The sequence below is a fragment of the Anas acuta genome, chromosome 6, assembly GCF_963932015.1.
Source record: "Anas acuta chromosome 6, bAnaAcu1.1, whole genome shotgun sequence".
NCBI lineage: Eukaryota > Metazoa > Chordata > Aves > Anseriformes > Anatidae > Anas > Anas acuta.
Genome location: NC_088984.1, coordinates 24650961 through 24795139, shown reverse-complemented (window position 1 = coordinate 24795139; position 144179 = coordinate 24650961). Strand labels below are relative to the sequence as shown.

Below are 144179 nucleotides of genomic sequence, written 5' to 3'. Positions count from 1 at the left end.
GCCTCCTGCTTCTGAAAGAGTGGTTTTCTAAGGGCCAATGCATGGCCAGACAGGATGAGGGTTTGTAGGATGACACTCTGGAGCAGTACAGAGGTGAGAGTACCTCCATTTGACATGGTAGTTGAAACACACACTGTTATTTATAAATGGCAAAAATCCTATTGCCATTCACATAATGATCTTCTCTTCTTCCTCAGTCTCCAATTTTATTCTAAATTCAAACATTCAAAACATACCTGACAATATTTGCAGTGGGCCCTGACTATCGTCTGATAATGCTTCTTTCCCTCCAAATCCAGTTGTGTATTTCAAAACCACACATTTCTCACAGCGGTTACCTCACCAACGACCCTTTCTACCAGGAATTCAAGGTCCAGTCACTGTGGATTTATGTCAAGTCATGACTTCTCAAAACTCTCCCTGGGCCAGACCCTGCTGGAGCATTGCTCAAGGCATGTCCCAGACCAAAGGGCCTTTTTAAGCAGAAAACCACAACAGAACAATTCACTCATGGCTGAGAAGATGGAGATTGGGAAGACGTACAGTGTGGGGTGAATAGGGTTCCTTTCCATCTGTCCTTTTCTTGGTAGAATCTCAGGCAAGGAAGATTCCTCAGACAGGAAGAGATACAATTCCTGGTGTCTGCCTGAGCTACAGACACAGCCACATCACCCTTCTCCCTGCTTGGCTGCCTAGAGAACAGTCTGGCAGATTTGGGTGTACAGCAGAGTTGATAAAGAGGTTTTGTCTTCACAGATTGCTTCAACTTCACTGCTCTGCAGTCTCAGAAGTTCAAATACATGTTTGTTTACAAGCAGGCAGCAAATACAGTACTGACATATAACTAGTATTTCCCATTACCAAGGGAGAATTCGGAACCGACACACCCCCAGGACCTAAAATCTGAAGAAGTGGTGATATTTGCTAAATGACCTACTAGGGGACATTACAAAGACACACCTAAACAACAAGCCTTCGTATTGAATCAAAATCGAGCCAATTTTATTTTCTTCTTATGTTTTCTGTGGTACTGAAATAAGTACCCAAATGAATTTAGTGATCCAGAAATTGTAGAAAGACTTAATTGGCTGAAAGTAATACAAATATTTGACTCTACATGGCATGGATTATTTGTATCCACTACATATGCTTACCAGATAAATTCTGCTCATTTCCATTTAAGGTACAGATTCCTGGAATTAGCTAAGTTCCTCCAGCAGCAAGGTTTTAATCTGTTCCAGGACATCCGAGATTCTGAAATACCTGGAAAATTGTTCTTCTGACTGGCAATTTAGAAAGCAAAGAATGACATTAGTTCATTTTTTCTCCTAAAGGAGCTTCAGACATCTGATGATTACTAGACAGAAAGAGCAAGATTTTTCTTTTTTATTTTGTTTTTCCTCGTGACTTCACACTACTCAAGCTAAAGAAAATAAATATAGAGATAGCACTGTAGTAATGGCTAATGCAAAAGCTAGTTCCCATTGCTGTGAAATCCCCACCTGCTCTGCTAAACTAGATTTCTGGGTTGCTTCCACCTCAACTGGGAGTATCAGTAGCCCCAGATGGTATCCAAGATCTGGTTCTGAGGGGATAAAAATTAAGTTTTAGGTTTCTTGACTAGTTTATTCATGACACAGTCACTACAAGCCCTTTGGATAACCAGTTTGCACAGTGGGTATGAGCTTCAGCTGTAAGGACAGTGTTAGACTGCGTTAATCCAATGACTTTAATACCTTTACTCCTACTATCTTACAGCAATGTAGCTGAGAGTGAATCAGGCTGAAGATTTTGAATATAGGTGATTCCATTATTTTTATGAGGCCCTGCAGGCTCTAATTCTTTGCACCATGTGGGAGCCTTCCATGAATACAGAGTGCCATCTGTGCTTGGGTCTCTTTCCTTAAAGAAACATTTAGCTTTCTATTCATCCTTTCTGCATTCCTGGGGCTGAACAGTGTGTGAGTGCGTTACCCCTTCCTCCCTTGTGTCACCAGAGCTTATTGATCAGCCTCAGGACTGAAAACACAGCAGAGAGCCCTGCTGCTTCCAGTAGCTGTTGCCTATCTTTTGAAGCAGAGATGAATGTTTGAGCCATAATGTATTCTTTCAACATGAGAGCATTAACCTATTGTGAAAAATAAATGCAAGAGATTCTCAAACTGGGAGGAGAAAAGGCATCGGAGCATCAGAAAGCTTGTGCACTGAGCCTTTTGCTCCAGCTCTTGCAGCCTGAGCCTCTTGCATCTCTGACTAATTCTCTCCCTGTTCACCACAGGAATACTAATTGCCAGATGAAGCTCTTTGTTCAGCTAATGCTCTAATTGTTGTTTAGAAGAGGAATTGTCTCTTGCAATCATTTACTCCTAAGGAAACTCAAAACCTTATTATGGTGGTTGAGTCCAGGGAGTGTACAGTTATAATGCTACTGAAATTACTAGTCCGTAGTCACTGGGCCAAAAAAAAAAAAAAAAAAAAAAAAAATCCCTGATTATTTGTGAACTGGGCTGTTCAAATCCAGATATGTAATATTTTGCTCACATCCCAGGTGAGCTGTGACAACATGAAGTGCCTTGCACCATCTTACTGTGGCACAAAACCACAAGACATAAGACAACTGGAGTTTCAGTATGAATAAGTATCCAGAAGTTCAGAAGTGTACCACAGTCAGATATGACTTACCAGCACCGAACCGCAGGAGTCTATAAAAGCCACCTTAAAATGAGAAACATTAAAACAGAAAGCATGATCTTAATATAAGTGAGCTTTTGAACAGAGTAGACCTTTATGTTGCCTGTGTTTTGATATAAAAAGAAATAAATACAGGACATCCAGGCTGTACTTAATTGAATCTAAGAATTTACAAGAGCTCTTTCACAGACATGGATGCATAGCTATTCTGCAGCACACTAAGGATGAGAGCACCTATTTTGGCTTAAGATCATCATCTTTAGTTTTTCCAGTTAGTAGGATTTGTGATACTCCACCTGAACCCAAATAACACATTTTAGCACAGGCCTACACACAACTTTATGCCTGGAGTAAAACAAAAATATTTAAAGTACCCTAATGCTTATTTCCAATGAGAAGAAACACAAAATATATGAAGGACTAGAATAAAAGTAGAAGAGCTGTACCACTACAACCAGGTCAATGGGATGGTGCCTTGTTATATGTAAGGATAAAACCAGTAGACAAGAAAGTCATAGCAGTAATTAAGAACTCAGACTTTCCCATTTATTGCCTGAAGGCACTTCCTGGGCATCTTCCATACCTTGCAGATGACTCCATCGTGCATGCTCTGCTGACTGCAGTCCTGGGCATGAGAGGTACCAGATGGCATCCTTTTATTAAGTGGTCTAAAAAAAAGCAATATTTCTTAAGATCACCAATAGTATAAAATCAAATTAGATAAAAATATGTATAAATACCTTGCTAATATATTGGGCAGTCCATTTTAGTTCTAGTTCCAGTATACAAGTCTAACTTTTTTTTTTTTTAACCAAACCTTTGAGCATTAAATTAGTCTGATTTCCTTTTTCTTGGCTTCTCAAAGCTTGGTGATGCCCTTAAAATTGCTTTTATGTGGTCAGTTTTCTTATGATACCATGTAACTCCTGCCGTCTCATCCCAGATTTGCTTGGGGTGTGACTGACTGTTCTCAGTTCATGGTTCTCTGTATCACCTTTGCCTCTTAATACCTCAACATGAATGTTGGCTCCTGCAGCCACTCATTTCCAAGCCTAAAACTGCATACACTCTTGCTGTACAGTGGGAATGAAGGAGGAGGTTGTGGAAGACACCCCGTAAGGACAGCAATCATTATTCTTGTGTTTGCTGTCCCTGACTGAGAATGTTAACTTAGAGAATTCATTACTTTTAACACTAATTCTGCTCTGTATGAAGTATGAATTACTGATTAATGAGTACCAATCTGTTCCAGCTCCATCCTACACCCCATATGGCACATTAAAAAAAAAAAAAAAAAAAAAAAAACTTTTAAAAACAAAGTTATAAAGAGATCTATCAACTCATAGTTCAACCTCTGATTAAAGTAGTGTTTTCATTTATAATTCTATAACTTATTGCATTATTCAAACTAGTTTTAAAAGTACTGGGATCAAGGATTATCAAGGATTAATCAATCCTTGATTATTATCAAGGATTCAGATGCTTCATTGGGACACTGCCTTGTTTTCCAAAAACAGCAGTGTCAAGATTTCCCAAATGTTCAGGGATATTATTTCTTCCTTCAGAGTATATGTTCATATTGAATATAACAAGAGGAATAATATAGAAAATAACATACACAAAAATGTTCTACATAAGCCAGAAATCCCCTGTGCTGAAAATGTATTTTAATGATTAAAAGTATAGGAGGAATGTGTTTTCTTAATACACATCAATGACAAAGGGAGCACATAGATGTTTATTCTTTCGGTAACACAGCTATGGCTGCTAGCTTACTGAACCTATTTTTTTTTCCCATTTAACATCTTTTTAGCAAGTATCACCCACATCAGGCAGAATATAGCAAGTGTGACCACTTAACTGAAAACATAAATGCCTGGGCTGTGCAAACAGCAGTATACATTTCAAACTTCCACAGCTTGTCCAGCTACAATAATGTTTGTCTGTTACTTCTTTCAAAGTGGAGAAAATCTGGGAACTTTTGTCATCCTAGCGCATCAGGATTTTTGATTTTGTTTAATCTTAGGAAGCTTTTTTCTTGCATGAAGATTTTATATTTAACCAAGATCTCCTAGGGCAATTGAATAATTGCTAATTACAAAATTGAACAATAGCTACCATAAACAACAACAACAAAAAGGTATTCAGAGATCGTCATTATATTAGCCAAGATACATGTGTATATTTTCAGATATGTCTATTGCATAAACTCTACTGAGAAAAGAGATGATTGTGTGTAGCAGTGACCTTCTGAAACAATCTCTCCTGCCCATGAATGGATATTGCAGGTGGGGCTTACTGCTCTCTCTGCTATCAAGTTGTATTTTAAGAACCGTAAGAGTCTATTCTTGTATTTTTATTAGTAGGAAACAAAGGATTTTCATAATTTTCATAACTGCATTATCTATTATGGTATTATAGCAATGGCTAGAGTATTGGCAGTCTATAGCATATGGCAAAATAGCCTGTAGTAAGAACATTCCTACCTCAGCTATGCAAAAGAAAACAATGCACCTGGGAGTCTTCTGAGGAGCCAGAGCTGGCTAGTAGGTGCATTGGGAAGGAAACATAGCTCTCCTGAGCGGTGTTCAGAAGCACCCCAAGGCACACCAATTGTCCTGGCTCCAGGGTATCCAGATGTGTGCCACCCCTCCCCTGCTGACCAGATCCCTACCAAAGGAGACAGGCGTGGTGGGAGGTGGCAGTTCTTGCATGCTCTGCCTCACCTCATAGCAGAGGCTGAATGAAGCATGAATCCGAGTGCAGGAACGTGAAGCACTCCAAGCTTTACCAGTTCAGATGTAGCCTCGATATTTTGCTTATATAATTACACCTGCATTCTGAAGTTTATAAGTGTATTAAAATACAACAAGCATAAGAAAAAGCCAGAGGTTCATGCAAAGTCAGGGCCAATGCTACAGAGCACTTAGGAGGCTGCTGTTCAGCTCGATGCAAACTGCCTACATGTGTGCGTGACCTTTCAGAGGGACAGGTGAAAGCATTAAAGTGTTATCAACTGCTGAACCGGGGAAAAGACAATGTTAAGGAACTTGTTTTCAGTGAATAGGAGCAAATGTGGCTGTTAGCAGAGACTAAGCCAGTTTTGTACATGATACATCTAAATCAGATTAAATCAGCATGCAAGCATGAGCAAAGACCATAAACCTTGTATATGTCCAATCTTGTCCATGCTGAATTCCAAATATAAAAAATGGAAACCTAGTGGAAATTCATATCCAAAAGACTAGTGGATATTATAAATTGAATAAAGAGTAAAGGTTTAGTTGGTAGTATTCACTTATGTACTAGGATTTACAATATGATTTTTTTTTCATTTTTTTTTTTTTTTCCTTTTCAGAGAATACAGGTTCTCTCCACTTAAGTACTTCCCTGCCACATATAAATAGCTGTTGAAGTTATATACTGTTTTCTCACTCTTCAGGACTAATTTAATTTCAAAAAGTATATACTGGGTTATATGCACAAATTCCATAAATTTTACTTTTTCCATAATATTTGAAAGACCTTCAGGTGATACATAGATCATGTATGACTTACCCTGGGCAGGGGACATAAGGTACTTATCAAAATTCAGCCCTGTTATTGCCTCTCCCTTTATTTTTGTCCACTATAGCGAAAAGCTTTGTATGCCCTTACAGCAAAGGAGGCAAGGCTGGCTAGCAGTCAGTGTGACAGAAGGAAAGCAGTGCAGCAGAAAATTGGATAACAGGATAAAAAACACAAGGACCACAGGAAGCCCATCAAAACTGCCTCTTCTTGTCAAAAACCAGACAAGTGACAAGTACAAATATAAAGTATTATCCACAATTCAGTATTTCTAATGATATCACAATTACAGTCCTGCTTCCTATAGACAACCACTTAACTTTTTAGCCTTGACCTTACAATAGCAGACCAAATGTGGCGTGACAAAATAAATCTGCGGAAGAATTGTTTACAGTCAGACATCTGACTATACAGTCCCAAACTAACTTTTTTTTTTCCAATTTTTACTAGAAAAAGTGATTAAATAGGATTGCTCAGTCAATGATCTAAAAAACATGTTGACTTAAGACCATGTACATATTTAGCAATTCCAGATCGTGCATCAGAAAGAGGCAGGCAATTTAAATTGTCTGCCAACAGTTCAAGACTGTGGCTAATTCATTACTCACACATCTCTAGTTGGAGTACTAATTTAAACTCATGTGTGTCATATTAATTGTAATCTTGTTTCAAAGTGACAAGATAAATATCTCAAGGTACATAATATATTATGGACATAGGTCAAAACAAATGAGTGTCTAAAACAGATTAACACTAAATACATGCAATATGTCATGTTTGTAAATTAAGAAAGGATAAATTGCATTAACATTTAACAGATTGTTCATTATACTTCATCTATGCTTAGGTTTAAATACACTATTTAAATACACTATTTTCCTGTATATAAGGTCTCCTAAAACAACTCATGCAGAATATTTGGGATTGCATACTTGGGTCCAGAAGCAGCAGTTCCCAGGATCTCTAGAGAACAGTGCACAGCACTCTAGGATTTACAAAACTGGCACATTGTAGTTTCCTTGATTTATTCTTAGTAGGATAGTAAAAGAAAATTTAAAATATATGCCCTACTTTCCTTCTTCCTTCCTGTTATAAGATTAGTTAAACACATTGAAGATCAGTAGTTTAATTTAAAAGCAGCCTTTTCCTTACTCTTCCTTAGTCAGATCCCCTGAGCAAAGCACTGTCCTTACCACACTTCCAGAGCACTGTGTCCCGCTTCAGCACTGCTGGTGACAGGGGGGCAGCCACCCCCAGGACATGCACTGCTGCAAATCCCCTGTGAATGCAAACCCTCTGCTGGGCTAGCAAACTCACAGCAATGTCTTTCAGAGTGCTCCAAGGTAAAAAGCAATGAAAGGGTATAAGAAATCAGTACAACTGCTCCTGTAACCGTAGAACTTGAGCTAGGAAAGAGTTTATTAATATTTCTGTTGTCACAAAGTTGTGTAAAAAAGGAAAGAATTATCTCTACTTTCACTAATATTCAGAAATAGGAGTTTCTTTAAAAATCTATACATACATGAATATGATGTATGGATAAATCCTTTTTGCTATCTGCATAAGGAATACATTTTGCACTCACAACTTCATCTGTTACCCAGCCTTCTGGTTTGATAATAACACTTAAATAATCTGTAAAAGACATTTCATTTTTCCATGGGCTGTTCTCCCAAATTCATTATTCACTTACAAAGTGAATTTCAAAGCAACCAACCAAGGAGCCCAGATTCCACAGAATTTATTGTACAAAAAGAGAAAGAAGAAGAATATACTACGTTAAATAAGTTTTTCACATTATTTTAAACTAAATCTGCACTAAAATTTGTAGCTAACTATGCTGCTTGTACTTCTCACCAAAATCTATGTAGAGACTACCTTTTGTACACTTTCAAAAACAAGTATAATCCTTTTGATTCAATGAATTTATCCTTATAGTTAAAAAGCAGAAATCCTTAACACAGCTCATGTTTTAATTAAGTTACTGAAAACAATAATCATTGTAGGCTGAAACTGCTAGTAAAACTGACTTTATCAGATAAACCGATATTTTCCTTCCTCATGCAAAAATTCCACTGATAGAAAAAATGAATAACAACAAAACGATAGACTTAATTCCAGATGACATTTTAATTCGTTCCATTTTAGTCACTGATGATAGAGCTATAACACTGTTTTCAGATAAAGAAAATCTGATGAGAATTATGTACTGAATAGAGGCTTTTCCATCACTAATTCATGCTATCAGATATCCATCTATTTCTACAGAAGACTGCTGTAGCCTTGTAATCTTTAATTACTGCCATTTACAGACAATAATTTAAATTCCATTGCTTTTGCCATATAAATGCCATTCTTTCTATAAATAAGGTCAGCTATTTAGATGTATTTGTTTCAGTATGAAATTACCATGACTAGGTATTATTTGAAACCTCTACATGATATTTCATCTCTCTTGCTGCTTCTAACCATGCTTTACTATCCACCCCGACATTTGTCAGCAATGTTAACACAACTAATTTATCTGTCACCAGTTGTTTTTATCTCTTACTGTTTCCAAACCCCTTGTTTTCTAATATATTGACTTTCATGGAAGTGTACAAATGCTAATTTCAGCAAGAATCAGCAAGAACTTTAACTGTGGGAAAAAGGGGAAAGGAAGGAACAGAAATAGGTGGGATAAATCAGACTTCATTGCTTAATAATGCAGATGTCAGTACATGTGCATGAACAACTTTCCCTACTTGCAGACCTTTCATTCTCCTCAGTGGTAAAAACATAAACAAAACCAAATCTTTCGCTGTGATGTGCTAAGTATGGACCACTGCTATTCAACAAAATGGACAGACAGCTCAGCATTAATAAAGGCAATGGAGTAGATCTCTCTCCTTAATTATGAACCCCCAGGTAACATGGGTGTGAGGGTTATTCTGATTGGAAATCTATTTGCTTCATTTTTTGAGGAAAACAAAATAATCTCTTTCTTTCATAATTATCCTTTCATATTATTGCCTGGTTCAACTGGAATCTTGTCTGACTCCCACAGAGAATCTGTGAAACTGAAATCCCTCAATTCTCTTGGTAGCTTACTGTTTGATTCCCTCATTCTAGTAATATCTGTCAGATACTGGCTGATCCTTTCAGGAAAGCTGGACCTGGACCGCCCTTCCTCATTCAAGCAGGTACTATCAGACTGACAACGTGGAACAATAGAAACACAAGCTGGAATATCATTTTTGGAATACATAATGTATGAGGCAGAAGATGGGTCAGCACACGTAGGAAGGAGACTAGGGAACATAAGAAGCAATAATAAATTTTGCTGCATCTGTCTTTTGCCACACTAGGATAGGCATGCTCCTTTCCTTAAAGGAACATTGTAAGACACAGTTTGGAGTTGAGCATAAAGTATACATACACAAGTATTGAAATTTTCCTAGAAAATCACACTGAATATAAGACATCCCAAACTAGGATGTTTTTTCTTCTAAACCTTTCTACTTCTTTCTTTTCTACTTCTTTTGCCTGAAATAATACGTTTTGGCAACATTTTTTTTTTTGGTCATATCCATACTTATTCAGTGAACTACAACTTAGAGGTGTTTTAGAATGTTTTAGACTTTTAGAATGTTCTGACAACATTCTAAAATGGGCATGAAAACATAAATGATTTTATAAATTTAGTACTCAGCTAAAGTTCACATGCCAGGTAGACATGCATCTGATACGACGTCAGGTTATGACCACTGAGATAAAATTATGAACATAGCATGTTTTATGAACATAGCATGTGAGTTGATTAACTGATGAATAAGCACCAAACATCCCTTCCAACTAAAATTATTTTTTGAATATTGAGATCAAATTACTTCTGTGCAGTGTCCTAGATCACTGGAACTGCAGAACGAGCACACTTGAGGGAAAAAAATGTAACCCTGAAAGTGCCCTCCCAGGAGTATTAGTAAAAGTGACAGTAAAATTTAATGTTTTCAGTGTTCAGCAGGAGCGAAGGTATCTGCTCTGCATGTCTGGGGAACTAGAACTCACTAGAGCAGGGTATGGCCAGCATGCACTCAGAGAGAGAGAGAGAAAGATGGCCAGCATGAGCCTTTTGCAAATAACTCCTTCCCATCATCTTCTGTTGAAGATATGTGGAAAAAAAATATGTGTATATTGATTTATGACTTCAAGTTTTTCTATCAGATGTTCTGTAAGTGGTATTTCATTTCAAGGGCATAGTCAGCTCCTTCGTTATTGCTGTAATTGATCCAAGGAAAGCACAATGAAAGATCAGCACCTTTAACATGAGTCTAGAGTAGGGCAAATTTTTGCACTTATTTTTTGTGTTTAGAAGCATCAAAACTGAGTGAAGAACATCTCTCAGACTTGCTGAAATAAGGGGAGATTGCACGCTGTATTTAAAGAGACAGGGCCAGCAACACTTTATTGCGGTAATAATAACATGTGCAACTTTTTTCCCCCCAGGAAATCCTTAGATCTTGACATTTTGAAGGCAGTGAAGCCATTTCACTTATTTGTTGTTTTTAGTATGATTTTGAACTACACTAAGCAGATGCTAAAACAGATGGACACTGTCTTTTGGAAAAGTGGGGAAAAAATCTGATTAGAAAATGTCATGCTATTGTTTCTTCTTTTCCCCCCAGCTGAATAAGCTATGAAAGGACACTTCCTTATGTCATAATTTCAGGAAAATATAGATGCTGACACTACCTTAGTCAAAGCTTTACATAAGCAGCCAGGTCCTGGCTGTGTTCCATTCTTCATTTTCTAAAAAGCTCTCTTATGTTGCGTAGCTACAGTCTCTGTTTTCTCCTGGGGAAGAGCATTTCAGGGTGGCAAGGACCGGAGTCAGAGCAACTCAAATGGACAGGAGGTCTCAAGGAGATGGTGAACCCTGCTCTGACTGAGGAAAATGGCAACAATTTGGCAGGGTGAAGTGTTAGTAACTGATCTGAATTCTGACCTTACCTCTTCTACAGACAGCTCATCTCTGCATGTTGCATCCGTACATTAAGTAATGGACTACTTATTAAACCTGGCAGTTTTCTCAGGCTCTCCAGTAACATTTGCTGATGTATCATCTGACAAGAGAATTCCCTGTCCTCTTCCTCCATTGCGCCAACCTGCCTTTTCCTTTTTAAAACCCCTCTTCCCATCTTGTTCTATTCCTCTAAGGCTTCTATCACCTAATTGCAAACAATATAAGAAACAATTGCAAATGGCTAGAATCAGAGCCCTATGGATAGCTGAATGTGTTTGAGTGACTTGGGAAATAAATAATTTAAGACAAACTGGAATTAAGAAATAAAAGGAAAACTTTTTTTTTTTTAAACAGTGGAATACTCACTGATGTTTACACAGAATGCTTTTTTTTTGAATATATATTTTTAGGTCTCTAAAAGGTCACAACATAGATCTATTTTTACATAAGAAATTAAATTCCTCCAAGCTTTGCTTTTAGTTTTGCAACAAGATGTTTCAACATTGGATGGTCTCGGAGTTCTGTTTTTCTTCACTGGAAATGATCAAAAATGATCTCAGGAAATGCTTTGTTCAACTCAAATTGCTAATTTGGGGCAAAAAAATAACATCCCAGGCAGAAGTATTCATTCTTCTCCTGCTAGAAACAAGTTTCTTTGTGTTGATTAAAGTAAATGTGGAAAAAATTGCCAAACGACAAACTGGGGCCAAAAGCAATGTGGAACCATGCTGTGGATAGCTTCTTCTGATTTATTTTTTTTTTGAGGCAAACCTGAACCACATCTGGAGTATGCCTCCTGCCAGCCATTATATGAAGTGAAGTACAAGAACTACTATAGATGTGAAATTTTGGTCTAATTGAAATTGCATTATCTACAATACAGGAAGGATTTTAAACCACTCAGTTGATATATAAGCTGGCTAACAACTTTATCAAAAAAAAGGGGGCAAGGGGGCAGCTTTTTAGCTTTTATTTTTTACATAAATGCTGTACAGTCAGTTTGTTAAATTCATTTAGAACAATATTAAAGTAACAATAAATAGACAACATATGATAATATTGATGCAGTAAGTCATCTTCATGCAACAACATGGTCATGTTACGTAGTAACAGGGTCAGCCAAAGACTGAGAAATTCTAGCCTGTTCATAGCACTGCCTTTTCAGGCCAGTTTAGAAACAGATCAAAAGAATTCATTATCAAGTTAAACAACATGCTATGGAGTATGAGTCTAAATTACAATTTGGGCCTTTTTTTTCCTATAGCTCTGTATACAATACATAGTTTTATGTGTGTTCATGGATTTAATTTTGTACAGAAATATGAATTAAGCAACACTTTTCCACTGTGATGTGTAATCATGAATCTTTAATATTGTCCTTCTAGGATAAACCATATCATTTGTGTTCTTATTCACACATAAATATATGGAAAAATTACTGTGTATCACTTCTTATATTTTTATGACTCAATAACTAAGTCCAGCTTTTTAACACTTACATGAAGCTGAAAACATTCATATCTTTAACCATATTCTTCACTCTTTTACTTCAGCATGCTCCTTGTCACTTCTTCTTAAATTACATGCACCAGCTAAATCCCTAATTCACTTTAAGGATCATTACTAGCAGGCTTCATTCTACTCTTTTTACACTCTACGTAAATTAACAAGATAGCATTACAGCATCAAACAGTTGTTCTATCTCAGAAGTTAGATAAAGACTAACTTCCAAGAGGGAGAGACCAATATCAGAGAAGGAAACAAATAACTATTGGATTTCACAAAACTTATCTTCTTTGCAGTATGTTGGCATCATTTTGCAACAATGCATCTACCTACCTCACTGTCTTCTTTCCAAGGGAAGAGTTCATTTCATGAGATTAATGGGAAAAACATGCAGTCAAGAACCAAGAAGAAACCAGGAACAGGTCTCTGCAGCTGAGCTGATGCACCAGGCTGTTTACCCTAAAGAAACTGTAGAAACCACCTGAAAAGCTATTTAAACTCTTTCAGGGCAGCTTCCAACAGCTCCCACCACCATCACTCTTCAAACAGCTGTGGATTATTAGAAAAGATCTTGAGCTGAACCAAAGAGTCCTCCTTAGGGTCATTTGTTATCATCAAACTCTTAATGAAGACCTGATGTTGCTGGAGAGATACTTATCAGAGAGAAATCATATTATACTGTTGATGGGTGGGTGACATAAGAGTTCTGTCTCTTACTTGTGTCCCTTTGAAAAATTAATTTTATACCTTTTCTTGTGATCTCCTGAGACTAACAAACACTAACAGTGGTTAATGGAACCTTTAAAAATACTATTAAAGTAAGTCAGATGAAGAGACTAATATATATTTTCTTTAATTTAAAAAAAAAAAAAAAGCTTGGCACTTGAATTCTGGAACCATACTGTTAAATCACCAAATACTGCTGAATGCAGTGAGTGAGCTGTAAATGCCTAAATTAATTTTAAGTATCCTTGAAAAACTAATTTTTCCAGAGAGTTAAAGTTTTGTGTTCAGAAGCAGTGTAGGGACAAGGTTAAAAGTTAGTGAATTTAAATATTTAGTACAAGATCAATGAGAGTGCTACAGAATTGAAAAAAAAATGAAAATATGGGTATTAGTTTGTGTGCTCTTGTGAATGTTTAGTAGCAAAGTATATATGTATATTTTTTTTTTTGATCATTGAAGTAAGATGCATTAAGAAAGACATCTGGAATTAGACATTGTTAATGACATCTGCTCCAAGACAGCAAGGAAGGAAATAAAAGTAGGGTGAAAAGAAAACTCTTTGCCCCAGAAAACATGCTGTGCCAATTATCTAAAAAACCAACCAAGTCTCCCGAGCCACTCCCAAACCTCATCAATCTACTTTTTTTTTATCAAGTATAAAAAAAAAAGTACCAGTGTACAAATAGTTTCTGATTCTACCATGTAAAGAAAAAAAGTAGTATCACATTTTGATTGCTTGAGGTACAGAATCATGAGAAAGCACCTAAATATTTGTATATGTTAGTTATTAGTGGGCAATAGATACATTCCATCAGATATATGCCAGCTGGGTCACAAACAGCATCAGGTATCAATGTTCAAAATCTCATGTTTTGCATTAAAACTGAATGAAAGCAAAAATATATCAGGTCTACACTGGAACAAAATACACTGTTTTCTGAAGTCCCGGCATCCATTTAATCAATCATGAGAGCGTATCTGGAGCTCCACTTCTACAAATACTAAAATGTGTGTGAATGGTGCATAATGGGACCACATTTTCTACAAAGTTTTAATGAAAAGCAAGAGGTTGGACTAGAAAACAAAAGGCTGTCAGGGAAGGAAAAAAAAAATCATCCTTATTAGGAAAAAGAGAGGCTTTAATCTTCATTCACTATAGTACCTAAAAAAAACAGCTGCTATTACTGAATCTTTATTTATGAAAGAAACTAAAAGTCTCCATGTGTTTTAAAAGCTGTGATTCTCACCTTGAGGAATACCAGAGTGTGACAGACTGCACCCTTCACATAGATCTCAGGGCTATGTTATATGGTGCAGAAATAAATAAAAAATAATAGTAATAATTTAAAAGGTCAACTTTTTCAGAAAACCAGTGTGCTATACTTTCACATACATTGTCGGAGGCTTGAAAGCTATTACATAACCTAGACAGAAACACAAAAGTTCATGAACACAAGATTATTGATGTAAACTGGCACTTAAAAAAGATAGATGAACTTGAATGTGCGGAGAGTGTAGAGAAGCATCTTGGCACCATTTGCATTCTGCAAAACCTGCATTTAAAATCATGGGGGTTACTGTAAAGCCTGGCTGCAACAAATAAGTTTCGGAGACTACATTACAATGGCACAGTTGAAAATTTCCCTAGAGCACATCTAAATTTGTTATAGGCGAAAACGCATATTTTGCAATCCTGTAAATACTTCTTTGTTACTATCATTAATATTTGCATTGGTTTCTCACTGGAGGTGTTTGCAATTTCATGATTTTCTTAGCTTCAGGAAAATGGAGAGCTGTGGGTTTTGAATGGTGTTACAAATAGCCTTTACAAAATCCTCTATTTCATTACACAGGACCTATTTTGCTAGAACAAACAGAGCATGTCAAATATTGTAAGTGGAGGAAGGTTTCATGCTTTGTCTGGGACAAATTTTGCAAGGCAGGAATAGCTGGCTGTAGCATTTCATTTGTGCCCAATGCAGTTAGTGTCTGATCCAATTTGGATGGAAAGTATCTCTTCCAAATGTTCAGCAGATGGAAGGGCGGTGAGTACTCACAAGAAACAGGTTATTTCTATTACCATAAATTGCTTGGAAACCCAGGTACTCCTCCACTGCCACTGACAGACACCACCGCAGCAGCGGGTATCCATAAATCAGGTGGGTTACTGTAAATCCAAATGTAGGCTCCTGTGCTGTGGGACGTGCCTTTTTGTAAAAACTGCCTGCTTTCCAAAGGCTTCTCTCCTTGTTCACAGTCAGGGCTGCGGTTCTGCAGTAAGGACTTTGCTGGCACTGTTTTGCCACCCCTTCAGGGCAGGGCAGGGCTCGCTCATTTGGGCTGCAGCTTTTGCCACTGTAAGGACTGCATGTTCAGGTCCCTCTCCCTGTCACTGTTCCTTTTCACTTCCCTTGTATGAAGGGAGCCCCTCATAGTATCATTGCTTCTGCTTTTACCATTATAAATAAAAGGTACCAATGAGAAAGGCATGGAATCAGAATCTCTTTCTTTTCCATGAAACCACTTGTAATTCTCTTGGCATGAGAGCTGCCAGACACTTTGACTCATGCAGTCAAATCTAATATACCAGCATAAAAATAAGAGATACTGAGACAGCAGGAAGTGTTCCAGAAAAGCAGTCTGATCTTCACACAGCTTCTTCTCTCCTTTCTTCTACTTGGCATGCTGTATTTTGCAGCTCATTAGTTATCATATGTTCACTTTGCTCTTGGATTCTCATGATAAATACCTCTGGTAAGGAATAGCACAGCTCAGAGAGTCTCACTCCCCATTTTGAGTAGACAGAAGAAATTGCTTTTAATCTCATCATCCTCAAGTCCCAATTTCAGGCATATCGTTGAGATCCTCATCTCATATTCAATTTGCTGTTGCTTATTTAATAATAATAATAATAATAATAATAATAATGTATAGCAAGAATATAATCAATTTAAACTGGTACGTGTGACACTTTCTTGTGCTCAGTTTCATAGCTCTTCCTTTAGCCAACTGAATACAGAAGAAATTCTCAGATTCAAAGTTCATTCAGAAATATCAGATACAAGTTTCTGATTTCTTCTTAACTGAACAAGGAGAAGTCTTATATTTTATGCATTTTCATTTTTAGAATAATTTAATTTTTAATAATAAAAGTGAATAATTTTATTATATAGAATAATTTCAATTTTAGAATAATTAAATATTTTTTAACATGGTATTTCAAAGGAGTCTTATATTATTCTTGCATGATTCTAGCATGGTGGTTTTTGTGACAGGAGCAAGGTTTGTGCTTTCACACATATGAGGCTTTTAAAGCTTTCTGATCCTGAAAGCCTCTGTGATTCCATCCAACTAAAGCCAAGGATGAATGTAAGAACAGCTTGGAGGGCAGCACTGAAGGTCCAGAGTGATTATTACAAATATTTCTTGCTGCTTCTGTTTCCAGAAAATCATCACTGAATGACAGGAATACACTACACAATTAGACTGTAACAAGAACAAATCTGAAGTACAAAATGCACGGTGTGGCCATTCCTCTATCCTTTGGCTGTTGTACAGACAGTTGCTCTTCTCATTAGTTTCGCTAACTCTTCAGGTCTAGGTAGAGAGTTTCTCAGTGTTTATATAAATCCACAGTACTGTCCAATGCTAAAATTCCATGGGTTTGCTATGTGGAGAGCAGATGCTGAATGTTTGGACTTCCCAAGATTCCCACTTCTGATCTCAAGAAGGGCACAGAAAACCAGTTTTTGAGTCTCCTGTGAGGCACCTTCTTTTCTATGTGTGAGTTGATCATAATATGTAGTCGCAAATATAGCTGTATTTAAGCTAGTCCTTTAAATACCATGGGAATTGGATTGAGACCAATTCTCACAGACTCAATGGAAATGGAAAATTAGGAACTGGGAAGAAATCCAATATACTTGAATTATGCTTCTTCACTTCCACTGACTTCCTTTTACAATGAGCCAGAGATGATAGTACCATTCTGCAAATTTGCAATCCAGTGAAATCTTATCTTGTCTCTTTATAATGATTAATGCTAGTTCTTACAAATTTTTGTAGTAGTAATGCAATGCAAATACTCAAAAACAATAGTATGAATTTCAATATTACAATAGCATTTGCTTTAGGAAAATGTACAGGGAAATTTGTAGTCCTCATAAAGGTATCTAGAAACATTTTTCCCATTGCTATTGTTCAACAGTTCTTTTGAACCCTAATATTCAAACATGGGGATTTATATTTCTTCCAAAATTCTTGAATATCATTTCTTTACATTGAAATTTTAGAAATCCATAGAAATAGCTTATCCCAAACCTTGTCCAGATTTTAATTTTCATGATATAATTGAAAACAAGATCCACTGACCAATGCTGTTTTGCATGAGAACATTTCTCAAAGATAGAAGGGTTTACAGTCTGCCAGAGAACTGCTGCTGTGGTGAACACACAGCTTCTGGGTGGCTTACAAGGTGGAGATGAGTAGGACACAGCCCTTGAGCAGGATCAGCAGCGCAGAGCACATTGTGCATCTGCATTTGGCCTCTCTTACATACAGAAGCTTCAGAGAAGGTTGGAAAAACAAAATAAAACAAACAACAACAACAAGAAAACCATTATCTTCTGAAAGCCATAAGACCAAGAAAACTGGTTAAATGTACCCTCCTGAAAATCCTCCTTTTGTGACAGTAAAATATGAACTTTATTTAAAAGTGGAACTGTACAGTTACCTGATTGGAATCCGAAATATAACACGTGTAAATGTTTAACAGCTGCTTTTATCCAAGACTTACTAATTGGACTGGCTATCCATTTTCAAAGAGCCAAGAGCAACCAGAAATATATTATTCACTTTATTTCATTCTTTTTAGAAATGGTTTTCTAACATCACAATGACCTTTAAAATAGATGGTGTATTTAGGACTGCATGAAAGAAAAAATGCATATCTTCTGTCTGCCCCAAACATCTAAACATCTATGTTTATCATCTTACAATAGACTTTGTGATTCTCCAGATGTTTCAGCTTAAAAGTCTAACAGCAGCTGTGACACTTTTATGATATTCTAAGGCTCACACATGGGTGTGAAATTCAGTGTGTTAATTGAAACACCAAAGGAAGACTTCTGCATGATCTTTTACTGCTGCATTTGATGCTATGTGAGTTCCCTGTGATACAGCATAAGTAGGGTCACATTACAACATAACTGTTCAACTTCTGACTTACCTGGAAACACTGTGAAATGATTCACAGACAAGGGAACAAAATATTAATTTGTTATTCACAAGTAGACATGGCAGTTTGCACAAGCAAAAGTCTTTCAATGCTTTGTACAGCATAAGCAGAGCCCAGGTATTTACACTCATGCTTACAAAAGCCTAGTATAAGGTTCCTAGTTGAGATGATAGGGAGCTGTCAGCATAGACCAAAAAAAATGCCACTAAATGGGTTTGGGGCAGTAACCAAGTGTTCAACAAGGATCTGTGGAACAGTGCAGAGCTATTCTCCTGCTCTGTGTGTGTTTGTGTCTGGGGCCATCAGCTAGGTGAGAGGTGCTACCAGCAACCTGAGAAAACTGGGGAAAGGTGGCATGTAAGAAAAATGAGGGGAATTCCTATCCTCTTCTGCCACTGAAATTACTGGAGCTCAGAGAAAATGAATTGCATTTCTAACAATCTATTCCATGTAACAAAAAGGCCTTTTTCCTTTGAGATCCAGTTTTTAAGATCTCAAGAAAAAAAAATGTACTATAGGAAGAAAAAGAAGGGGCTATCTGGAGAGTTGTAAGAAGAAGGAAATATGATCAGGAAACAACGAAAAATCAATTTAAATTGAGAAGACAAAACTGCAGGCAGGCAACGCCAACACAAAATTACTCTACATAGAGTCTATAAAAGCTTTTATGGAAGCCTTTGAAAAGTGTCCATAACAGCAGGCTCCAAGATGGGCTTTTAAATCTTTTGAAGTTTTTTAATCACTGGTCATAGGAGTTTCCCAATATTTACTTTGTGAAATGTTTCTCTGTAATTTTACAAGAGGATTGGTCAGGATATGTTAAACCAAGATGTGAAATGCTTCTGAATTTAACCATGCCAGTAGCAGAGTAGGAGCTCTTATACTGTGAAAGAAACCTGGCCACTCAGGCAAAAAGACAGGAGAATTTGAACTCCAAAAACCGGTCAAATGAGGAGCATAAACATGTTTTAGGGAAGTCTCTTTGTATAACTTAAAACTTCTACTCACATCTCTGCCAATGTATCCTTTTCCAGGAATATGAAATTGAAATCTTCCAAATTTGGCTTTGCATGTTTTTAGCAGCTTTTTACAACTGGATCTGACATCCAAACTGATACCACAGCTCTGTTTTTCTTCACTGGGTTACTGCAGATTGATGACAGATTGAAAAACAGCTTTATATGGAAAGAGTTTCAAAAAGCCTCCCAAACTGTTAGCAATTTATTTATTTTTTTCTCCTCACTGTGGAAATGTTCTGGCGCTGCATTGCAAGGTAGCATCTTTCTCTGGCATCACTCAGACAATTTCAGGCCCTTTGATTCTATAGGGAAGCTCTAGCAGCTCTTTGGGCAAATTCCAGAAAGGAACACCTGAACATGCAAACATTCACACCTTCACATAGTCCCTGTTATTTTCTCTGTAAAATCAAGATTTAGACACTTCCAGTCACCTTTAAAAACAGGAGTCATCCTGAAAAGAAATGTATAGTAGGTCAGTCTCTATACAATCTTTACCTGCATAATCAAATATTACATATTACATATAATACAAACTTTAATGTGCATAATCAAAAAGGGTCTTGCAAAACCCAGCCATTTGCATGTGCACTTGGTGAGCCAGAGCCCACTCCTGCTCTGCCTGCAGCATAGGCTGTTCTTGTCTTTCCCCTGAGGCTTGCTCCCATGACACAGGAGAGAGCTTTTATCCTCAGTTGCACCAAAGGGAGATCTTGAAGAAAAAGATAACAGAGACATGGATGTAACAGCAGTGAATTTTTAACCATGGACAATTAAAGTTGTCATCAGGGAATGAGACCCCCATGATTCAGTAACCCCAGAGTAACAAAGGTAGGTTGTGTCACAGATCTAATCTCTTCAAAGACTGGTGCAAACAGGTTGGTGTTTTCTGACACTGACCTCATGCTCATGCTGAGCTTACTGCCCACAGGTGTAGCCACTCTCAGTCTCTGCATCTTAACTTCTGCAGCATGGCTAAGATTCACTTCCAATGGGCATTTGGAAGTATGCTTCCGCTTCCTTAGTGTTGTATGTATCTGTGCACATCTGATAGGCTAGTAGTACATTATTTTCATTTATTTCTGTATTCTGCCATTAATGTGCTCAGTATAGTTCTTCTAAAACCAAGTCTTTGGAGGAAAAAAAAAAAAAAAAGGATTCTCTAGAGCTTGATTCTTTGGCAGCCTTCTCTTTCTCTGGGGGTCAGTGTGCAATTCTTCCAAACAGAGCAGTTAGTTGATAAGGTTTTGATATTTGCTTAAATGTCGTCCTTTTGCATTTACATGAAACCAACCAGTTGCAATATTAGATAGGCTAAGGCAGGAGTCTCTTCCCAAAGCTGTGGCAGCTCCAGTATGGCAGTCCTGTTTCATGCCACCAGCACCAGCTCAAAGTTCTCTGAGAGTTGGCCAGGCTCATCATGCCAGCTAAGTGGCCTGGTAGTGACAATAACAAAGACAGTGCATATGAACTGGACTTCCTCTGCATAAAATTTGCTTCTGATGCTCTTTCATAGGAAAGAAGCTAGCTTTTCCTGGTGTCAAGAAAGGCAATTCAATTTAAAACATCAATAAAGTATGTAACTGGTGATGGGCGAGCATCTTAAAAGGTCACAAGTCAGAGCTGTGTGGAAAGACAATGCAAAAATGTAGCTTCCTGAACCCTTTTGAAGCTGGAAATGATGATGAATACTACCTCCATGCATACTCTTCCTTTTATATGTCTTTTCATTTATCCAGAGATTCTCCTTGCTATGCGGTGGTTAGCTAAGGCACTCGAGAAATGCCTTGCCAGGTCTTCTTGGTTTGCTTGTCTGGTGTGTCTCACTTCCCCTGCAAACTCCCATCCTCCTCCTGGGTGGCCCACACCCTCTTCAGATCTCAGGTGCATCACTGCGTACTGGATTTCCTGTATTTAACACCCAAAACTTAGCTACCAACATTCATAAAAATGTTTGCAACCCATGTGCAATATCTATAAAATAAAAGTTTCTGAAGACAAGGAAGTAATTGGTAGAGAAGGAGCTTGATCCTGCAGGGCAGGACTGTACATTTTGACAAAGCAAATGTAATGCACAAGATAAGAAGGCAGGGACTAACTTATTCTTGCATGATTGCCCCTTCATAGATCCCTAATGATGCATGACCATGATTATCAGAGGCAGATGGAAGAATGTATAGCTAAGCATTCATCTACACAACAAGGATCATGGATCAACTCGTGTTTCCCTAAACGTGCTCATTCACTGCCCACGCCTTGAACTTTTTTTAACCTGCAGGCTGGCAAATAGGCAGGTGGAACTGAGATTAAGTTCTGCTTAGGGCACAGGGCTCTGCTTCATCCCCTTGTGACCCCAAGCATGAATCACCACATCCCCGGCACCGATCACGCAAGGAGCTGCTGGCTCAGAGAAAGAGGGGTGTGATCAGCCTTGTTTCAGCCTCAGAAAACACTGATAATGACACATCAGATTGGCAAGTAAACAAGCCCAGAGTAACTCTCATTCTTCAGACTAATTGCAGCTAGGTGCATGCATGTACTGAAGTAGTCTGCTGAATAAGACTCTGTCTTGTGCTTATTCATAAAAAACATTTTCAATTACTTCAAGTACAAAATTATTCCAGATAAACAAATTTGTATTTTTAGATCTTTTTCCATCCAGTACACAATTTAATTTTCTTCTTCTTCCTTTTTTATTTTATTATTATTATTTTTACTGCATAGCACTTATTAAAATAATGCATTATTTTGAAAAAAGTATTTCGATGTACTAGTTCACACAAAAGGTCTTAAAACCTTTTAAATAAAACTGCCCATTTTCGGCAAGTCCTCAGCTGTTTAATTCCTTCCTCAATAGCACAGATCACTTCTCTTGGAAGGTGGAAAGGAGAAAGAAAAAGAAAAAAAAAATATTTCATGCTGAAATACTGCTTTCATTGATGTTAAAACTTGGAAATTAAGCAGAGTGCCAGAAGGTAGGGATAGATTCTAAAGCTAAATGCTTTCCAGTACTTTCAAACATAAATATCTGTTAGATGAAAGCACGAGACAAGAAAGGGAAAGACCATATGGTTTCAATGCTGTCCATGTGAAAACAATGCCACTCTTAAAAATAGTAAACTGATGATCTGTCTGAATTGGATCAGACATCTTCCTGCCACCAAGGGGAAGAAGACACGATAGTGCATGACAGACAGTACTGTACATGTTACAAAAAAATAAAGATACTTGGATGTAGCATATTCTGTAAGGAAATAAGTTATTTTACTGGTTCTACCAGCTGATTTATAGGCATCTCTGTGTTTTATTGGTGGTAGGGGAAGAGGCATAAATGACATAAAAGAACTATAGAAACAGATATTTATTGTCCCAAAAACTGATTTCCTACAAGCTACATAAACTTTTGGTGCTTAAAATAAATGGTTTTTAGAAGTTTTAAATATTAGTTTTTCAATAGAGCATTTACAATATTTTCTTCTATTTTTGGCTCGTGTCATCTAACAAAGAGCTCACAAACCTCTGCTGCCTGTCTCTGAGTTTGCCATGCTAAAAGACTGTGATTGATCTCACATTCCCTGTCTAGTGCAAATATTTCTGAATGGAAACATTAACAGAATTAAAGGCAGAAAAGCATTGGTAAGCTTTCTGAGGCAGCCAGATGAGATTGCACTAGATCAGGGGCTTTCAAACTTTTTAGAAAGCACAGCCTCTTTTGTGTCAACATTGGGAACACAAAAAATTCCTTGTGCATTTCTGCTTCGTACCTGAGGGCAGAGCAAGGATGCAGGCACACACCGCTGCATGACTGGGCAGTATGGCACAGACCCTGCTGCTGCAGTCAGCCTGCTCAAGCCAGTTGGTCTCTACTACAATTCACTCCACATTTTTTCCTGGAATGCTGAAGGGTAAGTAAAACTGCACCCACCAAACACAAGCACTGAGGTTTTGCTTTGCGTAGTTCTCCACTGAACTTTCTGGCAGTCTTAAGTCATTGTAAGGAAAATACAGAATGCCCCATATTTGAAGTTCAACAAGACTCCACAGTACTTTCTGGTGGGCAGAGGAGGAAGCAAAAATCTCAATGAAAAACAAACAAACAATTAACAACAACAAAGAAATACACACAAAAAAGCCACAAAGCAACCCTGTAATGTCTGGGCCACATTTCTAGATCCAATTCCTCATTGAGAAATTAGGCTTATACATCATCTGTGTTCATGCTGTCTACAGGATCAACTGGTAACACACGTCCGGTGCTGCAGCTGTGTATGCCTCTGCATGCACTGCTGAGAGGATAGCAGTAAAGGAGTTGCAAATGCAACATAATTCTTATACATTTATTGTGTTAAAATTACATTGTAAGGTTGGGAAGTAAGAGGAATGTAAAAACTTATATTGTTATTTCCATATGTAGCTCACTTTCTACCTTATCCAGATAAGTCTACTGTTATTTTTCATTTCTTATGGATTAGTCAATAGTCTCCCAAAGGACAGCAAACCACAGCAAAATCAATTTAGCCCTACAAAAACTGCACTCTTAATGAGCTGAACATTTGCTTTGGTGTTTCCTCATACAAGTCATTCTTTTGTAACAGGAAGTCCCATGTTAAAAAAGGAAAATGTTAACTGGAAAAACACAAGCTACTCTCTGTTTTGAGAAAGACCCTGAAGTCCTTGCAGAGTAGCAAAAGGATGTGGCTTCAGTTTCTTCCCATAGATGAATGTGGGAACTATGAGTAGTGAGTAAACTGAAGCACTGAAAAAAATCAAAAAAAAAAAAAAAAAAGAGAGAGAGAAAAAAGAAAGAAAAAGTATACAAGAATAACATATGATCAAGAAGGGAAAAGGGGCTTTACAAACCCTTGACACATTCTGTGCTGTGGAGGGGAGCTATCTTGATCAGTGAGAAAACATCAGAGCCGAGACATAGAAAGGAAAAAGCTAAACTACTGTCATGATTCCTTCAACACATTTATTTTTCTCTGAGTTATTTTTACTTATTCCCTGAACATAAACTCATTACTTTAAAATTGCTTTATGAAAAACTAATAGAAACTTTTCATCAAGAGACTGAGGTTTTGAACTCACAGAGTCCCTATGGGTCTTTTATGCTGGACTGAGCAGGAAATGTCCCCTGATCAAAACACAGCTACAGCAAGAATGACAGAACCCCAAACAACTCATGGGAGGTGAAAAAGTAAACCACATTCCCAGCCTCGATTACTTTCTTTAACACAGCAGCTAGGTAAGCTTAATCTCTTCTCAGATCAACTGAAGCAGTGATGTGAAAATTGAAATGTTGAATATTTTAGGAAATGACCACTAACATGGACTATGGAAAGAATTTTCCATGTCCTCTGTATATGCAATATAAAAATAATGCCTCTTGCATTTCTGGGGCCTGTATTTTGCTCTGCAGTTAGTTCCTTTTTTACCCTCATTTTGAAATGCTGTCCATTTCTTAATGTTGGATTCCCCCAGTTCTGCTTTCTTTTGTTCCTCTCCTGTCCCTTTAGATATAAAACCAAAATATTATACTTCAGGCATCTAAACCCAAAGCCTTTGATAAAATTCATGAAGATTTAGATAAGGCTAAGGGTTTGCTTGTGTTTTAATTTTCTCTGTTCCTCTAATGTGCATGCCTCTTCCAGCATGCTGATTGTCTTTGAATTTCTAAAGTGTCCATCACAAAGGAACATCTGAGTCAGAGGAGAGCAGCCTCCTCCCTTTTACAGGATGTGATTTGAATGAAGAAGAGACTTTGAAAGATGATCTTTAGAGAAGTTTACCCTGACAACTTTTCAGGAAAGGGATTTACATCCATGGCCTAGTACTGAAAAGACGGTGCAAATGCTGCCATTACAAATGTTAATCCTTCCTAACAGCTGAATTTATATAGGGAAACAGCCCCTGTGCTAGCAGGATCTCTTACAGACCTTACTGTTGGGTGAGGAATGCTGACAGGGAATTTTATGCTGCACTGTAATGACTTTGCACAGGAAGACCAGGGTGCAACATAAAAGGCATTGCGTGCAACATACATGTAAAACACATTGCACTCTTCACAATAAACTGGATTTCTTCCTCTTTCTGGAGAGCTGGGATATTGAGATGAAGACAGACATTCATTCAAGTGAGCTCATGCTCCTAGTTAGCATTTCTTGGTGACTCAAGGAGAATAAGGGAGAAGCAAGGAAAGTATCGGTACTTGAAACAAGTGCTCAAGTTTAAATGCATGTGACTTAGAAGGTAAACATGGCTGGTTTTTCAACAGTTTTAACAGCTCAGTCATGTCACGTAAAGTCAGTTGGTTTTGAGTACATGCATTTATCTCACTACTTTGGAAACCTCATTGTACATTAATGGAATGATCAGCAATGTAAAAATACACCAAATAAATGAAACATCATAGAGATTAATCCAAAAATTGAAACACAGAGAGTAAGAATGAGACTCTTTCGGAGAAAAGTTGTTCTGTGCTGTCTAATAACTCGCAGCCTGTGTGGTTCACACCCATTCAACCAGAATTTCTTACTGATATGTGTTTGATCTCTTTTCTGATGTTTATACACAATGAACAGAATACCTGAATAGGGACTAACTGAAATTAGGATGTAGGATAAATGCTATAAGATATTGGTCAATTATCAACTTTATTTTCACTTTAATGGAGCAGAGGAAAATCTACACTAGCATAATAACCGCTATTTGCTCAGCGGGTTTACTTAATGGAATGATAAAAATTAAGAGAGAAAGTCCTGCTGCCTTCGCACAGCAAGAAATAATTCCCATGGCTTGAAAAAGAATCTGAGAGGATGAGACTACTAAATATGACAATTTACTGTAGTAAAAGTTTCTAGAAAATCCATATATTATCGTCTGAAAGCACTGAAGGCACAATTACCAATTAAGAGCACACACTGTCAGGCACTTATAAGCTGACTTCAAGGAGACTACTGACACAAAAATGAAACTATGATGTTCTTTTTCACCTCATCAAGTCATGGCTACTTATCAGTAGTTCTCTACTACTTAGATGAAGCAAACAGTTAAAAACAATCATATATATAATTTCTAGTTAGTAGTTGTGAAAGTAATTATACAAGTATAAACTTACAGATATTGTAGTTGCAATTATATTTAAATTCAGTTTAAAGGAATCTGTTGCTGTCTGTATTTCTGATATCTTTTTTGTTGTTGAAGCAGATTAGATTTGGCATCATTCTTTACTCGTGTGCTGAATCTGCATGGCAAACAACAGGAGTAACTCAATGAGAATTTTGGTTGTTCAGGTTCCCCGGTCTCCTGTCCACAGTGGACAAGGTGACACTTTGTCCACACTTTTTGAGTGAAGTTTGTGATTGTCTATTGTAAGGTAATTGTTATGCACATATCTGTCAGACTGTAGGCTCATTTTGGTGTTAGTGCAGAGGTGTGCATTGCCTGCTTTTAACTCCCTGCTGAAATGAAACTTCAAGGGCTATAAGGTCACAGCAAATGAAAGTGTGCCCCTGATTTCTGTCTCTTTCACTGAAAACTAGTCATGCTATCTGTTAGGATACCTTTTGTTTATCACAAGAAGAAATGTGCCTCAAAAGAAATAAGAAAAGTCAAAATATTTGCGTTGTTGATGCAACTCATGGGAGCACACTAGTGTGCCCAGGCCAAATGAGGCTAATTGTGAGGCTTATGCGTTTGAACTAGGGACACCTAAAGCCGGGGAAGGTCCCTGGGGTGAAGTCCACAGCTTCAGCATGCACCCACAAGCACAGATCATCTAGATGGCAAACCAACACCATGTGGAAGCTGACTCCTTTTGCAGCCCTTCAGCAGTTCTTGGGCCAGAGCGTGGTGGTGGTTACTATTAGAGGCAGGCAGGAGGGTCAGGACAGCATTACCTGGTTGAAGAGCACTCCACAGGAACTGCAGAGAAGCTGAAATTTTACATTACAAATGGTGTCAATGTCCAACTACCCATACAAACACCAAAATATAATTTCATTTTTTGTCAGCAAAACCTAAGCCATCCTCATGCTTTTCCTTCGATCATGACTGTGAGCATAAGTGCGACGTGTTAGTGAGGGCTGAAAGCACTCTGCAGTATACCAAAAAACAACCCTACAGAAACAGATTAACAGCTGTTCTAGAAAACCAAACAAGTCTCTAAAGTAAAGGCAGCTTTACTTTGATGCTGGTGTATAAAGCCCTCTTGGTGCCCTTGAGATGCCTTTTTCTGAACAAAGGTTCCCATTGAGACATTCCTATACAGGGCAGGAACAAGAGTTTTACTTTCTGTTTGATAAGGTTGCATACTTTAGGTTTGACGACATCCAGGATACCTTGCTGTCTATCAGCACATTGAACAAAGCTCCCTTTTCACTAGAACACAGTGCTAACACATTATTAATTTAGGAATATAATTGCAGGTAATCAAATGGTGTTTTGGAAGATTTTCTCAAACACTGAGTTTTAGGATCCAAATTTGATATTTCATAAAAGTTAATAATATAGTTAACTGTTAAACATCATTTAGAGCACTACTCTACAGATAGACAGCCTGAATAATATCTAAATGAAAATGTTATTATGTCTGCTGGATCTATCTCATTATTGTTCTTGCTGTCCCCTCTAATTTCTTAAAAGACAGACCAAGAATGCAGAAATTTTATGTATCTAACATGAGCTAACAGCAAAAGGTTTTCTATGTGGGACAGTGAAAGAGTAACTGACAGAATATATAAATGGATATAGTCATATATATATATATGACTATATATATATAATATATATGACTATAATATATAAATGGAATAGTCATATTTTTTTTTTTTTTAAATGGCACCAAAGCTGTTATCCTAAGGTGATAAAAGATGAAAGACATCACATTTAAAACACTAACTTCAGTGAGATTTTGTAAAAAGAATGGAGGAAAAAATTGAAAAGAGCCTGTGTTTATGTATCTGTTTTTTTCAGTCCTCTCTTTGTGACCCACATGAACACAATTTTGCAGATCCTGAGTTGTTTAGGTTTAGATTAGTTCAGTCACACCCTGGACATGCCCATCTGATAGTTGCACAGAGAGCCCAGGGCCCCTCAGATCCTCATTTACAAGCTTCCTGCAAAATCCTAGTGCTGGGTGGGACTGATCCATGGCGCCACTCATGGTTGAGGTCAGTCTTCCAGGTGAAGCAGAACCGTATGAAAAGTCATTTTAATTTAAATGTGCTGCTGCTCCTTGACAATGGGCAGCTCCCACCTCTTGACTTCACCTGCTCATCCATACTTGGGAAACAGCAGGGTGCTGAGGCCCTGATGCACACCACTTGTGACAAAAAATGTTTCTTTCCCTTCGTTTGAATGTTTAACGTCCCACTGGAATGTACTCCCAAATTAGCACATTTCAGCACATTTAAGTCACTGAACAGAAGCAACACCAGTTAGTCAACCTTGTGGGAAGTCAGACTCATCCTCTGACTTGGTGTTATTTGGTGGACTGAGCAATAACCGCGCAATTCGCTGCAGATGCAGTCATTACATACTATCATACATGGCAGTTTTTGTTTGCACATTTTTATGGAAAGCACTGAAAACATTGAAACCAGGTCATTTGAAATTCAAGCATGTTGTCTTCTCTAAAAACACGTACTTACCTTGTTTAAGTAATGGCCTACTGGTGGTGGTTAAATGAAGCCTTCATTATGTTATCTATCACCTCTACAGGCTGTTTCAAATAAACACAAGACCCCATTCTTCTCCTGAAATTTGCTGTCTATATTTTTGTTGTTGGCAAAATTAGACACTTTTTCTATTTTCTATTAAGCAAAGTTCCAGATGTGTTTGCTGACACTTAAAAACTCATAAGTAGAAAATGTTTTGCTCATAATAATGTTTACATGATTAGATACATTTTTAATTAAAAGTAGCATAAGACATTAGATCATAGAAATGAAATAACCGCCTCATTGACTGATTTATTGGAAAGATTTAGCAAGAACGTTTTACTCCAATAATGGTGATAGCACCAGTTTCCTGTTTAATGTATGTTTTCAGAGATATTTAGCCCACAAATATTTCAGAGCTATTTCAAGCATAATTCCAAGTTGTTATGTATGAGCTATATAGAAGTAACCAGAAATACCAGATTTGAATTACAATTACATCTTTTTCTCCTTGAATCTAGGTTAGGAAGTTAAAAAGTGTTCATTTAGTTAAATGTTAAACATAAATAAAATTGGAAAATGCAATGAACAAATGAAATAACTTTGAAACAATGGCATTAAAAATAACGAACACAATAACAAGCTTACATTAGAAGTTAGAGACAATTTAAAGTTAGCTGCAAATCCCACGTCACCACAATTTTAAGGATCATCTTATAAAAATATATTTGAAGTGATGCACTGTCAAATTCCAGGAAGAAAGTTATTCGGTAAATATAAAGAATCAACTACCACTTCCCCACTGATTTTCATATTAGTTCTCTGCATGTATTTTATTCAGGCAAATTATTTCAGCTGCAGAACACATTATGCAGAATCAACTTTCTGTCATGATCAAAAGACTCAATAATGTATAAACTAATGCATTACTTGAGTTGATGAGTTTTATTTGTACAGCCTTTGTCTTTGTCTTTGTGAAATAGCTCCTGCCAAACCACGAGATAGCTACTTGAACCTTATGAACAGCAAAGCCTTCAGCAAATTAGAGGAGGTTGTCCCCAGGTGCTGTGTAACTTTATTTAGATTAGCTCAGTTTGCTTTTCTAACCTGCCCACATGTTATCATCTGACTCTGATTCTTGGTATTAAAATAATAATAATTTTTTAAAAAGGAAATTAGTGACATTTTCACTTTTTCACTGATTTTGAATTGCAAACATATGAAGCTGGTACAAATTCTAAGGTGTTTTATCACTTTTCTCAGTAGACCCTATGAAGCATAGGCAATCTCGATGCCAAATGATGCCATAACTGGCAGGAGCGTTGTACAGTCCATGAATGAAATCACTTGGGCATTACACACGCTTGTATTACCAAGGCTGTTATCTTTTTGCAAGCATTCATTACTGCAGTGATTCAAAAATAAAACCACCTTCACAGCCTTCTTTTAATTTAAAAGAGATTAAATAACTGTCTGTATGAGGAATATATCCTGCTCCATAGCTATTTGTGCATACAAAACCAATTTAAAAGCAATAGAGCAAGCTGGCAGTGGTAGTCTGTAATAGCTCCTCATCTTATAATACAACCCAGAAGTCTAGCTCAAGCGGACTAAATGGTCTTCAGTGACTGGCAAGTATTGAGTTTTCCTGAACTATGAGAAATTTTGATTCAACATCTGAAGTAGAGAATTCAGGAAAGATGGAATAGTTTGCAGTGCATGACAGCTCTATCTTGAGCCTTTTTATTTCTTAACATTTCTACAGTTCTAGTGTGGACCTGTTAAATGTACAATTATTCCATCTGAATGTAAAATGTTTTCATAATATGGGGTGCCTGTGAGGCAGAAATTCATTTACTAGACTACAAGAAAGAAGGTTTAGCATCAGTCACATACATGGCATTTTTAATCTTTTCCCATCCTGGACAGATATTCTTGCAGGGCCTCCTGCAAATCAGTAATATGACCGTACTTGCATACTTACTTTTTTTTGTATAAGTAGAAAATCAGATTTTCCCTCATGATTAGGAATCCCCTAGTGACAATCTACACAGCTGTTCTAGTAAGAAGAGACATTCAATTCCTGGTTCACGATCTGCAGTCACATCTCTGTGGCTACAGGTTTGCTGTTCAGCTGAGCAATCTCTAGCACCCCCCAAAACCCTCCTGTGCAACTCCAGGCTGCTGATACAGTTGCTGATGCAACTCCAGGAGCCCTTCCCCTGGCAAGAAAGAAGGGGACAAGGAAAACCCCTTGTCAGCAACCCTGTCCAGCAGTAGGGCCAGATGTGAAGCTCTCATTTACCGTGAGGGTGATTCTGGCCCTGAGGGTATCAGTGACCCCAAACACATATATGCCCCTGAAACATGCTATAAAACAACTATGCTGCTATTCATGTTAGCATTAACATGTATCTAGGGAACAGAAAGTCTGTTCTTATCGAGAAAGTATAAGCATGGTACAGACAGTAGGTCATCAAGGCAGTAAGCTACACCTTAAGGTATATTTGAGTCAAGCACCAATACAAATTAATACGAGCCAGTTCAAATTCTATTACAGTTGTTTTAAAGCACTGTCCTGAAAGTGTTTGTATGGATATAGGAAATTAGAATGGCCCTACATTTTTATTTTAAATAGATATATCATGATCAGCCTTATAGACAAATCTGAGGCAATCTCTCCTTTTGCTTTTAGAGTTATTTTTGGAGTTATTTTTTCTCTTTCATTTTTTTTTTTTATGAAACAGAAGAAAGTAATAGTGAAGCAGATGGTCATGGCAGAACACTGACTTCAAATAGGCGAGTGTGAGTCAGCCTGTATTAAATGCAGACAGGATAGATTAGGGAAGAACAGTGACCTCGTGATCAGGAATTCAAAACCCACATGAAGGGGGAGTCTGTGGATGCTTGTGGGTATTTTGGACAAAGTGGGAAGCAGTGAGGTTGTCACTGGGAGCCCAAGTGAGCAGCACTGCCCAGAGGGGAGGATTTTGTGGATGCTGGAGAGGGGCTGCAGCATTGCCCCAGTTCCACAAGGGAAATAATGGTGAGAATCGTGAATGGAAGTGGCTTGCTCTGGGAACTAGAGACTTGGACAGTAGGAAAGGAAATCTTAAACCAACACTCACAACCAGCTGATCTGCATAGACTGGACAGTCTCCCTGCAGCTCAGTGTGATGTGAAATTGGTGCTGTACCACCTGGAATCTGTGATCTTTGCAGCTGGGTTACCTGGTAGTGTCCTTTCCGGCAGGTCAAACATACATGACTGTATGGAAGACCAGAGTACTCTCTCCTGGAAACATACTGACCTAATACAAGTTTCTGTAGTATCGGTATAGCAGTTGATTTTACAAATAATCTTTGCAATGGTGAAAGTACATACTGAAACCTATGAAAACAAAACTAAAGGTCGTTTTAGATAACCAGTAGCTGGCAGTAGCTATAGACTGAGATGAATTTATCTTTGTTAATACCTAGAGGAGCACAGGGAAAGAAAAGAAGTGGTGCAAGCTGCAAGGCAGATGTATTTGAAAGATTTCCAGTCCTACAAAAGGAGGACTGGGAATGAGGGAAGATCCATAAAATTTCCTCAAGTACAAGCTTTTTGTGAAAGCCAGGTGAAATAGGAGGCAATTCAGAAATTGGTTAGAGAAAACCATATTGTCCTTTCAGTCAGGCAATTCCTGGACATTATGATGAATTCATCTCACAGGTAGCCTTTCCTCTGCTATTCTTCATGAGGAAGTGCACCTATAAATCATGTTGCTTTGTGAGAGCAAGTATTACAGCGCTTGAAATGTTGAATGCAATATTTTATTAAAATTCACACATCCATATTTTTTGCCTTTCAGAAGTAATATATAAATGCAGATAAGGGCCTCAGCTTGAGGAACAGTCTAGAATGAATTAGCAAGAGTTCCCTACCTTAGGTGTTTCTCTGTGCTGTATATTTCTGTGTGGGAAGCCAGAACAATGCAGTATTAATGACTACAAAGTCACACTTCTTCTCTCATGCCTTCTGTAAAGATCTTGTAGTGAAGTCTGGATCTTGAAAAATACAAAAGCACGAGGGCTTTTTTTTTTTTTTTTTTTTTTCTCTGCATTTACACATTTGTTATATGTTCAGGTTTCTGTATACTAAGGTAGCACATTCAAAGATATTTTGCCAGGTTAGTTTGGACATGGCAGAAAATATTTAAAAAGGAAACAATTAAATATTATTAGAAAGTAGACTTAAAAAAAAGCAAGTTTCTGTGTTCCAATTTGTCAGTGTATCCATGGAGCCTGAAGCAGAAAGGACCATCAGACACTGCTGTCTCACAACCTGTTAAAAACCCGTTTACCCAAGGTTTTGAGATGTACTAATATGTAACTTGCATTTAACTAAAACCTATCCTCCTGCAGATCATCCCTTCTTTATCTAAGGGAATCGTGACTATAAGTAAATGACCTCCAAAGGCAATTCAGTCTGGTGATTCATCAGATAACATCTAATGTTCATCTAAGGTTCATCTAGCATGCTTCATTTACATTCACCTGGCTTCAGCTTCCAGGCATTGCTTCTTATGATGGCTTTTTCCACTAGGTTAAAGAACGTGTGGTATGAATTTTGTGTTTTTATGTGGCAGCTACACATGCATAGGAGTCAAATCACCCTTTTCCACGAACAGACTGAATTCCCTGCTTCTCTCATTGGAAAGCAACTTTTCTTGCATTCAATCTTGTAGCTGTTTTTGTGCTTTCAATATCCGTTGAAAATGTGGATATTGAAATTGAATTAATCATTTCAGTTATCAACCTTGTAAACACCAGATTCACAGTTAAAATTGTTTCCCTTTCACTTTCCCCCACATGTGTATTCGATGACAGCTTAAGGGTTGTCCACTCTCTAGTTGTCCACTTTCACCCTAATTCTCTTTGAAAGTCACTGCTTGTTCTGTAGGAATAGCCCTTTATCCTGTGTATGTGGTTTGCATTCATTGGCCCTAGACACATTGCATTTAGATGTATTTGAATATTTGCTTCAGCCGGACAAACCTGTCTTTTTTAAGATTTATCACTCTATTCATCTTTCTGTCATCTGTAAATTTTGTTCACTGTGATTTTATATGTACTTTGCAGTGTGTTGATTTGAGTATTCAGTACTGATAGGAATGGTACAAATCCTTGTAAAAAAAAAAAAAAAAAAAAAAAGCCCTCGTGCTTAAGTCCCAGCTGAAAAGTTAATGCTCTACTGTATCAATAAATCACATACTAGATGGTTTTATCAGACAAATCTAAACAAATAGGTGTCGATAGGAACAGCATGCCAAAAGTCTGATTGAAGCAAGCACCTTTATGTAGTTACCATCCGCATCTTTAAGTTGGTCAGAGACTAAAATCAGGTTTCTTGAAGTAATGGGACAATATGAACATTTTCCAGAAGGCTGAAGATGAATCTTTTTTTTTTTTTTTTTTTCTTTAAGCCTTGGTCTATGAGTATAACGCTTCTGCTCATGGCTATGCAATTTCAATATTTCACTCTTAAAGCTGTTATGAAACTAGTGGGTCACTGTAACTGAAAAAAATCCTGTGTAAATTATGAGAAAAAGCCATCTGCAAAGGTTAGCTATCAGATCAGAGGAGGAGGGAGAGAAAGGGAAGAACTGAGCATCCTTCAGTGGAGACAGCAAGACTGACTAGCATGTTTGCTAACACTTACTGAGTTGAATCAGTGTTGGTAAATGTCTGTTTGAGTGAATTTAAGAAATAAGCCTCGGTTAAATGTAACAAGCAATAAGAAAAGTAATAAGAAGCCCACTTGAGATCTACAAGCTGTTTCACTGAAGCCCACTTCAGTCCTGAGCCCTCCAGAGCCAAAACGAGCAAAACAGCTCCCGACTGCCAGCCACCTCAAAGTTACAGGCCACTTAGCATCCCTTGCTTGCAAAAGCGTTCACCAGGGGTTATTTCGATGAGCTGCTTTCAACATGTTTGTGTCTAAGATTTCCGTTAGCTATCAAAGGGCTATACCTACCTTTAATGCAATATTTGTCAAGCTCTGCCTTTTTTGGATCATTGTTGCCAGGTTTGAGTAATGTTGTGAGAGGGCTCTTAAGATTATTCTTGGTCCTCCTGCTTTTAACATTTTCCTGCTTGCTAGCTTTCTAGCTTCTTGTACCATGTTTTCATACTCCATAAGTCTTTTTTTTTTTTTTAACTGGTTCATTTTTATTTTTTACTTTTCTTCTCCAGTGAAACAAATGCTCTCTTTTCTTTTTCTTGGAATAAATATTTCTCATTTTTCTCCTTTTCCTCAGATATAAGACATTATATACACATGGGCATATATAATATAGTTCAAATAAATATGTTTTTATGTGTGTATGCATACAGTCATGTTGCTGACACTATCATGTTTTCTTATATAAATCATCACCAATCTATTAGAACGGACAAACACTAACCCCAAATCAAATGGCTCATTTTCTGTTATCCATCACAGTGATTTTCTAAATAGAATAAATTTATGCTGAACGAAATATCATTTGAGTAGTTGACATTTATGACTAGTTGTTCAAGGCTTGCAGCAGGAGCAATGGTGCAACCTGAAGCATTTTGCAGCAATGCATTAGAGCAGCATGTTTCAGCCCTAGCTCATCCTTCCCTTCTCTCTTCTGGTTACGAGAGTCTAATGAGAACCCTTATCTACGTAAGTCAGCATCACACATTTACAACCAGTCCAAAGACAAAGATAGGACACTACATCTGCCTTGATTTTGTGGGATTTCCTTCATCCCTACATTTCTCTAGGATTAGTGAAGTCAAACTCCTACAGATCCTTTCACATTTTCCTTTTGAGCTGAACCAAAGGAAGTCGTTCTGCTTTTCACCCAGAAGCTGATTCAGCTTCCTGCAAAGTAAATGCCACAAAAACTAAAATGCTTTTCAGATCAACAGAGTTTTGAGAGGAGACAGCATGCTTATCCTAGATCTTTACTGGTAACAAATTAACATTGAAAGTTATAGGTGTCTGATTACAGGGGCTTCTGATCAAATCTAAGGCAATTTTGTATCTTCTGTGATGTGTAAGATTGTTCTAAAATTTCACAAAAGGCAATTTTATTTTATATAAAAATTTATTTATTTATTTTGCAAGATCTCAGTGTACCTTGGCTTGGGACATGCAGGAAACACATGATCATCTGTTCACACATTCTTCTGAAAATTTAATTTCTAGCCACAAATAGTAATAGAGTGACAGTGAAATATCTTTAAAAATAAATGCTTAAAGCTCATGAACATTCACATTTGAATGAAGATATAAATTCCTAAATAGAAGAAATAATAAAACTTTTTAAAGAGAGTTTTTATTTAACAGAAACCAAGTAATATAGCCTGTTACATACTCCACAATAGCTAAATCAACCAGTGTTGTGCTTTTGCTCTGTATTAGAAACCACATTTGTGGTATACAAGTAACATAAACCCAAATAGCTGTATACCAAGTTAATCAGTATTACTGTTTTTAACCAGAATTTTTCCAAAGTTATTCTCTATAGTAGAAGTTTTGGATGTTCAATTTAGCAAGAAGATGAAGGGGCATTCATTGTGAGATTAGACAGAAAATGATTTTTTAAGTACACATAAAATCCATGCTTCATAACTTGGAGGGTTTCGCTGTGTGATTTAGTAGGCTTTTGTTGGAGCTTTGTCTTGGTGTAGGCTTTTGTTGCTTTAAATTTCAATATTTCTTATTCTGACAATTGCTGTTGCGTGGGTAGAGAACAGGACCCTAATTCACACAGAAAAAAATCAGAAAAAAAAACACAGGGATTAGAAGGCATTCATGCAGGGAAACCAATGTCCTCTCTCCTAGGGTTCTTTTAAACTGACACCCACTTAAATCTCTTTAGGCTGCTGAGAGCAAATAAACGCTAAAACCTCTTTTTTTTTTTCTTTTTTTTTCCCCTTTTCTTCTCTGTAAATAAGGGAGCATCCATACTTGCTTGGGTTGAAACACTGACTATTCATTCCATAATAGCACTTTCATAGCCCACTGTGGACAATAATGATGCAATTACAATCCTTTCAAGACTATATTGTCTACTTGATAAACTAGCAATTACCTCATTAGACAAATTTTGGAGACCAATATTGGGTATACAATAGACCACAAGTCTGGTCAGTCATACAATTATGGAACCAGCACTCACACTGTTCCTAACCAAAATTATCTAAAAGCAGTGCTTTGTGCAAAAAAAGCATAACCTGTCAGTCTCAGTTTCCTTTAATAATATTAAGCAGTAACAGATGTTAGCTTGTGTCGAAAACTATTTTCTTATTTTGCCCATTTACTTTCAAATTCATTCTAGTTTTACACTAGTGTAAATCTGTTTTACCAGTTGATGCCACTTTTAACCCAACTCACTTGGAGGGATGGGATGGAAGTGTATCCAGACTTTGGAGATAGCTTGTTACTGTGTGAGGTCAGGGTAATCTATCCAGAAGGAGCTTCTTGGAAGTCAATAAGCAAGAATGTTTTAACATGCTGATCCTTTTCCCATGTTATACAATCTAAGGCTATAAAAATATCCGTTTCACTAGCAAGTACATTCCCTGTTGGAGACAGATCATTAAAGTGTTGGTAACGCTGAAACTGGTGAGGGTGGCAGATGTGATGAATAATAATTAAAGAGACACAAATGAGCAGGAAGTTTCATATGCCTGACTGAAAAACAACGATAGGTTGAGCATCCTTTGAACAATTCTGCCCTGCCTTTCCCATGAAAAGGAGTGATAGATGGTGAGGGGAGGCTGGAGAACTACACACACCCTGGGTCAGTGCTTAAAGCACATGGACTTCCTTAACCTTTTGGGTTGAAGTAACCTGAGGCAACTTCTGCAAAGTGAAAAGATTCCAAGCCACTTCAAACAAACCTGAAAAAAGTTTTACAGTCAAATAAAATAAAATAAAAATCCCACTCAACTCTCCTGAAAAACTAAACTTAGAGGAGAAGTAAAGAAAGAGATTGAACCACATTTTAGGTCCAATAGTGAGTTTAGGTCCTATCTTTGTCTTTGTTCTTCAGTCTCTCTTCAGTCAAGGATTTCAAGGATTTCAAGGATTTGGTAGATGTGCAGTCACTGGCATTATGCCATTTTATCTCACAGCAAAGCTGTCAGGACAGCAAAGTTGGAAAATTGGAAGCTGGAAATAAGATTAGATACTCTAAGTGTGGGGAAACATTTAGGTAAAGCATTAGACGTGTCATGTAGGAGGAAAATAATTGGGCTGTAATAACAGGGGAACTGAAGGAAAAAGTGACCCCAAATTGGAACCAAGGGAAATGTGTTAAAGGAAACAGAAAAGCAGTATGTCTGATATCTGTAGCAGGAAACCTAAAGTAGCATGAGGCATCCCAGGAGAATATGGCAGGGAAATAACTGCATCATGTGGAGACTGGCATATCCTGAGGAGGATAGGATGCTGGGACTCAGGGAACATCCCCACATTGGCAAAAGACTGTCTGCCTGTGGTGGCAGACCTGGGGCTGTGTGGTTAGCTGATGGCTCTGGAAGCCATAGGAGAAAAGTGGATGGGCATGGGCACCTGGGGCAGGAGCACCACAGCACCTGCCTGAGCAAGTCTCCAAAACGGCCCTGGTTAGAATCACATGAGTTCTGCTGTTGAAAAAGTTTCTGTTGCAAACACACTAGAACAGAAATAATCTGTCATTTTTTCTGATTTTCAAATAGCAGTGAGCAAGGTCAGCGGGAAGAGTAACTACCCGATGCGTATGAGTCGTGTATCTGACTCTGGGCTGATGTTACTTAGTGTGCCACTGTTACCTGCTCGCTTTTGTGGTCTCAGATCACTGAGTTTTACATGCAAGTGACTGTAGTAGGCAGCATATATGAAGATGTGATGTGGAAAGGAGTTCATTTTAATTCCAACGTCCTTTTCTGCACCTGAACCATAATAATAACTCTAATAATTGTGCAATCCAACTGAGTTTTTAAAAAAACCTCTCACAGACTTTTTAGTGAGCTGTGTAAGAGAAACTGTCATTTATAAACATATTTTTATAAAGCAAAATCATACCAGCTTCAACGTGAATAGAAATGTATGATCCTGTATCTTGAGATTTGCCAGCGTGCTGGGAAGTGCCCCTAGAACATTTCTGCAGTAAAACAATTTCTGGCCTGGGTCTCCAGCTGTATATGGTGGTATTTCCTATTTGTGACAGAAACAGGCAACTCTCCTACCATCCACATTTGTGAGTTCATGAACTATCAGAGGAAGTTTTTATATTATGAACATCTGTTTTATCCCCATTCAGCTGTACAGCCACAGCTGGGAAAGACATGAACTGAGCTGTTAGTCATTTCTGAAATAAAAATAGATATAGTCTATGACTATAGGCTTTGGCTATGAGCCTGAGACCGTCATCATCTCATTATTCCATTGCATTGCATTATATTAACTAACCTAAATACAGGCTCTTGATTTAAGAAAGCATTTGAAAATAGTAGAAGAAAAAGCACAATATTTTATGACAAACTAAAACACCTTTTTAATGTGCCATCTTCCAAGGATGTATATTTTTATAGCACTACTGTTCAATCAGTGACTAGCCAAGACATCATGGAAAACTTATCCAAACAGCTGAAAAATTGGCATGCCAGTTAATCTTGTTCTTGGAAACACAGATTTCTGGACGTCATTCCACATAATGATGTAGGAGCTCAGGTGTGTGCTCTCCCCTGTAGATTTAGCACTGGGCAGTACAATAGCATGTAAGAAAAAAAAAAGTCTGAGAATCAATTATATAATAAGTAGTGCTGTTTGAGTTCTAATTTCAACGGGGTGAGTAGAAGACATTCACACATTCTTATGAGGAAATAATGGTACCGGGCAAGTTTATCCAATGAAGACACACAAGGAAAGATTGCTTTCCAGCCCACCCAGCTCTGTTGCATTACTCCTTCCTTTTCTGGGAGATCTGGGCATCTCCCTGGTGAAAATGGTATGAGCCAGGAGTGTGATCAAGGAGAACAAAATTATTTTTCCCATGAAACTAGCAGAAAATTTTCAGCACAGTTTAATCAGCCTAGGATTTTTTAAATTCCCTATAAAGCTTCCAAATAGAGGTGATTGCTGGAGTCTTGCTCTGGGTTAATCCAACCGTGGCAGCCTGACTCTCGGTAAACTGTCTTCACTGAATGTCACAAATCTCACCATTTGCCAGGTGAAACCTCCCCCAAATTCTGCTGAGAAAATCTTCCCATCCACTGATAGTTCACAGCCAATGTTTTTTGAAGGCTATGTTATTTTATTTCTACCTTCCACTTCACTTTGAATAATCCTTTACCTAAATCCAGTCCATAAGTAAACCGGTTTTAGGTGATTGCAGGTGACTTAGGTGTTGCTTTTTTCATCATACTGCTCTCCCACTACTAACTCTAGTGGCAGGAGTATTTTTACAGTTTTACAATGACCAGTGTCTTCAGCAGCCCAAATCAATATCTTCAAGCAGCCCAAAAGATAGTGCCATGACAGCAAGTACCAGCAATATTCTTGTAAACACAATTTAACAAAAAGATATCTTATATACCAACAGTCTCCGTTGGTCTCAGTGTTGGACAAGATCAGATGATGGGCCACAGAAATAGCTGTCTGAAAATGGACCTCAGAAAAAGAAGTGTCACTGATCTGTGAAGGAGATACTTCAAGAATTTGCAGACGTGGTGCAGTCTTTGCAGATATGGTGCAGTCCTATTTTTTTACTGGTATAAGCATATTCGTTAGTGATTACATCTATCATCGTACAAGCCACTCAAGTAAAACTTTCTGCTGTCTCTGGCTGGTATAGGAATGTTTCCCGCCTAGACAAATGGTGGCCTCACCTTGCATAAATGCCTTCTTCTCTAGCTGCCTGGAAAACAACAACATGTCTGGTCACAAAACTGTGAGTCTTTAGGAAACATTAACAAAGAGCAGAGGAGGGTGGTCCCCTAACCACTCATCTCCCAGGGACCCTGTTCCCCTCTCTCCACCTTCCTTTCCTCTCTGAAAAACCCAGGAAGAGGCTTGAGGCTGACAGCAGAAATCCCTACCATAGGGCAAAAGTTCACTTACGCAGAAGTCAGAGCTGCTCTGAGTAATCCCAGATTAGAGGACAAATCCCCACCAAACAGAACAGCCACTGCAGACCTCACTGCCCTCTTCCTGGGAGAAAAGTGCAGCTCTGTGACCTGTCTCCTCTAATACAGACACAGTAAGGCGGACGTGTTTTGTTTCGACAGAGAAAAATTGAAAACTCCCAAGCACTCATTTTTTCCATTAGGGAGAGAAAAACAACAAAAAGAACAGCATGTGGTAGATATTAGTCATGTTACTTAGTACACTACTTTGACTTTTTTATATACTGTGGTGGCAGGCATGGTGTTAAAACTTGTATAATCTGCTTTGAAAATTCACCTTAAAAAGGAAAGTGGGGATCAGCCATTTCTTCTTTAACATTTTCCTGTAAGCGAGTTAAATACTGTTTCTATTTACAAAATGTGTGAATAAAACACAGAGCGTGTGAGAAGTCATCACAGGAGTGAAATGGGAATTTGGACCATGATGATAGCATGGCAATCATTTCTACCCACTGGCAAGGATCAGCTGTCCTCCCTCCTCCTTAATCTTCCTCCTTCTGCTCTTCCTACCCCACTTTCTACTCTCCCACTGTTCTCTTATTGTGAATTCTTCCATATGCTTCTTGTTTTTACAATTCCTCCCTCTCCTGGAGATTGAAGAGGATGATCTAAGTTAACTCCAAAACTCTTCTCTTGAAATGCAGTTCTTCTGAGGTGCTTACAAGTGACAAGTTGTATCAGGGGGCAGAATATGTCAGACAATAAATAATTTTCTTGAGTTATCAGTTACTGTGGATTAGAGAAAAAGAATTAATTGTGTCTAGCTCCAATGGGGAATTTTATTTTGCTGATTATTTAATTGTCTCCTGTCTGCTCACTGAAAGATAACAGACATCGTAAGGTAAAGAAATTAATAGAGTCATTCATGCACACACTTCTAAACCAATGCATGTCATCATTTGGAGGTTCTATGCATTGATACCTTAGCCAAGACCTGTGAAACAAATGTAATCTATGTAATTCAAAGTAGGGTTGTGTATTTTTGTTTCCCTTTTTTTTTTTTCTCCTATTTCAGCAAGAAGCTGTTTCTGTCTTGCTTGCTACTTGCTTGTAAATCACAACACATACCCTCAGCCTATTTCTCTAGCTGAAATGCAAACATGGTGCAGAAGATATTGGAATTGCTTGTGTCCTGTTCACAAGAAGAAAGATTCATTGACAAAAAAAAAACAACACTTTTTGGAATAATGTGGATATATGTCAGCACAGTTGTGTTTCTGTGCAGTGTAGCCAGCTCATGGAAGGGAGAAGCTGGCTAGTGTTGATGCACTACGGGAAGCTGTAGTGAAAGAAAAGGGTGATGGAGAGAAAATTAGGTGCTACTGCAGCTGTGATTAGTGAGAGCAAAATATGCAAAGCCATGTATTGGTATTTCCTCTGATACATCTGCCTGTATGGCTCCCAAGACTGGAGCATCTGCACAAACTCTCCTGCTTTTACTACCAAGATTACAACAGCTGCTGTGAGAATTGCTTTGTTTTCCTGCAGTATAAAATATAATCTTTATTCAGCCCAGTTATTTCTACCGAGTATTACACAAGGTTTGAATGCCTACACAGATTAAACAGATAGCATTTCTCTGCATATTTATCAGCAGAGCGCACAATGGCATAATGAGTGTGCGGAGCTGCTTTTTGAACAGACGCCATAGTGTTGCAACTTGAAGCATGACAAAAAACTCAAAACAAACATTTCCTTAGGTTCTGAAAAAGTCAAGCTGTCTTTTATGAAGTTGAACTGCTCCTTTTCTTCAGATTCTACCCCAGTCTTGATGAAGACTGTAAGACTCTGGAATTGGAGAGGTAGCATTAGCTTCTTGCTGTGTGTGACCTACGGGTACCCTAACTCTTTTGCAAAACACATTTTGGACAGGGCATATTGCATACCTGACCCAAAGGGAAACATGCACAACTTGCAAAGGAACACAGCTTCAATTTCCCTGCTGCAATTATCTCTTCCATGAGCTCCCTGTGGCTGTACCTTCTTTGGATTCAATGGGTCAGCTCTTGAAATCCTGGTAGCTGCAGCCTTTAGATTTTTTTTTTTTTTTAAATACGTCTCTTGATAGCAAAATGAACTGTATCTTCTTTTCCAAAGTGTTTAAATTCCTCAGCATACAGGATACACCGACAGAAATTGCAACCAGGAGATTAAAGAAGCCCAGTCAACCATCTATGGCTTCATCACACAACAGGCCTGAGGGCACCTCCAGAGCCACCAACAGAACTGCCTTGGGAATCCGTAGAGAAACCAGATGCGTCTACATGCAGGAGAAGCCCCTAGGCTTCTCTGTGATCCAAGAGAAAGCCACACTAGGAGAGTACATCTGCAGCATCCCTTCTTTATAAAATATACATCATTAAAAGACATCTCATGTTCAGAAGCAGAAAACAAACAAATGGATCAATAACTGAAAAATGAAATTACTGTTTTTTGAGATATTGTTCTTCTGACTACTTAAATAAAAAGACAATGGAGATTACAGGCTCCTTTCAAACTACAAGGAAACATATGAAGCAGAAGAAGGTTCCAGGAAACATTTGGAAATGCTCTGGTTCCTTTTAAAAGCACAGATTAGAAAAAAGGTCATTCCTTGGTTAGTGAGGAATTTTATCACCATATAGTTTCAATGTATGAATTATATCCACTTAATTATTTGTTTTTGTGACGATTTATTTACAGCTGTGACTACCTTATTGCATGAAGATGATTCTTACATTCTTGAAAAGATCTCTGTTGAAAGTAAGAGCTTGCTCTGAACTTCAGTGTTGAAAAGCACCTGTGCTGTCTTATGCTGATTTTCATCTCTGAGTTTGCTTTGATTTTGGATGTTCAAAATCCAAATCCATCTTTTTGTGCTGTGTTCTGGCAACTAGATTTCTACAGCTGTCTATCATCACAGCCATCACTCATCTCCATTTGTTCAAATGCCAACTTTTCCCCAGTATCATCTCCTAAATCATTCTCTCATATGACTATCAAGAGGTCTCAGATTATGATCAAGGCACATGTCCTAGGATTGACTAATCTCTGCTCACCTTTCTGGTTCCCATTGGACAAACTTCCAATGCAGGGTCTTGAATTTTTATTTTTATTTCTTTCTCTCAACAGCTGTGAAGTTGTCCAGCAAATATCAAATACTTTTCCAAAACATAGTCCCAAGAATAGCTCAGATTTGTTAACAAATTAACAAATCTTTTAAAAAGGTGTTCAGGGCTGATATCAGAAGAGAATGGCATTTTCATCTTATGATCTGCAACTGAACATTTTTTGTATGGTCCCCTGACCATTTTTCCAAGGTTGCTCAAAATAATTTACCAATTCATATTACAACTGTGGATCAAGCACAGTGTATTAGTTGTTTCATTTAAGATTTGACAGGCATTCATTTCTTTTAAAACCTTGTGAAGTACACGATCCTTATAACTGAAATTGTTGTGTTGGTATTTGTGTTTCATCATTCAAAATATAGTTGTCTACAAAAACGTTCTAAGTTTATTTATGCAGATAAATTTCCTGCCAAAACCCCAAGGGTGAAATACTTTTAGAAGCACAAGTTCATAAATGAATTTCTGTGAAACTTTGGAATTTTTCCTTGAGTAATGTAGAAAAGACTTTAATCCAGAAAGAAGCTGGTACACTAAATTAAATTGAAATGTATTGGGAACAAATGAGAAAATTTGAATTATTAGATAAAGATTTACTTGAAGCATTTCACAAAACAGAAATGTATAAACATTACTTCTAACCTTTGTCTGTGCTGCTGATGTCCTGGATCAGAGACTAAAAAATTATCTCAGGCCATATAGAAATTAAAATGTCTTCAGATACATATGGGAAACATCTCTGAGAACAGAGCAGGGATTTGCAGGCTGACATTACTTCCTGCGTAGAAAGAAAATCCTTTCTACAGGACTTGTCCTTGTCCTGGGTGTATTGGTTATAATCTGCTAAAATTTCAGGGAAGAGAATGCTCCTAGAGACACGTGAATAAAATCCAGGAAAATGGAAATGAATGTTTCTGGTGCTGTTCACAAACAGCAGCAAAGGAATGTTCACAACAGAAAGCTTGCTGAATTCACCAGCTAAAGATGGCTCTTTCCTTATCAACTAACTGCTGATCATCAACTTCCAAAGGAAATGTTTTAAATCTGAGGCTGATAACATGTGCTTCAAGACCTTTTGGAGCTCCCTCTCAATTCCTGCCAAATTTTACAAATTAAAATTCCAATAAATCATTCTTAAATCTCTCCTAATATACTGCATTCATTGTATGCATAGCATGTTGCACTAACTTCCTTTGGCTGTCTGTTGTATTAACAAATAACACATAGGTCAAATTGTGTTAACTCACAACCCAAATGCAGAGCAAAGGACGGTATTTATATTACCTGTTCAGATCTGTTCTAAAGTGGGCTCAAATCTGCTCCTTATACATGTCAAAGAGCAGCTGCTTTTGTTCCATTTCAGCTAAGGTTAGAGGTTTTATTTTCAACTAACCTGAAGGCTTTGCTTTTGTGGTCTATCATGGAGCTCTTGTCTGAATACGGCAGAGCCATCTAAGTTATCCTGGTATTTTTAAAATATAGGTTTCTTCTTTTAACTTGTTTCCACAGTTCTCTATTATTTGGGTAATTTTTCCTGTGCCTACTTGTCATTCATTAGACTTTCATACTGACTGTAGCATTTCTATTGACTAGTTTTCTTTCTCCAGAGAAAGAAATCTTTTGAATTTTGTTACAAAGATGATATCCAGAGATTATATCATTTTTCTTCCTTCCTCTGCTGTATCACTGAAATGTTTAGTCACATGGAATAAAACTGTTTACCTAGCTCAAATCAATAGCAGACTAGAGGCAAGAGAATATGGAAGTGACTGAAGAAGATTCCCAGTATCTATTATTACCACTCATCTTTTCACACTAGGCCAAACCATCAAGATCCACATGCTTCTATGACAACTTGGTCCAGGGTACAATCTGGCATTATTGTTAGGCTTGGAAGCCCCAGGCGAATTTTGGGCTCAGGCTTCTCGTCTGCTGGTCACGCTCCCTGTGGCTCTTTTTATTATACGAAGAACAAACACAAGGTAGCAAGCTGTCTTCTGCTCTGACTTTGTGGTTTAACATCTGTACAGTAATGACTTAAGAAGTTGATTAAAAATCTGGGTTAAGATCAAATTTCCCTGAAAAATCAGCCACCCAGGCATGTCCCAGGAAAGCAGAGCTTTAAAGAATCATTCAAGCAAATAACAAGGTTCAAGGTTCTCTATGTGGACTAAAGGAAAGGAAAAAATGCTCTTCAAAATGACTTTTAAAATCCCTGTTTGACATGAAGTAACTTCTCAGCTCTCAACCTGGAATCTTAACAACCCAATCTCAGTCCAGTGAAAATGTTACCTCTTCTCTCCAGTTTGTGACTGAATTATTCCTGAAAGATAAACAATAAAATCTAACAACAAATGTGTCAGAGATATGATGCTGAATCAGATAGCAGCAAAAAAAAAAAAAAAAAGTATATATATCCCTTTGCACCTGCACAGTCAAACAAACGTCATTCATTTTATAGCAGTTAATACGTTTGCTTTTTTTCTGCCTTTAAAACACAAAGCAAACAACAAAAACCCCACCTCAAAAACAATTTCCAGAAGATCAAGGCCTGGTATCAACCTCCTGAGTGAAACCATCGTGGTCTGTGCATGCTTGCAACAGCAGCAGGAAGCTGTAGGCTGGCAGTGCTCAGGCTGTATTAGCTGGCAAACCCTCAGTTTGAAAAATATAACAGCCTTTGTTATCACTCCTGTACATACTGAAGTTCTGTGATAAGGCATTACAATTGTGGGTTTGCAGGGAAGGGGACTGCCGAGATGACTGGAGAGGACAGAGGAGGCACAGTGCTGTGGCAACGACCGCTTTCCCACTCCATTCTGCCTCAGTGCAGCTGTCTGGCTATGAACAAAAATTGCCGGTTTCACTTGCTGATAAGTTCAACTTTGTACTTCAGGGCCCACATGGGGAAAAGAAAGTGGAGTAAATTGTTGGCTACCAGTCATGCTGTGAGTTCTGCTAGCAGTCTTCCAAGCAGAATGAAAAGCTCATCCTTCCTCTCAAAACATTGGTGTGCTCAGTAAGAAACAAATACAGAGAATTTATCCTTTGCAGAATGATTTTGTTCATATCGCCAGTACTTGTACACTCAGTAACAAGTTTAAAATGCTGACAAAGATTTATTTTACCTCACTTTTTCTATTAAAAATAATAAAATTTCAGTGTGCCCACTTGGCACTTTTCACCTCTGCCTCTCAGCTTCAAATTTGGTACCTGAAGGATAAATTTACGTAGAGGTTTTTCTGTCTTAACACACTCCTACTGGTTCTGCCACACAGCAGGAAGCAAAGTGCTGTGACCACATCTATATTGTTTGGGGTAGCACAGACAACTAGAGCAACTGAATTGTGCCTGATCCTGCCCCCTCCCATCCCCACAGCTTCAGGACTGGGCCACTGACATGCCCAAAGGTGTTGATGTACCCAGCATGGGTAGTGACAGCTTGTCTGCCCAGTACTGGTGCCCCAGATAACTCCTCTGACACCACCTTGGCCTAACATGGTGCCAGACGGAGGTGTGCATCAAGTTAAATATGTGCAATGGGGCTGGAGAGTTGGGGCTCTGGGCTGTACAGCAGTCACTCCTGTATAACCCCAGCAGGACACAGGGTGCCATCCTTCTTGCCTTGTTGGCAATGGGGCGCGCAGGGAGTAGGACTCAGCCACCTGTGGATATCTACTGGTTACTGAGGAGCTGAAAAATTAAATGTCACAAGACATGAAGCAAAGCAGAGACATGTGCATGGTGCTACATCTGGATGTGTCAACATGCATCACGTCACGTGGTGCTCCATAACCTGGTGTCAGGCTGCAGAAGCAGCTTCCTCAAAGCAGACTTAAAATGAACAAAAGAAAGGAATTAAAAATAGCTACCAAGTCAAGGAACCCAGCAGAATTTGCCGCATTATCTCTGAGAGCATCAGCTGGGACTGCTCTGCTCACAGAAATGCTGCTTTAGCAAACAACCTTTTTGTCTAGCTCATTTCTGATCCCTATGAAGTGAGGAGCTGGAGTTTGTTAAGCAGGGGAGGGAAAAGAAATATGATCAAACAGAAGTAGTGTGGTTTTTTTTTTGTTTTTTTTTTTTTTTAATTCAAAATGTTTGGGGTATTGGAGGCTTTTTACTGCAAATTGCTCATTTGGCTGCATTTCACATGTATGAATGCACATTTTACTATAGTAATGTTCAACAGACACATTCAAACACTCATTGTTAAAATCTTGAATTTTAATTTCATTTACTTGATGTTATTTGGATTGCAGAACTTGTCTATTAAACATAGCCTGGTGCTTGTTTTTCCACTCAGCATTTTGAAGAAAAAACCCTGCTGGTCTCAAAAACATCTGAAAGGCCCCCGCTGACCACTGAAGCCCATATATCACTGAAATACCTGCTCCGGGAGTACCCAGAACTGTCACAAAGGGCTGAATTAAATGCCGGAAGTAAACAGTAATGCGGTGTGGTCGGGCTATATTTGTGACTGAAAATCATAAAACCAAACCTTTCTTTTAAAAGAAAGACTAATATATCTTCGAGCCCCACATATGCAGTAGAAACGGGAAGGAACTCTGCATTTTTCTCCATTCATGGCATTATTTCGCTGGGTTTCACATGGCAGCGTTTCCTTGTGAGGGCTCTCCCATGCTGTTCTCAGGCTCCTGCCTGCAATTAGCTCAGCCACAGCCCCAGGGCTTCCTGTGTCCTGAGCAGGGGCACAGGACACCACCATGCAGAGGGACTTTACAGCACTGTCATAAAGCTTGGGGAGCTGCAGAGCTGTTACAGTCAGCCACCAGAGTCAGATAATACAGGAGAAGCAGGGTTTGCAGGCAGAGCCAGCACCTTTTGTTAGGCCAGCCGCAACCAGCAAGTGAAAACGGACACATGTTCAAGCCCACAAGTGTAAGGTTAAATTGAATCCAAGGAAGGATTCACACACCTGCATTTTTGTCCACTTTAACAGAGTGTTTTACATTTCTTTGAGATGTTCTAATCATATGTTAAACTTCCCAGTAAAAAGCAAGGCAAAAGCAGCATACTCCAGTCACATACAGACATCAGAAAACCTTTCGGTTACCTTTCCTTCCCAGCCTGCCTCCCTTCAGCTTTGGCAGCAGGCACCTCACAGGAGGACCTCATTGTTCAAGGTGCTGCCAGACAGCTCTTTCTGTCACTCTGGAACAAAAGAAACCCCTGCTGTTTTTGTTGTGGAAAAGAATGAAAGCAAACATGTTCCTTTCAACCCAAAGCAAACATCCCCTGTTACTTGCACCTAAGCATCAAGAGTTTGACCCTGAAAGGGATTTTTTCTTCAGTCTTCATGCAAGTGGAAATAGCATGCATAGTATGTAACTGGATGTGTTGTGTTGGGCTGCTTGTTCCTTCATGAGTGTAGATCAGAACATATGGATTCTAACTGAATCCTTATGTTCTAACTGGTATTGCTTTGGTTTTGAGAATCAAAACCAGATAGTGTAAAGATACAGAAACGAAGCCTCACAAACTCATCACTTTCTTTCAGCTTATTTCTAGAATAGTCTCTAAAGAAAATAGAGAAGAAAATGTGGTACCACTTCTCTTTTTCTGCCTTTTTTGTACCAAGAAGTTGCCATACAGTAATGATAGTTTTATGTGTGCTTGTGATAAACAGCTAGTGGTAAGTTGTGGCCAAGGAAGTGGTTTTCTGTTCCATATAACAGCAGGTACAAGCGATGCAGCTTGAATCAGGCACAGAACTTCTATAATACTAAGAACGAGAAGTCAAAGTAAGTTCAGAAGCAAGAATGTAGAGTTTCACCTTTCACACTGTGAGGAATTTGCTTGGTCCTAGCCCAGTGAAATAAGGATGCAGCCATCATTTGCTTGTAGCAATTGCCACCCAAAGCCGTTTGGTTTCCCAAATGTAACCACACTTCGGTTACTCCTCCCTTCCCCATCCCTGGCATTGCCACATTCCCAGGCTGTGCAAATGCAGCACTTCACACCACCCAGAAAATTCACACATACATTTGCCACCATTTAGCCCCAGCTCATCAAAATATACATGCATGTCTTTCAACAGGATTCAGCTCTGATATTTTACTACTTCAAGACTGTCCCTGTTTGGCTATGTTGTGCTTATTTGCACCTCTAACAGGCCACAGTAAAACCGTAATTTGCACCTTTTGAGGGAGGAAATTCAGAGGCAAAAAGAGAAAGGTGTTACTGTTCAAAAGCTGTCAAAACAGAAACTTAATCAGGGAAATCCATATAAAAGGGAATGTGGGACAGTATGTGATGACAGCCTCTTGTTACAGTGCCTGTGCACAGCATGGGGCTTCTGGATCACACTTCTGACGCAGCTGAGACACACGTTCTGCTTTCCAGGTGTCTGAGCTAGGTAGAGCCTTCTCTTCATCATCCCGCTTCCCCCGTAATGTGATCAAATCCATCATTCCTTTTGTTATCTCCTTTTGTGTTTGCTTTGCCCTGCAGTAATTTGCTAACTGCAAAGGAGGCAAGTGCTCTGAAAACACACCAGCCTGCTGCAAGTAAGTCATACTTATCAGATGTGCTGGTAGTGAATCATGCTGACAGATTGGCTCTGTTTACCTCAAACAAACTGTCAGAAATGTTCAGTACCCGAACCAAAGCATGGAAGAGGCTTTCAAATACACACGCAGATCAGATCATAGCCCAGCGCATCATAGTTTGCATATTTCATAAGGCATCACATGTACGTTTGCATGTAATGGTCTGAACATGCTGTTTACAGAGATATTCAATATCTCTACAAGAAAAAAACGATTAAGGCACATGTATCTGATGGGGCAGGAGCAGATTTTCTCTGGCTCCTGCTGCCCAAGCAGTGAGCAGGGCTGTGCTGCCCGCAGCATCCCATCCCCCTGCACCCCATCCCCATGCCCTGCATGGGGCTCTGCTGCTCCCTGCCACGCACCGCAGGGTCAGAGCAGCCCTGGCTGCAGGAGCACAGCACCCACTTGCCACAAGCCAGGAGTGGCACTGATACATGTCTGCTTTACACAGCCTGGGAATTTCCCCCTACACAGCAGTGGGTGTATACAATGATCTTGCTTTTCTTTCTCTGCTTCAGCCTTGCTATTTTGGTGGTAGGTTAGTTTTCCTGGCAATTTTAGAAAGTTTCAAACTGAGTTTAGGAAGACACTTTCCCTCAACATGATCAGGTTTCCAAAGTCATAAACATGCACAGGTAAAGGTATGGTTTCTGACAGCAATGCTTATCAACCTGCCAGAGACCCCTCTGTGCACGGCTGTAGTTTGGGAACCCAAGGTGAAGTTTAAAAAACACTTAAGTTGGTCTGATTCCATTCCTGGTGCCCCTTTTTTGGTTTAAAGAACTCTTAACATGGTCTAATTCCCTCTGCAAGACTCAGAATCAAAACTAAAATGATAAAAAAGTGCTTGAAATTTGTAAGTGCACAGTTTAAAACTGTAAAATCTAGGGAACTGAACAATTCATATTGAACAACTCACCACAGCCTTGCCCAATGTTTAAATGGAAACCAAGTGGGACAGTCTGCGGTTAGGTAGAGAGAGCTGCAAAGGCTTGTTTTGCCTTTCACCTCTCCTCTTTTTTTCTTTCCTAACCTGCAGTGCTGTCAGAAAGAGTCCCCCTGTAGCTGTAAGCCATCATTTCTAACTTCCCTGAGCAGGGGCAAGGCCTAGATACTCCAGACCTGGCCACCATTTACCATGCATGTAATGTTTCCCATCAGAAGTAGCTACAAGCCAGGAGTTCAGCAGCAGGAGCTCACTGGTGAGCAAGGCAGCGCAGATTACAGCCTCTCCATGTACACAGGAATTCAGCCAGGGCTGCCCTGCACTGGGGTGACTTAACAAAAAGGCTCTGCAGGGTTCCACTGTGCTGTGAAACTGGCCTTGGGCTGATGAGCCTGTCCTGCATACATTCCCCGGGAAGAATTGCCTGCTTACATCAATTGCTATTTAACACAGCAAATAAACCACTTGGAGGAGTGCCGTCATTAGACTCACCTCAGGTGAATGTGGTTCTGGACATAAATACTCAAGTCTGTGAGGGACACTTCATCTGCTTGCTCCCCCATGGCTTGCCATTAACAGACTCCTTCCTTGCTCTTGTGTGTGCATTCGTTTGGCCTTGCAGTACTCCTGCATTGGATGTGCATCTTCTAGCAACACCTCACCTCCCCCCAAAAGAGGAGAGGGCTGAATTGAGATGGATTTATGCTGATTTGTCAATCAGTAGAAGCTTAATTAAGTTCTCATGGTGTGTTTGAACCACTGACAACCTCGTTCATGACTAACCAAGGCTGCTTTGTGTTTGTGATCCAGGCCAGGACTATAAATTGGCATCTGGTCTTGGTCACACCTGACAATAATTAAGTAAAAATTCATTCCCCCAATCTATTTTAGTGCTAATGAAAAAATCAGTTTGTTTACATAGAAACAAAAGGGGGAAGCAAGAAAATTCTTGACTTTCTAGAGAATCTGTTAAATTTTGTTTTCTGCTAGGTGGACAAAGTTACTGCCAATATTTCTAAACATCTTACACACTATGTGGTTTTACAGCCGTGTCACCGTGTTTGCAAAAGGGAGGGATACTCTGAGATGATAACTTTGCTATTAATTTTTGCACTTGACTTTCATTGTGCTAGTTTTGCTTCAGCATTACTTCTATTATCTGCAGCCATCACCACTTCAATACTTGCAAAGAGCGAGAAGGGAAATGACAAGTGGTACCTGCAGTACCCTGCCTGCCAGCAACTTCACTCCCCTGCTCTGATGAGTAGTGGGTACCCAGGGGGAGACTGCACTGCTAGAGGACAAGAACCAGAGGGTCTAGGGAGATCCTTGTGGGTCTTCCAGATCCTTTCGCAATTGCTGTTGCTTTAAAAGGATCTATGACCTGCTGAAAATCATTACAAAGATAGAAATACAGGCAGGAACAAAAGCTGCGTGAAAGATTTTTTTTATAGAGATATTTCTTTCTCTTTGTTTCCAAGGCATTTAGCAGCAGCATTTTATTCTTGTAAATATGGCAGATTTTTTTTCTTTCTATTTTTGTACAGCTTTTCACCTTCATAAATTTGGAACTGATGTGCCACTTGCCAACTCCAAATGAACACACAACCTTCTGTTCCCTCTTGAATAGTATTATCTGTGCCTATAGTAGGACTACAGGAGCGGGGGAAAGCAGCTTATTAAGACATTCCTGTTGCTCTCTGATACTCAAGCAAACTGCAGCTACATTAAAAATATTCCCTTCACAGTATTGGCATGTTATATAAAGGCCCTGGAATGAATTGTCCTCAGATGGATGATATTTTTAAATAACAAGCTACAGCAACCAAACTTTCTGATGGTATTGCCAGTGTTCTGTGAGGCAGGGCCTGCTCACACCTCAGCTCTGGGCTTGGCAGTACAGTGACCAAACCTGTCAACTACCAAAGGGCCGGGGGCTCTTTTTGTCACCTTGGCTTTGTTGACAACAGCTCACCAGGTCTGCAGCACACAGATGCACCACCTACACAACCAGATGTACACAAAGCATGCAAAGTAAGAGTCTTTGAACTGCATTTTGGAAATAAAATAAACACAGTTCCTTCTGAAAGGATGACATTAAAACTGTCGAGGAATATTTGTATTGTAACAAGTATATTTACTAAATCGTTCCTTCCTGTTTTTCTTAGTGAAACCATTTTTATTTCATTCCCTGATGAAACTAGTAAAAACTCAGCTCTGGGACATCAGAATGGGCCATCTTTTACATCAGCAGAGAAAGAATGTGATCAGAAGAAAAGGCTTCAGAACAAACGGTCTGCCGTGCGACGGAGACGTTAGCATCTGATCCTCCATCTCTCTATCTTCATAATCTATAATATCTAGCAGTTTCAGTGGAACCTTTCAAATCTTGTCAATGCTGTGGGATGTCACAAGCTGCTTATACAAAAGAAAGATGCTGTGAGTCATCAGTCTCCTTTCCAGGCATGGAGCTGGGTAAGCTCAGAGGGTCTGGCTGACCCCTGGCTTATCAGGTTTCTGTCATATAAGACACAGGAGATGAAAACATTCCGATTTGTTTAGATGCATTACCTAGTCCACTGGAATTGCTTGTGTTTCAGACACAAACTTCCTTGCACTAGCTGGAGATGTCGCGTGTCACATCTCTGTTCACGCACTCATCATAGAACTGTCATTTTTTGCATGTTCTGCATCCCCCTAATTCTTCCTCCCTCCCTCGTTTCCCCACCACCACCTTTATAAAGTAGCATTCTGCTTTCCTGTGTTGCTATGACAACATTTACACTTGCCTTTTGAAGGCAAAATATGTGGCTTCCTTCCATATTTTTGTCAGCGTGCTCTTGTGTTAGAGGGACACACAGGGGAATGAAGACAAACGCAGATAAAGCTTTATGCTGCAGGCTGCAACTTTATTTCTTACATAAAGGGCATTTATGCAGTTCTAGCATGGATTTACCTACGATATAATTCCTCAGTGTACCCCTAAGACAGCTTCATTTGGTTTAGTGTTCTGAATCTTCTTCCTCAGTGCAAGAGAAAATGAAAGGAGGCACAGTGAGAACAGCCCACCAGCAAAATCCACAGTGGCCTCTGCTGCTAGGACTTGGCAACTAATTCTGGAGGGAGAGCAGTTAAAGGGAACTAAGGATTAAAAACACGAGCAAGCTACATTTTAAATTAATCAGGAGGCAGAAGAAATGAGAAAAAAAAACACACAAAGTTTCCTTTGCCCTCATGGTCTCAGAGGAAGGTCTTTGCGAATGTAATTTGTTCCACTACAAAATATGGGAGCTAATGCTTGCACCCGATAAGTGCGACGGTTGTCCCATGGGCAGAGCTCCCAACAGCACCCTCAGCGACTCTGCGGGGTCGGTGACTGCCGAGGGACCTTCCCTGCTGCAAACAGCCCAATCGACCCACGCCTCTTCACAGGTCTGGTAGCTGGGTAGCAGCTAACCTAAAGCAGAGCCAAAAAAAGAAAAAAGACAACATGTCTGCAAGAGGGCTTGAAATGATAGGGTCTTTATAAGAAATGCCCAGAGCTAACAAACACCTCCTTTCACCAAGTGCCTGGCTCTCCTGTTCAAGCCACAGGACCTGACTCAGATAAGTGTTACGGGCTGCAGCGCCCTGTTTGGGACATAAAAACAGACAGAGGAATCACATTTCCTCAAAGCAACAGAGACAGGCTGCCTTTGCTGGTGCTTGTTTCAGATCTCTTTACAAATCCTGCAGGAGAAGATATGTGGCAGATAAAATCTCTGAAGTTCTGGCTCTGGTAAGTGCCTCCCCTTACTCAGGCTGGGGGAGCACTGTCCTTTTTTTAACACAGGGTACCTCTGCAACACGTTAGCTGAAGTCAAAGCCTGTGCTCTCTGACTGTGGGAAAGCAGTGAGCTCCAAACACTGCTGACAAGATGCTAAACAGTGTCAACAGACCATGCAACAAATACATTTGCAAAAAATCCTTTTGCATTTAAATAGTTTGCTAATACATTCCTCAGTGTATAATGGTGTCAGCTGAGTGGGCTTAGACAACTCCCTGCAGTAGGTACTAATACGTGTGACACTCTGATATTAATCTAGCTTCCATGTGCATGCCGTGACCTCGTGCCAGGACCACGAGTACCTCTTTCTCCCACACTGACCCCTCTAATGTCAAGTGATTCCCTATCACTCCCACTTTCAGAGCTATCCCTCAATAAAATGCAATCCACACAGAGTTTAGAATTGAAAATTACCAATGTGGAGCAAGCATGATTTAGCATACTCAGAGGAGGCCAAATCAAGTTTGCAAAATGCTGGCAACGATCACACTTCTGATAGAGAGGCTGGGTACTTGTGATGCCTACTCAGTACCCATCTCCAACTGTGGAGACACTGATTTCTTTGCAAAATAAGAAACAGACGGTGGCTACAGCTGCCTCCGAGGAAACCTGATGGTCTCCGTCCCCAGACCCTGGAGCCTTCATCACAGCTCCTCTTGGCAGCTCCATTTTGGTTGCCCTGTGTTGGTCTATCAGTAACTGTTGCTACTCTGGACCCACTTTGTGGTATCCCAGCTGTAACCACTGCCAGCTTCTTAATGGTTTACACTTTTTTTATCTGAAGAGGTACATGCAACTGAATCAATACTGAGCCCCACCATGGAGGATTGCAAAGCTGCACTAACTCAGCTTCACAACAGATTTACATGGCTTAAATCTATTTCCCTGTGCATCATCAATTTAACTGAAAACCTGGGAATTACAAAGACCTTACTGAAATGGGAATTTTGGCACACATCATTGGCATATAAGGCATAAACTGTGGGCAGAGTGGTTCCTGTGTAACAGGAGAACTCGAGGGAAAAGGCAAGCAGAGGAGGATTCTTCCAGTGTCCAGGCCTCTGGGCTTGCAGAAAGCTTTTCCCTCAGCAGTCCTCTCTGCACCCCTTGGAGGGTGGCCGCGGCTCTGGGCAGGATGTGCTTCAGGCAGCAGAAGCTCCCTGGTGTCCAGCAGCAGTGGAGGAGATGTGCAGCGTAATCCCCTGCCCCTCTGTCCCACTGCCTCTTCTCCAACATGCTTTTATGTCCCTGCACAGATTGACTGTGACACATTTATATCCAGCAGCGTTCCTCTACAGCAGGGGATTCTTTGTTGTGAATTTATGGCTGGATTACGTCCCTCTTTAAGCTACCTCGTAGGACAAAGCGGCTGTAACACATGGTCCTCGCAGCACTCCCACGCTGGAAGGGGGAGTGAGTGATGGTTTGGAGCCTAACCCAGGCTCTGCTACATTCTGCCACAAGAATCCCCTCTAGATGTGGTATGAAAATTTAGCTGACACCCTTTTCTCCGAGGTAAGCAGCTTTAAAGCTCATACGTCAGCTGAGTTGATCTCTGAAAGAAAATAGGAAATGAAATATGCATACCTTCTGAAAGCGTATTTTCAAAATTCGAGCTGAATGCACAGTTATAGTGTGCGTGATCATTCCTGTTTAAAACTCAGCTTTAAAAAATCCACTGAATAAGTATTCAATGACTTTTTTTTTCCTGACTCCTCAGTGATATTAATGTGTGCAGAGAAATAAGGAGATATTTATTTGTCCACAGTGCTCTCTCCCAGCTCATTTTTCTGTCCTAAGAGAGCAGCCTTAGGATTTTAAGTATCCTAAATCAAATAAATCAAAAAAAGAGTTCAGGCTATGTGCAGCGAGGATTACTGGCTTGTGCTAAGCTCCCAGACCTTAAGTGCTTGCTGCTGTGCTACCCGTGACCACACAGGTATATTCCAGACAGACTAAATAGTCTGTCCCTTCAGGTTTTGCCAAGCATGTGCACTAAGATCTTGCTTTTGTCCTGATCGGTGCAAAATGCCACTCTGCAGTCACACATCTGGGTACAGGGGCTACAGGCAGGGAATGCCGAACACATTTAGGGTGTGTTGTTTGCTCCTTTGTTTTTATTAAAAATTTGGCTGCACAGTTCTGGTTTTAAGACCCAAACAATGAAACTTCACTCATCAGCGAGGGAAAACAGTTCAGAGCCTGACGTCCTCTGCGACAAGGGCTCTCTTGATTTTCAGTCTGTTTTCTATAATTTCAGCTTCTTAATTAGACTAGTGTACAACATGCTAACTAATTTCTCTCCATCATTAGGCAGTAGTCCTGCACATATTTATGCACATGATTAACTTTGTTATCATAGGGAATTTGAAGTGAAGGTGGTAAAGCATGAATGTGTACATGTGCATAGTGTGTTGGGGAGCTGGACCTCAGCGTTCACACTCCTCAGGTATCTGTTGACTCAACTCAGACAGTTATAATCTCCGTAAGTGCTGCATTGTCGACCTACATATTTTGCCTAAGTTAGTTTCTTTTCTGAAAGCAATCCAAACTGCAAAATCAGGTAGTAACGTTTCCTTGTTAGATATCCAGTCTCCTCATTAATTAGGTATCTCAATATGAATGTGACATTCCAAGTCTGATTCCTTCAGATCTGTCCACTATCACAAAGGCTCATTCCCATGGTGTGTCACAATCATTGATGTACATCCATGTTTAGAAAGATACAGGTCCAAATTAGAAATGCTCCTGGGGTTAAACAGCATATGTTCTGTTTCATGACACTGGCATGGATGTGCATTGCTCAGAAAAAAAAAAAAAAAAGTACTTTTTTTTTTTTTTTAAATAACGCAAGAGGTACATTAAATAAGACAGAAAGGGAAAGGTGAGTTGGCAGAGCAGGGCATTATGTATCAGGAGGAAGCAGGCAACTGTAAAGAAGCAGTGTTATTTGCAGTGCTGTAAACTGGAACTCCTATTCTAATGTAATTCAAAGCCTTTAGTGCTTTAAATAAAAGCACTAGAAGTTTCAGAGTTTCATGGCATTTTCCCAATGGGGAAAAAAAAAAAAAAAAAAAAAGCTAAGGAATAAATAAATAGCAATTATATGAATATTAAATAACAGCACCTCAAGCACAGGATGAATTAAATACTCAAATACTTATTTAACCCTTATTCTCACATACTTCCGCCTTTCTGAAACACAGATTACCCGACACTAAAATCCGACACAATCCAGGCTCTGTCCTCTGTTGAGGTGCATCATTCACAGCCATTGCTAGGACTCAGCTGAAATTTTCATCAGGTGCACAAAACCACAAGTTCCTTGAGCTCCCAGCAATGCCATAGCCCCTGCAAACTGTAGTAGGTGGAAAGTCTGAGAGCAAATATACAATGCTGCCTTTTTAAGTCATGATTCTTCTGCATGTTATCTGTTTAAGAGCTGTACTAGCTCTTTAAGATGGCCTCATCATGATAAGCAATGTAGCCCGTCTAGTGCAGCGCCACTTTCCTGCTGTGAGAAAGCACAATTCTGCCTACTGCCACAGCCCCCTGCTGACTTGTTTTACAACATTTAAGCAGGAAACTGTTAAACCTTACTTCTCTTTTTTTTCCTTCTGTGCAGACAGAAATCTTCTTTCCTGCTGCTTTCTCACTTGTACTAAGAACCGTTAAGAATTGCCCTGGCTTTTACCCTGCATTGCCCTAATTTTAACCTTGGGCAACCGTTATCTTCTTTTTACTCAGATTTTTAGAGGTGACTCATTCAATTAGACATACTATGAAAGCGTCTGGTAAAAGAATAGATTTCCAAAAAGCACGGTAAAAAGGTCACTGCCACTACGTTTTCCTCTGAAGCAGTAGGCAGGCAGCTTCAGTTCATTCAGCTACAGACCCAACCGGGCAAGTTGTGGCTGGCCTTGTTGCCACAAAGAAGGCAAGAAGCAAAGAGGTTGGACTTGGAAATCCTTGCCTGCAACACCAGGCACATGCTCATGCCATGAACCCCCTTCTCACCCATATTACACTTAAAGGAGGAAAGGAAAAAATGAAGTTACGGAAAGGGCTTGGTCATGCTGAACAAGCACCTTTAATAATGTTAAAGCTTACACCTAGGAACCTGATACAAGTGCAGGTTTTATGGGTTGCAATGCTTATTTTGACATAATGAGCGAAGTTAAAGCCAGAGGCTTTTCTGCCATTATCAGAGGCTGTGTCAGTGAGCACTGTAACCTAATTAGTTTTGATGCAGCAAATCAGCAAAGCCACTACTGGTTATGACCTCTGCCAAGAGCACCAGAGACCCAGACAAATGAAGCTTAAGATGTTATTAGTTGTTCTGTCGCAAAGTTCCAGATAAAATATGGCAGGATGTTGTTGCTTGACTTCGGCGTCAGTTCTCCAGATGGCGCTCAGCACTGGCTCGCAGCAAGGCTCACAGGGAGGCTGGCACATTTTCTCTGTCAAAATGAAAGTTTTCCAATTACAAAGAGATAATGTGAAGAGATGCAAACTTAATTTCCTGAACGAAAGGTTGCAAGCTGTGTAATAGCAGTTGAGGGGAGAGATTTCACATAGTTCACTTGCTTTAAATACTGCTGCTCAGGAAAGCTTTGTCATCCTGCCCAGCGAAACAAAGAGACTGGCCACGCTTGACCCCGGGCATTAGGGCATCCGTGAGCGGCTGCGGCCACGGCACTGCTGCTCTCCTGGCATCTGGGTCTGCTCCTCCTGCTCGTATGCCCAGGTGAGCTGGGAATAGACACCCCAGAGTTAACATGACTTAAGACAGATAAAAAAGGAAAATTAAGTACTTTTGAGGTAACTGAGAGACAGCCACTTATTTTTATTTAGTGGTAGGTTAGGTAACTTCCGCCTGTTTGGCTGAGGGAAATAATGTGTTTTCTTTCTCAGTGCTTTATGAAATCTGTATGGGAAAAAAGGAACAGAATGTCAGGCAAGTGGTGAGCTTACAGGATTTGACACTGATGTTATGAAACATTATCTTTGTATTTATAGTGCTGTGCCAGGTGCGCTGAAGTTATTCAGTAGCCACGGTGACAGCAAAACATAGTAGTGACCTGACAACAGAAACATCATCTCATTTCAGCATCATTTTGAGCTGCTGGGAAGCACAGGGAATTGCTTAATGGCTAGAAAAAAAACAGTAGATCCTATCAAGCGAACTATCCTCCGTTTGACCCGTCTGCAGTCGAACTCCCAGCTGAGCGTGCGGTGCCCAGCCATACCCAGCAGTACACCAGGGGGTAGGCCAGGTGGTGCTCCTCGGGGCGCTGCCGCTGCTGACATTCAAGAGCAACGCGTTTCGGGAATGGTATTTGAAACAGTGCAGTGGACAGAGCTCCATTTAAGCCCAAGAGAAACCTTCCATGTCTGACACTGGCACGGGCTGGCCTGGGGGGCGGTGGGGGCTCCGCCAGCCTGATGAAGCCTCCAGAGCTTGAGAGCCGCCGACCTCTGGCAAGTCAGCCTAGAAAAAGAGGCAGGGCGAACGTAAAGACAGTGTCATTCTTTATCTGTTTGTAGGAATGCATTTTTGACACACGTGAAAATATGTAAATACAGGTGAGTAATACCAAAACATGAAACAGCAGGATTATTTTCAATTCTCAGATTTTTAACCAGCATAAAACCACCAAACCCACCCCACCAGTGCATATGGCATGCTGCTTACTGCCACTAGGTGGGTGAGCCCTACGGTGGGCCTGTCACGGCACAGCACAGCACCACACAGCACTGCCACACCTCCTCTCTGCCCCAAGACGGCTCTGCCAGGGTCTTAAATCCCTGCAGAGATTGGGACCCCACCACTTCCCCAGGCAGTTCCTTACAAAATTTGACCACCTTAACCATGAAGAAATTCTTTCCAAGGCCCAATCTACACCTCCCCGTGCACAACTTCAGGCTGTTTCCTCATGGCCTATCCCTTGTCACTGGAGAAAAGAGACCAAAACCCTCCTCCCTGCAGCCACCTTCCAGGTAGCTGTAGAGAGCGATGAGGTCTCTCCTCAGCCTCCCCTTCTCCAGACTAAACAACTCCAGTTCCCTCAGTCACTCTCAAGTTTTGTTTTCTAGTCCCTTCACCAGCTTCATTGTTCTCTAAACGTGTTCCAGAACCTCGATGCCCTTCTTGTAGTGACGGGCCCAAAACTGAATGCAGTACTCAAGGTGTGGCCTCACCAGTGTCACAAGAGGACAATCATTTCCCTAGTGCTGCTGGCCATCCCATTTCTGATGTAGGAGAGGATGCCATTGGGCTTCTTGGCCACCTGGGCACACTGCTGGCTCATGTTCAGACTCTACACAGGTCCAAGAATGGCCTCATTTTCAAGGATGTTGATGTCAATAGTTTTCCTTTGCATGCTGTGTAGTCCTTTTAACTCTAGAACAGAATAGGACTTCTGCACAGGTACAAGCAGCTGTGACAGGCACAATCACAGAAAACGAGTAGTTACAGAAGTAGGTTACTGAATGACACAAGGCCTTAACCGCAAAGAGCTATACCCTGTTATTTCCTGTTAAATTCAGCAGGAATAGGCTGCTTTGAGAATCGCCATTAATGGCATAGCCAGAGATACTGAAAGCTTGAATCAGATGGGAGATATAACAGCATTTTTCCTGGTTCAGGGTCATATTTGTTCAGACTGCAAAGGTGGAGGGGAAGATCGTCTTATAATTAGAGGATTTGTCTCCTCCAGGGCCTGGAACGCAGCTGACCCAGATTTTATTCATAAACCCAGTGTAGGAGAAATGAGCCTTTCCCAGAAAGCTGTCCCCAAAAGCTCAAAGAGTCTATACTGAAAATATGAGCTGAGCCAAAAAAGAGGACCCGAAAAAAGCACAAAGCAGATAAGCGACAGCCCATAACTGTGTGCAGCTGGTACCTCGCAGGCAGTAGCAGGTTAGGCAGTGCTTGGCTGAAGGACAAGGGGTGTCTGTGGTCTCAGCGGGGAGCTCCATGGGCATGGTGGGGAGTAGCCAAGGTGATGGAGCTGTTGCTGCAGCAATGCTCCAGCCCCAGCCAGAGCCGCATAGCAGAGACTGTGCCCCACAGGTCACTGCAGCTCAAACCTGAAGACATTGGATTGGCTGGACATGAAAAGCCCATAAAAAGAAGTAAAGTTCTGTTTGTTTGATTTGGTAGAAATTGAGAGGGTCTTTTTTCCCTCAGCATAGCTTAACGCTCCCTCAAATGAGCAGCAGACCAGGGCTGGCCACTGCTTTCTGTTTGAAAGGATCATGACCTTTCTTTAAGCTAAAAAGAACTGTGAAACACGTCTTACCCCAAGGCGTAGCTCCAAGTTCAACAATACAGTGCAATAGAATAAAAGAAGGGCATTATTTTTGACTGCAATAGCAGGATGTGAAAATCTCCAGCCTCATTGAAAAAGCATAGAAAGGAAGACTCCGTAAGTGCAATTAAAGAAGTAGATAAACGCAAAACGTAAAGAAAGGAAAACAGAAATTCAAGCACAGAAGTGTGAAAATACCTAAAGCAGAACAGCTTGGGGGAAGTGATTCTAGTTTCACATAGGTGTGGATGAGAACAAAACAGCGGTGGGGGGAAACGCCCTACAAAGTGATATACACATTTACTGAAAAAATTAGAAGGGTTATCATCAGTCTAACTCTGCTTTTTTTTTTTTTTTTCTTGCAAGATCTGCAAAACCTTTTGCCTCTAACCATCCCCACACAATGAGCTTATTTCTGTCTTATCTTTCTGAAAAAAAAAAAATAAACAAAAATCAGTTATTGTTTCCTCATTGAGGAACACAGGCTTCATGTAATCAAAAGTTCTACAAGAACACATGGTTTCAAAGTTATTTTTCATGGAATTTATTGAGAAATTTCCTCTGCATTTTTAGTCAGCTGAAGCCACTGCATTCTGGCTGCCCTTTCTGGGGGTGCTAGCTGTGTTTGGGAATACACCTGTGCAAGTGGTAACATTCAAATGGAGCGCTCTGATCTTACCCTAGCAAAATGCCTGAATAAATTCCCTTTGATATTCCCCAAATGCATTTTTTTTTTCCATTTCACAGCTTTCAAAATTTCAGCACTTTATTCTGTCATGGGATGAAAAAAAAAAATCTGAAATGTTAGGATCATCGCTTATTCACAAGCGTGCAGCAGAAGCAGACAACAAGTGAGGTTTAAAATTCTGTTCTGCTTGAAATGATGTCTGGACAAACTTTTAACATGAAAAATTCTGTGGCACGGTTGAAGCCATTGGTTATTTGCAGCTGTTGATGTGTTAATCCAGCAGGGGGAAGAGAAAACTGAAAGGATGTTTCAGCCATAGGGTTTATATTTATATATAAAATTAGTATACAGTTAAAGCTGACAGCATGCTTACATCTGGATCCTGTATGATAGCAGTCAATACATTTAATATGGCAAGTGGCATAAAGCAGGATTAGATAAGGTTTTCTCCTTAGCCATGTTTCTCTTTTGAAAAGAATATTTATAACAATGTTCCCCACAAATCACATAGCAATGCTAAGTACAGTTGGGAAATGCTCCCTGCACCAGCTGCACCTCCCCAAAGGTTCTCTCCCTGTGCTCCAGGCAAGCCTGCTGCGAGCTGCCTCTGGGGCAGGATTTTCAGCAGTTTGACCTCAAAAACCAAAACCTGTTAGAGCATTCCCCAAATGAGGTGGTGTAACCAGGCTTGAAAAAATAGGTTGGAATAGGACCTCACCCAAGATCGATGTTTAGAGCTAGATTATGAGGAACTTGAGAAAAAAAAAAAATGTGAATGTGAGCTTTGGGGAAGCCTGTACTCCACACCTGGGGCATAGGCCTGGAGGTTTGTGGTTTGACGTTACCCACCCACGTGATGTGGTCCCCAAGTGCTCGCTGACCCTGAAACCACACTGAGCCCACTCCCACTGCCAGCTCGTGCTCTTTGCAGGCTGAGCACACAGGACCTTAGCACGAATTTTTCATGAAACGCCTAAACGAAATAATGAAACCATCTCCTTGTACCCCAGTGCTGAGCACCTCTGTGTGTGTCACCTCCATGCTTGGCAGTGCAGCTGGGGGCTGGCTGCCTGACGCTATCCTCAGCCTAGCAGAAAAGAATAGGTGAATATGTGAAGTACAGGTAGCTGTAGCGTGTTGTACTGACCTCTGCCCACTGCAACGTGCCACCCAATAGCTGGAAGTGATGAGGGGAACTGGCACTGGAAATGCTTTCACCTGAGAGTCAACAAGGGTGAGAGCTCATGCCTGTACATACACTGCATGCACTTTTAAATAATAGAGACATGACTGAAGTTAAAGTACATGAGAGATAATGCCGCTAGTCTTTCTCTAGGCTATAGGTATAACATGGGCAAACATTTGTTGCTGTCAAAGAATATGCAATTCACAGCCTAAAGAAAAAAAGTGTAGCTGTGTTTTCATCTAAGCCCACTAAAGACCTAAAAGAAAAATGGACACGATTTGTGCAGTCAGGAGTAAGCTCTACTGGAGTCATTCTGTGTCTGAATAAGGGTAAACAAAACATTATGAATATAGAAATAATGAAATACAACAGGATTTATATTAGGAGAGGGATTTTGCTTATATCAATACATAACTTGAGTGCATTTATGTGTCACGTAGTCTAAACGATGAGAGAGTGCAAGCACCACAGACAGGTAATAAATAAAGCCTTTAGAAGTGCAGAGTCTGGCACGTCCATCATGAAATGGAAGCATTCAATAGTGAGGAAAATTGGCCAGCCACTGACAGAAGGCAGGAGACTTATCTATTAAGGGAGGGGAGATAATATACGTGTAGTATTTCATAGATGTTCCTGGTAACTAGTCATGAGGATCCACCTGTGCCAGATTCCCAAGGTTACTTGTTAGTGCCTGCATTGAATAGCACCAGAAAGCAACACAAATGGAAAGAAGTCTCCCGTAATCTCCTGTTAAGCACAGAGCAGCTCCAAGTCAGGAGATAACCTCTCCATCCCGCAGAGCTTGCAGCCCCCAGGTTAGGATGGGTTTAGCTCTCAGCGAGCTGCCAAGTGTGTTGCAGGGAGAGAGGGCAGCTCGCTGTGACCGCTGAGCGGAGCAGGCTTCTCCTCGCCTCCCTGCCTCTGCTCCAGCTCCAGGCTCTGAAGCCTCATCCACACCTCCTTGACCCTGAACTGAGCAGAGGTGCCTGAATACAGCTGCCCAAAGCTAGGTCTTTTTTCTCCTCTGTCCCCTGACTGCAGGTTTAATGAGCCGGGTTGGCTGGTAGCTCAATTACAGCTCCCAGTAAGTCCAGTTCTGGGTGCCCAGCATGTGTTGTAGCCGCCCAGAGACAGGGGCTGGGGGAAACTTCCTAGCCCTGGTTGCAGCACTTGGGTTCAGCCAAACTTAGCATGAGGGGTGTCAGATGCTACATCAGGCAAATGCCAGCAGCACCAAATTCACTCATATATGCTATTAATACCTCATCTTCAGGTGATTTCTTGCGTTTTGTTTTGTTTTTTTTTTTTTTCTTTCAGGTAGGGTGATTCCCCACATCTGCACCAGTGCAACACCTGCTGGTTTTAGTGCAGCTAGTACAGGGCCAACAAAAAATGAGACTGGTGATGTCTGAACCTTTCAAAGTCTTTTGTGTGAGACAGCTGGACTATTCACTTTCCATACATGAAGAATCAAAAAAACTCTCTTTTTCTTTTCTTGTCACTTTATATTTTTTCTATAATTTCAGCAAAGATGGAGTTCCTCCAAAAAAAATACATTCATTTCTTAATGCTGGAGGCATTTAGGAAGGATGTGGAGAGCAAGCAAATTGCCAGCAATTGGTGTGTCTACATGTAGGGATGCAGCCTAAACCATAGCACTGATAACTCACAGTAAAGAAGTGCCTTATTTGGGGAACATTACTTGAGCAGAACTCCTGCTGTTGACAGGAGCTTTGCCCACATACATGATTTCAAATTTGGTTAAAATCGTGGCATTCACTTTTCTGTCAAGCAGCAAACAGTCTCTCAGGGATTTGCGTCTTTGGGAACCCAGCCTGCCTGTGGCCACCGCTGCCTCTGAGTCACCCTCTGATCAGCCTGAAGCTGCTGGCAGCTTCCCCCACCCAAAGCTCTTTGTTTCCCATTTCCCCTTTCAGGGGCAGGGCAGAGCAGGCCTGCCTGGTGAGGGGTGTCAGGGATCAGGGCTCCGTGCCTGCAATGCTGACTGGGAGGGTGGGAAGATGCTTTTTGCAAGGCTGTTGTCTTTACTCTCCATGCCTTAGGGCAGATGTTTCTGCTTTACACCCTTGCACGCGTGGCTTCAGAAACACAAGAAACACAAGGCTGTCCCATGTCTAGTGATGTCAGTAGTGATCAGCTGTCAGTCGACAATTTTTAGATTCACTATTAAACTGCATTGTGTGTTCCTGAAATGGAGTTTTTCTTTGCCTGGCTAAGACTCTGCAGATTTGGCTGTCTTGTTGTTTGCTCATTTTTAATTGCTCGTGCAACGCCATGGTTCAAGCTAATAGCAGGAGTCTTGAGGCGTGTTCTGAAAATCCTCAGGTTTTGAGAGACTTTTGTCTTTTTCCTGCTTTTTGTGCCAGCCACTGTCAGCTGATTTGACATAAGTTGTTCCTGGAAGAACCAGCAGCTCACATTAGCATGAAGACCTAACTGGCAACTTGTGCGGGATGGGGTGGTTCAGTTTTATGTGGTTTTGACACATTTCATGGGGTAACTTCAGTCACAGTGAGGGATGCTCTCCATGATGGAGAGAAGGAGCAGAAGGAGTAACTGATTTCAGGCAAAAATGCAGGAGCTGGGTTTCCCTGTAAGGCAGAGGAGAAGTAACCCACTGCTGTCACGAGAGACAGCAATGTAGAGAGCCACGTTGTGTTTCCATGTTGTGGAGAGCCCCAAGCGCTCTCTGCATGGATGGTGAGTATCTCTGGTACTGAGAACTATATATCAATTTCTTTCCTCTGCCAGCATCGTTCCCACCTCTGCAACAGCAGTGCTCCTATCCTAAAACACCTGCACCACTGCTTATATCAGCCCAGCATTAAATCTATTTCTTGTCCTTCGCTGTGTCTTTTTCCTGAAACTGCTGAGCAATACTAAAGATAAATAGCTCAGTAGCTTGGAGCACTGCTCTCAGTAGAGCCTGAGGTATCCCAGGCCCTGGGTAGGTTTAATACAATTATGACTTTGTAAAAGATGGAAATATGGGACTGATTAACATACATGTTGAAGTTAGCATAACATAGCAATACTGACCCACCTACAGGAATCCCAGGAGAATCTGCAGGAGAATATTTAAACCAAAATGTCCAAATTTGTATTCCAAAAGTTTATGATGTTAACCTGTTATCAGCATGTGACTCGATTTCAAAGGCTTTTGTGTTGATGCTAATGTACAGACCTGCCTTTACCTTCAACAGATAGGAAAACATCGGAAGTATTAAAAGCCCTTCTCTCTCTGCTGCGTCATTTGAGGAATTCAGAGTGCTAAAGAATGAGCTCAGATCCCACTGTGTACATAATGCGAGACTCTTTTCCTCCTGCTTATCACTTTACGTTTACTTATATTGAATTTATTGACTGTTTTAAAATCTGGTCACTTTAAATTATTTTGATAGTTCTTCATGGTCAGCGTTTCTCCTACGTGCTTTGAATAACTACAAATCCGCAGCAAACTTTGTCCCCTTAGCGTTCAGCCCATTATTTCTTGTTTGCTTTTATTAGCTTCCCTTATCCTGTAGCTGGCTTCTTTCTTCATATTTTAAAAAATATTTCCTGATAAGAGCTTTGCTCTGAGACCCAATATGCCTTCTCTGCAGAAATGGGCTTCTTTAAATACTTTCCAGTCTGCTTACAATGATTTTATTCCTTTGAATGTACTGCTAGGGTACTGTGAACAGGCTTCTTCATTTTCATGTAGTTCTTTTTTTTTTTTTTTTGATTTTCTTTTTCCGAATATGTCTTGGTTTCTGGCGATCCAGTATGGATGCTGAACAGAAGTTTATTTAAGGCCCTGTGACAGAGTAGTTCTGCAGAGGCAAAATTTGCCAGCAACAGGCAGGGCTGTGGTATTTCTGTTTTCAGTGCTAGGCTTTGTCCCTCTCCCTGCCCAGCCCTGACCCAACGTGGTAAGAGTGATGAAGGGCGCCTCAGAAGGCAGCTGGGGCAGGGAGATCGGCACCTTCCTGTCCATGTCTTTTGTCCAGCAATCAAATTGCCATCGGTCTCCCTGGGAGGAGGCTGAAGAGTGCTGTCCATCTGCTCATTTGCCACCAGTCAGGCCTACCTCCAGAACAATGGCTTTGTTTTCTCCTCTCCTACTGCCTTGCTCCTCTTGCTTACCAGATATGTCCTGCAGGCCAGTCCAAGCTTTCGGTTTCTTGTTTTGCAGTCAGGCTTTGTTTCTGCCCTGTGCATTGTGCTGGATTTCTGAGCTGGTCCTCGGCTGCTGGCTCTCCATAGAGCAGCCCCACGCTGAGCGTGGCTGGCTCCTCGCCACCTGCTCCTCTGATAAGAGGATGGGTGTCAGAACAAAGCTGGCGGCATGAATTGGCATGATGAGGTGAGAAAGTAGGGTGCACAGTGCTCCAGCTGAGGCTTGCCAATGTAATTGCCCTTCAGGCAATAATTCTTGCCAGTGCGATGGCCTCCAGAGATCTTCTGCACGCCAGCGTAAGCCAGAGCCACTTCTGCTTCCCCATCACTCAGCTGCCGTGAGCGTTAACCTTATATTAATTCAAGGCTGAACCCCTAGATTCACATTAGCTAGTCTTTCCTAATAACAAAGTGACAGAAATTACTTCTTCTTTCCAAACCCTTTTAGGAAAAGAAAGCAATAGCAAGGTTTGGAAGGGTGGTCTGGGAAGAAAAATCTTCAGAGCTGGGGCACATTACCTAGGCCATGAGCTAGGTGTGCTCACCTGGTGCCTGCAGCCTGCTTGGCACTTGCTGCAGCACCTCGGTTGTTTTTAAACCAGCAGAAGCAACTCCCAAAGCTGCTTTCTCTGTGCGTCCTTAACCATGGCACGTAACAGCAGCCACTGGTGTGGCAGCATGAGCGGGACAGCAAAAGCTACCATATGCTTAAGATGGAGAAATGAAACGGGCAAGACCTGAAAACAGCAAGTTCGATCCTTTAGTTTTCTGCAATGAAACAAAAAAGTCTTAAATCTTAGCCTCCAAGACAGCCAGATCCTCACAGTTAAAGTCAGCTCTAGCAGGGCACAGCACAGGGAATATCCTCTGGGACCTTTGTATCTTTCCTTTTCCCAGAGCAAAACTTTTCCCGAATTGTGGGATTTCAGGGCACTACAAAGTCCTCATCCTCCCCCTTCCTCTGAAGAGCTTGGTTGAATACTGAGGACTAGATTGTCACTGTGTTTTCAAATTGGTCTAGTAGTTTTACATTAAGCTTCTACCCTGATTTTTTTTTTTTTTTTTTTGAGTGTCATTTTACAGGGTGCTTTGCTCTGGATAACTGCTATTATACAAATAAATCACTCTGTGCTACAAACTATACCTCCTCTCTTGGTAGTTTCCCCTGTAAATGAAAGTTTGAAGGCTCCCAAAGACCAACTGGATTAAGGAGCAGCTGCGAGGTTCACCACCACATGGGAGCGACAAGGAAGTGGTCTCCTGAAGTAGCAGTTGCCTATAAGAAGCCTCACTGCGCTGGATGGGGCAGATGGGCTGTGACATGCCTGGGGTGGGGGCTTGGTGCCACGGGAACTCCCCATGATCCTGGCCTCTGCCAAACTCTCATCTTGAAGCCTGGTCTGGCAGGAAAAAGCCTTTTGTGGGGTAGGAATAAATGGAAGTGTGCACTGGTGGAGGTCAAATCTTGAATTTGACCCGCCCAAATGCATGAATTTAAAGAACTTTCCCAAATCTGAAGAACAAGGAACATTTACCATTTATTCTTTCACAAATCTGTTATTCTAAATCCAGCCATGAAGAATGAAGAAAGGGAGCAAGACAGAGAAAACACAGAAAGGTGGTGGCTGAGTATAGATCTGACAAAGACAGAGAAATCAAAAAACTCCCAACTCTCCTCCCAAAGGCAGTTAAGCACTGGTCATTTGTAGCCATTTTTCTAAGCACCACTGTGGAATGTTCAACTACTTCACAGTTTAAGTAATCCTTAGCCAGGAAGTACTGGTTCCTCTGTAGGTCTTGACAGTAATTTTGTAGGATTCTCAGCACATTTGCAGACCTACATCCTGTTCAAAGCTTAAATTCCAATCAGTTTGCCTTTGCAGTTTACAGCTCTGTAACTGTCTTTAATAAAAATGCTACCACAGGAAACATCTTAGGACAACTGCTATTTCACAGCTTCACTACAGGTTCCTAATGTAATCTAATAAGGCAAACACAATACCTGACATTACCAATGGTAATTGCAGAGGCCTCTCTTTGAACACCATCTGATCTGCTTTCACATGGCTTTCTTTGCAGAGTGTCAGAATTACAGCGCAGGTTGAGGCCTGAATGATCAATGGCTACTTTAATTGCTCAATGAAAGCCCTTGAAAATTGCTAGCAATTGGGTGGATTTAAAATATTTATCCATACATCATTTCTGAGCAGACAGAATTTGCTCAGAAAGTTGATTTGGCTGAAGGTAGGAAGGCCCTGCAGAGGGACCTGGACAGGTTGGATCAGTGGGCAGAGGCCAATGTGATGAGTTTCAACATGGCGAAGGGGAAGGGCTGGGTCCTGCACTTTGTCCACAACAACCCCAGGCAACTCTACAAGCTGGGGGCGGAATGACTGAAAGCTCTGCAGAGGAAAAGAATCTGTGGCTGTTGGTTGATGCTTGCCTGATCATGAGCCAGCAGTGTGCCCAGGTGGCCAAGATGGCCAATGGCATCCTGGCTTATATCAGGAATAGTGTGGCCAGCAGGACCAGGGAGGTGATTGTTCCTCTGTACTCGGCTCTGGTGAGGCTTCCCCTCAAGTACTGTGTTCAGCTTTGGGCTCCTCACTACAGGAAGGACATTGAGGCCCTGGAGTGTGCCCAGACAAGGGCTGCAAAGCTGGGGAAGGGCCTGGAACACAAGTCCTGTGACGAGCGGCTGAGGGAACTGGGGGTGTTTAGTCTGGAGGAGAGGAGGCTCAGGGGAGACCTTACTGCTCTCTACAGCTACCTGAAAGGAAGGTGTGTGGAGCTGGGGGTTGGCCTCTTCTCACAGATAACCAGTGATAGGACTAGAGGGAATGGCCTCCAGTTGTGCCAGGGGAGGCTTAGGTTGGAAATTAGGAGACATTTCTGCTCAGAAAAAGTAGTCAGGCACTGGGATGGGTTGCCCAGGGAGGTGGTGGAGTCACCATCCCTGGGGGTGTTTAAGGAAAGGTTGGATGTCGCACTTAGGGACATGGTTTAGTGGGTGACATTGGTGGTAGGGTGTTGGTTGGACCAGATGATCATGAAAGTCTTTTCCAACTTTAATGATTGTATGAATCTATGATTCTTTGTTACATCCAAATCCTTCGTTACTTAAAGACAACCAGCTGGCTGCTTGGCCTAATTTCAGAGTGGGACTTATGAATGAGTATGTTTTAAGAGAAGACGAAGACGGACTTCCCAATGCCAGGAGCCGAATGTTTAACCTAAGAAAGCAAACAGAAACAAAACGCGGCATTTCACTCCATCTGGGCGCTACCCGCCCATCCACAGCGATTTCACTTGGGCAGAAATTCAACTCCTCCGGAACCCGCCCTGGCACCCAGGGAGCTGGGGGCAGCGCCACGAAGCGGGCCGGGCCCGGGGCTCCCGCAGGCAGCGGCCTCAGCGCCGGGGCACAGCGATACCCGCCCCCAGCGGCGCTGCCTCACGGGCAGGGACCGGCCCCGCCGTCCCCACATCGCTCCCGGGGCCCGGCTGTCGCCCCCTTTCAGGCTCCCGGACCCCGTTGCCCGTCGGCCGCGCTCCCTTCGCCGCTAGCATCGCCCAGCCGGCAGCGCGGCCCTTCCCTCTAGCCGGGGCTGCACTGACACCTAGCGGGCCTTCCTCCGCTCCCCTCCGCTCCGCCCGGCCCCCCTCAGCTCCTGCATTCGGTTTTTGACTGTGTAGAAACACTCGTATCAAGTATTATGCAGCAGGCAGAAGAAAATGTTAGTGAAGCACATGATTTACTGATGTGGCACTGGCCTAGGTGACAGACGTGCTCATAGCACGGTCTTCCAGAAGAGCTGCTGCGTAGTTCAGTTCTTACTCGTACTTTAGGAAAGGTAATTCAGGCCGTAGTGCAGTAAAATATTGATGAAATCTGAATGGAGCTTACATGATACCTCAGTGTTTTCAGTTCTCCATTAAGGCCACACTTACGAAACAATTCAGCTGGAAACGGCAACAACCAACAGGGAATAGGATGAAAAATGTTGCTTATGTGGAATAACTTATCATCCCGGTGGTGAGAAGACAGCACGTTAGCTTCACAGCTAACAGAGACACCCATGCAATAGTGGAAAAGAATAGGGTGTATTAATGTTTACCTTCAGAAACTGAAAAGTTTAAAATAATTTGTCACCTTAATTCCACCACCTGTAACTCACAAACCACATGCTGGTATCCCGTTCCTTGAGCATGCAGCCAGCAGGGTCCCAGCTTGGCCCAAATTTTCACCTGTCAAGACAGGTTCAAATGCTGGAATACATACACAGAGCCACAGACATCTGCACTTGTGAGACGCTGCCTTTCTCAGTACGAGCAAGGGTATCACGAACCCGTGCATTTCAGCAACTTTATACCCCTTCCCCTGGGTGCCTCTCCTTTTCCAGCCCCTTTGCTGCCGCCCATTCCCATGAACTAGTGTTAGGCTGCAGGTTTCTAACCCACCTGTACACTTCAGAGATACATACAGTTGCTACATTCAGAAGGATGGTCTCCCCTAGGACTTGAGATTCACCCCTGTCTACCTATATGATAGCCCAGAAAACTAATCCCTAGGATGACAGCTCATTTAGCACTCTGGAAAATGTACCCACCCTGAGCTCCGCTTTAAATAATGACCTGACATTTGTTCTGTAGAGGGAGACAAAGCCCAGCCTGATGAAAACAGTTGGCAGCTGCTTTCATTTGTGCCGTTCAGAAGCCAGATGATAATTTGTCCTCGGGGACCCATCACTTCTTGGCAGACAGACCTGTCCAGTGCACTTTGCTGTTACTTTTGCTGTTACCTCCTACCCCTATCATAAGCACCACACGTGGAGAGTCAATATGCAAGGCAGCCTAAACTAAAGCTGACTGTGAAGTGTTGTAAAGGATTTCATGATGCTGAGAATGGGAAGATTATATCAAAGATGAGTTCAGTGATGATACCAAGCAGCGGATGTTGGAAAAGACATGTTTGTTAGACCTACATAGAGGGCTAAACTATCTATTGCTCAGAAAGAGAGATTCCACCGTTTCTGAACATAGCTTAATGAAAACATTAACTAAGAAATAAGCAGTGGTCAACAAGACAAACAGAGCAGTAAGAATTACTAGGCAATCAGACTAAACCAGAACACACGATTCTGGATGAACTGAGTTCACCTTTTGCATGCAATGCACAGCTCTCAGTCCCTTAGATTAGCTGGAGCAGAATTACAAACTGCTCAGACAAGGGTGACCAAGTTGATCAGAATACTTTTGTACTGGGAGAGATTAAATAAATGAGGACTTTTGAGTCTGGAAAAAGTGGTTACTAGGGGCTGATAATAATGATGATAAATAAAATCATAAACGGGATCAAGGAAGATAACAGATGCAATTATTCATTATTTCTCACAATACAAAACTAGGTGGCATAAAACATTAATGAGCAGGTTAAATGAAAAAAATCACATGACAAACTATTTTTTACACAGTTTGTAATTGAACTTTAGCATTCACTATCAAAGGATGTTGTGCAGGGTAACAATTTAGGATCATGCAAAGATATGTTTATCTTAGACAGTAAAGTTACAAAATGCATCCCAGTGCTGGGAAACAGTACATAGATAGGGCTGTCAACACATTGCCTGCAGGAGAAGAGCAAGGGCAACAACAATGTGAGACAGCATATGCGTGTTACTCATGCATGTGGTCCCACAACATCTTCCATCACTGTAGATGCAGAGCCTGTGCTTGGATGTAGTCACCATGAGGGAATGAGATACGTATATTTTTCATACTACTCCTCTTATCCTACCTAATCCTGGCAGCTTTTGTTATTAAGGATCTCTCCAACTCTTGCCACGGTGGGTGCTTTCTCTTTTACCCAGTGACAGAGCTACTCACAGTACTGCTCTGCAGACATGCACACAGAGAACTGGGGGAAAACACGCTAGAGCAGGTTTCCCTCTTTAGGAATAGAAAAGCAAAAGCCTGTAAGTGCTGTGAACATTTCAGCAGTCACTTGCCAAGTTCATTATCTGCTCTTCCACCTAAGCCACAGCTGAATGTATCTAATTATCATCAACATTTCAGCAAGGTCAGGCCATAGTACAAGCAGTTGTGCTCGTCTTACTTCTCCCTTTATCACATATTTGACCCTGATCTCTCCTGGCATCTTGGGCTCCTCTGCAGCCACCTCCAGCCTGGGTTGCCAGGGAGGGAAGGGGAGCTGCTGGTCTGCCCCAGGAGCCACCGTGTGATATCGATGCAAGCAGTGCCACCATGCAGAGGTTAAAGGGATAACGCAGGCAAAGCAGTGCTGGGCTCTCCAGTGCATGTTTCCCTGCATGTAGCATAGGCTGCATATGCAATGCCATTTCATGGCCCAGTCGCATCCAGTCAGGACAGCCTCGCAGTCCTGTGAAGCTGTGTGGTTCAGGATGCCCAAGTAGGTCTTCTTGCTTTCACATAAGCATCCAGAGCTCAATCTCCATGCTCACAATGCCCACTGCCCCAGAGCATCGCACACAGGGCAAGGGCTGCTGGGCAGCACCACGAGGCTGCACATTCCCCTTTCCTCAGAAGAAGGGGGGTGCAGAGCACAGTCCCCAGCTGACTCAGTTCCTGCTCCCCTTGCAAAGACGGGGAAGCTACTTGGCTACTGGAAGCTTTCTGGCCCTGGATGACTCCTTTCCCTCCTCAGCTACAGGCCTCAAATGCAGATCAGCAAGTGCAAGTGTCTCCAAAGGCAATGCAAAGTGTAGGGCAAGAGGGGGAGTGTGGTTTATTGAAATATATCATTTAAATTTGCATTCTCCTGAATACATAGCCTGGTGATGGGTGATAGAAGATGGACCTGAAAACTTGAACTGTAAAACAGGATCAGCACTGTGACAGGGTAGTGTCCGGCATTTACCCTGGCATAGCCAGGAAAGGAAACGGTTTGAAAATACCAGATGCTCTTTGCAACTGGCATTTTGGATATATTTCAGGCAGCAATTTCTCTCTTCCCCATGAAAACAGACACACGTTCGCATTTAACAACTAATTGATTTATTTAACAATACAAATTTCTTTCTACTGCATGGTTTAGCAGAGAGAACTTGAGAAACAAAATTAGCTTCTTTTCTTTTTTTTTTTTTAAAAGTTTAAATGTTTACACAAAAACAACCTTTACTTCAGTAAATATAAAATTTACACACAAAAAGAAACTACATTAAAAAAAGAACAGAATCATGACAAACCAACAAAAAAAAAAAAAAAAGAAAAGGATGGGAATTCAGTGTAAAGGATCCAATTGCAAGGAAGGCAAGATGGGGCAACGCTAACAAGGCATCCCACTTGTACACCTAGGTCTTTGAAGTTGTCAGTACAATACAAAAACAAAATACATTAAAATTAAAATAAAACCTGTATTTTTATACCATAATATTTTATGATATAAATATCTGTAAATTCTGTAGGCAACATAGTTAACATGTGAAATACATAGTTTGCTCCTCACTGGGAAGTCACTGGAGTGGTGTACGAGCACTGCGTAACACACCAGTGCACTAGTGGACAGCAGTGAGCAGACTGTAGATGTCCAACACGGATGTGATAGCCCCTTGTTTCTTTGCCAATCTGTGCTATTTCTCACATGTTCAATGACAAAATGAGAAACTCTGGTCACCGTCAGCAGTGATTTCCAGCACTTCATCTCCTGGCATTAGTCTGTTACCTGACTTAGGCATATTCACCTGCCAGATCCCCTGTTTCTCATTCCCTTTTGCACTTTAAAACCTGAACTCTAAAGCTATCTTGTAGCTATCAAGAGAGACTGGCTTCTAGGTTGAGATATTTGGGATACGCAGTTCTTCAAGCCACCTTCAGGAATCTGTAGAAATATTTAAAGTAGGGTGGGCAATTCATGGTCAAAGGTTATGTGATACAAAAAACAGGGATCTATATAGTGATGACTAACTTAGATCTAATCTTTATCATTTTTTCTATTGCTTTAATATTTAAACTTAACATTCATTTTTCATATATTAAGTGAGCAGAGCATCTTATTGATGGAAGTGCTACATTATCTCCAAAAACACCAGATAGTAAGGGAGGCAGTGAAGTTTAAAATTAATTGTATTTTTAAAAATCATTTAAAGGGATCAAATCTCTTTTTGTATAATCGATAGCGTGACTGGTAACCTACAAAAGCTTAAATTATAAAACTAGTAGTGACTCTACTGTATGTAGTATAAAGCTGTATCTTTGTTACTTACAGATGTTACAAAATTTGCAAGCCAGAAAGTGAAGAGAGGAGGGGGAAAAGTAGTCTAAAAGTTTTACATATTTCATTTTCACTAAGTAAAGTTAATATCCCCCACAACTGTTTTTCTGTTATAACTATCTAATCAAATTTATTCTACTCTTTTATTTTCTGGATAGACAAGATAGTGTTTAATCGTGCTTTGGAAGACCATTTTCAGTGGACAACTGTAGTTCTCCAGAGAAAGTCCGACTTGCTTTACTTTGACATAAAAGCACCAGACTGTGTGTAACTTGGCCCTGGTCCTGCAAAAAGAGTTTGTAGCAAGACTCAGTCTGTTACAGGAACAGGTCTGGCCCTGAAGCAACCAGCTACATTAGCTTTTGGAGGAAGCATATGCAATGCTCTCATTCCAACTTGAGAAACAGCTGAGCAGTATTAAATTTAAGGAAATTGTATAAATGACATTTGTTCTGTAAAAACAAAACAAAACAAAAACAAACAGGGAAAACTTAAACAATCCACAGGTGCATTAAACATTTAATAGCAAGCCTTTGCTTATGTATATTAATTTAAAGATTATCCACAGGGATCTGTGATACATTGGCCCTGCCTTGTTACTATAATTAAATTTCTTCAAATATTAATTTAAAATAGGAAAACAAAGAAACTACTCCTTGGGGAACATGTTTATTGTGTTTGAGATGATACACTGGGTGCTCTCTGAGCTACAAAGGGAAAAAGGAAATCCTTTCATTACAAACTGACAAAGGTAAAAGTTAAAACAGTTTTCACAACAGCATGTACCACATATTGGAAATAGATCTGGGTTTAATACAAATGACATAATTCCTAGTAATCTACAGCTACCTTTAATAACTTCATACAGATAATGAATTAGGCTAAAATGCACTATAATATTTGGTTGACTTCAGGAACAGTATCCTTAGTACATCACAAAATACATTTTGATATCCCAAAGAAGCAAGACTTGCAAGTAGGCATTTTAAACATAACTAATCTACAGCTACAAATTTCTACTCTTGATAGCATTTACCTTTTTGGGGGGCAGTATCCCAGTCTTCAAAAGGATAAAAGCAGAGTAGAATCAGTATAACATATACACAGAAGTCCGTATTGTAAAGGCTATAAAGATTTGTTGCACACTGTAAAGTTGCCTTCTGCACCTTCACACTGCACAAGTAGTTTGTCGTTTATGTTGCATATCTCTTGGTCCACTGTCTGGCTATCCTGTCATGTTCTGCTCTGTTGGTCAGATACTGAGTAGCTATGCTTCCAACCAAAGGATCAGCTGTAAAGGGCAGGAGAAAATGAATTAGAAAGTATTTCACAATAAAAAAAATAAAAAAAAATCCCAATAACAAAACCAACCAACAACAAAAAAAAAGCAAACACAAAACCAACCAACCAACCAAACCCACCATGATTTAAAATACAGAATCTATTTCAAAATACAGTCTTTGTTAGGCCAGAAAATGCTGTGACATGTAGTGGGGCTCTTAGCATACATTTCCAGGAGAAAGCACACAAAACACAGTGAACAGAAAAATGCTTTAATCAGTTTCAGTTATCTGTGTGTTAGTGTGTCAGATGACAGGCAGACACCTGTGTTCAAATGATACAGCTATTCTTTTCAGCCAAAACCTGACAAAAGGCTTGGTGTGAAGTTTTGTAAGATCACCAGCAATTCAGATACCCTTTCGTCAGGTGCGATTTGTCCATGTTTTTAAGCAACTGATGTATTGAAAATAAAAACATTCCCAAAAAGTCTTCCATTTTTAAAAAGATTTAATCTGCTAAAGGAGGGTAAACATCTCCTGGACAGACAGACTTGCTGCCAGCTGGTGGTGGTGAAACAACAGACAAGTGCAACAATTTCCTGGTGAGACACAGAAAAAAACAGCTCCTTAACTTCAAAGAAATCAAGATCCTTGTAAGCAGAGCCTACTCTCTGCAGCTGAAAAGCTACATGCACCTAACTCCAGGATACACCCACCAGCCACCTTCTGCCTGCAGGGAAAATGTCCTGTAAGGGGCAGCATCTCAAGTCTGCCTTAGCATTGTCCCCGTCATGGACAGAATGAGTTGTCCCACAACTGCTCTTCCCAGCCAGGCACCCTGCTTCCTTTGGAAGGGCAGCTAGGTGCATGGGGCACTCAGCACGTGCAGGCTGGCATCCTCCCGCCACAGGGCTGGGAGAAGGCTGGACTACATTTTGGTGTCAAGACCGTAGGAAACACACTGAGGGGATCCAGTTGTACTGTGTCAAGAGTCATCAGACTTCTGTATCAAAGAGGCTAACCTAATTCTCCCTGCTCATTACCAGCCTCCTGCGAATGACCTGTCATCTTGGCACTACCTCTCAGTTCCTGTGCTGACTGAAAGCAATTAGCATGCATAGCACAGTGGCACTGGTCATACAGATGTTCGTGAGAATTTTACAGATGCCAGTGGAGTTCCTCCCCTCCCAACAGTAATAAGGAACTCTCTCTGAAAAAGGTAGTATCTCCCCAAACCTTGTCACCTGCACTTTGGCAAGATTAAACATCTCAATTGCTGTCGTAAGACAAAGGGACTTCCTGCAGTCCCCTTCCAACCTGAATGATTTATGAGTTTGTAATTCAGAGGACTTTGCTGTACTCCTGGATCTACCACTCATTTGCTACAGCCTTTAGGATACAGACCTTCAAAGACACTGACTTCATTTTCTCCACCACACATTTGAAATAAATGGGCTTAATGCTATTTACTTTCTGTTGGATCACAGGACTGAGAAGCACCATTAAATGTGGGACTGCATCCAAGCAGAAGTCTTTCAGCCCTGATTTTAAAAACAACTTTGATTCAATCTAAATATAAGCAAATATACAAAATATATTCCATGGCAAATAATTCAAATGACTAAGAGTAGACACTCAGAACTATCAGCTCCTTACCCGGGTTGCAGTCTGTCAAAAGAGAACAAATAGACAGCAGGACCTTTGAAATAGTCAAAGCAGGGCTCCAGTTGTCCTTCAGGATATCCAGACAGATGACTCCCTGACTGTTGATGTTGCAGTGATAAATTCTGGTACGGAAAGTAACCTAGAATTGCAGCACAAGAGACAGAAAAAGTCATTCAGTGTTGCCTAGGAATGCTGCCCCTAGTCCCTGAGGGTCCCTCCCCGAGCTGCAGAGCTTCTGGGGAAGCAGCTCCTCTACTCTCATTTTCTAAAGCAACATTCTGTAACAGAAAAATATTTTTTATTGAAATTATATTTTGTTTATTGCAGTCATGGCTATTTTTAAGAAACCTACCAAGATCTTCAGTGTACAGACTGCTCTCACACAAGCCCTTTGTCAGGTACCCACAAAAATTAGGACCTACTTTGTAGTACTGGATGCTAGATTCACGCACACATCACATGTCAAGAACTGTCTGATCACAAACAAAACTTTACTGAAGTTATTGAAGGTGAAGAAGTAGTCAGAACTTGACTGCATATGCAGTATTAGCTGATATTTGACTTTCTTTCAAAAGCCCAAATATAGACCATGACATTTAAAATTGGAATGCTATAATACTCATGTCCAAATTAGCAATGAAATCTTTGCCGTACCTTTTCATTACACAGGATATAATACACATCTAAAACAACGCTACCTCTCTAACTGACACCATCCTCATTTTTATATTATTTCAGACTAATATTGGTAAAATATGTATTATTCTGCACAAGTAAAAAGTTTGAAACATTTAAGTGCCTTAATTATATACAGCACAAGATGAAGAATTTTTTTTTTCACACTTACGAAAGGGGGAAAAATCCATGATAGTTTCTGAAACTACTGAATGTTCAAAAATAACCTAACTCTTAAAAAAAAAAAAAAAAAAAAAAAAAAAAAGAGGAATTTGTCTAAATCTCTGCATCATTTCATTATAACATTATTAAAGAACACTAATTTTTTTAAGTTTCAGGCAAGTGTGAAATACATAAGAGAGTGTATTATTCTTTATACTGTAATCCTTTGGGGAATGGAAAAAGATACTGGATTTACAATAACAATGTTACAGACACAAGAGCCACAAGCTGTAGAAATGTTGTGTGACAGAACTCATTTACTGTTTGTGAATGTCAGCAGCGTCCTTTTTGGTGCCCTGGTCAAGATTTGTAATTTGGCATTAAGGGAGGGGAAAAGGAAACAACCTCTAACTTCTTTGACACCTGTTAGTAAATTCTGGTTTGTTAAACGACCATACTAATTCTAAGCAAGGAAATTAAACTTTAATTAAAGTTAATATTGGTTTCATTTTATGAAAAGAACTTTTGCTGAAAAATACTATCAAACACGGCTGGTGATATAACAAGTATAAACATTTTGACAGTCTATAATATAATGGAAGTCATCACAATAATTTACCCGACTCTATGTCACAATGTAATACTTTTGCTGTCTATTGTTATTTCTTTTTATCTTTCTGTTATTTTGCTAACACTAATGCACAAATATATAACATAGAATCTAGTTTACAGTAGGAAAATGTTTCTTTTACATATACTTTAGTAGCTGGAATGAGATGAAGGAAGCATAAGAAGGTCCTGTGCTGTCTTCTATTAAAATTAGTTTCTTGTATCTTTACTCTTGATCAGAATTATGTCATTTATTACTGGGTAATGCTTCGAAATCAGTATTCATTGTGGAACTCAGGAAATAAATTAGACACGTGATTTGCTGAAATTGCAAGCCAAGATTTTGAATTCTTTAGTTTTCAAGTGCCCATAAAAATTTTGATTTTCAGAAGGTGCTGAGTACTCACCTACTCCAAGTTAAATTCTTCTCATATATTAAAAAAACAACAAACACAATGGAAAACCTTACCCTTACCTTTGGTGGCTTGAATGGATAGTCAGATGAAAATGTGATATCCAGGAAAAAAACGCCCCCTTCATATACAGAACCCGGAGGTCCAAGTATAGTTGATCTCCATTCATAAATGTTATCTCCTTTAGGGCCGGCACTGCGTAAAAGAAGAGGAAAGAAGAAAGAGAAGATAAAAAAAAAGAGCGTCAGATCTACTTCTGAGACAGGTATTTTACGGATTTCCTTCTGTATTCATTTTGTTTTGTTTAATACTACCCACTGGCATATCTTCAACATCTGCCTGATTTTCAACTGATTTCAGGGGGCTCAGTGTTTTAAACAGGCAGTATCTGGGCACTCCGCTGTCCGTGGGCTCTCATGCCTCTGGACATAGAACGGAGAACCCAAGAGCAGCTGGACTGTCAGTCCAGAACACTCCCCCACATCTGTTTCCCCAAGCACGTGGTATGCTCTGAGCTTTTACATCGTATTTTTCCAATGACATGATATCCCTACATGAAAGGAGTTGTGTATCTCAACCACACTCGTCTTCTCCAGGTATTGGATTAATCACAATTTCATACAAAATGTAACCTACATATATATTGATACACATTTATTTCCACTTTTTTCACATGCTACAGAGTGAAATGCAATACCCTTTTCCAACTATGGATGGGAGAGGCAGGTTTAAGTACGCTGGAAATGAGCTTCTTATGACACTGTCAATCCAAAAGTTTTCTTCAGGAGATATGTGTATTATGCCTCTAGGCTATCAGCATTTAGGCAACTAGCCAAAAATAGTTTATTTTAAGTACCATACTGAACACATTTCTCACTAGTGAAAGGGTTGTTCTGTAACTAATTAAAACTTTGAAAGGGGGGATAATGAACAAGTAGTTTCTTGACTTCTGAGAGACTGTACTTCATGCTATTATAACACAGCAGCCAAAAAAAATCAAAGCAAAATCTCATTTCTGTAAGCAAGTCTCAGTGTAAAAACTAAACTAAGCTCCCACAAGAAAAAGGCCTTGAATCCAAACTGCTGAGAACCAAGCTGACTGCTGCAGACAATAACACGGCTGAGCTCATGGAGGCACTGTGGGTCCACCACACCCAAACACGCAAGTCAATAACCCGACAGCGTGGAAGATCCTTTCAATTCTCCCTGCCTCACAGCCTCCCAGGCACTACCTACACATTGCAGACACATGGAGAAGTGTCCTTGCCTTTCTCCCTCTCTCCCTCTGTGGTCCAGGGAACAGGCGCTGAGGACTGCCACACGTGATTGCGCATGAAGCAGGGTACTAAGCTGCAGGCAGGGAGTCTGTGTTTCTGGTGCTGCTCAACACGCAGAGGAGCTTTCCCAGTGTTAAGGCTCTTCCCATGTCATGTCGTCTCGTGCATTTGTCTGGCTGCAGTCTACAACATGGCGTGTTGGACGCTCATCCTTACTACGTAGCCAAACATGTGGAGACATTCATCAGAGAAAAGGAATATGAGCAGTCTGCACTATGCATCTACTATTCCCCCAACAAAAATTTGGCTACTTTTTCATTAAGATCATATTCAAGAAATAACCAAAAGCTGATTTTGATTAGGAATTGCCTTTCAATTCATAATTTCCCATAATGTTTTTTTTTTTTCTTGTGTCTGCTTCATGTACTAAATGTCTAAACTGTTGCAGGCCTTTTATTAATAGGGTAAAAATAATCATGGATTTTGGCCGACATCCTATTTAATTAAAAACAAAAAATAATTTGATGGAACCATAGCTATTTTCCTGTTGCCAAAATGAAAGTAGGTAACAACAATGTGCTGGCCTCCAGAGTACAGCTAAGAAAGAAAGACTAAAAGTGTGCTTTCAAAATAAAGCTTGGGTCTAAAACCACAGATCTTATCATTCTATGTGCAATTCATGCACAAAAGTGGAACAAAAACTGTAGATAGAATTTAGGAAAGAAGGGAAAATCAGAGGTAAGGAGGTGCACCTTCAATGACATAATGAACCATTTGTACCCTCAGTCACTCCAGAAGGTAATTCCATGTATGCTCTCTAAAAAGCAATTAGTGTACGAACTGAAAATATTGGGGCAATAATGACAATATTTAAAACCCACATAGGCTACTGAAATGTTTTAATTAATTCTTGACATTCATCAAGCTTATAGCTAATTAGTATTATGCTTGGAAACCAAGTTTCTATGGAGCAATTCAATTTTGGCGTTAGATGTCCTAATGACTGTTTTATAGTTTAATACAGAGGTTACTGTTCTTGCCTCGTGTGTCACATACCTTTCTTTCATACACCTCTAACGGCTGGATGCAGTTCAATCAGATTAATGAAATAGCTGAATTAAATTAGTGACATATTTCAGCCCAATGAATCAGTCACAATTAAGTGCAGCTATAGCATCCAGGCCGGTGCCAAACTATCTGGTAATCACTCACCCAGTCAGAACAAGGGCATCTATCAGTTAATAGCCAGAAGCTAAGTGCAATAACTCTCTGCCTGTTACTATCTGCTGTCCTCTTCTGTGCTGTGACTAGTAATACATAAAAGGATCAGGCTATAATGTGAGAAGGGGGATTCTTCTCCTTGTAAGAGGAAGAAAACGCTGTGTTCAACTTGCTACTGAGAAAAGATTGCTGCTATGTCAAAAGTAATACAAGCGGTAACAATAAACACACTCAGATAAAGGAGAAAATTGTTAAATCGAACAATTTCATTACACCTGATTGAGGTTTGTGAAATTTCTGTTTAACTGCTGAAGTGGTGTCTCACTTCCAGTAGTATTAAAGATAAACCTGCTTCATTAAGAACCCCCAGCAATTACAGTATTACTGGCATGTGGAGACAAGAGATTAAAGAGCAGAGACAAGACACCACACTTGGCTTCTACTACTTGTGTATTTCTACTCCGGACCACATTCAGACAGCCACAGACTACTTTGTGTTTTGTATACATACCAAGATAATCTCTTTTGGAAGCAAACACAACAGCACTTGTTTCTCTCAGAACCTCTTTAAGGCTCAGCAAAACAGAGCAGAGCCATTCGGGGCTGCCTCAGCCTCCGCAGCAACTTTCCCCAGGACAGGAGCGTGGGATTACTCCGACATAGACAAGCGCAGAGCAGAGCAGATGCACAGCCCGGGTTCCAGCAATGCCCCCTCACACCCCCAGCACTGCAGCCCCGCTGGGACCAGTGCCTTGACTCTCTACCACTGCAGAGCATTGCTCAGGTGCTGCTGAAAGCCACACGGACAGAACTGCCACTCCTTGGTGCAAGCCCAACTCATCCTTTCCCGTGGATGGCAGGTAAAGCCCTGGGCTGAAAGCTGGGAACAAGGAAGCATCACGCTGTTGACAATTTCCTATTTCACTGATGCTTCACATCCAGAAAAAAGTACTCTCTTCCTTCTGGGGGCACTGAAGAGGCTGGCACAAGAAGTGCTTCGAGCAACTGCATTTGAGCTTTTTATTCCTGGAAGTTCTCCTGCTATTTCAGACACTCATTCTCCTATTGCAAGTGTAGGCTTCAAGTATCTCACCTTAAATCTTTACGCTTGAGGTGAGTGACAGCCTAGAAGTCTCTTTCACTGCCACATAGGGCAGAGCACTGTGATGGGGAATACGACATTTTCCTTTCCTGTTTCTTCATCACTGGAAGACCCAGTTCCTTCTGACTCCCCCAGATGAATCAATATTGACAAAGCATCTTCTTCCAGTCTGCCCTTTAAAATATGAAATCCTAATGGAGCAACAGATCTGATGATGACTTAAGTGTTTTGGCTACACAGCACATGTTCAGTTGACTGCTACCAGCCTGCTGTCCTCCTAAATTAGCTACAGAACATCACAAATTCCATAAAGGGACCATCAGTATATTCTCAGCAAAAGAAGCACTCAATTAATTTCTTTCTTTAAATCCAGGCTAAAAAAATATCAGACAAAATAACACAGCAAATTAAATGACAAAATATTCTTTACAAAATTAAAGACTTTCTACTTAATACATAAAAGCTGCATTGATTTATTATTATTATTTTTTTAAATAAAATAGAAAAATCGGCAGAATAAACTTAAACAGCTACATCTGCTTCCTAAGCAAATATTCATTATGTGCTTCACTGAGGGATCTATACCTGATCAAGATAAGACAAAGGATTTATAACAGCACCCCATCCAAGCTAGTCAGCTGAACAGATTTAATTTACGAGTGTGACTTCAGAAGGCGAATTTGAGAAGACGTGAGGTTAAACTCTAGGGGCCTATGGGGTCACACCAGGTCCTTTAAACCTAACACTACTGAACCCTGACTCTCAGGTTTCATGAAGACGAAGAATGGCTTTTCCAGCACAGTGTTATGAGCATCCAGACAGATGCAGCAGCATTTACACCAGTAAGGATTCTGTTAGACTCCTGACAGGGTGGTTACAGAAATCAGAATTCAGTATTTATTACAATTCACTAAATCAAAATGCATTAAGGCTGCCCACACAGAACCAGCTGCAGGATGAGAAAGTAGGACAAACAATTTCCAATCTGCATGATGCTAGTAGCATGCTGCTTTCTGTACTCACTAACTGCGCTTTGACTGTCAACAGCACTCTTCTAAAACACAGTGCTCCAAATTTGGTGACAGAATGTACCTTTATAGCACTGAGGCTGTGATAATTACAAGGAAAGAGCAAGAAGGAAAATGTAATTTACCTAGATTTGATGTTGATTCCATATTATGCTTTATTATGAGAAACAATCTGGGTCTGTAATAGGACATAACTGAAGGGAGCTTCCGGATAGTGAAATTATGAGAAACGTGGTTGGTACCACAGAACAAAAGATCCTGGTCTATGACCATTGGGGGTGCATGGCAGCCACAGCACAGACTGAAGTGGGAGACCCCCAGCATGTGCAAATCCTGATGTATCACAAAGCTCTGGCAGAGGAGTGACTGACTCCTGGATGACTAAATTCCAAATGACTGCGTATTTCTGTGTCTGCCTTTCAAAGGTTCCACCATTACAGATTCCTCAGGCTCCCCAGGTAGACAGCCACTAACAAATTAAGTTGTGTGCATGGAGTGAGAGCTACATGTATGTAAGAAAAAGGAGCCCCTGCTGCAGCCTCACCGAACTCTTATAAGACTCAGCAAAAGTAAAAATTCTTAAGCTCTCCACAGACTGCTCAGCCACAGAGAGTCTGTTGCAGTGGTTTAACTATAAATTATACAGCAATATAAGTGCAGGCAGTGCTTACTTACAAACAGACTAGGATAACTTTTTTGTTTTTTCCTTAATTCACGTGAAGGTACTAAGGAAAGGAACAATTACTACACTTGAATATGCTCTGCAACTATGTACTTGAAAAATCCACTTCAAAATTACAAGGAGCATCCAGATACCCCCTAACTCACAGGTTTGCTGTCTCCCCTCTGGTGACATCTGCTTTTCCCTGACTGTATGTGGCACTCGGCTCCTAACTTAAACCTCCAGGCTTGGTACATGTGAAAACCTTCCTCAAACTCCACGCAGTGAGAAAGGGTTGTCTAGCACTGTATTCGTACACCTGCCATGCTGCTGGTAATTCAGAAAAAAAAAATTAATAATAATCTCACAAGGAATCAATGATCTCTGTCTAGTGCAAGCTTAGTTCATAGCATTACTCTGTGAAACCTGGAGAGAGCACAAATCACATACCAGTAGTTATATTTTAATGTTAAACATGCAAATGAAAGTATGTTTGCCATTGCTCACATTAGTTGCCTGCTTTGATATTTTCAACATTTTGAAGAATATTTGTCTATTAGCATCTTTCTTAATCCTCTTTTCCCAGTTTTGGAGGTTCTCCTTTGTGTTGTTTACAGTGCACAACAAATTAAATGAGCGTTAATTAAAAGGCATGCTTTTGTGGCTTCTAGTACTGTTTTTAAGTATCTTAGAAAACTAACAAGCACGGACAACAATTTCCATTTTCTTTGTTTTTCAATGCCTAGCGTACAAGGCTTTCTGGAGTACATATTCTCAGTGTTTGTAATATCAGTGCCAGTGCCTTAGCACCTGTTCTTCCAGCATCTGAGCAGTACACCCTGTATGCACAGAAAGTGTACTGTTTTCATTAGCAAGAGCCTCAAATATAACCCTAATTTTTGGATTACAGCATTTTGCTAGGGTAGGACACATGTGGGTTGTCTACAGCAGTATATGAAATTCCCATTGAGATTGCTTTTTGATAAGGTACTCACTATTATTAAGGCTCCCAGGTTACGTGCAATTTCTTACACAGAAAAAGTTCCAGTCTACTGTGTTCTTTATATAGCTATAACCTGTATTATTTTATCTGCCACTGAACTATCTGTTACACCTGTTTGCTGAAAAAGGTTATTTACTGCTTCTAACAATCCATAGAGGCTCCACATAACTGAAGATACATGGAGTCTAGTTCACTGTACAAACCTTTGCTTCTGTCATGTCCTTAAAGTCTATCATGCCCTTAAGACTGAAGTCTAGAAATTACTGCTAGAAAAGCCTATTTTTAACTTAGGGATCCCCTGATAATTCTGCTGGTTGTGAAGCAGCAGCACAGAACTTGTGCCTGAGGCCATGGTTTGATGCAACAGTAAATCCAACTTTATAGCTCCTACTACCAGATCAAACGCAGTGTGGCTACTCGGAGGAAAGAACTGATACAACGTCAACCAACTTTGCCAAACCACACGTTCCAAAAAGGTCAATGGATTCACTTTGCAGCACCAGGCTTTATGCCTGCTCCAGTATCATTTGTCCTCCTGCTGCCAGCATAAAGAGCATAAACTTCTGATTGTATGGTCTGGGTTAAAATGTAATCTTGTGCTCCTACTTGGTTCACATCAAATCATACCATTAGGGGAATCTAAAACAGAGTGCAGATCAGCTATTAATCACCCTAAATAGAAAGATGCCAGATTACTGTGTTTTAGACTATTAAGACCTCCAGTGCTAAACTTGCTATTGTAGAAGAATATACACTGCTGTTATTAAAGAAAGATGGATAACACATCGTTGGATAATTGCATCACAGATGTTATACCCCAAGTAATGCATTTCGGAAAGTAGATTTTTTTCCAATGCCAAAAAAAAACATTAAACTAGTTAATTGCTACAATAGCTCAACATTACTTTCCTATTTGTATTCCTGATAGTTCCTAGGACCTTTCTTGCTGCTGTTAGAAGCCTACTCAGGTTCCCTCCATTTTCCAGAACAAACACAGCCACTTACAGAGGTCAAATTCCCGCACCTTTTGTTTTGAAAAATAACTATCCCCAGAATGAAGTTTGATAAACTAAAACAGAATTACTGGGTTTAAACCAGGTAAGAAAATTTATTGGATTGATCCTGTCCATGCTCTTGACAGAGGAGCTGTAAATAAATACCTACTGTGCAGGCAATATATAGAAAGTTTTCTAAATAAGACTAGTCTTTTTAAAAAGAAAGACATCACAGAGCTCAATGGCATGAAGAAAGTCTGTGCTGAATGTTAGGTTTATTTTAAACATCTTGAAATCTGCATGGAACTCCTTTTCACACACATATACCACAAATACTACCCATACTCCCTACCAAAACATAGAGCAGGCCAGTCAGTAAAGGGAAACATTATCTGCTATTTCAACATGTGTTCATAATAAATTCATAGTTTAAAATAAAATAAAAGACGAGCTCCCTGTCATCACAACTGAAACACTAGCCCGACTAGTGGTAAAATGTGTGCTATTTTCTTCCTATTAGTATAAAGCTCAGTTTGTACTAAGGTCAAATCACTTTGCCAAATAAATTAGTCTACCAAGTATAATTCAAATTTTCCTTTCACTCAAAATTTCTTACTGATGAATCAGTATTTAAGAAATACAGCAAATTTTGCTCATCTTCCATGAGATAGGATCCTTCTTAACTCCCTAATACAAACAAATCTCATCTGGTATACACCTGCAATTTTTTATTTTTTATTTTTTTGTAATGTATTATAGCCTCCATCCAACCTGATGCTAGCAATCCATACTGAAAGAATCGCACAGTACCTGAGGACTCATACAGCCGTAGTTTAAGGAGTCTACCCACGGACACACAAAATTGAGGCACCAGACACAGGATCGTTTGCCTAATCTCATCCAGAAAGTCTGCGGAGTATGACTGCAGGGTAAATCTCCCAAATCCTAGAACATTCCCTTACATGCTGGACTGAGACAGTACTACTAGTATTTCATTCAATAATTCTGTGGCACCCACATATTCCACACATCAGTCAGCTCCCATCATTCACTGAAAAATTTCAAAGTCAGGAGGTTAAGTGACACTGAAGAAACAAGTTTAGGATTTCCTAACAGTATTTTCAATAAAACTTTAATGTCAAAAATTAAAATGTATTATTCTCAGCATCCTTACACATGCATCTTAGACCTGGGAAGAAAGAACAGTTAAAACAATCAATTTCACTACAGGACCTAATTGATCTAAAAATACAACTGGCTTTAAAAATGTAGTCAGCTTACAAAGGTTCATGCCTATGAACAATAACCGGGAAATTTTCAACAGACTGAGGCCAAAAGTCAATTAAAGCTGTTAAAAATGAAGTCCCGAGCTGTCTGCCCCAAATACCTCACTGTTAAGCAATTTAAAGTACTGACCAATGTTTGTTTGTTTTTTTTTTTCTTTTTTTCCCCCCACATAATCTCTGTGGATTTATTTTCTTTCTTAAGAAATATATCTTTGGCCAAAAGTTCAGAAGAATTCTACCTATAAACAGTGTCTTTGAACAAAGAAAGCACATTGGTTCATTAGAGAAGTGTCACAGTCTAACAATTCAAGTCTAAAGGCAAACTAGGATTGGTGTCAATGTCATGAATGTCATGGAAGAACTTTTTTCTAATAAAAAAAAAAGTGACTTCATGAAGGACCAAGCGAGAGAGAATTGCTGGGAAGTCACGCTTGCAGCAGCCACCTGTCCAAACGAGCACCCAACGCTCCTGGTGTCAGCATGGCATAGCGTCCTCTTCCTGGCATGTGAAGGACTGGGCTTCTTTACTACTTCACAGGAATATTGCTGCCCTTTTCCCTCTTCAGAAATCAGCTTTCAACTTCAGCAATGAAGTTACAGCTTGCCCACACACAGATGGAGGAGAGAGAAAAACAGCCAGTCAAGACAGCCTGCCTACATTGAAATGCATTAATACTCTGGGTAAGGAGCATCCACTCAGAGATCTAATACTCTTTTAACATATGTGTAGTAGTCTTATGCTTTTAGTTGTTTCACACTAACTTCCTGAATGCTGCCCTGTATCCATGCTCTTAAATCACAAGCACTGGATATTTTCCCTCAAAAGAAGCCTGTATTGTCATCTTCTAAGTCAGTTCACAGTTCAGCCTTCCTAACTATCCAGAATATACTTTCTTCCTAATGTAATTCTGTTATTCCTTTTAAACACTTCCTCCCTCTTGCCTCCTTTCATTTCCACATCAAAGGCTTTACAGACTAACAAAACAGGAAAAAGTAGTGCCATAGCTCCCTGTGTAGGAGAGCTAACTTGAAATCACAGAAGTCTGACAGAAGCCTCTGTAACTAGTAAAAGGCTCTATTTCTCAAAAATAAAATTGACCCTTCTCACTGCATACACAAAGACATTCCCCAACTGTATCTATGCCTCTTTAACGCAGACTTTATAGCAGTAAAAACAGCTTAATTAACTGCTTTTGGAAGACTTTTTTTGAGGAAAAGCTCACACTTGTACAATGCAACTCTCAACAGCAGATGAAAGCAGGTAACCACGTAGGAATTCTGAAGAAAAGTCTGCCACCTCTGTTGAATCCACATACAAGTCATCTACTTCAGCCAATGAGCAAAGTGATGTGAATTTCACTCACAGCTCGACATTCTCTGTACAGTCAGGAATTGTTGCATCCAGTTCTCCTTCATCATTGCTGAAAGCTCCACATTGGAAAAAGGTATATGAAAGGTGGTAACAGAAGCACTGACACCTGGCAAACGTACCTGTAATATGTTTCTATACTGGTTTAATCGTAAGAATAACTTTGCCACTTACTTTACAAGTACCATATGGTTGGATCTGGATGACAAAGCCATTCCACCATGCTCTCAAATGATGCTGAGTATCTCACAGAGCCCACGCTCACATGATCAGCTCCCAAACCCACTTCACATTTCTTTCTTTTCAGAGACACCAGTGTGACTGGGAGCCTAAGAGGTTCTCCAAAACCAGCACGCAGACCTTGCTACCAAGAAGACAGAGCACTCCTGGTTTAAACAACTGTAAGAATTGTGGTTTTGTTTGCAGCTCAGACTTTTAAAATGAAAGAGGCAGGAGACTGCAGCTGGAGTCAGAAAGGGCTGTAGCTGCTGCAAGAGGCAGGGGCTGGCAGTTGCTAAATGATAACCTTTTAGCCACTTCACTGAACCTCTGAGCTTCCAGACTACCTCACTGTTTCCTGAAGTTCATTACCATCAAAAACAGACACAGAAATGCTGTGTCAAGTCAAGTTCTGTTAAAATGAAGTCTAGAGAGCAGCTTCTTTGCCTCTAAATTCTCAGTTTTGTTGCATTGATGTTCTCTACTAAAAGAAATCCCCTCAGCCTTCGAGGTAAGACACTAAGCAAGAGCCTAAAGTAGGGGATACGGATGCTTTGCTCTTCGAAGTGCCCTTTGTGACCGCAACACATTTTTTAAAAACGTTCTTCCTCTCGATAAGACACAAAAATGGAGTGCTTGAAAGCTGTCAAAGCACCAATAAATTTTGAAGTAAATTCAGTGCTTAATGTGGGCAGATTGACAGTACTTGAAAAGCAAATGCTCTGTTTCTCCACTGAAGACATACAGCACGGGTGTATTAGGCAGGCTTCTCCTCAGCAGTTAGTCTGCTTTTACAGCCGATGCTGTAGGGATGTGGTCTCCGGAAGACCTTCAGATATGCAAAGAAACAGAACTGCTATCACTTCCATGTACTCAGCATACCACTGTAGGCAACACAAGTTTTAGGTTATGTCAAAAAGGATGAGTCCTCAAGTCTGGCTCTTTCCGGGACATGTCTGTGATTGCAAAATGGCTTTTGTCACTAGCTGCTTTATCTGCACTGGAAAACTTCACTGTTTTGAAGGGTTGTGAATCCAGTTACCAAAACCCAAGAACCCTGCTCAAGCCAACAGTGTAACGTTCAAGCCTGTCTTTAATCCCATTTAACAAAAATTGGCAACACTGATGGTTGATTATGTATGGTTTATGCTTTTCCACAACTTTTCAGAGTTGTAACTGTGGGCTTTAAACTCTGCTTAAAGCAAAATGATGACAAGCTTTGCATACAGTGCTGTGCACATGGTCATCGCCGTCAACATTTTTTACGTATCTGATCTGTTAGGGCAGTGTAGCAGCAGCGGGCATAAAAGTGGGCTTTAAAGACAGTGGGATTCATGCTGTGAGAGTGCACTTCCAGATCCAGAGTCCCCTGTCTATACAAGCAGAGGCACAGGATCCTCCCTCAATCTCTTGCCCACTCTGCTCCTTGTCTGTTCAGCATGTAGTATACAGAGCGGCCAAACCCCGGGAGCTGTAACCATCCTGGAGCCATGAGACAGGAATGATCTGGGTGCTAAAATGCAAACCCAGCACCACTGTACAATTTCTTAGATGAGTACATCAATTTGGAGATTCAACCTAAAAGCAGTTGAAGAAAGGAACCTGTTTTGTATACAGCAGAAATAGAGGAAAACTGAACCAAGATCTTGTATAGAGTAAGATATAAATGCAGTGTGCATTGAAAGCATTGAAAAAAACACCATGTGAATAACAGTTTTAACTCCAAAAGCATAGCAATTCAACAAGCCTGAGAAAGCACCATACATACACAGAAATCAATTTCTGATATGAAAGCTTATTTTACTGTACAAAAAGGGTACTGCATCAGAGAAAAATATGAAAATAAGACTCATTCCTGAAAAAAGTCAATAAACATCTAAGTGAGACAAGTCTCAGTAAAATCTGTTTATTGAGAAAACAGCTTCATCCCAACTGTAATTCTCTCTAACGATGTTAATTTAATGAGTAGATCTTCCCAATGAATGTTTATAGGCCTCCTCCAAGAAGCTGACAGCCACTAAGGATGAGCTGGAAAATAAGAGACCTGCTCAGAGCTTTGCCGTAGAGCTTGAACTACTGGTTCATATGGACTAAGATGCGCTGCAACTTCACCTTTCTAGACATCTCTCTGTTTGTAACTACAATCAAAGAGAAACATAACTTTCCCCCACTGCCCAGATTCAGGTCGACCACGGCAGCTGTTAAAACCACAGCAGCTTACCACCTGTGCTAGGATACAGCAACTGAAGACTTGGGCAAAGCAAAAGCACATGAATGGCACCGACCTCTTTGTGGATGTGCTAAACCTTTCTTTTCAACAGATACAGTTACAGCACCAGTTGCACTGCATCCAGGAATTGGATCCAGCTACAGCATGAGCTGCAGAGTGGCTGCAATCTCAAGAATAACGGCTCAGACTGTGTGTATTTGTTTATTTGTGACTGCAGGCATGATTTACTGGTAGAAAGAACACATTTGACTGCTACCATTGAAAAATTTATCAAGTTATATACAACTTATATTTAATCTCTTCCAGCATGTCCTAAAATTATCTGTTGATATATAGCCCTACTTCCTTAACATTTCCAGTCACTCACATAATTTGGTGAACATCATTACCACGTATTTGCTACATTTGCAGTCTAAGAAAAATAACATTCTTTCTGACAATTCATCTCAATAAGGCTCTTTTTAATTTTTATGCAAACGTTTTATTTTCAAGTTTAAAGCACATCAATACTAGGAGAATTAACTTCAGACAGACTGCCTGCAGATTGTACATATTCAAAGCTGAAAATACAATTTTATTTATTTTTTTACTAGTATTTAGCCTGCTGGGATTGATTCCTGATATTTAGACGATTAAATATTCTCCCCACTCTCTCCCAAAATAAAAACAAAACCCACATAATTCTGATATTATCTGGTTTTATTGTAGGTCTCTAAGTCAAGATCAATATTCTGTTTTACAGGCAGAATAATAAACGTGACAGGGCAATGACTTCCTGAAAGTGATTGTGTAGGTGAGGGACAGAAGTGGGCACAGAAGCAAAAGTCTCCTGAGTTTCTGGCAAGTAACCAAAGCACCAGGTCACAGCAGTGCCCTTTCACTGCTTTAGGATTCAATACACCTGAGTTTCAGAAACCACACAAACACACATTATTCTATAGACTCAGTATGGAAAGGTGCTCCCAAGAGGCACTTTACAAAATGAATCCAAAAAGAAAATTTTCTTGCTTGTTTGAATGTTCCTTAAGGAATTTTAAAAAACAGTGCTGGAAAGTAACAGCAGGAGTAACAATAGCAATAATAATGATAAAAATGAAAAGCTTGAGTCCTGCAGCCTGGTCCCGAGTTCCCTGTTCCCCCGAGCTCTGCTGTGCCTCCCCTGACAGGGACCCCAACAGGGCACACAGCCCCAAATCCAGCCCTGTGCACCACGGCACTTGGGCTGGGCAGGGGGATGCTCCTGCAGCCCCCAGCTGCCACATGGTCCCCAGGGGGCAGGGGTAGGCTCAAATAGGGAAAGTCATAAACAGCACCTCCATGGCCTATTCCCCTTCCCCCTCACACTAAGCAAACAGCAGCAGGAGACAATCCCCCAAATGGAAAGATACCAGGCATTTTTAAATTTATTTTTTTGTAGGAGGCAGTTTTTGGAAACTGTACCCAGAGGCTTCAGTAGCCCACTGATAATTTGTGAACACAAAGACCTAGCTTCTCAGGGTCACATTTCACCTCCTTCCTGCTCCCCCTCCAGTTCAAGCAGCGGCAGTAGCTTTCACAGGGCAAAACTCTATAGGAGCTGGAAGCTAATTACCAGATGTCTTGTAAATCTTTCCAATCTGCACAACTTCATCCAGTCCCCAATGCTTAACAACAGCTCTTCTGGAACCTTTTCATCCTTATTTTTGTGTAACAAATTTTCAACAAGCCAGGAGTTCTTTGTTCTCTCCTAATAAAACAACCTAAAATGTTAACAGTTCAGCGTGAAACTAATGATTTAAATGCACTTTTCTGGAGATCCAAATAGAAGTATTTATGTGAAAATGTATTAATTCTGGAATCAGAGCTTTGGGCTGTTTCTTTAAAATAACTTCAGAACTACAAAAATGAATACAAACAATGGTTGTAAATTATTTACATAGCTTGCCAAACATATGGCCACTAAAATACTAAACTTATTGAAGACAACTTAAATGAAAATCTTACAGGGGGCTGAAAAAAAGTAGACCAAATCAGACATTTCTTCTGATTTTGATAGATAGAAATTCTGTCCACAAAGTTTTACTCCAAATAACCGCCAGCAGCAAGGCAAAGATATTCTGCAGAGCATCAAGCATTTGAATCTACAATTTACATGAATGGAAATGATTTCCAATCGCCTCCTCTTGAGGTGGAATAGTGAAAAAGATTAAGAGTGAAGACTTGGTCGGTTGAGCATTCCTGCTCCTGCAGCAGTGCTGACAAAGGAGACTGTCAGCTCTCCCTCGTCCATTTCAGTGGGATCCGTACCAAGTAACCACATGGATGTAGTGTTAAGCAGGAACAGAAACCCCCACGCACAGGAATCCTTTGGTTGACAGAGTTGGGAGGGCTTTGAAACACCACAGGAGCAGGCTGCTAACACAGGGGGTGTCTGACAGTGCTCTGGAAGGAAGGATGGCAACCTAGGGCAGTTGGGGCCCAAAGAGCCCCCAGGCACAGCCTTCAGAGGCCAGAGAACTGCTCCAGCTTACACCCAGCACTGCTGCGTCTAAGACTGATCCTGTGCTGTACCCCTGCTGTCTCCCTGGAACCTGTCCTATGCCCCGGGCTAAGAGGATTGGTGACACATGGCTTTTTGCTAGCTGTATAGCAGGAACGTCCCCTTTAACATCCAAGCTACCTCATTTAAACCTTTTTGGCCTAAAGAAACAAAGCAACAACTTTCACCTAGGGCGAAACACAGACTGCTGGATTCCACATGTTCTGGAAAGAGTCTGTCATGACTACAACTGGAAGAAGCATTTCGCTTTTATTTTGCACAAATTCTATCCTGTAGATGTTGCAGATTCATTTACATGAAAATAAATACCTTTTTCAGCACTCAGTATTATATTTGTTTAGATGCATGCATTTTGGATAATAAGCCTACTACACTGTATTCTTGCTAGTTTAAAAGCATCCACTACAAGCAGCATCTTTCCCCTCAAAATACTAACTTAAGTACCTAAAATATTTTTCTCAGCAAATTATATTCATGGAAGCACAAGAACTGGGTAAGATTGCATTTAGCAAAAAAAGTTGATTAATATATAATGAAAAAAAAACAAAAACCAACAAACCCCAACCCAAATTAAATTAATTTTTAAAGGTTCGCCATTTATGTAGAAAGAAGGTTCTGCTGCCCTAAATCACAAGAACATGAAAAGACCAGAATTAGGGCTTTTCAGAACAGGACTGCACACCTTAACTGTTAAAAATAAGGAGTGCTTGGCTTTGCTTAAACATTCACACAGTTAAACTGCAAACTTTCTGAGACTTCACTTGTAGAGATTCCTTTCCATAAGTTCACCCCTTTTAACACTAAACCACACATGCATAAAACAGAAAAAAAGCACCACCAAATAACCAAAACAACCGAACAAGAGGAAACAAGAAGAATTACACAGGGTAAAGGAAGGAAATATTTGAAAGGAAAATGGATTTACATACTTCTTCCTTCTTCATCCTTTTGTAGGGGAAGAAAAAAAAAAAAAAAAAAAGGAAGAACAAGAACTTTCACAATTATAAGTAAATAAACCTTGATTCAAGGCAGACTTTCAGAATTTCCACCTTAAAAAGAGAACGAGAAGAGAAGATCCCAAATTACATCCGCAGAACTGATTTTTTGACAGGAAGCCCACAGGGAAAGGCTTTCGCAGTTGAAGCTGCCCACTCACACCCATTTAAAATACTGAGCCGTGCTCCACCCAGTGACAGGCCTGGCATCTTCCTCCTCTGCTGCCTCTGCCGCCCCTGCTGGGCCTCCCTCAGCTGCTGAGCACACAATGCCCAGCTCCTGGCATTGAGCAGCCCCTTTCCCAGAGGCTCTTTGAGGAGCACACAACAGTGACAGCACTGCCTTGCACGCTGCCAGCCCTCCCACCTGCCCAAAGGCTGTCTGTCCCGTGCTGCGGTGGCCAGTGCCAGCAACCCCAATTTTCCCAGAGCAGACAGTGCCATTAAACCTGGGTTCCTTGTGTGGGGATGAGGTGCAGCCTAAATACCAACACTGAAGTATTCTGTGAAGGAACAGTAAGCTGCTTGCCCTCTGCGAGTGCAGAGGGGGGATTTCCTGTTCCCCTCTAAACTAAAGACTGTTCTCAAACTGCATTGTTCTGTGAATATCACCTCCTGTTATCGGATCTAAAAACCCAACTGTTAGTGACTAAAATGACGAGGTACTGCTGACATTTTCCTCACCACTCAGATGACACAGAACTCAAACATAAAAAGCTCCATGAGTACACAGCTCTTCAACAGGGAATAATGCCAGGCAGCTTTTGAGACAGGTATGGTTACTGTATGAATCAATGTCACACATGAAACCAGCCATGGTCTGAAGCCAAGATTCATATTCAGCTTATCACAAAAAGTGACCTGTTGCTGTTAAGGAGGCTTTTTATTTATTTTCCTTCAGAAGAATACCTAATTACTTGATTTTGATCTTCCCAGGAGAAGGCAAAGTCTGTTTTAAAATCTCATTTCTACTTTTACTAAATATTTCCTGAGGAATCTCAGGTGTTTTCAAGACTATACTCTGCCACACAAACCCAATTCTCTGAAAGTTAGTGCAGCGCCCAAAATGACCCAGTGTGTATGGGTACTGCAGGTACTTTGTTACTTGCTGTACTGCACCAACCATAGGCACTCACACAACCATCTTCACATTACAAATGTCCAAAATCCACTGAAGGGAACTGCTGTTTCTTAACTAACTTCACAGATTTCAAAGTCAGGGCTGGAAATAAAAGCACAGAAGCACCTGACTGTAATATGACTTGTGCTGGGACTGTGGGACCAAAAGTATTTTGGAAATGGGACTTAACTCTAAAACGATCTGTACAGTTAAATAAATTCAAGTGTGTTCCTACTGTGAACAACAGAGAAGTGTCTGTGTTCCCTTCTGGACAGCCACCCAGGAGGGCTGAGGCTGCGCGAAGCTCCCATTGCACCTTGCAGCTCGGCAGGCGCAGTGCCCGTACATGCTCTCTCCATTGCCAGCACTCCAACAAAGCTCAGTGAGAGAAGACCAGACCCTTCTGCCATGCTACATTCCTGGTGCCTTCCGAGGAAAGGAAGCCGGAGGTCTCCTTCATTGGAAAGAATTCAGGGTAACAACACAGAAGAGTTGCTCCCTTTTATAGATGTAAAATTATAATCCTGAACTACAGAAATGTGATGAACTGCAAGCCTACATGGATATGCCATATGTGAGCCAAAAATGTAATGCTACGGCAGCAGCAGTGTTTTTTTCCAATCAGACTAAAAGCAATAAACTGTTCAAAATATATTTTAGGAAGGGAAGTACTGCAAAATCTGGTACAATTCTGCTGCTGAGAGTCAGTGCTGAAGTGATGACACCAGTAATTCCTATCTGACTTTTTCCATATGCTTTACTTACACTCAACAGGAACAGTCACTGTTGTCAGCTGTACGGAGCCCATCCTAACTCTTGTGTGATAAAAATAAAAAATATTTACACTGTCTTCCTCCAGGGCCCTTGGCTATCTGTGCTATCCTACCTACCTTAAACACTTAAGAGTGCTTCTTCTGTTTAAATGTTAACAAATTCCAGGCAATTTTATGAGTGGCTTTCTAAAAAGATAATTCTAACATGCTCTAAAACAGTAAATCTAGAGATACCTGCAGGTGTCCCAAAACACTACAGAGCAGAGCACCTGGCTTTAAAGGTTTGCCCCAGAGAGACCTCCAGCACCCAGCACAACCTCACGGACCACTGGCTCATCCGAGTCGTGACAGCAGCAGCAGTACAGCTTTAGTAACAGGCACTAAGCCACTGAAGGCAGAAAGATGACTATTAGCAATATGAAGTAGAGTGCACCACGATGATACTTCCTAGCTTTTTTCTTTCCTTTTTCTTAAGTTTTATATATTTCTCCACAGAATGGCATTTCTGTGCTTCTCTGATCAGCTCAGTGGCCATGCCAAGCAGAAATAAACTAAATATAATTGTCCATTTCACAGCAGAAAGCATCCAACAGAAAAATAAATCCCAAATATCAAATACCAACCCCTCCTCCTTTATCTACTCACTGTTTGATTAATTTTGACAGATTAGATCCACAGAAGTAAAACTTCTCTGCTCAGCATGTTGTGATAACCACATAACAACCAGAAACAAGTGAAAGCTACAATCTTCTTTCTAGATTTCTAATCTTTTTGAAAACAAAGATCCTCTTTGTGTACAGTACAAGACTTCTTAATTGGTTTATGTCTATTGCATAATGATATAGCAATAGTCTATCCTGTTTTTACTATAAACTAAGTCCAAACAGGATGATACACTGCCTCTAGCTGTTTTCTTGCTAATCTCAAACTATACGGATGCAAATCTGTTATAGTTACCTGAAATACTTTGATCTGTTACAGTGCTTGTGTTCCTACTGTCAACCTTTATTTTGCCTTAGAAATCTTTCCTTTTAATATATAAATATGTCAATAGTGAAGAAGGGAGATCAGAAAGAAAAATGACAAAGGAATATTAGGAGTTGGATTAAATATTCATAAACCAGGACAAGCTAAATTTGAAGTTAAACATGGCAACCTTAATTCTAATCTCTCCTACACGTTCCTAAAGTTTCTTTTATCTGCATCACTATACACTCTATCTTAAATGCTTTTTTTTTTTTTTTTTTTTTTTTTTTTTACAATTTTAGAGATGTCACCTTTTAATAAGACAGATATTTTGCATTTATAACCTATAGAGCAGATTGTCCTTACTCAACATCCTGCCAGTCAAAAACACCCAAATTCTAGTGAACACCTTGGCTCACAGGCTGAGCCAAGTCCACTGGTAACACACCCCATGAAATAACTCCTAGGAGCACAGTTCCACTACTGCAGTGAATTATGAATTATATGATTATAGTAAAGAAAAAGTATTGGAGAATATATATATATTTTTATACAGAAGATGTCAAATTAATGCTAGTGTTATAACATAAAAATTCTGCAAATAAACAAGAAGTAACGTATTACAGGATGTATTAAATGTGTATTAAAATACAGACAAAAAAGCACCATTAGTTTGAAAAACAGTAGTTTAAAGGAACCATACAGTATAGGACAGCTGTGGATGTACACACAATTTTAGAGATACGGCACAGTCTGGTTAACATGCAATGAGCATGTATATACTTGGGCATTTGTACAGTTATAAAACAGCAGCAACTTTCCTTCTGAATTCCCCTTTTTTTTCTTATATATAAGCAAACTGAAAAATGATAAGGCATTAAAAAAAGCCTGACTTCTTCACTGTACTTTCTCAGCCAAGTGCTCAAAGAGCTTGCTTGCTTGCAGTCCCTTGGCCATTACATTTTATATACTTGTCAAGCACAAGACTGTTTTTTTCCTGCCTCCTCCTTTCTTTCAGCTCCATGGCACTGATACTATTTTGCACCTTGTAGCTAAATAAGATGCTTGTTTCTTCAAAGATCTTGAGACAATGTGTGTCAATACTCAAATAACGAAGTATCCATAAAGAAGACAGATGATGGAATAATTTATTCTGCAGACCCATGAGAGTAAGAATGGCTTTTATCTGTAAAGAAATCATTTTACCTTCCCTTCAATAAATATAGCTGCCCATTTCTTTTTTAAAATTTGTAACATACACAAGAGAAAATAAACGGCCCCATTTGTACAGTACATCTGCTTTCTTTGGATTTACTTTTCTCAAGCACTTCATTTTTACTTAAGCTGAGGGCACAGCTTCAAAATATATTTGTATCATTGAAGACAACAAAAAAAATGCATCAAGGAACAGCACATCTAATCCTAAACCAGCTCTCCTTGACGGACAAAGAAAGTTCTTTATCAGCTTGAGGCTCTATTCTCTACGTTCTCAGCACAGATACACCTACCAAAGACGGATTGGCAAATGCACCTAAAAAGAGTGAAAACCTCTAAAACATTCTCCAAGATTTCTGCATAGTTACAGAATCATTACAGAATCCTTGAAGAACAATCAGACCTCAGTGGCACAGAGAAGCAAATACTAAGAAGCAAGACCAGAAGAAAAACTCCACAAGTACATGGGGAGCATATCTAGCATGGATGAATATTAAAATTGCTTTTCCCAAAGCTCACCAAGCTACACTGCTATGGGAATATATACCCCATCAGTATACACCATGAGAGAGGCATCAGATGCCTTTGTCTGTGATGACTCTACAAACTGAACTCTGAAACAAGGCAGCTGCTGTTTGGATGCAGAATCAATCCATTTTCCCTCCTGTCCTAAGATACGTAATGCTGACAAGAAGTTAACGTTATCTATGTGGTGGTTAATGATTCAATCTCTACCAGCTTGACAGTGTTTGCGCTGTGCTCTACTCCACAGCTCAGGGGAGTTTTTTAAGTCAAACACCACCTTCAGCCATCAACAGATCCCACGTGTGTTACAGAAACAAAACAAAACAAAAGCCAACAACAAACCATAAAGACCTACATCCCCAGAACTAAAACCTCAAACTATTTTTTTTAGAATCATGCTTTCCTCAGAAATGCCAAAAATAAACTCTACTGATGTAGGGGGTAATTTTTTTCTTAGAAAAAGCAAAGCTGATTTTGTCAGAAAACTTGCTGCTAGAAAAGTAATTATAATCCAATGAAGGTGCTTTCAAAGGATTAGAAAAGAAAGAAAAACCCATCTGGTAAAAGGGCTCTGCGATGTTCCCTCATCTTGGAGGGCTGCCCCTTATGTTCTGCAACAAAAGGACTGACAGCGTGCCCTACACTAGACCTGTCACTGATTTTAGATTGGAAATACCTATTGGAAGAGAGGCCACAGATATCTTTGTTCTGACAGAAATCCCAGCAACAAGCAACACAAAGTCTGAGATAACAACTCCAAGATGGCATTCAACTTCTTTTCTGTATTCTGACTCTATGTTAACTTCTGAAGGCTAATTATGATCATTGAAATTTCAATAAAATTACTCCACTGTTGAAAAACAAACTGAAACATGCTATCATACAGGGATTTTTTCAACACAGGCAAGGATATACTTGGCACTTCCCACTTTTCTGTTCATTTCAGCGGGGTTGTTCCAGAACAAACACACATTCAGAAAAATTTAAATAATCTGGAGCAGCTGGATGCAATCTTGATTTTCACTTAGGAGAGCAATGTTCAAAAGTCTGTCCAAAAGCGAATGAAAAGCAACGCGTTCAGGTCCAAACTCAAAAGGGGAATTCACATTACTGCTGAGAAGCTGTCAGCAGCGGGTTCTTGGGATGCGGTGGAGAGGAGAGGACCACTTTCCTTGTGGTTACGGCAAGTCAGACAGCAGCTCAGTTTTATTATCTGGGAAACGTTACAAATGTCAGCAGCAAGAGGTCAACTAAAAGGGGCCTTAAAATGATAAATGAGATCAGTGTAAAACACAGCATTACCTTCTGTTCTTGAAGAGAGATATTTTATGTTGGCTGAAGTAACCTTAGAAATATCCTATGGCAAATGCATTACAGGAGGATTTTCTACTTTCCCCTTTCCTGAAGACTTACTTTGTCTCTACACATTGTGATAAAGTTTGACAGAAATACATCTGAAGTGTAAACTACCTTGGGTAATTCTGCAGAAGAATTCTCATGCGTGCCAGTACAGCAGGGAACTCACAACGTGCATAAAACAGTTCAACTACTGTAACAGGAAATAATCCTGGAAGTCGCCCAGAAGCTCAGCTCTGCTACTGTCCTTACTCACTTTCGGTGCTGCCTCTCACAGCCAGTCCAAGCCGCAGGAGCTGCAGCTGAGCCGACACGGCTGGGCTGCGGGTCTGCAGGGTGCAGGGGGCACCAGCCAGGGAGAGCACCATCCCCCCTGGGGAAGCATGGAAAGGATGATCTGGAAATCCAGAGCCCTTGAACACATCCCAGGTAATCTAGGGAACCTAGCAGGAGGAGCTGGTTTCTCAGCTAGTCACAACCAGCTGGGTGAGCAGGTCCAGCTCTGGAGCTGGTGATGGCTTGCAGTTACCAATCCCAGAAATGTGCCACCAGGAAGGAGAGATGCAATGGAGACCACTCAAAACTCAAGTCATTTAGCTACTGAAACATTTTCTGGATAGATGATACCCCTCAAATTTAATGGAGGAAGTAGAGAAACAAAAATTTAAGCAGAGCTATTTTAACCTGTAACTTTTCATGGGACACATGCAGCATAGGAGTCTTTTATACCAGGTGGTAGTATTTGGTTGGTGTAAGAAGTATTACGCTAGCATTAGGTATGTAGAACACTATTTAATGTGCACAAACGTGCTTAGCCCCTCTGACTGAACTCTTCTCTCAGGTAGTGTTCTCTGAGCATTGCCTAATGTCCCTGAAATTAGTGGAGGTGCTTTTACCAACACAGCACTGTGTTTTAGACACTATGAAGTGCTAGTATGAATTAACTTACTTAACTCAGAAGATAGGAACTTTGCTTTTATCTAAAAACACATACATAAAAATAAAGAATGCTTTAATGTATTGCTAATGAATTAACATTAAAAATTAATATTTAACAATTAGCAATAATTAGCATTAATAATATATAGCTAATGAATTAGTATAGTTAATGAATTAATAAACAGCATAAAAAGCGGTAACAAAACTGAAAATGAAAGACCTTCAATGGTTTCAGTAAAAATTGATTTCTGCTTTGTTCAGTTTTAATATTTTACAGAAAAATCTCTCTCAGAATCTTTCCAATCTCTTAAAATAAGATACAAAATCTCTTCATACTAATTCATTTTTCTTTTGTGCAAAAGCAAACCCCACGATCTTATTATTTGAATCTCTTCATAAACAGATTAGATCCGCATACACAGCTACTGTGTTACATATGCATGTGACAACCTCTGGCATATTGCTCTAGCAGCACTCAAGCACACATCTCTCTACCAGCTAAACGTTTCCTGAAATAAACATATCTTTTCAGTTATCACAAGCTATAAAACAGTTCAAGAACCCTGAAATAATCTTTTCATTAGCCTGAGATGCTTAACCATTCCAGTATTGAGACATCCCATATAAGCCTTATGAAACAGGGAGAGATAAATCCTACCCTCCCATTTCCTTAATGAAAACACCTAATAAAAATGTAAACCAATTCTCTTGGCTGCCACTATCCTGTCTATTGAATGAAGTCTTCCTTTTCTCCCTTATATATTTAACTTTAAAGCTAGAATATCAATATGGTCATCTGAGATCACTCATCCAACATCGCAAGATGCCACTTGTTTCTCACCTTTCCTCATGTCCTTTTTTTTTTTTTGTCTTGTCCGAGACCAGACAGGCTCAGCTGCCCTGCTAGCAAAGGCAGCCTCTTCAAGTCACTGCTCTAAGAGCTGCACCAACATTCACCCTCCATCAACACAGCTAGCACAAACCCCTCAGCTTTACACATTTGTGTGCTGAAAATGTGTTAGTACATTTCAGTCATCTACTTGATTATAAACATGCATATGCTTTTAAACTCAAACATGTATTAAATACGTTTAGACCATGCTTTTCTCTCTCTCTGGAAATGCCTCCTTATCCTCCCATACACATATACAGAAGGCGCTGCCCCCTCAGCTTGTGTCGCTGCTGCCAGCTGAGCGGGCACTTTGCCTCCTGCTCTGCTCCCACAGAAGTCTTTGCTCAGCCCCTGCCCTGTGTCCCTAGGGTCTCTCATGGGAAGCGAGAGGTTCAGGCAGGCAGCAATCTGATTGTCGAGTAGCAAAAGGAAGAGAGTGGAAATTTCAGTCATTTTCATGCTTGACCTGGAAGCCAGCCAAGAATGCCAGAAGCACCTCTGGACAATCTGAAAAGCCATCAGCAAATATAAACTAAAAAAAACAAATCCTGAAGCCTCCAGCTAAAAGCTGGGGGTTATGAGAGATCTTGGTAACACTGGGGTGCTGGAGAAAAGTTGTCTGGAGAACAAGACAGGGAAGGAGCCAAAGCAAGGGCCGCTTGGGGACACAGCTGGCAGTGACATCCGACCACAGAGCCCTACCACCAGCACCAGGCTCTTGCCACCATCATCGGGCCATGAGCAGGACCGTGAGATGCTTCCAAGACAAACAGGTACCAGGGTGGAAGCTGCCAGAAGGAACATGCAGAAGTTGAGACTGCTGGAGAGGTGGCCTGCTTTTCACCATGTAAAGCTGGAAATAAAATCATGCTGATTTGGTCCTGAGCAGCTGCTGCAATAGCTGCAAAGCCTGCGGTAAGGGAGCACTTCTCCAAGCGCACTCCCAAAGACACACACCTTGATGGCGACCCTCACAGGAAAAGGCCACAAGGAGCTCTCTGAAGGGGGAAAGCGATGGCCTTCCTCCGAGCACAGAGTTTAGGGACAAAAGCTGCAGCAAATCTTGCGGTGCAGAAAGCTGTCTGCCCTTCCTTCCCTGCTGTTCTTGTGGCACAGCGGCAGGTGAAACAAAGTGCTCGGGCCTCAGCTAGTCCAGGCTACTCGTAGGAGCCACAGCTGGACAAACGTGCCTCTAGGTGCCTATCTCTACATCCTCGCTGGCTGCCCTCCCTCGTACTGCCCCATGTTTGCCAAGTCACAGCCCTGGAATTAGCTGGCAGGCATCTCAGCTTGTTTCTGGCTCGCCCAGGTAGACATCTCGCTGTCAAGGAGATGTACGCTTCCTGGAAACAGCAATCCTCCTCCTCGTCTCACATCCAACAGAGCCAACCTCGGCCAAAGAGCAGCCTTCCCTGCGGAGAACAGCGACACTTAAGAGTGGAGCACCTGTGTATGGCCCCATCAAGAGAAAGCAGAAAGTAAACACCACCACTCCTTTGTGGGTTTGTACAACAGGAATTAGACCACTTAGGAGACCGCCTCCGGCTCATTTGTTTATTATAAGGTGCCTAACACATAATTAGGCAGGGGGCCCTGACCTTCAAAGTCCCTCTCACTTCAGTCTGCGCTCTAACCTTTTGATGAAAAACAGACAGAAGAAAGGAACTGGATGTGTTTAGTACATGTAATATAAGCAGGTCTGGTGGCATGCTGATACTTTCCAGTCTCTAAGGAGAGAATAACAGCTGTCTTGCTGCTTCAGCCTCCTGCTCCCGTTTTGATTCACGCAGCGTCTTAAAGAGGAAAAAAAAAAAAAAAGGAAAAGAAGACCACAGACCAGAGCTCCGTGCTGGGGACAGGCAGACAAGAGCCTCTTGTGCACGCTTCCTTTCACAGCTTTACACACAAAGTGTCCTACGTGGACTGCACTATCCCCAAACAAATCCTGTGTGTTTTCTCCTGGCAAGCTCCAGTCTAACCTTTTACCTTTTTTTTTTTTTTTTAACCACTTTGTTTTTATGCAAAAGGCTTATATTTCTTTCAATTCTATGGTTTTCTTGGAGCACTGAAAGAAAAAAGACAAGGCAAGAGCTTCTCCTGATAAATACTTTGCTGGACTTCCTGTTCCAGGCCACTTTTGTCATCTCCATGAAAGCACAAAATGGTGTGGATAGAGGTGGTCTCTCACTGAAGCACCAACTCTTATCTTGACTGTGCCGCTCTTTGGAGCATGAAGACAGCTCCTCCCAGGATCCAGTGACATTTCTGCACTGAGCAAACAGCCTTCCAGATGAAGTTAGGTCAGTTGATTTTTCTCTGTAGTATTTGTTCCTCCGTATGATTCTGCCTCCTGACTATTCCTGCAGTGCATTTTGCTGGGCTCAGCAGCTCACCTGCATTTTGTGCTCCTCCGAGCTTCCCCTGGCAGCACAGGAGGGGAGGCTCTCAGCCACGCTCAACCTGGTCTTGCTTTTCGCATTGCTGGGAGCCAGACCCTGATGCGCGCAGAGAGCGGCTCCCAAGGGGAAGAGCAGATCAGGGAAGCAGCACAGCAGCCCTCCGCATCCCACTCTGCCAGCTGCCTGGCGCCTGCAAACCTTGTCTGTGTTTCTAAAACCTACGCCATATTCCACACAATACCTCGCACTTCACTGTAGCCCTGTCCACATAAGGGCTGAAGCAATTCTCAGCTACAGGTTTCCAGCACTTCACTTTACTTTTTTTTCCACATTCACAGAACAGATCCAATAAATGTTATCCAAGCTCTTTTTCTCTGAAACAACAGTAGTGGGATGAAATCAACTTTAATTTCAGAAAATAGTGTTTCAGATGCTGAGGGCAAGCTAAAGGATTTTTGATTGCAACTTTCTCAAGGCAAAGCAGAGGAATTCACATGCCAGGCACCAGGGTAAGACATTGGATACATTTTATAGGATCTCCTGGAATGGTGACATTATACCCTGCAGTGCAGCTTTGCATAGAGGAAGATGATTTCTGCAGTGATGTCCTCAAACTTTCTTCTCAAAACCACTAAAAAATACATTTGCTTCCAGCTGACATTTTCCCACCCTCCTGGAAACACACTGTAAAACAGATTTTTTTTTTTTTTCTTTCCAGAAAAGTTGTAATTTAAAATAAACCCACAAAGCCTCCTTTAAAAATGAGAAGTTAATTCCAGCTCCAGTGAGTGCACAAGCACTAGAGGACTGCTCAGCACCAGCCCAGGCGGCTCAGCCATGGACAGGCAGACATGCAGAGCAAACCTCCTGGCAGTGGGCAGACGTCTCCCTCCGAGCATCTCCAGGCACTGCCTCTTCCTGCACGGTGCCTGAAACGGGCCAGCCTTCTAGGGGGCAAAACAATCTAAGGTTCATCTTCACTCATCACCATGGATATGCAGACATCTCCTATTCAAACCAGAGCTGCCAAGAAATAAAGCAAATGAGGAGAATTCACAGCAGCAGTTGCTAGGGGTTTTAAGCTGCTCTCGCAATAGAGGAGGACAGCTCAGAAAGACACTGACTGAAGAACTGACTTATTTCCCCACCCACCCCTTCAGACTGTAGCCCAAAGCCGTTGCAGCATACTGCTTCCCCTGTCCCCCAGCTTGGGCTGCTGCCCGTTTACATGCCCAGCTAACGAACACATCAGCTGCACATCAGGCAGCATAGAGGCAAAAGAGGGGTTGGGATCTGTGACTGCTTCATCTGGCTTGCACCTGCATTTCCGACATATGTGCAAACTGCATCCAGATCACACTTTCTTCATCTTAGATAGGGACCACAGGAATCACCTAAATCACCTAAAGGGTGTGCTCGATTGACTTCTACCATGGATCAAGATCCTCTGTAAGACACTGAAAGGGGTGAGTGCTACTTCCTGAGCAGGATAACGGCCTGAGCTCTGCATCCTGACTGCCTGACCTGGAGGTCATCAAGACAAGCCATCCAGCCCTGTTTCAACCAAGCAGCAAAACCAGTAGTTACGGCTGGCAGAGAGGAAACCGTCCTGAGCGCGCTTGTGTTGGGATTGGCACAACAGAGTCCACTGGTAAGCATTTCCAGGTGCTAACTGAACACCAAGAACAACTGTTTAAAAATGAAAACAACAACAAAAAGGAGGTATTTGCAGAGTTTAGGAGGCCTGTACAAACAGACAGTGAACACGAACGAGAGCCCACACTACCTTTTAACCCCTGCACTTACTGGGTAGTGCTAGGGGCTGCCCACCCTTCTCCCACACCTGAGCCCAGAAACACTCCTGCTCTGAGCGTTATACCCTTCAGCACTTACTGGCGACAAAAGAAGGTGCAGTTTACACTTACTTTTACAGCTCCATTAAAAGGTGACCTGCAAATAAAAGAAAAATCAAGCACATTTAGTATTATGTGCCGAATGCCCCCCAAATAAACAGGGTTAGATGAGCATTCAGCCCTCATGTAAAAATTTGGAGGAAAAAATGGCACTGAATGCACACTTTGGTTCTCCGAACTCTCACGAAACTGAACCTTCCTAAGAGCGACGGACTGAGCAGTTCCTGACAACCCCTGGCTTCAGATTTCCTCCCCTCTCTGCTTACAGAAAGAGTTCTGGGATGGAGGTGTAATTCCTTTGAATGGCGTATTTCTGGAACAGCCACAAGAAATCTGGCAAAGGCCAGGCCGTGATGTGGGGATGGACAGCAGGCAGGTCCCACTTGCCCTGCTCAGGCACAGAGAGACGTGCTTCTCAAATGCACTGATCTGACATAGGGCTAAGCCCCATCTGGAGTGTCCAGTGGATCAGGCATCTTTGACGACAAGGCTTTGAGATCTGTTAAAAAAATATTAGCAGTGCTTCTCTGAGCTGTAGGGAGAGCTCTCCCTTGTGAAATACTTCCCACAGCACTTGAAGGCTGTAGCTACTCCAGGTCTCAATCCCCGCGCTGCCTTCCCCTCCTTCTGCCTGCACGTGGCCCTGTTTAGCTGACTCCCTTCCCTCTGACCCCAATTCAGGAAAGCACTTCTGCGTGTGCTTAAAACTCACTGACTTCAAAGGGAGATAAGCACATGTCTCTGTGCTTTACTGAATGGCGTGTTCAAATGAACGTAGACCTCTGCTACTGATACTCTCTGGTAACTTTTGTACCTTTATTACCAATTACCCTGTGTAAAGTGTTGAAGAATTAGCCTGCAAATGCTTGGATTACTTCATAGTGACTCCTATTCATTGTGACTTATAAATATATAGGCATGTAAAAGAAGATTAAGGGTTTTTCTGTCAGGCAGTCTTATACCACTCGCCCCTCATATGAGCAGAGCAGGCTGTTTGCTAGCCACCATGCTGCAGAGCTCTCCAACAACCTTGTTCTCCCCCCAGGTCTTATTTACTTTTTATTTATTTATTTATTTATTTTTAAAGCGAGACTTCATCAGAAACCACATTAATCTACAGAAATACACTGTAGGGGTGTTCAGAAAATTGTTCAAGTAAGGTCTAGCAGCCAGCTGCAAACCTCTGAAGTAAACAGTAGCTTTGGTGATCCACTGTCATCACAATACATTATGGTACAAGCTAACTGTTTGCTTGGTTTGCTTTTTTTCCTTTTTATTTGGCTTTCATATTTCTCATTATTTTGCATAGTCTGATACTGTTTTATAGGTCTCCAAGCTGTTAATGCAAATCAGCAACATTATCCTACAACTAAGCATTTTTAAAGTACTATTTTGTAAATACAGGTGTTAGAGCAACCAGGAAACTGCATGCTCTCCATCTCAGTGTAGAGTTTCTGGCACATTGACTGATAAAGAGCATTATTTACACTATGAAACAAAACAAGTGAGTTATACTAATTCCTGCTGATAACAATTCTTCACTTTTTAGTGGACTAATAAATACAACTGCTATGGGTTAAGAAATAATTAAAAATAATTCTAGTTTTAAGCATTTAAGATCATTTTAAATTACGTGCTGGTGAACCAGAAAAAGAACATAGATGATGCTGAATTTCCACTTACATTTTAGAAGAGGTAGATGATGGAGTTGAACAGGAAGCACTGCACAAAAGCTGATTGGGTTTATCCTTTCCCTTTGCCATCTTCCCTGAATAAATCCACCTACCTGTCATCTTTCTGCTTTTAGCTAAACATGTAGCTGGCATTAAAGGCAAGTTTCTTCTTGCCTTGCCTGGGAAAAAGCAAGCCAGTGACCTGCCTGAGGCATGGCCATGCCCCACGTGCAGGCATGTTGTCATGCCAGTACTGCAGCCAGGAAGCACGACTGACCACTAACAAAGCACAGGAAACCAGACAGAAAAATAACACCCAGTGGTTAACACACAAAAATAAACAACAACAACAAAAAAAAAGGCAAGAAAATAAAAAAGAATGCTTTCATTGATTTCACATTCCCTGCAATAACAGCAGACATCATACTTTATAAAAATATGCCTTCTGAGGAGCTTTCCAGAAAGTAATGCTTGCTGTCATCTGAACTAACATCTTCCAAGCCGTCCCTCTGTTAAACTCCTCTAATTTTGTGCTGAAATGTTAATTGTATACAGAGAGAGCCATGCATGAAAACGTGGCACGGAGTCTCGCTGAGCCTCAGTCCCTCAGCAAGAGACCTCAAGAAGTTTTCAAGTAAGGCAAGGATGAGAGCAGAAACACAGCAGAAACTACAGCAGACTGCTTGCCTAGGAGTCGTACGTGCAGCAAAAACACTTACATGAGGCACTCTCTCCTGAGCAATTAGAAGTGTGATTTAGAAAGGAAGAAAACCAAGACATGCACAGTGAAAGATTTAAATATTTTGGAATTACTCTGTCAATTTACATTAATGTTAGCTACTTTCACGATAACACTCCACTGTTAGACTACTAGGCAACGCCATCTAGTGATAAGAGCTGAAAGGAAGTCATGCCTCATCCTTCATTAAAAGGTTCGTTCTCGCAGGAGGAAATTCATGTCAGTGGAAATATAGTTTCAATAAGTATAAAATTTCCAGTACCTACAAGCACTTTCAAACCTACATTTATCAAAAAGGTCTGAACCATTTTATTTACCCCAAAGTAATTCATGTATCTTACAATACAGATAGAGAGCTGGGAAGTCACATCAGAAGTTAAACATGCACATCGTGTAGTCTCAAAATGATACAGGGATACGGTGCAAAGCCCAGTAAATTACCTTCTGGTTCAAGGTAGAAGCTACAGATACTATTTGTATGATAAAATGATTTACATAATTTTTGAAGGTCTCTGTTGGCGTGTGTAAAATAACTGCTTAAATAATTTAACCCCAGCCTTACAATCTCAAGGCGAAAAACAATCCCTGTGCAGGTTTAAACTCACTGCTTACTTTAAGGGGGGGGACTACTCGGTCAGCTGCTGGTGAGAGCTGCTAGCTGTAATTAGCTTCTGGCGGAAATTGCCAGCAGACGCAAGGAGAAGTTTAAATCAATTGGCTCTGCTTCCTCCTTACAAGAAAATTGGCGTTTCAGGGCTGCATTCCAGCATGATGGATCTGAGAAACCAAAGCCAATTTGACAAGAAAGGGAAGTGTCCCTTTTCATGGCCTGCTTTAGCCCTGAACACTCTGCATGTTCCTGGAGAGGATGTCTCGTTTTCTTTTTTTTTTTTTTTTTGAATCCCCAGAGAAAGCAACTACAAACACACAACAAATATTCCACCAAAAAATCCAGTGTTCAGCCCTAGTGATTTTCACTTCAGAACTGTGAAGATGGGAGAGGGAGGGACAAGATGCGAAAAGTTGGAAACTGAGAATGAAGGTGTAAGCACAGGCAGACTTGCGGGAGGAAACAGAGCCCTCCGCATGGAAAGCTGAGCAAAACCCTCAGGCACAAGCACCACGGTCAGTCCAGACTCACCCCAAGCTCACGCCGCCAGTTCTGTGTTTTGATGGCACTGTTCTGCACCTTCCCACAGAACTGCAGCAACTGCTGCACGGGTACCTGCTCTGCCCCGCTCCGCTGCAGGCCGTGCTGTCCCCCAGTTTCAGAGGCTGCTTAAGTTCTCCATTTCAGCAGCACACCCGCCTTATCCAACCAGGTGGCACGTACATACTACGAATTTCTTTAAGGTACTTTCCAGCACCAACTTTACCTGCACATTTTAAAAAAAACCTTAGCTGATGATGTCTTTAGATTCCCCAGCAAGTACTGCAATTCAAAACATAAGAAACTCACGTGTCAAATATACTCAATACAGCACTCATGGGAAAGCTTAATGGCATAAGGAAGACTTTAGTCAGGCAGAAACTCAGGCATGGGAAAGCGACCTTTTTTGACACTAGATAGACTGGTCACATAGTAAAACTACCAGAATTATGTAGGTCCTGCCACAATGAAGGGTTGCCAGCAGCTGTTGTGATGTGCTTCCTGAAAGGACACGCAGGGACAGCACAGCAGAAGTGCCACAACCACTCACCCTCGTGCTGCCCGGTGTGTGCGCAGCGCTCTCCTGGGAATTGTTTAATGCTCCGCTACCCTACTTACACAGGGCAGCTTCTGAAAGAGGCAGGGGGTGCATTTGCCAGAACTTTTCTATCAGATTAACCAGAAAAAAACATGCATGCACATGCTTGGGTATATTACACATACACACACACAATACTACAGTTTCCACAGAACAGGTTTAAGAGCACTCCAACAATGTTACCTCCTTTTACAAAGGCCTATTTTAATATTAAACATCTTCAAAAACGCTAGATGGCTTTATCCAAATGGGTTGTTTTCCCCTCTGATTAAGAAGAAAAAAATCTGTAGATCTAATCCTGCCTACAGGCTATCTTTTCCTCTCCTTTTTAAAATGCCAACACTTACTACTTAATTATAAATCTGGAGTTCTGCACAAAAACGGGATCTATCTTAAAGCTCTCTTCTGCTCTGTGCTCCTCTGACCTAAAATTGTAAAGCTGTTTCCTAAGACTTTTATCATTTCCTTCTTGTTAAACAGATAAGTCTTCTTATTGAACAAGCAATAGAACAAATCCTGATTTCTTAAAGCAGCAGAAAATAAAAATTTCTGCCAAAAAAAATCTACACAGCCAAGAATGTCAGCTAATGCACATTCATGGTTTCTGAGGTGAAAGCACCGGAATCTCACCCAGGAGCTGAAATTCCCCAAGACACATGCTCTTTTGAGAGAGAGTGAGAGAGATTAATAGCTCTGCAAAGGTGAGCAGGGAGAGCTCTCCTGGATTTGTACTTTGTCTGAGGCTTCCCCGCACACTCAGACACGATGGTGTGTTCAGCCCTCCAACATCCTGGGTTTGCGCCGTGCAGCTCCATCCCCCAGACCATGCGGGGCCAAGACACAAATCAGTAGTTCAGCTCTGCCACGAGTAACGTGAGCCTCAAGTCTTTCCTGATGGAAAGCAGACGGCTGCCAAACCCAATGTGCTGCTTACAGCGGCCGCATCATTCGCTGCCTCTCAGACACCGCTCACTCAAAGCCCAGCGCTGATTTCACCCAGAACACCTGAGAAGAAATACAACCCTTGATCCCTTGAGATCTCAGCTGTATCTGTATCCATGCTCTTTTCTAAGGGGCAGAACAAAGAAAACATTTGGCTTTAAAAATGCCTCTGGAACTACAAATGAAAAATTATGTGAAGAATGTACAGCTTAATTACTTCTCTCAAGGGGCTGGGATAGCATTTCTGCATCCTCATCTTGTCTTATGGAAATACATGAGGTGACCTGCGGTACGAACATCTGTATTCATAGGAAAAAATGACCTACACTGCATCCTCAACAGATCGTGTAAATAACAGGATGTAAAGTCTCACAGAATTAGTTTACATTTGAAACATTTTCAAAATATTGTTTTAGCTGGGTATAATAGACCACCATAAGATGTGACACACAGCAAACACAGGGCTTCAATTAAACAGCTGGCAAACAGCCAGGGAGAGATAAAGGCCCAGGCTGTCACTCGCTAGACAATATATATGGCTATTTTGGCAGCCAAAACTGAACGTGATAATTGAGCCATGACACATTGAAAAGGCACACGATTTTCAGGGAAAGAGTTCCTCAGCACTAAGCAGAGATCATCCAAAGTGTGCTTACAGCAAACCAATGTTTAGGAGTAGCACTGAGATCTGACTGATTACAATTCAGCAGTGCAAAGCTGACCTCGTTTAATACACCACACCACTGTGAGCAGCTATATACAAACACAAAAACGAATGTGTGAAGTCCACTAAGACAGTCAATACCAGAAACACGGGAAATCTGAGGAGTGTGTGGCATCAGCTTGTTTTGCTTTTCCTCTATATTTCTAATATTAGGAATAATTTTATATAGCATCATTCTTATACCCAGAAATTACAGTGCACTTGATTTGACTTCCAAAGGAAAAAGTCCCGATCTATATAATTCAGTTTTTAAATAAAAATATATAGTAACACACGAAGAGCAAATAACTCTTCAGAATCAGAGATTTGCTGTAAAGAAGAATGACTGGTTTAAGACATGAAGAACCTTAACACTGACAGCAATAGCCATTTGGAAGACAAAGTCTAGGAGCTTTTCTACTGTTTCACTGCATGTTTTATTAAATAACCTATGGACACGACAATGAACAAATGTACCAAAGGAAGACAGGGTTCTGAGTTAACACCCAGCACTTATGTAAAGCCTCCTATAATTGCACTCCATCAAGCCAACACGCTTACACCAATTGCGTTTCCTTCTTGAGCAAAGGACTCGAAGCCTATACGTGAATGGAACTGCTACTCCACTCATTCCCAAACCTCCCATAAAATGCAGGTACTTCATGATCTAACATTATCGTTATATAAAAGGGAATCTAAATTTAGGCTTCATAATAGGAAAATCCATATGAAGAGTTTACTCCCTAATCTTATTCTAAACTTAGCCCCATTAAAGATGTATTCAAATTAAGAAATGGCATGTGTACCTTCCCAGCCAAAAGCTGCCACCTACCAAGAGAGCTTGATTCTGAAAATCCCATTCCAGGCCCAGCAGCACGAGCCATGCTGAGCACATGGCTGCACAGCTCTTCACAATGCCAATATACCAATGAAGCAGAAATGAATCCAGTAACACTGGCAAAACTTTTGGAAATGTTCCCCTGCACTAAGCGTCAAAGAAAAAGATGGAAATAAAGACACGTTACGAAGTGGTACTTGAAATTTCACTGATTTCTTAACAAAAAATATCAAGGTGCTCTAAAGCATGTTGATTTCCCCACCCCAGATAAGCTCCTTACCACCTCAGATGTTGAACACACTTCATAACTAACAACCAGAGCAAACTGACACTGCCATAGTAGGCCAAAATGAAGAATCAGCATCAATACTTCATGCTTAAACAGTACAACAAGAAACTGTAATTACATAATCTACTTTTGCAATGTATTATAAAATTATCTTTAATGGCTGTGATAGTAACTTCATTAAGTGTCAGTAAAGGAAATGAAAAAGCTTAAAGATGAGGTCAGAATGCGTACTTTTGGCTGCTTCCTCGGGAGACACATCAAACATTATTTCTGTCTGAGGAAGAGCAGACTTCTGAGGGTATTGGTCATGCAGTACCAAAAAGATAAATGAAACCATGATATGAATTTTTCCACCTCCAAAATGAAAAGGAGCAAAAGGGGACAATTGCAAGGATAAATTGGACAGTTTATCTTCATCTGAAAATTTCATATTATTGCAAGTAATAATGGCATATTAAAATAGCTTAATCTATTAAGAAAGGTAGTCTTTATTTTTTGTCTCAGGTACAGCAGCAGATGTGTATTATTCCAAGGGCACTGCCAAGTGATGTTTAGTGGCAGCTGAAACAGGGCCAATTCACGCTCCCTTCAGAAAAGCTGTTACACACACAGACACACACTTTCCTGGAAAAGGTGAGGAAAGCATGGTGTGCTTTTTCTGACTCAAGGCCACAAACCAGAAAGGCAGTAATTAAAAACGCAGAAATGAAAAATGGAGAAGCAAGTCCCACTGAATTAGCATAGCTCATACACTTGCCCCTTGCCCATATATTGTATGAAATCTCAGTAAAAAGAGAAACACCTCTTCTCTTCACAGAGCAGAGAGCTTATTTGTATGCACGCATACATTCACACACGTGCAGATATATATACAGTTGCAGTTATGCTTTCAAAACCTAAAAAAAAAAAAAAAAAAAAAAAAAAAAAGAAAGAAAGACTTCAATCAAGATACCCATGCACCTAGTAAAATCACTGAATAAAAGTGCCCTGACTGCATGGGGCAGCGGACAGCGATCATGACAGGATGCAAGTGCCGTGGGAAGAGGATGCTGTTTGGGACCCAGGGCAGTGGAGTAGCTCCCAGCCACGCACATAAAGTCACACAGGAGCTGGGGAGCAGCAGCGTCCATCCAGCACCTGCCCACACTGCGGGCACTGCCCCTCTGGGCTGGGGGGCTGCCGATCTGCAGCCCTGACGTCAGGTAGCGAGCAGGAAGGCATCTACCTGTCACTTCCCTTCGCCAGGAAGAAAGCTCTGATCTGCTGGCATTTAAATACCTGCCAAGGAAAAGCTTTAGATCTCGCACCAGAAAATGCAGCTTCAACAGCCAGCATCCAAAGATCTAATGCTAAAGGACCGATGTTAGTGGGGAGAGCGCATAAATTCAAGTTTTCAGAGTAGCTTTACAGCTGCCAGAAAAAATAAGTTTGCAAAGTGCAGAAATTACACTTTTTCATGGATCTTGTATTCTGGCCTGACCATGAACAACCAGTTATGAAAAGGGCTCTCATGGAATTAAATGTCATCCAAAAAGTAATTTTTCATACAGACTGATGGAAAGTATGATGGAAAACTGTTTTAAGACAAGAAATAAACACAAATAAGTAGCGTTGCAGTTTGTAGTTGGCCATAATTGCAGAAAAAAGACTTGGTCTAAAAGCACAAGGAATTGTAGGTAGAAGATTTTAATCTTTTGTTGCATACAGTAGTAACTGCAAAAAGGTGTGTCCCAGTATAACACAGAGCACTAATCCTCCCCACCAAGCAGAATACCCTGGAGTAGATAACAACATTCTCTGCAAAGTAAATCCTCTCTTTATTTATACTCTGGCATAGTTTCCCAATGTTTACATTTATTCAACAAGCCAAAAAATTACTCACTTTTCCTTTATATTTCATTTTTTGGAGAACAGCAAAGCTCTGAGCACCTGGACCATAATTAAATCTATAATTCATCCAGCAGCACGAAGACTAATGCACAAATAAATTAACTCCACCTGCCAGAAGAATTAATAACACAGGGAACAACTTATTGCAGACATCAAATATGAGAACAGAAAGGTTTTAGAGTACAGCTTCCGTCTTTCAAACTACTCTTCAGAAGATCTTTTTCCCAAATAACTATTTTAATGATATTGGAAACTCCACCACCAAGACTCAGAACAAGACTAGAAAAATCAGGGGAACTGCTAACTTAGAGAGGCACAGCACTGCTTAGCACTCTCATTTTGAGCCACACTTCGAGCAAAGCATGGCTATTCAATTAACATGCGGGTTTAATAGAGTTTTTCCCTGGAAGAAAGAGGTGACCCCAGCTCATGCCACGCTGTTGGCTCCAGAGCACAGCTGGGACACCCCGGACAATCATTTGCTCCTATCCAAGGCTGAGGTCACTTAGGACCACGTGCAGGTGGTGCAATGTCAAAGCACTGAAGACAGTAAAATTTATATGGTCTACAACAGCCCTAGGACTGTGAAGCACAAAGGTTTGTTTCCCTGCCCTGTTCTGCATACAGGTGGAATAAAATCCAGGGTCTAGCTTAAAGACCATGGCTATGCACTCCAGTAGTGCCAGGGTGACTCAGAGCTGTATATTCTGCCAGCTGTCTTTGCACCTAACAGAGATTCTGCATAAGCAGCTACAGCACGGTGTCTCAGCCACTGCTCATCAAGCATGCACCACTAATGACTGTAGAACTAACTGCAACAGGTTCCTCATTTTCGTGATCAGCGACCAACTTCAGAAAACGATCGATACAATTACTTCCAGAAACAGCTTTCGCTGTGCTATGTGGAGTACTCTCTACATGATTTATTGTTCCTTTTTTCCGCCCCCCATCAGACTTCAAAAGTCCATGGATCTTTTAAACTTAAACCTGGAATGCTTCTAGACATAAGTGGATTTTGACTGAGACCTGGGGCAATATGGCCTCTCCAAAGTATCTGCTCTTCACTGACTTTTACAAAGGAGAATGCCAAACTATTTTTATATTGGTGCACTACGATTTGATAAACAGCATCCTGAAACTAGCTGCTAGCTCACCCTGAGGTGAGCACGGGCTACCTTTACTGGAAAGTTTCCCAGCCTGGTTGGCAGATTTTAGAGGAGAGGCATCCAGCTTATCTCAGATGCAGGAAGAGCTCTGCTCACTGTCACTCCTGTCTTCCTACTCCCATGTTTAAAAACAAAAGAAAGTGCAAGCACAGCAGAGTCTGATATTCAGATCAGAGATTTCATTAACACTTACTCCTCAAAGGTCTGAATCTGAATGAAAGAGTAAAGAAAAGTTAAGCCAAAAGCAGTGCATTTGAGTTACCCAAACCTCTCGTACGATCTTGCTTGTGTGAAAATTAGGCAGTAACCATTTAGAGCACGATATCAGACACCACGTGGTCCTCAATTAATGAGACCAAACACACAGAGAGCAACTCAGAGAAGCTACAAACAGCTAAGTAACGTCCAGAAGATGAGTAGCCCCATCCCTCCGCAGCATGACCCAGTCCTGCAGGCAGCTGGCACAGCAGGCAGGCAGCCTGCTGGCACTGCCTGCTCTCTGCACAGCCCAGTCCAGCCCAGCCCAGCCAGGTGCTCCATGGTGAGCTCTGTACCAGGGAGATGCACGGCGAGACGTGCCCGCAGCCACGCCAGCCGGCAGCCAAGGAATCCGGAACAAAATCCCCACACTGCCCCTGAGCAGGGTCCCAAGTCCAAAGATGTATTTTGTGATGTTGCACGTAGCCTGGGTACGTGTGAGGACAGATAAATTTTGGCTTATGATTTCTAGGCTAGCAAAGCTTCATCTGCCTCAGCCTACAGGGGAAAAAAAATAAAAATTCTTCAATATTATCTTCTTTAAAAATCTACTACTGAATTTTACATAGGTAAGTATAACTTCAGTGCTATATCATGGCTACACAGAAAATTGCAAAATCTCATTCATATAGGTGCATCCTGCAGCATCAGCTCCTCCTTTTTGCCTTCTTTAAAACATTGGGCAGAACAGCACAGATCACCATCACACATTGTCAGGCCAAAGCAAATAAGTCTTTCTAGTTTTTGTTCAACATTTTATGTAAAACATAGAACAATCACACAAAAGACAAACAAGTGCAATTCATAAGAAATAACAGTTCTCAGTTCCTTCTACCAGATCAGAATTACCATTGTCAAACTTCAGGCATGTCCTCACAGAGCTTGCATTCTTTACCAAAAGAAAATAAAGTGATGACAGAACGTTTATGCAGTTAGTACAACTCGTATCTCTATTTCCTCCATCCCTGCCCCCCTCTTCACTAATTTCTAATAAGGCACACCCATTTTATGGGAACTTTGCCCGGAATGCCCTTTATATCTAAGAGAACCACACAGTGCTCAGCCTGCAACAGTTGTTTTAGTATCAACAACTGCTACCGTTAGCTTGCCTTCTAACTGATAAGAAATTATTTTGTTTCAGTTATTCCTAAGACAAAAAAAAAAATCAAAACCAAACCAGTTTAACAAAAAACGAACAAACAAAAAAACTTGGAAAACTAGTGTTTGAAAAGTAATTGGTCTCTCCACATTGATTTAAGATTTGATACTGTATATTATCAAATGAATCATTGCACTCCTACTGTTCTGCTTTCGTTGTGACCATTTCACTTTAGTAACTTGTTTCTTATTTAAATAACGAGCTGTGGTGTGTTTGCTGTGGCGGAAGCAAGTACACCATCTGTGACTATGGCTTTCAGTCACTTCATAGAAATAAACAAACAAATAAATAGAAGCAAACCAGACTTGAAGAAGCGACAGCAAGGTTGCTCTTCAAACTCTTTGAATGACCACAGCACTCTGTGGCAGAAAGGGAAGCCACATGGCACTACCTGGCAGTGTAAAATCTGTAGGGATTTTACTTCCATACAAAGTATCTACTCCAGGCAAGCAAACACTTCTGCAGCCATAGACTGCTCTTCACACAGTTTATCATGTGAAGATCACCCTCTCAGATTTGATTACTGTTTAATCAGGCTTGCAGAACTTCAGTTGGTACTGTATTTCTTTCCTTTGGCATAAGAACTCAGTTTAATCACTCAGACTATGCTTAATGTGCAGTAGGTTGTACTGGGTAACTTAGATCACTTAAATTTGCTTCCATGGGAATACAGCGTTTGTTACAGAGCTCGTTACAAGTAGATTTTAGTCTCCCAAGACTTCTCCCTGCTTTTGCTTTATAGACTAGAAATTAAACTGAATCTCATTTCTTTCCCAAGATGCTGAAGTTGAAAACACCAAACATGAAACTGTTTAAGTGGGCTGTGCTGTAGTGGGCCTGGCTCCCTGGGCCCCTAAGGTGCCTGCTAAGGAAGGCGTTAGTAAATCCTTGATGTCCCACCATGGCTGTAATGCCCCTCGCAGCTCCCGACATTGGCATTACTGACATGGACACAGGCACTCTCAAAGCATCCACAAAGAAGTCAGGACAAGCACAAGGTATACCTCCACCACGGAGCACAAACACAGCCACAGTGGGTTCTTCGCCTGGTCTCTGGTGCTGTGGCACCAGGCAGAAGGACAAAAGCTGGTTAAAGTGCGAGCACACCCCAGGCAGTGATTGCAGGCTGGACAAGTCCTTTGTTTGTAAGAAGAGGTGCATGTGCCTGGGGAGGAATCTAGCTGCCCATTGTCTGCTGCAATAGCTGCTGCTTCACAGCAAGGATCATCATCAGCTGCACAGAGCTCCTATTGCGCAGCTACTGATCTATTGCAACACTTTTTTTTTCCCCCCCCAAACTCACTCTGCTCAAAGCATTTACAAGCTAAACGCTTTACTTAAATTTCAAACAAAAATAGCTTTCCCTACAGAAAAGAAGACCCTAATGTTTCTGTTTGCTGTTTGTTTTTCACTTGTGCCATGGAATCTGACCTGCTGATGCTCTGCTCTACAGACTCACCCAGTCTTCAATATTTTGGTGACTTCTTTGCCTAAGCTTGAGACTGAAGTGCTAACCTGAGTTAAAAACTGCCTGGTTGCAGCTTCAAGCTCAATGAACTAATGTGGCATGACGGTGAGCCCACTGCTTCCTGCAGCACCCTGTACTGCTAATCCAGTGGTGGGGTGGCAGGAGCGTTAGGCACAGATAGCAGCTACCTTTGCTCAAGCTATGCTAGCCAAGCACAGACAAGTCAGGCTAACTGCACTGAACACATACCTTCATTTGCTTTCCAATTTCCCGTGCTGCCGCTGGAGCTATGGAGAGGGCTTTTGGCATGGGAGGATCCCACCTCGAAGACAATTGTGTTGTGAATCCTTGAGGCTGGCCTTTAGCTTTGCCGTCTGCTCTTTGCCTTTCTTGGCTACTTTCCCAGTGTCTGCACCCTTCTGCATGCCTCAAAGAGGAACTACTGGAGTTTATAGCAGCATTAACTCATCAGCTGGAAACCTGCCAGGCTGCTTACAGTTTCACTACAATCTTCTGAGCCCTGACTCCTGAGGGTGCTTAGGGATAGGATCCACGGTAGACTCTTGGTCAGGGGCAGCATGCTACACAACCGTTTTCTGATGCACTTGATCCACTCGGCATGCATGTGCACAGATGCATTGAGCCTTGCATATTGAATGCATCTTGCCTCTGTAAAGCAGGGAAAAAAACATCCCTTGCTTTTGTTTATCTCAGTGCTAGATGTACCTATATGCCTGAGGAACAAAAGCTGGAACTCCAAACACGGAGCACAGGACACAACCAAAATCAAGATCTACTACACAACCAGTGCTATAAGTTTCTCACAGTGGTGATACACCCCTGGAGAACATCAGACATGTGTCTAGCTTATTTCTAGTTATCGGCAGAATATGCTGACTGTGCAAGGAAAGTAGGGTTGGACACAAACTGAAAATGAAGCCACACAGAAAAAAAAAATTAGCAGAAAAATCACTAGATATTTTTTTAATTGACAACAGGGCTAAAACTGTTTCCAGTGACTTTTTAAATAATTGCTATTACTGCTGTTGCTTGAAATGACAGAACCCAAGTTCTATCAATAGAGAAATACAATAGAGAGAAATATTACAACAGAGTTTTTAAATGAAGGGAAAATCACTTCCTGATGAGCCTTCCTTTAACACTGTTACTTAAATCCACTGCCACAGATAGCTTGGTCAAACTAGTCCTTAAGTGGTCACTTAGTCCGTTTCCTGCTTAAACACAGGATCAGCTATACCCAAGCAGTTCCTGACAGTTACACGTCTAACCTTTGTTCTTGAAAACCTCTGGTGATGCAGAGCCACCACCTCCTTCTGCATACTGTCTTTATAGCTAGGTACTCCAAATGTCTACCCTAGATCTTCCTTGTGGCAATTTAAGCCGCTCCCATAACCACCCGATAAGACTAGCAGTAATTGCTGTATCTCCTTTGCAGGAACTTTCTTATCCATCCACAGATTATTCCTTCTTTCCTCTAATCTGTATTCTTTCCAGCTAGCCCATGCCGTTTTGCAGTGTAGTGCTTAAAACTGGATAAGGTACTCCAGCTGGCCTTTACTACTGCTGAACTGAATGGGATGAGTTTATACACCATGTCTCCAACACTTCTTTCTTTTTTAATGCATCTCCCTACTGTGACTGCTGTTCTATTTATTTCTTTTGCTGTGGTCTAGTAGTATTGTTCACTCCTGAAAAGCACACGATCCTCAGGCCTGCTACACCTCTTCTGAAGAACTGTTCCTTATCCAGCCTTTTTTTCCCATGGATTTGTGCAGCCCACTATGCCTACTAAAGGGCTGTGCCTTGCAGTTCTCATTATTAAATTGCGTGCTATTCCATGTATTTAAGGTCACTTCCTACATTTGCCCATGTCACTTTGGATTCTAGTCCTGTCCTCCAAAGCACCCGTAATCACTTCCTCTTTGCTGTTACCTGAAAATGTAACATTTTATACATGCTCTAGTATGTAGCTCTAGTCCAGCATCCAAGTCAATAATGAAATCATCAGTGACTAAGGACTGCAGGATGGTCCTCTACAGACCCTCCCTACACACCCTTCCAAATTGAACACAAGCTGCTGGTAACTGCAGTTCTGAGTGGTGTTTCATCACGGCAATCTCTGCCCCACTTGCTCCTGGAAGTGATGCTAAACTACAGCAGTTTCAACACTGTCAAGTAAATCTCGATTTGAGCTCCTAACAGATCTGACCAGCCTTTTTTAGAGTAAGTGTTATAAAATTAACAACCACTTCAACCACAGCTCTGAACCCGATAATAGCATAGAACGCTCTCTGCATGAGGACACTGTAGAAAATTAATCCAAGCTAATGCAAGCAGGTTAGGACTTGTTCATTGCTAGCAGTTACTGGCTCAAAAAAGGCATCAATTTAAAGTCACAGTGTAGTTTGTGGCTAGTTTAATGGCCTGCATTCTCCCATCCCAGCCAGCAGTTGGATATCCTTGCTCCTGCCTGCTTAGCCTAACTCAAAACACGCTTACGGTATTTTCATCATGCCTGTACTACCTGTTTCAGAACGTTCCACATATTTGCAAAGCACAGTTACACCTGTCACAGGAAATCTCCACCCATCAGTTTTACATGAAGTAGATGACGAATTCTAAATAAAGGGTTTAACATAGTTTAGCTATTTCTCATCTACTTGCATTTCATTAATTTGAGTTAAAATTAGGTGTCCTAAGGCTGTAAAAGTAAATATCGAATCAAAGAAGGGTAACTGACACACACAGACAGTCAGTCTGATGGCAAGGTGTTCAGTGCGCTAGGACCTTGCCATGTACACTGTTTATTACAAACTAAATATAGTTTGTAATAAACTATATTTAATATATATTTAATAATATATTTAATATATATTAATATATATATTTATATAATATATTAATATATATTTAATAATATATTTAATAAACTATAGTTGGTTGGCAGTGAGGAGCAAGGCACAGCTTGAATGTAAAAAGAAATATATATATATGGCATACTTTAATTAGTTTTATCACAGAGCCTGAATGGGCTTTGTGCAGTTATACAAATGGATATTTGAAAAGCAGATTTGTCCTTACGCGTAAGGACATATTACTTTGTGGTTTTTACAAATTTTTGCACAACAATGCTTAAAGAATTGTTTAAACAGACTGGTCCATCTTGGGCTCTTCTATTGTTTCCAGACAAAACTTAGAAATAATGAGGATCAGTTTTGTAACACCAGTAGCTGAGTGAAAAGCGTTTGAACTATTTTTGCAGTTCCAGAGTAGATAGATGGCCGATTTTTTTTCTCCATTTTGAAAGTACTGCTAATGAAAACTGGTGAAAGATTTATAAGACCTTACGACTAACATACAGACATTTAAGAGCATGTATGACAGCACTGTGGACACTGCTTACACAAGGGCCTAATCTGCAAATTTGCAGGCAGAAAAACTTACTCCTACAAGTAGAAAAGTTTATTTATATTGCATAACACTGTCTTAATTATGCCGCTCATATTACTTCCATGAGAAATTCACTGTATGGGGGTTTTTGAAAAAACAAACAAACAAAAAAAAACACACTAAACAAACATGGTTTAGAGCTCAAATGAGGTCAACACCAGGACAAGGTGAAGGAAAAAAAAACACACATCAAGCAATTTTAGTTAGTGGATCTCTCATCCACTCTCAACTGAAAAGAAAGTAATTTAAATATTCTCACAATTCAATACATACAGGAGTTACACAATCTTCCACTGCTGCATTTTTTTTAAATGCATGTTAAATAACAGTGCACTCTAGCAAAACTTGACACTTCAATGTTTTACTGAAATGTCTTTCTAGATTTGTTTCATCCCTACTCCTTAAGCAGTTTCAATGACTACTGGCAAATAAGGTAAAAGCCACTCTGCACACACATAAAGATAGCAGAATGAGGCTGTTACTACAAATGGACAAAAAATACCAACTTCTGATTGCTGTGCTAAATTACACCACTCCTTGCTAGCCTGACCTAGACTAGACTCTTCTTGTAGGAAAGGGGGAGGGAAGAAAGAGCAAGGAAGAAACTGCTTAGTAGAAATAACTCCAGATAAATCAAGGTTATCATTAGATAAACAGATCTTTAAATCACTATGAGCCACTGATTTACATTCATTGACTAACAATGAAGGAACTGCAAGTCTATGTTCAAAGCTGGACAATTCTAAAAAGCAGTATTTGAATATTCACTTGAGAGCTACTTCAAACACGTTCTTACAGAATTTGTGAACCCTCTTAATGGCATTTTTGCAACTGCAACTGCAACCTTCTGTACAGGGAAGGAAGTGTTAGAAATAATTTTGTGGGTTTGTATTCTCAGAATCATTCTGCAAACTTCATCTTTCTTTTCTTGTAGCATGGATTTATTATATTTAGTGGCGAGCAAGTGCGGGGGCAAGAAGAGACAGAATAAAAAGTACAATGTAGCTAGCAGAAGATACATTATCAAGTCGGGTTTGGATTACTTTTTCATGATTTAAAATTTTGCTCTTTCAATTTCAGCATGGGCATTCTTGTATGCATTCCTAATATATTGTCTCTTACCTACCTCAATCAACAGCTCCTCCTGTAGGGAACCATTTAGTGTTCACAGCTGGGGTTTTCACTACAGAGGTGAAAACAAACCAAACTGATTTTTTTTTTTTTTTTAACTTGAGACTCAATATTTAGCAACATGAAGACATTTGCCCAATAAGACATGAACAGTACAAATGCAAAACTGAGGAGATTGCCATTGATCTGAAAAGCCAGAAGCTTGATTGGAAGCATTCTATGAAATTCTATTCTATGAAAAAAACACAACAGTACATGCGACGACCTAGGCATGCATTTGTGCTGCTGTATTTGACTACATTCAGAATATTCTTCCTCCTACTGATTTCAAAAAAGTAACAAAACTAACGCCTGGCTTTGTCAAAGGAGAGATGGAAACTTACTACATTTGAGAGACAAAGGAACGGATTGACTTATTCACATCCTGATGTGTCTGACAAAATGCTTCATGTGAACAATGCCTACTCTGAAGAGTGGGAGGAAAAATCCAGCAGAGTTCATTTCAATCACCTATTTAAACCATTTAAGCAAACTTGGATGATTTTTTTTTTCCTCCCCGTGGGTAGCACTATCAGATGAGCCAGCTTCACTTGCTGACTGGAGTAGTCACCCCACATGGCAGAACTGGAGCAAACCACAGCTGTGCAGTAACATCTTCAGCAGGCACGACTGTTTGCAGAGTAAACATTTGCCTATAACCTTACTGTAGATGGAGTATGTTAACAAAAAGGAAGGCTTCTACCAGCTTATCTGAGGCACCTTCTTCACTAACACAAGGCTGTGAAAGGGTGCTCAGCCCAGAGCTCTCTCTGCACATAAAGGAGCCTGCACCACCGGAGCAATTGTTCATTGCTTCTCATTGTTTCAGACAGCTCAATTGAAGGAGCTTAAATTGCTGGTCTGAAGAATACCTTCACAATATTGCTTTAAATATATACTGCAATGCTTCCTCACTGATGGGGTAATAACCACAGTGAGACAGTTACAAACGTCTGGATTCGTGGGTCTATAACTAAACCAGTAAAAGCATTTGTCTGCCAGGGGTTTGCAAGCATTTCTCTTTGTGTCGAACTCCAGACCATGGGGTTGAGTTGGCAAAACTCTGCAGCACAGAATTAGCCCAAGATGTAGCAAATGCAGTCCTCTGGAAGCACAAGAATGCGGCACTGAAACGAAACCCCTACGTCTTCTACCCATTGTGCTCAGTACACATACTCTGGAGTGTTATTTTAAAATAAGTAATTTTAAAATGAGCTACTCATAAATTATCAACATACTTGCAAGCTTAGAAGAGGGTACAAACAGCAAAATCATCAACTGCTACCTTCTGTAGTACCGCTTGAGAAATCACATTAGTATATATTAGAGTACGAGGCCTGAAAATAAATAGAGATAGTAATCCCTGTTGAGAAAAAATCTTCTCAGCAGACTGATCAGGTTCAGTCAGGCACTCACTAGGAAGAGGATGAAACAGAGCAGAGAGCCTTTGGGATGATCCAAGAACCTCTGTCTTGGTAAGAAATCCCATCTCCCAGCAGCTATAAAGGAGGAAAGCTGCCTCTGACTGGGGCTCTACGGCACGTGCTTTGTCTGGCCTTTTTCTTTTAACCACTTGCTTTCAGATGTCTGATCTTTAATTTAACAAAGAGAAGTGATTAAAACCAACTGACAGAATAGACTGTAAAATGCTCAAATTCTCACACTGACATGGGAAAGGCACACTATCTTAACTCGCTTCTTTCTAAACCACATGAATCAAGCTCTCAGTGGATACACTGATTTTAGTGTTTGCTTTCATTTTCTCCGAAGTTTACACCAAACTGAATTTGTTGCAAAATAGGACGTAAACTATAAAATATGCTGGCATAGGTGTTACTAAATACATTTAATATTGGGTCGAACCTCTACAACCTTCTCATGAAGAAGAACAATGATTAATTTTGGAGTGGAAATGAAGAGTGAGGAAAGACAACAGGGAGTACGTAGTTTTGCTAATGTGGATCAGCAGAGCAGCCAGGAACAGCTAAAGGAAGCTGCTGTAAATCAGTGTCCCTGGGAATGCCTCACTCATACCAGCGCTACAATCCAGGGAGCACAAGGAGGGTGGGATCCAGCTGTGCCCTGCTCCACCTGAGCTGCAGCCCCCAAGTCTCGCAGGTCAGAACAGCAGCCTCAGATCTAACCTTAGCTACAGCATGCTGCCCTCTGCTCGGAGCAGTTTTATGCCACGAACTGAAAATAGTTATTCCAGATATGTCAAACCTATTTAAGAGCATCCCTGCAGCACAGATTTACCACGCGTTACGTGCAAGATCTTTGCAGTATTTTTCTGAGAATGTGCAATGGTGGGTTTTGGCATACTTCCCTACCTTGAAGCATGTATAAGCGCTTGGCCATGGTTTGAAATTGAGCTGCCCAGGAGCAATAGGGCCAAGACCTTTTTAGCTGTGCTTTATGCTATTAAAAGCACAAAAGAAATTAAATACAGCACACTGCATAAAGTAATATAACTTTGAGCTAAGCCAGCAAAAGCAAGAAAAAACAGGATCAGATACTTGTGACCTGGGTTTACCTATCTGCCCGGGTGCTACAGCTAGACACCCACTGACTCATTCTGGGCTCTTCTGTTAGCCAGGAGAAAACACGAAGAGAAAGCAGTACTTAACTTCTTTCCCATCATCTTTAGTGGCTTAAGACCAAATCTAGTTTTATTGTTTTCAGTGCTCTATCTTTCTTGGAAATCTCACCAAAATCCACAAGAATTTTGAGCATTACTGTATGTTAAAGAGTACAGCTGTCAGCATTAAGATTTTACACATGGTACCCCACAGGATGCAGTTTGTGTTTACCGCTCACAAACACAACAACGTGACTTTTCTAACAGTTCATTGCCCAATTAACTGAACAGAATCAGAAACCAAACTCCACTGTTGAGATAAGCAAGCAAAAAATGCTTTTTAGACATTTTTAATTTGCCTGTCATTCTGCTATCCCAGTGCCTAAAATAGAACTTAATGCACAGCCCAGGCCTGCTCAGCACACCCAAGAATGGGGCTCTCTTGGGGCTCTGGCATTTTAACAAAACAGATGTTATAGTAATAGATGCGACTGTAGGAAATTTAACTACTGAGGAAACCTACACACCTCGTGTGTGAGAATCACAGTGCAACCAGTTGGTGTCATTTTTAAGTTGCTAACTCAACCTCAGATCAGTCTGATAGAAGTGGATTATGGAGCAACTCTACGTGCAGTTACACTGGCAGGTGAGAAGCAGCAGCAGACACCAACACGTACCTCAGTACAGGAGAGTTCAACACACTCTTCAGTATTTGCATTGTACTGAATTAAAATTACATTTACTGTTTTTTGTGTGCCTATATCATATTTATTTATTTATTTTTAATTACTTCAATAACTGGGCAACCAGAAGGACTATCAACCACATCAGCTAGCGGTTATATTCCTGGGAAGCCTGCAACGTGTGGACTGCAAATGATAAGGGTGCATTCTGGAACTGCAGGAGAAACAGCTGGGCATGAAGAAATCCCCTTGGGAGAACTTACAACTCAGGGCTTTTTAATTTTTAAAGCACACATGAATATGCCCACGTTCTACAGGCTTTTAAACGTTTTTTTTACTTATTTTTTATACACATTTACAAGAAATGTAAAAAGTAACATTCTGCTGCTTGTTGCATGAAGAGTGTCATACGCCTGCTGCATAAGTTTGTCTAATCTGTGCTACTGCACCCCACAAGAAAGCATGTTGCAACCCTTTTGCTTCAACTGCTCTGCAAACTGCACAGCTACATTTACCTCCCGATACCAAAAAGGCTCTTTCTAAACCTTAAATTCCAGTGGAATGGTAATCCTTTGGGCAGTGAAACTCTGTTCAAACTGTTCATCCTGAAAACCCAGAATTTCTGTTAAAGAAGTGAATGTCTCTTGTAAATATGTTTGTGGAAGGTAAAAATACACTCATCATACAGCTGCTCTTGATTAAAGGGTGAATTTCTCTTCAAAAATACTTGCAAGAAAAGAAGAACTGGCTTCCTCACTGACAATACATATATATATATCTTTTCCCCTACACTCTGTAGGAGAGAAGTTACAATAATTTTAGACACATCGAGGGTTTTTCATCATTCTCAACAGCATTCCTGGGCAACTGGTAGCACCAGCTCACAAGAAAGATTCTGTGCAACACTCCTGTGCTAATACCAGAGGAACATGCTTTCCCAAGGAGCTAAACATCAGATGCAATTGGGAAGTGTGAGGGGGGAGGCTTCTTTTTCGAAAAGCCAAGCTGTAGCTTGCTGAACCTGAAACCGCTACAGTAATCTTTTCAGCATTTATCTAACAAGGAACAGCATTAGTGTTTCATTTCCTTAATATATTTTTTTTCCTACTATGCCTCATTTAGGGGGGCAAGCACAAAATTAATGACAAACACAGAGCTAGATCCCAGTAACAGGACAATTATTAAAAAGCAACAATGACAAACAACAACAACAAAACCCAAACAAACAAACAACCCTCCACATTTTCTCGCTTTACAGAGCTTGCCTCTGCTGAAGGGGGAGACCCCGCTGCCCCTGCATGCAAATACATCAGGCTGCCATAGGCAATCTATAGCATAGTCCTCAGGATAAGATACCTTTACTGCAAAAACAGTAAAACGCAGCTCTGGTTAGTCCCTGCCTCTCCCAGCTTGTTAAAATAGGAGAACAACACACATCTTACCAAATTCACAAGATCTGCACCAACCCCTTCCAACTATTCAAAATGCCAAACAATTCTAACGTAAAATCAGACAGCACTTCCAGCATTTTTTTAACACGTGTACAATGCTTGCTGTTACATGAGCTATTAATCTGAAGAAACCTTACAGTCAGAAAGCTTACTGAGGTGCATCAAATGAAAGCAACGTTATTAAAATGCAGTTTTAGCACAAATCTGAATGCTGGATGTTCACAGCTAATGAGAATTTTTATGCATCTTTTAAACAAAAGTAAAAAATGTAGAAGATTTAAAGAAATTAGTCAGCCATGCTACTATTTAACTTTCCTACAGATGAAGTGCTCCAGTTACCTTCACTTCACCTAAGACTCTATCACTCAGCCTTCCAAGCCTATGACTTTGCTTTCTAAAAACCAACAGACATCTCTCAAGTTGGGAACCTCCTTAAAAACATCCTTTATCAAGCAACTACAACTCTGACCAACAGAACATAAATTTAAAGGCAATACCTCTCATCTAACTACTAAGCAACGTACTAAGAGAACGCCTATAAAAATCAAACACAGTTCCTTTACTTTTGCTTCAGAACAAAGCGATAACTCTATAAACCCGGCACTCAAAAGGCCAGTTCAAACTACTCACAGACGTTAAGTCAAAAGCTTCGATGTATTTTGAAGTTCATACAATCAATGTTTCACAAAGACAGGGACCAGCCACAAAAAAAATAAACTGAATATATTTTACTATGTACTTAAACCACAAATGACTACACCTACAACATGCAGATGAAATACCAAAATTCAGTATCAGACATTCCCTATGCTTGTTCAATCCACTGTATGCAATTTTTGTCTAATAGTCACCAGCTGTAAACACGAACTTTCCCATTTGTTAGCCTGAGCAGATTAATCTCCTGCCACTGTCCACAATTTAAGAAGCTGTTACATACCTGCAGTTAGGAGGAGGATCAAGGGTTATTTCAGCTAGCTCCTTCTGGATTCTGTTGGTGAAATGAGAACAGACACAAAGCATTTGAGATAGTCTATAGAATAAATCAGGGAATTACACTGCCCTCTACCACCATGCAGTTAAATGCAAGATTGGCTTTGCCTTCAGTAATGCTAACATGGCTGCTTCCTCTTTGTTCTCAGAGGCATAACCCAAATCCCATAGCTGAGAAACTTTGCAGCTTTTTCCTGCTCGATGCTGTACACAAACAGAACAATCACAGCTGAGTCTGGTAGAAATTCCCTACAAGTATTCAGAAAAGTGACTCTTTTTCATATCTGAGCACTTTTTACCAGAGAGATTTTCTTTGCAAGCTAATATGCAAATGAGGCGGGGGGGAGGCTGTACAAGCACATTTGACAGTGACTTAAAACCAGCGCAACAGAGCTGTGATCGAGGCTGAAGAAGTGAACCACGCTGTCAGCAAACACATTCTTTTGACAATATTTTACCTCCCGCTTTGCAGGGTGTTTAAAAACTAGATTTGCAGATCTGCAAGTCTGTCTCTGTTCCTGGAATGATCTCTCTGGACCAACTTTGCTCCTCTCCACACCTTCTCCTGCCTGTCCTCCCCCAGCCTTACACAGTAGCTGTATTTTACATGATAAAAAGCGACATAATAACTCGAAATAATCTGTGCTTAGCTTTACATTGTAACAACCGTTCCCAAGGTGTTACAGTCCAGAAAAATGAATACTGAAAACTTTTGGTGGATTTAATAATTTATTCAGACACATACAAAGTGTAATTTTAAAAGACTCATGGCAAATCCCTCTTTAAAATCACAACTAAGAATTCTCTGGACCAGAAGGCTCACATAAGCAAGACTGTTCTTCCATACAAATAGTGAGTGGTAAAATGCGAGCTGACAGAAACTGCCCTGAAAGCCCCTGCACTAGTCCCGTTAAGTCCGATCAGACTGCTGAACTATTTGAGATGTATGGAATTGGACTTACAATAATTAACTGAAACAAAGGCAAGAGGAAAAAACTGTCTAGGGTTTCTACATGATGGACCTCAGGCATTTCAAAAAAAGATAAGTAACAATAAATCGCAAAATCTGCATAGCATTTCCAGAACTCTTCCTTCTTTAGCCAGTCCTATTTTATAGGGTTTCTTTAACAAGACGAAATGTCATCAATGTCACCCAGTTGTATTCTGCAGCAATTCCAGCATATTTCAAAAAGTATTTACCAAATTTAAGTACAACGCAAAAATACTAAAACATTCCTACAAGTCTGAACCCCTGTATTCACACCAAGTAAGCAAAACTCAAAGCTACTATGGCTACTCCACAGGTCTTCTGGCTACAGTATATTTGTAAATATTTGTACAGAAAAGGACCTCCAGGGAAAAGACTGGAAAGTTATGTTTCTTCTCAGAAGACAACTGGAATCAAGGGATTTAAAGTTTGCTTTATTTCACACAGCTGGACTTACAGAAAAATGATTAAAGCACATGTCTTAAGAGCTGGACTGTCAGAAAACTTGTATGCAAATAAAAACGTAACAGATAAAACCGAGCGAGGTTTCTTAAGATTTTGATACTTAAAGGTAGAGGCTACCTGAAGAACCCTATGGCTTGAATCTGCAGATCCTGAGGAAGAAGACTTGCCTAACTTTGTCCCGAAAGAACTCCAGGACAAAACAGTAACTTGAAGGTGTACAAAGGCTCTACCGTACGTTGACGCGAGAAGCTAGTCAGAAGGCCCACAAAAGTCATTGGTGTTTTGCGACTTCTTTAATTAAAGAGCACTGCTTGTCATCAGGCTGCAGGCTGAAACACACCAGGAGGACTCCACCCTATACCAATAAGGGATGGAAAACTAACTCTGCAAAAAAGACACCTGAAGCTGACACGCTCTTATTCATTTCTAGAAACGTGAAAGGCACAGAGGTGCCCCCCAGCCAGCCTGTAAGTTACCAAGTTCTCAAAAAACTCCTCAAAAGAAGTACGACCTGCCTGCATAATTACCACGCCAATAAGACTTGGATTACCGAAGACACTTCCCAGCAGACTCCTGCGCTACAGAAGTTTGTACTTCACTACTTCCCATACAGCTTTACAAGAATCCCTCTGCCTCGAAAAGCAAGTGAACACCGTGACTCCACGCACTGTGCGAAACCACCACGGAACGCTTTACTGGCGCATTTACCTTTTAGCACTAGTGGATAGCTTAGCAGTAGTTTTGCTGGAGAGTTTGGTGTTCTTCTTCTGCTGGGTTGCAGAAGGTTTTCTTTCTTCTTGCTCTTCGGGCTCAGGTGCTGGTGGATCCCTCTGGTCGGCATCCGAACTACCGCTGCTGGTACTTGGACTTTCATCATCTGACCTCTGCCTATCACTGGACATCGTGGGGAACTTTTTGGGGGAAGGAGAAGAGAAGAGGCAGAGTTAGTACAACAGGCAGGACGGTCTCTCGCCATTCCCCAAGCTCCAAGGAACACTTAAATTGGAGACGAGTCAATTTCACTGCGAAATTGACCAAGATCGCTTCTTTGTCTCCTCTGCAAGGGCTGCAGCTTGACAGCTACATCGCAGTATTTACACTTCTGAACATACAGATATTTCCCATTTTTAAACCCACTCGCATTTTTTTCATACTTTAAACAATATGCCAATTGTCGACTTTGTTCTGAGGCATGAGACAGATTTAGCAGGGTACTTAGGCAATCAACATTAATAACTTATGACACATTGTAAATAACAGACCTCACTGAAAATGTTTTTTAAAAAGTCACTAATACCCTGTAAATATTTACACTGGAGCAGAGCATTTTATTGGGTCCAAACGCCAGATTCCCCCCTCGCCCCCTCTCTCGGGGAAAATACATTGCCAGCGAGACTTGGGCTGCGTTCAGAGCGAAACATACACTTGCTCTGTGCATTTAAAGGGCTGGGCGCCGGGAGGGGGGGGGGGGGGGGGGAGAGAACGTGGGCCGCTTTTTAAAGGGGAAAAATACAAAAAACCCTGGCAAAACCCACCCCGCGCCCCGACCCCGCGATGCCTGCGGAGCGCCCCGGGCGGGGGCAGCCCCGGCGGCTGGCAGGGCCCTGGGCAGCGCCGGGCGGACCCCCCCCCGGGCCGGCAGCCCGACATTTTGCGGCGGCGGGGCGGGGGGCGAGGCGGGGGCGGGGGGGGCGCCGAGGAGGAGCGCGGCGGGGAGCTGCTGCGGCAGGGCTGGGGGCCGCGCTTTGTGGGCAGGGAGGGAGGGAAGGAGAGAGAGAGAGGAGAGGAGAGAGAGAGGGAGGGAGGGAGGGAGAGCCCCGGCCGGCCCCGCTCCGCTCCGCTCCGCACCGCTGCGTGTGTGCCCGGAGCCAGGCGTCAACTCGGCCCGGCCCCGCGGCCCCGGCCGCCGGCAGGCAGCGAGCGCCGAAAACAAGAACAAAGCTCCTCCAGCCGCCCCCCCCCGCTCCTCCCCGCCTCCCCCCACCGCGCTCGCCCAGCCGCCGCCGCCGCCGCCGCAGCCACCTCGCCCGCCTCTCGCTTACCTTCGCCCGCGTCCTGTCCCGCTGCTGGGTCGGGGGGCCGGGGTGGCGGGGGGCCGGGCCGGGCCCGCGGCGCCCGAGGAGGGGGACGGAGGCGGCCGGGGGGCTATACGGCGGCGGCGGCGGCTCTGTGGCCGGGCGGTGTGGAACATTGAGAGCCGGAGCAGGGGGGGACGGGGGGAGGCGCGGTGCGGCCCCGCGGCCGGCGGGTGGCGCTGGCGGGCCCCGGCGCTGCGGCGCGGGCTCCCGCGGCGGGCCGGGGGGCCGGGGCGGGGGGCGGCGGGCGGCCGGGAGCGCGCCGCCGGGGGCGGGGGACAAGCGACGGGAGCCTGGGGGGGGGGGGGCGCGCCGGCGGCTGCCCGCCCCCGCCCGCCCGCTCGCTCGCCGCGGGGCTGGCGGCGGGCGGGGGGAGGGAGGGGAGAGGAAAGGCGAGGCGAGGGGGGCGCTCGCTCCCGCCTGGCGGCCGCCGGAGCGCGCCCCCCTCTGGGCTGGGGTGCGCGCAGGCGCTCTCCCGCCGCCGCCGGGGGCGCGCGCGCTCGCCGGGCCGGGCAAGGACAAAGCGGCGGCGCGCACGGGGATTGGGGGGGGGGGGGTGGGGAAGGCAGGCTCTTGACGGCGGTCCCGGCCCCGGGTGGGAGCGGGGCTGCGCTGAGCCGCCCCCAGCCCCACGGGAGCCGCCGCCGGCTTCGGCAGGGCCGGTGCCCACCGACGGCTGCGCCGCGGGGCCCGCCCTGAGGAGAGCGGCGGGGTCGCCGCAGTTAGCGCCTCGCCTCACCCCTCGCCTCGCCTCACCTCACCTCGTGCCCCTGCTCTCCGCACGGCCGGGCTCCACAAGGGTTTATCAGCTCCCGTCCGATCCCCCCCGAAACCCCCGCTCACAGCGCGGGCTGAGGCACGGCGGGGCCCAGGGGCTGCAGCCGGTCCCACCCGGCTCATGGGCACGGCTGCATGAGGAGCACCCGAGGTGCTGCTGGGCACGGCAGCCCGCAGTAAAAGCACGCTGAGGAGCCTGGAGCTGGCGGCCTGCCGCGCTCTGAGGGGGTTTGAGGGGCAAAGGGGTGATCAGTTGCAGCAGCTGTCATGGGAATATGGTATAGGATGGGAATGGGATTTCTTGCCCATCATAAATGTGCTGCTCTGGGGTGTCCCTGAGAAGCTCCTCACCCTGCATCTACAGGGCACGCAGTATGGCAAAACCCATCCACGGGTTGGAGTGATAGAAATATTCCAAACTCAGGGTCCGATCGTGCCAGTGATAATATCCACTTGTAAAAGAAGAGTTACTCTGTTTGGGAAAAGCAGACAGGCTTGTGAATAACGTGCTACAGCAGAGGTGAAATTAACAAATTTTGTGAAGTTTTGTGTAAACGCTAAAAGCGGAAATTTACATGAAACCGCTGTCCAGCACTTGGGCTTGCACCTCAATGGCTTTTACCTCAAGGGCTTTCCTTATCAACAGCCTAATGACTTAAAACTACTGTATTTTTTTAGGATTAGCAGGATCGTGGGGCCAAAGGGTCTATAGTGTGCTCGAGCGACTACACAGCCAGCGTGTCAGGGAGTACAGCTCTGTCAGTAGCTGAAGTTAGCTCAGTTGAAAAGTATGCTGAAGATTTGGTGAGAGAGCTGAATGACGTGATGCGGAGGAATACTGGAGGTTTGTTTGTTAAAGTAGGCTATAGAGAATTCCCAGATCACCACTACAGGCAATTTGCCCCTGAGGTATGCTGTAGAAAATTCCTAGCATAAACAGTATCTGGCATGATGAGCAATCTGGGCATAATTAGTAAAAGGGAAGCATGGCAACATCAAAAATCTGTCAGTCAGCAGTGAAAGTTTTTTTTTTCTTTTCTTTTTCTCTTTTTTTTTTTTTCCTTTCCTATTCTGTTGATGATGCCCAAGATAAGGCTACCAGTGTTTTGGAAGTCAGGAATAAGTGTTTAACTTTTATTTTATTTCATGTGACAATCAACACAGGACTCCAAAATATGACTAGCAGAGTATGCATCTACATCAGAGTGTAAGTAGATTGGTCAAGGGTTGCTCACCGTGACAGCTACACGTTGTGTGGCTTCTATGGCTTTTAGGATACAAAATGAAAATAAAGCCCATTTAACATAGGCTAATTGAAAAATCAGTCTAGATTTTTTCCCCAGCCTTTTGTACCTTATTAAAACAAATTTACTACAGCAACTTGTGGATATAACAGGTGTTTATTGGAATGCATATTCATTCATTTGACATCAAGGCACAAAGGATGACAGTTTCTTCTTATGAGGTTGTATTTTCCTAGGGTATGTTTGTTATCTTGTCAGCTGTAGAAAAAGTACCGCACTGAGATCTGGTGCAGTGGAAGCAGAGGGAGAAAATGCTGATTTTAATAGCCATAGTTACATAGCTACATATCATGATCGCTCCAACTTTTCATAGTCATTGTGATGTGACATCAGTGTAATTTTAACTGGTGAACCTCTCATGAGTGCTTTTTCTCTGCCAGTTTATTGGGTACTTGAACTGCGAAAGTGCAACCAGTATTGTGAGGTGCATGCAGAGCCTTCCTAAGTTCAGACTTGTCTGAATAGTCTCGGGCACTCAGGCATGGGTGAGGCCTGCTTTTTTTTTTCTGCGATCGGATGCCCCATTTTTTTTTTTTTTCGCTGCAAGCCCTACTCTCAAAGGCTGTTGGTGTTTTTTTCAGAAGCCCAGTATCTCTTTGGGTATGTCTCCATCCCTGTTCTGTCAGTGCACAGGTATGAAGTTACTGTCAACATGCAGAGTTTTAACATCTGCTTTGGGCTGCACAGACATCTGAAAATATTTTTCTGGGTTCACAGTTCAGTCTCCTCCATCTGACATGAAATGCTGTGATAGCAAACAGCTCAATGCCTGGCACCAGAACTAGGGTGAAAGGCTTTTCCTGCTTCTCACAAGTAAACTACGAGGGATGGAAAAATCATTGCTTGATCTCCTTGCTCCTACCATTTTAAGGGTGTACAGATGGTAAAATAAGGCCAGTGAACGTTTTTCATGATTAAGAGCAGCACAATTGAAAATACTATTTAGTGTTTATAGTCATATACTCCGTCTTCTTTATCACAAAATCATTGTTTCCTGACAGTAAATACATCTCCACCTACCAATGCATCTTTCTGTTGTGTGTGTTCCCATACCAGGCTGTGTTGTTAAAGCACCTGTTGGAGCTCCACTGTGATGCTACACTACAGCTGAATGTGTGCAAACTGCAGAGCCAGGAAATGAATAAAGTCTTTTTTTTTTTTTTTTCTTTAGTGGATGTGATAAAATTTAGATCGTGTTTTTGTTATTAATTAGTTCCACAGTAGCAACTGCTGACCCTTGTAAGATAGATCACATGCAGATACCCAGTGTGTCTTTTCCCCAAATAATTTACAGCTTTAGCAGAGAGAGCTAGTAGAGTAGGTTAGATTAGAAACAAAACCTTGAGCCGGGCAGAGATGTAGTGATTTACAGAACGGAGCTCAGGAAGCCTGTTACAAAGTCAGTAATTACAGCTCATCCTGTGGTGCCTTAAACTTAAAATCACTACAATAAATAGGATTATTTTTATGTTGTGATGCTATGGGTTCATTTGGCTGTGTGAATGCAAAATAAACCCCTAAAGAACGGTCTTCCTACTGTGTTTCAATTAATTTATATCCTCAAGAATTCATAAGTAAAGTAGAAGTAATTTTTTGTCCCCCAAACAAGAGGTAAAGTAAGCATGGCAGTGGGCAGGATCCAACTGTTAGGAAACCATTTCCCTGTCTCTTTGTCAGCTAGCGTTTAGCCCATCTGTTGGTTTTGCATTGCCACCTTCCAAATAGTGGCTCAGGAACGTGGTGGAGGAAGGATGGGGAGGGATGGTGGGAGGGAGGGAGGGAGGGAGGGAGGGAGGGAGGGAAGAAGAACTGTAGATGAGAGCCAGAACACTGCTGTGCTTCAGTTGCTCTTGTTTGGAGAACAACTTTTTGGAAGCTCTTGTAACTGAGGAATAATCCTGAGACTGCTCTCATGCAGATTGCCACAAGGCCTAGAATTTGGGACACTTAAAGGAGTTTTCAGGATATCTTTACTTACTCTGGATCCTTACACGTTTGAATAAAGTCAGGAGGAGAATAATGCGACCAACTGTATTTTAGCACAGGAATTAGGAAGTTAGCCAGGGTTCTTCATAGCGTTGAACTGCTGTACCTAAATCCATAGAAAAATAATTAACATCTTGAAGCACTGCAGACATTAGTTAATCTTCATCATAATCCACTGAAATAGATAGAAAGTTCTCCTGTATGGTATGCATTGCATTTGGCAAACATATTTTACACAGACTAAATGGTCAGTTGGGTATTAGGTTTTCTTGGGCAGATTAGCATTAAGCACTTAAAAAACATGTCAGGTAAATGGATGCTTTTGTAGCACAAAGTCATGTGGAAATGTTTTTATTTCAGGGTTCCCGTGGAGTCCTCATATTCTGTTGTGTAAATTCTTTCCTTGTGTGTGGACTATTGATGCAAGAAAAAAACATAACGGCCCCTTCTGAGTTGCTGTAGTCATTCATATTAATCCAGTGTCTGTGCATGTCAAATAATTATCAGTGCTTAAAAAAATCCATTTTTTTTTTTCTTGAAAGCAGCTTGTGCTAGTCAGCTTTTAACCTCTATAATTATTGTTTTACTTGGAAGGCTATGAGCAGATGGAGAAAAATTAAATAGAGACACTTCAGGTGGGATTGGTGTGTCGACTGGACAATAGTAATTTGCACTTCATAAAGGTATTTCTGTCTTTATAAATAGGTGTCATATCAGTGAGTATTTGTCTGCAAGCAATATCATGAAGTGAATTTTTCCCTTGAAATTTTAATTTAAAAAAAAATAATCCTTGATGTACTTAAATTGGTAGTTTCAGCTTGCTTTAACACAGACACAGTTTTTAGTACACTATCGTCAGTGTTTGACCGTAGCAGAGGAAGATACCAAATACCATCAGCATTTTACCTGTAGCAAAGTGTATGAATGATACATCTACAAGCCACTTCGTAAACTCTAGAAAACTATTTTTTTTAGTGTACATCCAACAGTGGAGTATTTAAATCATAAGGTAGGGAGAACTTGGCTCTACAAATATAACCCAGGCAGACCAGCATTCTCAGAAAACTGTGAGAATCTGCCCAGTTTCTGCACACGGGGTGTAGTAAAATAATGCCATCGTTCTCAGTGTGTGATATTCTGTTGTGAAAGTTGTAGCTGAAGGCTTTGTAAGCTTCTAATTTCCCTGTTACAAAGAGATATTCCACCCCTAAACTATCTCAGATTAAATTATCTATAAATATATACACAAGCATATATATTAGTGCTATCTACAGACTGCTCAGATTGGAAACCTTTGGCTCCATAAAACCTTTGGCTCCAGAAGACCAGCCTGTACTGTTTGAGTGAAAGCAGAAAGTTAATAGGCTGGTAGTAATAGAGCTAATATGCCCTTTCATGCCAGCCAGAAGAAGGCAAGATAATTACAAAGTCAAGCTCACTTGACCGAGTTGAGGTCAGAAAGACATGCACACATGGAGCAGGGCAGTATTCATAAGCTGATTGATGGTTGTTTTTATTTTTTATTTTTGTTTTGTTTTTCAATATAGTAAAATTTACATGACTACATTGGTTGATCCTGAAGGGGTTATTAAATACAAAAGGATCCTGGACAGCTCCTTCAGTCTGGCTAATGTACTTCTCTGAGACTAGGTGCATAAAAGATTTCCTCTATCACTCAGTGCTGGTGACAATTGGCACAAACAGCTTTGTCTAGCTTGCCTGCCCAGCAATTTGACATACTTCTCTCCCAACAGGCTCCTCAAATTTTGGTTTCTGCCATCCCATCAAAGAGGAAGGAACTGGTCAGCATTTAAAAAATTTTTACAAATCCCTGGGGGCAGTCACACCCCTCTGCGATGAATCACAGTGCCTTACATCTGCCTGCCTGGAAAGACCATGACACTTCTGAACGCGCCCTAATTATAGGGTAAGGCCCATACATATTTCCTGTTATCTCGTCTGCACTGGATAAAAGGCCAGCTTGGCTGACTGCCTCTTGTACAATAAAGAAGCAATGTCTTCTTCAGCCTGTAAAGATCAGGATTACCAAATACTCCAGTAGAATAGTATTGCAGCATCTTGCTTTTTGACTAGGAGCATTACTGTCTGCGTTTCTGCACTCCTACAAAGGGACAGGAAAGACAGGTCAGGGGCCTATCATGATAAATCACCATTTCAATTTGGGCAGGGCTGATCCTCCACAGCCTGCACTCCTGAGCTCCCTGCACAGTCTCTGTAATAGGAGTAGGTGTTGCAGTTCCTAGCTGTTCTTGTGCCCCAGTGGGTGGGAGATGTTCCCACAGCACTCATAACAGGAGCAAATGTGTGTCAGGAAGGGATTCCCATGGTGGTGGTGAAGGCTGAGAATGGAGGACAGTCTTGGCAGAAGAGCTTCCATGTATTTTCTTCTGTTATCAGCCCTGCTGGAGCAGTCACATCCAAGTAGAGAGCCTGGGTAGTACTGTCTTAAATACTTGTAGCTACAGCCATTGGAGATGGAAAGTCAGGCCCTAGAGACACACTGGGAAAGTCAAGGACAAAAGCAGATTGAATCCTGCGGGAGGGGGGAGGGGGTTATATTTGTCACTGGGTATGTAGAAAGGTTTCTATGAAGTTTGTAAGTGGTGAAGTGGTGCAGACTTTGAAATAAGCTGCTTTTAGTGTTATAGTCATATTTTATCACCCCCATCTGTGTGATGTCAAGACGTGACTGTCTTCAAGTAGCTCTTCTAGTGTCATCAGCCAGAAATCTTTGTACAGGAAAGGAATTATGCTTAGCAGGTGTGAGGTCAGTCTGATTTAGTTTTGTCCCATGGCTTCAACAGTAAGCTCTTGTTTCACCATATGATTCTTTTTGTAATGAGCATTTCTATTTTAC

General features: G+C 41.1%; 1 protein-coding gene across 2 annotated transcripts; it reads right to left on the bottom strand.

Moving 5' to 3' along the window:
* Positions 1–78316: 78316 nt before the first annotated feature.
* On the bottom strand, positions 78317–137458 carry UBE2E3 (ubiquitin conjugating enzyme E2 E3). Of its 2 annotated transcripts, XM_068685857.1 has the most exons (6): positions 137202–137446; positions 135868–136070; positions 133654–133704; positions 82530–82662; positions 80600–80747; positions 78317–78954 (listed from the first exon to the last, which is right to left on the bottom strand). In XM_068685857.1, exons 2-6 carry the CDS (start codon positions 136059–136061, stop codon positions 78857–78859), a joined length of 624 nt encoding a protein of 207 aa, XP_068541958.1. In that variant the 5' UTR covers positions 136062–136070; positions 137202–137446; the 3' UTR covers positions 78317–78856. The 2 variants fall into 2 exon arrangements, with proteins under 2 accessions (XP_068541958.1, XP_068541959.1); XM_068685858.1 differs by lacking the exon at positions 133654–133704 and having other exon boundaries at positions 137202–137458.
* Positions 137459–144179: the final 6721 nt, after the last annotated feature.

Excerpts from the sequence above, each read along its gene's own strand:
- UBE2E3 (XM_068685857.1), bottom strand. The coding sequence starts at position 136,061 with ATGTCCAGTGATAGGCAGAGGTCAGATGATGAAAGTCCAAGTACCAGC. Across the intron at positions 133,705-135,867 it reads CTATCCACTAGTGCTAAAAG|AATCCAGAAGGAGCTAGCTG; the intron begins GTAAATGCGCCA and ends TTTCACCAACAG. Across the intron at positions 82,663-133,653 it reads GATCCTCCTCCTAACTGCAG|TGCCGGCCCTAAAGGAGATA; the intron begins GTATGTAACAGC and ends TCTTTTACGCAG.